Genomic DNA, 142,614 nt, shown 5'->3' with positions numbered 1-142,614 from the left:
CTGGTTTCTTGTATTTGTTTTTTTTATTTTCCTCTTTTTGTTTTTGGAGTATCTTAGTCTAATTGTTTTTTGTTTTTTCGTTTTCGCTAAAAAATTTAGAATTTTTTTTTTTTTTTTTTTTTTTTTTTTTTTTTTTTTTTTTTTTTTTTTTTTTTTTTTGTTCTTGTTGCTATGGCTATTGCTACTGCGATTGCTTTTCTGTTTCCGTTTTATTCTTTTCCTTTTTGTTTTCACACAGCTTAAAAGGATACACTGGCATCATATAATAATGTCGATACACACACACAACTGGGAGCTTCCCTTTTAAGCTCACACAAGACTGACTTTTGCATTTTGATTTTATAAAGCCATTTAAAAGTGTCTTGTGTCATTTATCATATAACTTGTTAGTCACTTTATATTCCCAATCACTTGTATGAATTTATTATTTTATTTTATTTTTTTAGTACACTCAATACTTTTACTTGGTTTTTTCATCATATGAGTTGCAACATTTTCCTATATTCTTTGTTTTCTTTGGTCGTGTATTTTTTCTTTTTTTATGTTCCTTCCTGTCCTTGTGGATTTTCATCCTGTTGTTGTTTTGTTTATTTGATTATTGTATTATCTCCTTATCCTTGTTGTTTTCGTAAAAAATTATTTTTAATCCGCCATTTCTAATTCGCTATTTATTTTTTGTCCTCTAGCACTTGCCATTTCCCACTTTTTCCTTTATCCAAGAATCATTTGTTTCCATTCTTCTTTTTTTATTTTCCCTTGAAAATTTTTTAAAGACAATATTAAAGTATGTCATTAAAGTGGCTCTTCCCCAATTTAAACATTCCTATATATGCCTTCATCGTGAGAGCACGCATTACACATGCTGTACAAGAATTCCACCACACCCAATACACATGCATGTTTATATATACCTTTTCCAATTTACTGTATTCTTTATAATGGTTTATGGAAAATTACATAACATGTCAATCTGTTCTTTTCAGTATCATATTAGTTGAACTATTAATACATAGAAAAAGGAGTAATATTGGAGCACTGGGAAATATCAAAAAAAAAAAAAAAAAAAAAAGAAAAAGAAAAAGAAAAAATAGACAAAATGGACAAAAGAGACAAAATAGTCAAAATGGACAAAATAGACAAAATAGACAAAACTTATTTTGTATACAACCTTATGCTTATATTATGACCACGACACTTCGTTCTGCTTCTCTAGATTTGTAATATGCAAAAAAGAAAATTTCGAGATTTAATTACGTTTGGTTTGACGGTTAAGCTACATTTCAACCGCTTTAGTAAGTTGCATTGTCGTAAAAAATAAAAATAAATAAAATGAAAGTAAAAAAATAAGGAACGCGCACGTAATAATACGCACCGAGATGGAGTACAAAAAAAAAATTAAAATAAATGAATGAGTGAATGAATGAATAAAAAAATGAATATGTAAAATAAATAAAAAAAAAAAAAAATGTATATATCAGTGTTTTACACTTTTTTTTGTCATCAAAAATGTTAGGAGGTTTTTTCTCTATTTTTACATTTTCGCCTTCCCTTTTTTCTTAAAATGCATTAAAATTAAATTTTCTAAAAAGATTCGCAAATTATGGGAGACCATAATTGAGCATCTGCAAGCACGTAGGTGTCTTATGGTTTTGTGTGTTGGCTCTTCTTCTGCACTTCATATTTTTTTTTTTTTTTTTTTTTTTTTTTTTTTCACCATCTTCCCTGTCGTACTCTGTTTAATGTCACTTTTTTTTTTTTTTTTTTTTTAGCTTTTTCTCTCCTTAGGTCTTTCCTCCCTTTGTCTCATTGATGTCGATTGCTCTACTGGTTCAAAAATTAGTATAGATGTAGTTCTCTTATTTTTTCCGCAATAAAAGGAAAATGAATTCCAATGTCGATCGTTGCGAGGTCTACCATTCAGAAATCGTTCATGTGCATGTCAACGAAGAAGATAATGATTGCATCCATGAAGAACAGGATTTGAAAAATCAAGAAAGAAGTGTAGAAGCAACACTGGATGAAACCAGCACTACTTATGATCAACCCTGTAATGAAAAAAGTGAAACCAATGATAATTTGAGTTCTGAGGATGATAGAAAATGCTTACAAAAAGTCGAGAAATCCTCAAACGAGGCAAAATTTTCGAAGGGGAGAAAATCCAAAAAAGAGAAGAAAAAAAAAAAGCGAAACAAAAAATCAACAAACGAAGGACGAGATTCGAGGGTCCTTCTGACCTCGTCTCTGTCCTCTTCTACTTCTTCTTGCTGCTCCTCAAGCGGTGAGTATGAGGAAAACAACAACAGCATCAACACTGAAGAAGTGATAAATTTCCTTTCCAGATTAAATAGAACTATAGGAAATCTAAGGAAGAATAGTGAGATTGTGAACGTATCTAGAGAAAATGAAAACTTGAAAAAGGAGTTGAAAAGAACGATAAAGTTTGTTAAAGAAAAAGATCAGCAAAATAAGGAGAAGGAAGAATACATTAAAAATTTAAAACAAGAAATAGAGAAATATATTATTAGGAATAAAGACATTACAAAGCGTTATGAAGAAGAAAAAAAAAATATTCAACTTCTGCAAGGAGAATCAGATAAGTTACACAACCTTTTTGATAGCAATCAGAAGAAGGAAGACAGGTGGAATACTGAAAGGGAAAATTATCTAGAGGATATAGAATCTCTAAAAACGCAAATCGAAGAATTGGAAATTAAAATAGAAAAAAAAAACAATGAAATTGAAGGATTGAAGAGAGAAAATGAACACATATTACTAAAAGTTGATAATTTAGAAAAGAATAGTAAAGAATTAAAAAATGAAAATAATGAAATAAATGAAAATTTGAATGGTGTAAAAAAAGAAAATATGAAAAAAAATATTACAATAGACAATTTAAAAAAGGAACTGGAAGAACAAAAAAAATTAGATGAAGAGTATAACAAGGACAAATTGCTAATCGAAAAGAATACGGAAATATTAATAGAAGAAAGAAATTACATCAATGAAGAATTAATAAAAACACAAAAATTGTTAGAAAACCAAATCAATAAAAATAGAGATTTACAAAATTGTAAAACGAGTTTATTAGAAAAAGTAGATTTACTAGAAAAAAAACAAAAAGATAATTTTAAAAAAAATAATGATTTTGAGCAAAAATTAGACGATTTAAATAAAAAAAATAAACTTCTAATTAATGATATAAAAATGAAAGAACTCGAAATTGCCAATAACATATCTGTAATTAATTCACTCACTAATAACAACACAAAAATGAAAATGAAGTTAGACCAAGAATGTTTTAAAATAAAACTACTACAAAAAGAAAACAAGTCCTTAACTATCAATGTCAAATCGCTTACATATGAAATTCAAAATGTGCTCAAGTTAACAGAAGAAACAAAAACAAAATATCAAAATCAAAAGAAAGAAATCCAGGATCTTATTGTAGAGAAAGAACAAACCAAAAAGTTAATCGAAAAAATTGATGAAAGTATTAAGAAAAATACCGAAATTGCAAAGAAGGATAAAATTTATAACATTAACCTTGAAAAGGATATTAAGAAAAATGCCGAAGAAAAAAATAAGCTCAATGAAGAAATACAATCACTTGTTAAACAAAAAGAAAAATTAATTCAAGAACTTTCAAATATAAGCAACAAGGCTATAAATACTACTAACGAATTAGTGAATAAAGACAGCAAAATTGGGAGTTATATTAAAATTGTCAATTCCTTAAAAAATGATTTAGCCAAAGAAAAATCCCTCTATGAAAATATAAAAAGTGAAAAAATTAATACCAATAAAAGTCTAATGGAAACTAAAGAAAAATTAAATATGCTAGAAGAGAAATACAAAATACAAAACAACGAATTAGAGCAAATAAAAAATGAAAAGAAAAATTTAGAAACTATAATTAACGATTCCATGGAAGACAAAAAAAATGTTATAAATCAGTGCGAAAAGTTAAAAGAACAAGTTGAAAAATTTAAAAGTCAACATGAAAGTAACAAAACGAAACAGGTTCACGACAAAAAAACGATAGACCAACTAGACTCTGAAATAAGCGAACTCAGCAACAAATTAAAAACTTATAAAAAAAATTTTGATCAAATTAAAAAAGAAAAAGATCTACTAAATAACGAAATGAAGGAAAAAAGTGAACAAATTGTAACACTTAAGGAGAAACATAAATTGTTGCAAATATCACATGATAAAATAGATATAGCTAACAAAAATCAAATGCAAGAAATTAAAAACCTGAATAAGAAAGTAGCAAATTTGAAAAATTACACCGAACTCACCAATCTGTCCAAAGGGCAATTAAACGACAATAAGGTGCAAATTAATTCCCTCAAAAAGGACTTATTAAATGAACAAAATAAAGTGAAAACTCTATCAGAAGAGTTAGAAAAACCAATAAATATTCACAGATGGAGAAATTTAGAGGGAAATGATCCCACTGCTTTTGATTTAATACAAAAACTTAAATGTGTACAAAAAAAATTAATTGAAAAAACTGAAGAATCCATGAAGAAAAATAGTATTATACAATTAAAAACCAGAGAATGTGAAGATTTACAACTTCAATTAAGCAACAAATCAAAGCAAACATCTGTTCAGGACGTGGCACAAATACGCAAGAAGTTGCAAGAGAAGGAAATACTCATAAAATCTCTTACAGCAGAAATTTCGATGTATCAAGAGGAGAATGAAATAACAAACAAGAGATAGCAAATATACCACCTACGCTATGTAGGTCACAAAATTTGGAATGAATAAAAAAAAGAAAAAAAAAAAAAAAAGCTGTGAAACAATGCAAAGTAATCCCATGAAAGGAATCATCATATAACATCATGTTGCTCTATCAATGGGTGTTCATTAAAAAAATATATAAAAATTACTACATCCATGTGATGGTGCTATAGTTTTTAATATTTTTTTTTTTTTTTTCTTCTCATTTCATTAAATTTCCCCAACTATATGAACATCCAAAATAACTGCACTTTTCCCTTTTAAATATATATAAAACTTATCGTTGTCTATATACTCCAATTTAGCAGTTCAATTTCTAAAAGCGTGAAGAAGTTAAAATGTAATTATGTAAAAGTTGGAAATTGGGGCGTATACACACAGATTTTATAAACTCTGTTTCTTATTAATCAACAATATGTTCTGACATTATTTTTTTGTGAGGTTGTCAATATGATTCGTCATGCGAAAATGGCTGGGCGAAGGAGAACGTGAAAATTAGAAAGGTGTAAAATTCGTCATCCCCCCAGTCCATGTCTATGTATATAACACACACATGTCCTACGTACAAGCATGAGCATACAAGCATGAGCATACAAGCATGAGCATACAAACATGTGCATACAAACATGTGCATACATATGTATTCATACTATTTGCATGCAAATGGATATATAATGTGTTAATCCTCTTTTCCGATTTCACAACAGGGCATACCACATGTGTACATGCAACCATATTACAACAAGTAGCTCTTTAAATATGTAGGTGTGTCATTCCCTGGATATTGTTTTAGCAAAACAAATAATGAAGGGGAGAAAAATATATTCATTTTTTTTAAGTAATGTAATTTTTTTTTATTTTCCTCACTATAAATATAGTCATTCATATGTTTTATATTATTCCACTTTTCAATATATAAGGTCTCTACAAAATAGTCATTTTCTTTTGAATAAATATGGTAATTATTAAATCCATTTTTTAATTCCAAGGAATCGAAACAATACTTCAGTTCATTAAAAATGCTTTTTAAAAAATCATCTTTACTGCAAACAAATTTATTTAACAGTAATCCGTTTGACAGGTTCAGAGTATTTGAAAAACAAATTACTAGATCTCTTAACACCCATCCGCTCAAGGACCCACTGAGGCCATATAAAATGTACTTGTTCATCATAGGGGGGGGGAAAAAAAAAAAAAAAAAAAAAATGTTGCCTTCCTCTCTTTGTGCCTGAGGATGTAAAATTGCGTATATATTATGAATGGGGAAAATGTCGTGGTCCACATGTAGCGGTCTACATAAATTGGTACATATGTAGAGGTCTACATAAATTGGTACATATGTAGAGGTCTACATAAATTGATACATATGTAGAGGTCTACATAAATTGATACATATGTAGCGGTCCACATGTAGAGGTCCACGCGTGAAGGGGATATTGTGGAAATGATCCGATGTATAATATTACATGTATAAGAACTCTGAAAAAACTTCAAGCCAAAAAAGTGGGATGAAAAAAACATCCCCCACGCTCGGAAATGAGTCCCCTTAAGTGGATATAAAACTGTTCATTAATGGGAAACGATTCTAAGGTGAACAAAACACGTGCCATGCAAAAAGGGGCGATTATTAATATACTTTATAGTAGTTTGTTTTGTAGCTTTCTTTTCATTTCATTTTTTTTCCTTTTCATTTCTTTCCTTTTCGTTTTTTTTCTTATCCAGTGGATAGATAAATCGTCATGCGGAGTACAACAACAAAAAAAAAAAGGCTCACTGTTCTATGCATGCATAAGTTCTATAATTACCACAAATTGAACAAGTGGCAACAAAATGAGAAAAGAAATAAAAAAAAATACAGCGTTTATAAAATTAAAAGAAAATTTTGAAAAATTAAAATTTATAAAAAAATAATAAGAACAAAAAGTTTTAAGCAAATTTAGTAATAATAAAAAGTAGTAAAAAAAAAAAAAAAAAAAAAAAAAAAATATCAAAAAGTTAGAACTGAAAAGAACATCAAAAAGCTAAATAGAAAATTCCAAAACAATTGAATAATAAATTAATCACGTAGTACATCAAATCATTAATACACCAAATTTCCAACGTATGTGATAGAGCAGAAGAGTTAATCTAACCTGTGGAAATTATATAAAAAAAAAAAAAAAAAAAGGAAAGAGTTTTATGAAAACTTTCCCAGTGAAATATACTATATTGTCAAGAAATATCTTTGAAAACAAGATTATTCTTGTGAGAAAACCTGAATTAAGGAGGCTAAAAAGGTACCTATTAACGTCGTTTATATTTTTTTGTTCCCCATCCATGGAGAAAGTAATAGGTACGCATTCGGGACGCTTTCACACGGATGAAATACTAGCATCTGTGATGCTAAAATTTTTACCAGAATATAAAGATGCTAAAATTATTAGAACTCGAGATCAGGAGAAATTAGATAAATGTGACATCGTGATAGATGTAGGAGGAGTATATGATCATGAAAAGAAAAGATATGATCACCATCAGAAAGAATTTAATGGAACACTAGATGATAGTCATGACATAAGACTAAGTAGTGCAGGTTTAATTTACAAACATTATGGAAAAGATGTTTTTAGAGAAGGATTTAATATCACAGATGAAAATAAAGTGAACACGTTGTATGATAAGATATATACAGCTTTCATAGAATCTGTAGATGCATTAGATAATGGAATTAATCAATATGAAGGTATAGCAAAATATCAAATAAATACTACCTTACAAAATCGTGTAAATAGATTTAATCCAAATTTTTTAGATGAAGAAGCTAATGAAGATGAACGTTTTATGTTGGCATCACAAATAGTTAAAGAAGAATTTATTAACTTTGTACATTATTATTCAAATGTTTGGTATCATGCTAAAAGCATAACACTCGAAGCAGTAAAAAATAGGTTTAATTTTCACAAATCAGGAAAAGTTATATTTCTGCAAAAACATTGTCCATACTATGATCACGTGTATGACATAGAAGAAGAATTAAATATAAAGGATGAAATTCTATTTTGCATTTACCAAGACAGATACCAAAATTATAGATGTGGAACTATTTCAAAAAAAAATGAAGCCTTCACAATTAGACTTCCATTTCCAAAAAGTTTTAGGGGTCTCAAGGATGAGGAACTTGAAAAAGTTTCAAATATAAAGGGACTAACCTTCGTTCATTATTCTGGGTTTACTAGTGGTGGAAAAAATGTTGACTGTTTGGTTAAGTTGGTCGAGGAAACTTTGAAGGAAAACAACATATCCTATTAGCTTAATTCTGTGGTTAGCTTTTTCTATACATATTTATGACCATTCAGATATTGTATGTATAATAATAATTATATGCATTTTTTTTTTTTTACTATGTAACAAAAATATTTTGAAAAAAAAAAAAATCGTAGAAATTTTGTTTTCTTCTTCATCGTCATCTCTAATATATGAGATGAGAGGAAATTTTCAACACTGAGTATATACGAGACTAATATTAATTTTAGCACCTTTTGAATATAAAAAAAAAAAAAAAAAGGAACGAAAAATTAATAACAGATAGCTTTCCATTCACATAGGAACGAATGAAGCGTGGAAATATATACATATGTATACATATATACAAGTTGATTGCACGTTTTTTTGCTACATATTCTACATAAAAAATTAACAACATTATATCCACACGTTCTCACATATGAGGATGCTTATGGGGGAAACATTCGAAGATGTTTTACATTATTTTAGGTACTTTAAAAAATTGAAAAATAAATGTATTCAACTGGTACTTTTCAAATAAACCTCCTAATTTATAAATAAGTAAAAAAAAAAAGAAAAGAAATGAAAAAAAAAAAAAAAAAGGAAAAGGTGGTGCATATCAAATTTAGACATCCCTAGTAAGTAGTGATGAAAGAAAAACAGCTTATCCTTATTAGTGTAAAATAAAAAAAAAAAAAAAAATTACGCAAAATCTAATATATTGGCGTTGGAAAAATTTAGGTTCTAAATATCTTTTCCCTATAATCTATATATTTTCAGGCTAGTTTTACTTTAGATGGATTTTAAAACATTTTTCTGTAAATGCAATAATTAAGAATTGTTTTAATTCATCATAACTTGGTGGAAATTAAAACGAATTAAATCAAAATTGAAACAAGTTAAAACACGTAAAATGGCATGTGTTGAAACAAAATCCATGTTGTTCTAGTTTACTTTTAAAAGCTGATCAAATATAATTCTCATTTTGCCTCTCTCCATGAGGAAAAAAAAAAAAAAAAAAAAGAAAAAAAATTTCTGTTACCACATATATGTAGAACTTTTTATTTTTTGTTATTTTTACAGTTGATATAGTACACTTGGTGTAACTGCTTAAATATAAATGTTCTGTTAAACGCTCTGTGTCTGTGTGTGCATATGCCATTCTTCACACATTCAAAACAACTCCAACATTATATATATATATATATATATCTGTATATGCACGTGAAATGTCTGCAATATATCTTAAGCACAAACGTCAAAGAATTTTAATAAAAATTAATTTATTTTTATGCGTGGATTGTATAATTATCTTTTTTTTACACTTTTATTTCAACATGTGCTTATATATATATGACACTTTCATGCGATACCCCAAACAATCGCCCATACATCCACTTTCCCCTTAATCCATGATGGGATAGGAGTATTAGTATCTTTTTCACACGCACAAAGTTAAAATATATATATATATATACTCCTCTGCTAAACTTACAAAACGCACTTTTTTTTCAAGCTTTTTTTTTTTTTTTTTATACTCCTATTTGAGAATATATATATTTTTTTTTCCCCCCCATGTGCTCTCACACTCATCCCCTCTCTATATGTTTATATTGGGTACAGGTGTTGGAATATTACAAACGTGTACATATTTTCGTATGTTAATGTCATACATATGTTTTCATATTATATACATATAAATATATGCAATCTTTGTTCATAGTCTTCAGCAATTGCATTTATAAAATACGAACCTAGCAATACACCCACACCCTTCAAGAACCTATATACAAATGTACCTTCACAAAAGCGCTTACTTTTTATGTACATGTATTTCGTATCCATGTTATGTACATATTTATATACAAACGTAACATGTCCATCTGAATGTTTAAGTTTCTCATTGTAACGCAGTAAGGAATACTATTATCGATAACTCGTAGATGTAATATAATTTTGGTTAACCATAACTTCTCCAAAAAACAGCCACTTTTCATATGGAGCGTAAACATATATATACATATATATAAACACACATATATATTGAGAGCGTATTTTTAAAACACGAACCCATTTTTGCACATGTCAAGTACACACCGTTCTTTGCAAACTTGTGAATATACATGCATTACATATACATATATATATATATATATATATCATTACATAGGTAGGTACATGGACTCCACGGAAGTGATGAACAATTAACACCTCTATCTCACCCATAAATTTTTACGTGATGCACATAATTTAAACAAATATTACAATCATAGCGAAGTGCTTGACTCCACATTGAGAGCAATTAAAAAAGGAAAAAATCGGAGCCAAAAAGCCTTTAATAATAAAGTTAAACACCCCTTCTCCTCTCCTCTCTTCCACAAATATACATAAATATGTGCATACTTATTATTCATGTGATAATATAACATAACCAAATTATAAATGGTGTTATATATGAATAGCTACTACTGGTGGAAAAAAAAAATATACCCCAGGAAAACCCCTTTTGAGGGAGATAAAAATATTAAGAATTTATATATAAAAAATTACAGTTTATTAATTTTAATTTTATTTGTCAATCTTTAAACACACCTTTACCGCCTATTTATATAATGTCCATATATATATATGCATATACCATTGCAACAGAGCGAATACTTTGTAAATATTTTTTTTTGTGTATTCTACTGCAAATTAAAAAGTATACCATTTTTTTAAATTTCATACAAAGTGCATATACATATGCATAATACTGTAAAACACCATAAAAATATATACATCACATTAAACATTTGTTTTTTTCTTATTTTATTCACAAAAAGGTTAGTGTATACAAGTAGTAATATAGTTAATACCATATAGGCTATTTCTCCCATATTTACAAAGAGAAAAAAAAAAAAAAAAAAAAAAAAAAGAGAGAAAAAAAAAATTTTAAATAAATAATAATTAAATTGATCGAGTATACTTATATTATAATTATAGTATTCACCCGAAAAAAAGAAAAAAGGGAAAAAAAATTGACACATAACAAAACAGGAATTTTTGGCGTATTTAAAATATATATTAGAACCATTAAATTTTCTTTTGTGATTTTCTGATGCTCTAGAGAGTGTACAAAAAATAGAAATATATAAAAATAGCCACAAAAAAGAAAAAATAAATAAAAGAAAAATAAAAGAAAATTCAACAGATACGAACATCAATTTCAAAAAGAACAACTTGAGTATAATTACATTTTCTCCTTCCCTCCCCCCACTTCTACCCTTCCTATTAACAAAATCTGAATAAGAACCTTAGGGACACACATAAAACATTCATAAAATATTCATAACAAAGAAAAATGAACTCTTTCAAATATAAGAATTCTATTTCAGGCGCAAGTTTACAAAGCGCTGCAAATATAACCCTGAGGCAAATTTTAGAACCCAGTACTGTGGATTTACGCTCCAAAAAAACGCACATTGTTTGTACCTTAGGACCAGCATGCAAATCCGTTGAAACTCTTGTAAAATTGATAGATGCAGGTTAGTTTATCCACAAAAGGGTAAATTACAAAAATGTGGAGACATGAATTACATATTTTATGAGATATTTCTACCTTCATATGTTATACATATTTTTACGTCTGAACGTTATGTAAATGATACTACTCTTAACGTTCTCCATTTATTTCGATTTTTTCACCATTTCACAATATGACAATAATCGCTTATATTTTACCCTTTCCTACGCCCATCTACCAAGGTATGAACATTTGCCGATTCAACTTTTCTCATGGATCACATGAAGACCACAAGGAAATGTTTAATAATGTTTTGAAGGCACAGGAGCAAAGGCCAAACAGCCTATTAGGAATGTTGTTAGATACAAAGGGGCCTGAAATTAGAACAGGTCTTTTAAAAAACAAAGAAGCTCATTTAAAAGAAGGAAGTAAATTAAAATTAGTTACAGATTATGATTACTTAGGAGATGAAACATGTATTGCTTGTTCATACAAAAAGTTACCACAAAGTGTAAAGAAAGGAAACATTATATTAATTGCTGATGGATCAGTTAGTTGTAAAGTATTAGAAACACATGATGATCATGTTATAACAGAAGTACTAAATTCAGCAATAATTGGTGAAAAAAAAAATATGAATTTGCCAAATGTAAAGGTTGATTTGTCAATCATAGGAGAAAAAGATAAAGATGATATTCTCAATTTTGCAATTCCTATGGGATGTAATTTTATAGCAGCTTCATTTATTCAATCGGCAGAGGATGTCAGGTTAATTAGGAATTTATTAGGACCAAGAGGAAGACATATTAAAATTATCCCCAAAATAGAAAATATTGAGGGTATTATTAACTTCGACAAAATTTTAGCTGAATCTGATGGAATTATGATTGCAAGAGGTGATTTGGGGATGGAAATATCTCCTGAAAAGGTTTTCTTAGCCCAGAAATTAATGATTTCGAAGTAAGTTCAATTAATGCTTCTACAGATTAGACGCACATTAATATGGATAATTGAGAACATGCATAATAATTTATTCTTGTTGAATAAAAACAAATTTATTTTGTGCATAACTAATTGATTCGTTAAAACATATAAATATCGTCCATTTGCACCACAAAAGAGAAAAAATAAAATTACAAATTAATTTTATATTATCCAAGTGGTGCATAAAATAAATTAATATTATGACAGTGAGCGTTTTGTTCGAGTCTTTTATTTTTTTTTAATCTTATAAGTCAGCTGATTGATTATATATGAAGTGTTACATTCGCTTCATTTATTTTTAAAATCATTTGGTGTTAAATTAAGATAACAATTGTGCGTAGATCCTTAATGATACATAGTATCACGCATAAGGGGATACATTCTTTTTTTTTTTTTACGCGCTTTTGGCATGCATTTATCTATCCATATATATATATATATATGTATGCAAAACCAGACGTTATAATTTCTTCCCCCTTATTCCAGTCCAATGTGGATGGTATTTTATGCGCTTTTAATCAATTTCGCCCCGTATAACTTCATGCCAGCACAAACGTATCAAATCTCCCGTTTTTTTGTTTTTACACATATACAGATGCAACTTGCAAGGAAAACCAATTATAACCGCTACTCAGATGTTGGAATCGATGACCAAGAACCCAAGACCAACGAGAGCCGAAGTGACAGATGTAGCTAATGCAGTGTTAGATGGAACGGATTGCGTTATGCTTTCTGGAGAAACAGCTGGCGGAAAGTTCCCAGTTGAAGCTGTTACAATTATGTCCAAAATTTGTTTAGAAGCTGAAGCATGTATTGATTATAAGTTGTTACATCAATCATTGGTTAGCGCGATAGACACTCCGATAAGTGTACAGGAAGCCGTAGCTAGATCAGCTGTCGAAACAGCTGAATCTATTGGTGCATCTTTAATTGTAGCTTTAACGGAAACTGGATATACTGCTAGATTAATAGCTAAATATAAACCAAGCTGCACCATTTTAGCCCTTAGTGCATCCGATTCAACGGTTAGATGCTTGAACGTACACAGAGGAACCACATGTATTAAGGTAGGATCATTCCAAGGAACTGACAATGTCTTAAGAAATGCAATAGAAATAGCCAAAGAGAGAAATTTAGTTAAAGTAGGGGATAGTGTAATATGCATTCATGGTATTAAAGAAGAAGTTGCAGGAGGTACCAACCTAATGAAAGTAATCCAAGTGGAATGACCGAAATGTTACAGTGTATAAAATGTGAATATACAAGCGCTCAATATTTCTTTAAAATGATAGGGTGAATAATAAGCTATAAATTATTGTATATGTGTTCAAAATAACATGCAAAGAAAAAAGAAGAAAAAAAAAAAAAGGGAAAGAAAAAAGAGAGAAAAGAAAAAGAAGAAGAAAAAAAAAGGAAAAAAAAAAAGAAGAAGATTTAAAATATCCCTGGACTCATCATATTAATATAAATGGGGAAACAACTATTGACACGTATAAAAATTAATTATAAAAAAAACTGCCTGAGCTTTCATATTGTATACATGAATACAGTATTCACTCCGAAATAACAGAAAGGATACATATATTCCATACAGTTATTGTTCATTATTGTGATACATATTTTGTCTCCTTATGTTATTATATGCTATATATGTATATATATTATACCACAATATACTACATTTTGCATCATATATAATACCTTATTGGCCCAGTGTGCGCTTATTTAATTAAATCTTACATTATGTGCATGGACATGTATTATTTCACAAGAAGAACCGCCATTACATAATTAATCCTTTAACAATAGAGATATTTTTATATTATGATTAGTTCTATATACTTTTTTATGTAATAATTTTCTGTACGTGTGTATTCCGTCTTGTTAATTAGAAAAAGAAAAAAAAAAAAAAAAAAAAAAAAAAAAACAATAAAAGGAAAACCCAACAAAATAAACAATTAGCCATTGAATTAATGAGCATTTTAATTGCACATAAAATATACAAGTACGTGAATAAAATTTTTCGGTTTATTAAAAGTTTGCTCACAGTAGATTAATTTGGAAAATTTAGATAAGACATTAAAAATGATTGCACGGTATTTTCGATTTGTGAAAAAAAAAAAAAAAAATTCCTTCTCTCCTTATGGGTAGGTAACGGGTGAAACCTATGTAAAGTTCCATATTAAATTTATGCGTCCAAAATTTAGTGTTTTGTATGAATATACCAAACTTTACATAAATCCAAAAAGTAACGTTTTTGTACACGCTAATCTTACACATTTTTACAAAACGCAAGTTTTGTTAATGAACATTTTATTTCTTTTTTTTTTTATATAGATCATTAAAAAAAAAAAAAAAAAAGGCATTTTAATAACACTTACATTATATTTTCTATATTTTTTTTTTTTTTTTTTACATAATAGTGATTAAGCTGTTTGTTCTATTACCATTAACATACACACATGTGTTTTCTCAACCCCTATTAAATATGCTAAACAAGTAAATACTATCCCCTTTTGCATTTTTTAAAGTGTTTCATTTTTCACATTTTAACGAGATACAAAGTTTCTTGGCAAGTTGTTTATAAAAGATTGATGTTTTCTATATAAAATTTAGGAGAAATAAAAAAAGAAAAAATTTTTTTTTTTTTTTTTAAATTACATTTTACAAAAAAAAAAAAATGAGAAAAGAACATTCCTTTTAAAAATAGCTAAATGCTCATAAATGTACAAAACGGAGTTTACCAGAGAAGTAAATTTATTTATTTTTTCCTTTTTTTAAACGAAATATTTTAAGGTTATAATCCAAATAAGAAAAAAAATATAGCATAACCACGGTTATTATGAGAGATATACACTTGAGCCTTTTTTTTTTACGCATACAATTTGGTACATTTGTCAAATATAAGTATTACTAAAATTCATAGAGGAAATATACAGATTAATACATTTTCTTTTATAAATATACATTTATATTATAATTCCTATTAGGTTAGGGCGCACTAATTCACTTGAAATAAGTATCATATGTTTGCACATATGCGAGGGTTAGAAGAGAAAAAAGGTTAAACAAAGCATTTTTGACATTCTGCTCATAATGTAAACAATATGTGACATATTTTATTCTTTTTATCCCTATAATCTTTATGTGGACAGACATAAACATAATTATGAATTAATAGTACGTTACAAAAAGAAGAAAAAAAAAAGATAGAAAAAAAAAAAAAAAAAAATAGGAAAAAACACATCGTTTTTGCATTTATGGGTACGTAAAAGGTATGTTTTTTTTTTTTTTTTTAAAAAGCTTTTAGAGAAGGCAGTGGTTGTGATACGCACACATTAATCTGTACATGTGCACATAGGATGGATTCTTAAACAAACAGTACCACACCCGTGCAACAATAATAATCCATAAATAGAAAGAAGAAAAAGGAAAAAAAAAAAAAACCAACTGTGCAGTGTCCCGAACCCAAGAATTATAAAGAAATTTTACTTAAGCGATGAAAGTCATGAAAAAACATGCACAAGGATTTTATACCCTTTTGAGTAAACACAATGTGAGATTATTTCTTAATGAGATAAAGTATGTACGTTACAAAAGTGACCTGAAATGGGGAAAAAAAAATTTAATCAATAACAATGCAAAATATGTTGCAAATGCAGCTAAGAGATTAAGTGCGGTAAGAGAAAATGGAGAAGAGGAAAAAAAAATAGTAGTTCATGAAAAGTACAAAGTGCAAGTTGCCCTGTGCATAGACAGATTCCCCTTAACTTTTGTGCAGGAAAAATTTGAAAAAGATTTTGAAGAATTCAAAGATAAATGGCTTCTAAAAACAAATAATAATTTAAATATCAACGAGGAATTTTTACATATGAAATATAATTTAAGCTCCTTTCAAGATAAGAAAAAAGAAAATAATATGGAAAGAAGTTATTTCGATGATGAAATAAACAAGGAAAACAAAAAAAATAAAAATAATAAAAGTTTAGATCATGAAGAGAGTCATGAAAAAAATAAAGAAGACGCATCTTCAGAAAACGAAGACTTAGAAAATTTGTTTGCCACAGAAGGAATACAAAATATTTTAAATGAAAAAGAAATAAAAAAAAAAAAAAAAAACGATAGAGATATGGATGAGAGAGAAAAAAAAAATGATTACGATTATGATCTTAAAAACGAATATAACTATCGAAATATTAAAAGGAAACCAACTAATTTTTTATACCTAATAGTAAAATATAAAAGAACAAATAAATGGATGTTCCCACTGATAGATTTTAGAAAAAAATTTACGATTAGACAAAATTTACAATACATATGTACAGAACATTTAAAATGCGAAATGCCATTTTTTATTGGTTGGTGTCCATGTACATTTGAAAAAAGAAAATTTAAAATACCCCTTTCATTTAATGAAATTATTGGAAGAAAAATTTTCTATTATAGAGCTCATTATCTCAATCATGACATTAACTTAGATCTGTCCAAAAATGAATATATAAATGATTTTGCTTGGATCACTCGTTCCGAATTGAAGGACTTCCTTTCCATGAATAAATATCAAGTTATAAAGGATGCAATACCCCTGACGTAAAAAATATGGAAAAAAAAAATAAAAATAAAATAATGGGGAAATATATCCGTGCGTGTCATGCAATGTGTACCGACTGAGGGATGAAATATTCCCCTTGCGAATTTCATCACACGTATAATTTCGTCAGCATAATATATTGGGCATTCCATTAATTTATTCATACAAGTGCAATCATTTGCTTTAACCAGGTACTGACGTGGCTTCGCATACCGCACTTACTAATGTATTCTTAAATTAGACGTATACGGTTGAAGGGAAAATTCATTGGGAAAAATATGCAAAAACAGAAAATATTCACATAGGAATATATATATATATATATATATATACATCATTTGAAGATAATGTCTATTGTTGGTGTATCTTTTCTTCTTCTCCCCGTGTTCCTTTTTTTTTTTTTTTTCTCTTTTTTTTTTTGTGCAGAAAAAATAAATTAAATTTTACCGTTTTTATTAGTTGTCCATATTAAAATTTACCCGTTCCATCTCTTTTTTAATTTGATCTTTTACCGTAGGACAATCGACATGAGAAACACTCGTCTCCAACTCTGTCCTATCATCCTTTAAAATTTTGTTATCCTTGCCATTTTCATCATATAACTTCTGAAAATACTCCCTTGACCATTCATATATTCTTTTTTTAATTATATTTTCATTTTCGAAAGACTTTGATGGATTGTTCAGGATCAAATTTTTTGCATAGGATACTAGGATATCATTCACTTTTTCAGAAATTTTTATTTCTTCTGATATGTCAACCGAGTCTGTTTGGCAATCTACTTCTCGCTCCATGTGAAAAAAGAGTTTGTCTGTAAATCGGTGTGGAGATAAACGGTAAGAAAAAAATCCTGTAGCATGTATCATTGCACATCCGCACATGGAAAGCCCTTTTCTTTTTTTCCCTTTTTTTTTTTTTTTTTTTTTTTTTTTGTACGCCCCGATCGTCTGTATTTATATGCCTATATATTACTTGTGACGTGTTACAATATTTGCTGTCTTTTTTACGGACATTCAAATATCAATCCTTTTCAATTATAAACATGTGTATTAATATTCACATGTACAAGGATGGGAGAAAATGCATAATTAGGCATGTTTATCCCTGATGAAGATATGCTTTAATGGATGCATAAATATATACGTACACATATGCACATGTTTTTTCAAAAAATTTTCGACAGTATGCATTTTTTTTCCCTCTCGCTTAATTCATTCAAGCATTTATTTTTTTAATCTACAAATTGTAAATCACATTTCTGCTTTTTTTTTTTTTAAAATATGCACAAATTATTATTAGCGATTTGTGTTTATTTCAGTCCAGTACTACGTAATTTCACACTTTTAATGTTTTAAACAAGCCATTTTATATCTATGTTATGACGCACAAAGGAACTTATTGAAAAAAAAAAAAAAAAAAAAAAAAAAAAAGACAAGGTGAAAGATCTTCAAAACAGTGCCGTACATTCAGACAGATCATTTCCGAGAAAAAGTAAAGAGCAGTTTAGAAGACATATAAGCAGTTATTTCTACTCTTATGTTAATTGTATATATTCCTAATTTTGTCCTTGTTAACAAAAAAAAAAAAAAAAATGACTTAACGGCAATCCTACATATATTTTTTTTTACTAGATGTTATAAAGAAACCGGGAAGAAAATAAAATGGGTCCATTTTGGTGTTTTTATATGATAAAAAAGATGATTTATGGAATATTATAATGAAAGTATTTTTGTAAACTTTTAAATATATTTTTGTTTTACGTACTATTTTATATTTAAACGTTCTATACAAAATTTAATATATTGTAACAATTTTCTTCTAGTTTTTTTTTAAAGACATTTATACAGTAATAGTACGCTTTCAAGAAAAGGTACTAGAGACGTAAATGAACTGAAATATTATTGATGATAATTTAATATGACAGAAATTTTATGTACAATAACTTTTATCCACTTGGATATTATAACGTGATTCACCCTTCTGCTTTTTTTTTTTTTTTTTTTTTTTTTTTTTTAACGCGTTTATCAGTCAAAAACAGACGCAACAATTTATGCTTCGTAAATTTTGTTTTACTTATGTTACAAAATTTTAAGGTATTGTCCCTCAGTACTTGTAAAATATAAAGACAAAATTGAGAAAAGAAACAAAAAAAAACGATTCCACTTTTGGGGCTGTCTTAGTCTTATATTTCCTTTTTTCTTTTTTTATATGTTGCCATTTCGAATGTTATTTCTATTTGCTCAAGCTATTTAAAATTTACGTATACTCATGTGCATAAAAAAAAAAAAAATAAAATAAGGCACAATTAACTTAACAATGGTAATGCAATGTGCAAAAAACAAAAGGACAAAAATACAGGAATAGTATATGGGTATAATAAATTCGGAAGCATACAAATTGCGATAGATTTGCGTCAAAAGGTGTGTAACAATTTCATGTCGATACAAAGGCCACATACATATAAACATGCTAATACAACAATGTGTATATGTAACTACACCTTTTCATTTCCGTAAATATGGTGTTATGTAAAACGCTCAGTCAACAGAACTTTTCTTTTTTTTGTTATCTACATGGCATTATATTTATGCCCACGAAATTTATTTGGGTTATGTTTCTTTTCGTTTGAATTATTATTTCCGTTTCGTTTCTTTTCAATGAATAGTAATGTTGTTTATTCATTGCAAAACATTTTCCGTTATTTCTATTACAATTAAAAAATTCCTAAATTATGGGGGTTCCAGTTTTTAAAGAATTAAAATGTGGTATTCCCGATTGTTAAAAATATGAAGTTGACTTTTATCCAACAAGATAAAACAAATTTACATGTCTGTTAACCATGTATATGTTTTGTTGCATATTATATGAGCAAATGTGTATAAATGCATCATATGTATATATAATATATTTACATATATATATGTATAATTATATGTTTGGGTAATATGGTACATATTTATATATGCATATATATTATAATAAATATTTTCCCATTTAGGCAGGGAAAATAAAAATTAGTAAAACACAAAATGGATATGGTACGTAAATATGTAATTCCTTTATATAAAGTAAATCAACAAATTCAACTACAAATGTGTTTTTTTTTTTTTTATTTTTTTTTTTTTTGTCTTTTTTTTAAAGGTTTCCCAATTATATGCGTTTAAAAATTATAACTGAAAAAGAAGGTTAATGCAGAAAAATCGGGGGCAAAAAATACTATTATGTTATGTGGTGAACGAAAATATGTTGTGAATATATTAAGGTGTCTGTCTATTTTTTGGAAATGTTTTGCCCCCGTTTTGCTATTTTTCCCATTTTGCCCTGTTTTGCCCATTTTTGCCCTGTTTTACCAAATTTTTCATGTTTTACCTTATTTTCCTGCTTTATGTTTTTTTTTTTTTTTTTTTTTTTCTTTTTCCCCTTTTCCTTTTTTTCTTTAACAAATAGATTTTTACTTACAAAATAAATAATTTACAGGGGATTTTTTTCTTTTTCCGTAACATTTACTTGAAAATTAGTACAATTTTTCCATGAACGACAATTTGTAAATTGTGCGTTACAGGAAAGAATATTTTATGCGTATAATATTTATATTTTTGTGGCACAAAAGAAAATATATGTATTCGTGTATATATCTATATATATTATATATGTGTACGTGCAAATACATGCTTTTGCAGCATTAAAAGTACCGATGGGCAATATCAAAACGCGACATTCGAGAAGTGCGAAATATATATAAGTACATGGATACGCACTAGTTTGAGCGTACAAAATGTTATTTGAAATATATATGTACAAAACTTAAGGAGCATAAGGGGGAATATAATAATAATATAGTCCTTGGTGGTACTATATACCGCTACGTCATATTACCCCCTCGCTAATATATAATTCCGCTATCTTTTCCCCTCTGCTCCAGGTTAGTATATTAAAATAACATTCGGACATATATAAGGAACAAATATACATTTTTATATATAACGTTTGCGAGAAGGCCCCACCACTGCACAGTAAAATCCATACGTTTTTTTGGTTACTGTCGCGTACTCAACATATTTAAGGTATATATATATAGAAGGAACAATGTGCTGTGTTATGCATTTAGTTATGAACATATATCTAATATATGAAATTTATATGCATATCGTGCATATTTATATAGGAATATATATATATATATACTTGCGCGTAAGTATTAATAACTGCATATCTAAATACTTTTTCTTCATATAAGTGCATGAGCAGCATATGTTATACATGTACATTATATGTATATATACATACACTTATATTTTCCATTCATATATGTGCATTTTCATTTTACTCTAAGCTTAATAAAAAATATTTAACGTAAAAAAAATGGCCTGCCAACATGATAATACATAATGCATATCTTGCACTTTTCTACATACTCGATTCGACCCAAGTGTTTTACAAGGCCTTAAAAATAAAACACATTCGAAAAAGCAAAACATCAAAAAATTGGCTCTTTATACTTTGTAAAATTAGCAAAAAAAAAAAAAAAGAGGACTTAGCAAAATTCACGCTGTTGTTTTTTTTTTTTTTTTTTTTTTTTTTTTTTTAACCCATTTTAATTTAAAATTAGGAATTGTTCCATTTAGAAGAAACATATATATACACTTAAAACAAGAAAAGAGGAAGAATTTTCTTCTTTTTTTTTTTCCGCAAACGTGGAGATTTTTAAGAATTAATTTATTTTTTTGTGCATGTGCTTGTACAAGTGCGCTTATAAATGTATAAATATAAATGCATATATAAGTATATGTACACTACATATATACATATGCATCTACGTATGTAATTATACATATCCACACTAAGCACACATATATGGACACAGTCCCCCTCCCCACGCGGGCACTGCAAACATCTACAAAGGGTGGAAGCAACATTGGAAAGAGAAGAAACCTCTAAAATAATGCAAACACATAAATGAAAAAACGTCACCATCTTTTTTAAAAATAAAGCACTTCACAATTTTTGCAATACCTGTACGTTGCAAAGATCCATTGCATAGTTGTAGAGAAAGGTCTTTTCTCCAAGCGACATGTTTCAAAGGGAAAACAAATTTTTGAAAATCAAAGATTTTATAGTGTAATATTTAGAATAAAAAAGTTGTCATATAAATTCGTACCTAAAGTACATAGAATAAAACATCCCATAAAACAGATAATCCAAAATTGAAAACATTCATCTGAACATGAAACAAAAAAACAATAATCGAGGTATTCACCCTAGAGGTAACTCAAGAAAGGTACAAAATACAAGTTTTTTATTCCCTGTCACGCCAGAAATCAATAAACAGAAAAAGGATTATTAATAGTCCTACACCTTTACGTGTCACACACACATATACATATACTCTGAAAAAAAAAAAAATAAAAAAAAATAAAAATACGCACAGAAATACACTCCATAGATAATGAAGAGTGTTGAAGATGATAATGATTCAGCTTCTCAAGGAGGTGAATTAAACCAAGATGTTGTAAATAAATACATATTAAATAAATTAAATTTAATTTTTAACAATAATATTAAATCTATATCACATGATGAAGATAAAATAAATGAACAACAAAATGAAAGGGAAAAGTGCAAGGGAGAAGATGATACTACTTCAAACAATGATACTAGCAATGTTATAACTGGAAATGAAAAAGGGAATGAAGTGAACCAAAAAATGATCACAATAAATATAAGCGAAAAAAGTAACATCAATGTTGTAGATGTATACAACGCGAATATCCAGCATGTGTCGATGAACAACACAATATCAGGTGTTGAAAAAAAACATTTAAACGTAATTACTATGAATAATACTAACATAATTGAAAGGAATAATCCTAATATTGTTAATATAAATGATATGCATGTTTTAGAAAACAATGCATTAAGTAATTCTTTAGAAAAAGATCTCTTGATGCATAATGCTGCTCAAATTAAGAGGGAAAATACCCTTGAAAAAGCAAACAGCATAAGTATTAACGATTTGTTTAAATTAAATTCAGATGCATATCTAAATATTGACAGTACGTTGAAGAAAGGAAATTTGAGTGAAATACTCACAAATGAAAATAACTTCAACGGGTATAATCAGTTTAACAATATGAATAATCCCAATAATAATATAATAAAAAAGAATGAAAGATGGAAAAGATACATTAGATGTATTGAACCATTTTTAGATGTGCATACCATAATTAATCTCAGTCAAACCTGTAAATATTTTTATAAAAGAAAATATAAAGTTTGGCACAATAGGTTAATATTTAATAGCTATTTAGGGTATAACCCGAAGGTATTATATGAATATGTATTTCCTAGAATTTATAAACATATTCATAGATCTGTTAGAAGAAGACTTTGTCTAGATTTTACATTATGTACATTGATAAAAGATATAACTGTAGCTAATATACTAAACCAGATATACAACTTTGATTCCTTAAACACGAAACATTTGTTTATTTACAATTTGCAAGAAATTTATTTTGATTTTTGTCATCATTTGACAGACAAAACGTTAGAAGTTTTAGCGCAAACCAGGTTGCCATCCTTAAAAACGCTAAGTATAAAATGTGTTCGAAACAAATATCTAACATGTGCTCCCTTAACAGTTATGTTAAGAAAAAATAATTGGCCAGTTTTTACAAATTTTATCTGTTCCTTTTCAAATGCATGGTTAGAACCCATTTTTATTATGGCTAATTTTATTATTAACCGTGCTAATAACCAAAACCATTTAATTTATCATAAGTTGAAAAATTTACGTAAAACCTTGGAAACGATGAAGAGCTTCGACAACTCCATCGTTACGTCTCATACTCATGAGGAAAATAACAGAAGAATAATTAATGAAAATAATAAAAATAATCTTATGAATATACAGAGTTATGGCGATCCCAGTAGTATGGACAAGTCAAACCTCATTGATTATGCTTCAACTAATGGAAACCATAACCCAGGATTTAGTCCTGGATTCCACAATGTTTGTAGTAATACTGTGTGTAATCGAAACATCTATCAAGATCCCCATACTGATCATAATAAGAGCAACAAGAAAAAATTGAAGTCTATTATGAATAGCGAAACCGAGTGTAGTATTAGTCAATCCGAGACAAATAATAATTTTAGCCTGTTTAATAATTTCTTTTACAACACTATAAAACATTTTGGATATTCCTCAAAAATGCAGAGCAATTTACACTATCCAGATTATAGCAGCATTGCCAAAAATTCACCTCAAAACAGGAAGGATGAATTACATGTACCAGCATCTAGCCAAAGGACACACGAAAATAATTATAGTAACAGTAATAACAACCGTAGTCATAATAACGATACTAGCTACCATAACAACACGTGTAGTAACCAAATGAGGATTGGTCACAATAAATATGTCAGCAGAAATTTGGCACAGGATCCTAACAACAGTAGTAGTAACACTCCATCTGGGTATCATACCCGCATGCAACAAAGTCACATGAATGATAACTTTGTACACGAAAAGAAAGATCTTTTTGACGAATTTTTATCGAGTGAATACGGCACAACATGTAACAGAGAAAAACATAACTACACAAATGAAGAAGAAAATAATATTCCTCTATCCAAACACAAATTCAAAGGTATAGATTGTACATTTGTGAAGAGAGAAGAAGAGGAGGAGGAGGAGGAGGAGGAGGAAGAGTATGGCGAAGGGAAATGTTATGATGTCTGCGAAGGAAAAAGAGAAGGAGAACAAGAATTGGAAGCAGAACAGGATGCAGAAGAAGTAGTAGTAGGAGGAGGGGATATTCTTAATGATCATAAGAAGAAGAACAAGAACAAGAACAACTGTTGCCATAACCGGCGACAGGCGAATGAAAAGAGCAAGAGGAAAAACGATGAAAATTGTTTTCATGAAAAATTTGATGAAGAAATAAAAATTCGAAAAATAAGAGAAGATGAAGAAAATGGAAATGCGAAAAGAGCCGACAACGGGGGTGGGGAATGGAGAAACGATACCAAGATGAATACACGAAAGGACAATGGATACGAGAGAAGAAATGAAAAAAAACATGACCAAGAGGACATGGACGAGGAAGACACCTGTGAAAGTAGTGTAGAACAAATGGGGGAAAAGAATAGAACAAAACAACAGTGGTCATCAAAAAGTAATCACAAAAAAAAAAAATTCCAGAAAAATAATTTTGAGGAAAATAAAAAAAATCATCGAAATAGTAATAATAATAATAATAAAAAATCCAAAATTTTAACAGCAGAAAATATATTCTGTATGAACATATTACATAATAATGTAAACACATTTGATGAAGAGGAGGAAGAAGATGAAGAAGAAGACGATGAAGATGAGGAAAAAAATTTGAACAAATGTCGATGTAATGGGAAAAGTTGTATATACACAACAGAAGAAATTAATTTCAAGTGTAAATGTGAAGATTGTCCATTTGCAAATGGATATAAGAACTTAATAAAGGTTGATGATCCGTATATACAATCCCATTTTATAGTACCTAATTTGGATATACTGGGTTCATGGGGAAGTAAATGTTTCTTAGAAAGTATAGGACTAGACATATATGTAAAAGGATACAGTGTAGCATTAAAAAATGAAAATATAAAAATATGTGTAAAGTTAAGCAAAAAAATACAAGAAGAATTATATGATTTAAGCAAAAGTGAAAAATATAAAAATAACAACTTAGTTTATTTACTCAGAGACAAAGGAAGTGAATTATTATCCAATACTCCTTTAACTATAGAAACAGATGAAAACAGAGGAATTGACATTTGGACTTTGCCCATATCCCTAGCCATTAGTAAAAAAAATAGATATCTATTCTATTTAGTATTAAAGGGAGGTGCCAAAATTGACATCTGGGATTATTTAGGAAAATCCCCTTTGTACATCGCATGTGAAAATGAAACCAAAGAATTTGTCGAAGTTCTATTAGAAGAGAGAAGGAAACGGAAAAAGAAAAACAACATCATTCAGTATTGCTACAAAAACTCTGTTACAGTGGATCAGGATGAACCTCTCCCCACGGGGGATAACAGGATTAAAAACGATGATGCAAAAGATCACAATAGAGATCACAGCAACGTTCATAATGATAAGACAGGACAAAATAAGGACGAAATTAAGGACGAAAATAAGGACGAAAATAAGGACGAAAATAAGGACGAAAATAAGGACGAAAATAAGGACAAAAATAAGGACGAAAATAAGGACGAAAATAGGGACGAAAATAGGGACGAAAATAAGGGCACTAAGGATGGTTCGACAACGGAGATTTTACACAGTGATTGTACATCCACGAAGGAAATGGAGAAAAGAGCACCAAGTGATATGAAAGGAGAGGAAAAGGAAAATAAAGAGAACGAAATGAATAAGGGACGGTCTCCCACTTATGATGAAAAAGGAGAAAAATTTAGAAAGGAAATTGTGGATGATAAGAAAAATTCGCTAGAAAAACCTAATTCAGATGATATGGAATGTTCCAATTTGGAAAAAGGAAAAAAAAATAGTGATAAGTGCAACACGATCTGTGTAAGCCCATATGGAAACACATGTGATAGCTATTATGTAACATTTCCCATAGATATAGAAAATGGATATATCCCCTTGAATATTGCTATTAAAAAAAAAAATTTTTCTATAGTGAATTCGTTAGTGAAGAATGGAGAGAATTTGAACATTATTTGTCCATTTGTAAGAGATTACAAATCCCCTTTATATTTAGCTTGTGAAAATAATATAAGTGAAATTATACAGTTACTACTAGAAAATAAAGCAAATCCAAATTGGTGTTATCATAACAAATTTACTCCTATTTTATTGGCTTATAATCTAAATAAAGCATGGGTTAATCATTTTATAGATGCAGGAGCAGGGGAAAAACCATGTGATAGACATATTTTAACAGAAGTTTTGTCTTGTGCAATTTTTAAAAATGATTTGTCAACAGTTCAATTACTTTTGAAAAAGTATCCTCAGTTGATACAGAAGGAGCATAATTTATGGTCCCTACCATTTATACAAGCCTCAAAATTGGAGAGATTAAATATATTGAAATATTTACATACATTAAAAAAGGAAGTTATTAACCAATTAGATTCAAATAATGTATTATCACCTATACATGCAGCAGCAGAAGAAGGAAATATAGAAATTTTGAAATTTCTTCTTGAAAATAATGTAAATATAAATTTAACAAATAAATATCATCAAAATGCATTACATATTGCATGCTTAGAAAATCAAGAAAAAGTTGTTCAACTCTTATTATCACATAACATTGATGTAAATTGTAAAGATAATATAAATGGAGAATGTCCATTAATGATTTGTATACGTACGAGAAATGAAAATCTAGCGCATCATATTTTAAATGAAGGAGAAAATATTAATTATAATCTTACAAATATACACGGGGAAACATCTCTAATATATTCCATATTTTATGGCCTATACGATATTGCTGATATTTTAATGACAAGAGGAGCTGATGTTTCAGTTAGGGATATTAATGGGGATAAATCTTACAATGTTGCATGTGAAAGAGTATTATCACATAGAACTTGTAAAAAAGTTTTGAAAAAGTTTTTGAAATTGTACAGATCACAAAACAAAAATTTCCTTCCTAAGAAGAATAAAATCAATAAAAAAAACAAGTTTTACCAATCCTACCAGACTATTAACCAAAGCTTCCTTAGTATTTTTCGCATTAAAAAGGAGAAAAAGAAAAAAAAAACACAAACTACTTATTCTGTAGATAATGAGTAGAACATTATGCATTAAATGATCTTGTAGCATATTCACCTGTGTGTAAACAAATGTAAAATTGTCTTATAAGGTGTTAAGTATGCTTCCCGATCATGTGCATATGTATGTATACCTACAAAAACATAAATTTGCCAACTATATCACATCCATTACTTTATGCACATTAGGTAGCTCGATGAGCATGCCCAATCCAAAACAAATTCAAATGAAATAATTTGTTATCAATACTTCCAAAAAGGAGTGAATATAAAAATATTGTTTATGTAAAAGCTGCAAGCAAAATCTCACAAGCTTAGCCTACCTACTATACACGTACGCTGTATTTGCACATATATATATATATATATATATGTGCATGAGTATGTGTATTTTATTATTTTCAAAACATAGAATATATATGTATATATATGAATGTTCTTATAGTAACAATTTATTAATTAAAACCTTGTCATCTTTTTAAGTCACAGCAACTGTGCATGTTTATGTGTATGTTTATGTGAATGTTTATGTAAATTTTTTTGTGCACATTTGCATTTATATACGTGAGTGTGCTTTTTTTTTATTTTATTTTATATTATTATATAAATATATTTTTTTTTTTTTTTTCTTTTGGATATGTTATATAGATGTAACCAATGAGTAGTGAGAATAATGTTAAGGCAGGAAACTGCACTTGTGTTATTAATTTTGTATTTTTTATAGTTTGTAAAGTAATTATTTTTTCATAATTTTTTTTTTACTACATTCTTATCATCACTTCATTGTTTCCATGTCATTGTTTCCACGTCATTGTTTCCACGTCATTGTTTCCACTTCATTGTTACTTCTCCCTTGTTGCTACTCCATTGTCTGTGCCCCTTTGTCTCCGTATCACTGCTTCCACTTAATTGTCTTCCTATCATTACCGCCACTTCATTATTGCTATTTCATTACTATTTTTTTATTCTTTTTTTTTTTTTTTTTTTTTTTTTTTTCTGTCCCTCATCCTGAACTCAACAATTAAATGGAATTTGCTACATTCTGTGCAGTACTTAACAGAAAGCGATTCCAAAATGATTTAGATAAAAATATATCATAAATATAAAATGATAATTCACATTTTTCAAAAGTTCTCATTACTTATAAATAGAAGACGAAGCCTTAACAAAAATGATCGTTTTTTTAGAACCATAGGAAAAAACGAAGCAATGTGTTACAGGATATATATGTATTAGACATATCTGTGCAACTAAAGGTTTGTTGGTATTGTAAAATCGAGTTAACAAAAAAAAAATCTATAAGTATGTTCTAATGGTACAGTTCGTTAGAAAAAAAAAAAAAATAAAAGACCAGTTGTCATTTCTCAATTTAAGTAGTCCTACAAATCCTTCTTAGAAAGAGAAGAACGGCGATAGGGGGTCCCTGATGAATAAGTATTTATCTCACATGAAGTTTACATCACTTGGATAGCAACCTGTCAAAAGGGATGTACAAGAATATTCCATTGTGTATTGTATACATATCTGAATTTTTCGAACGCTGTACATGTTCATACTTACTTGCTCAAGAACTCCTCATAACATATTTGATCACTATCATTGCACAATTCCCTATTATTATTTAAAAAAAAAAAAAAAAAAAAAAAAAAATTTTGCACCTACGCTGAATTAATAAAAGTTTTACGAATACGTACAAATCCGATTAACCATTTTACGAACCTTATAATTTCTTCCATTTCTGCGTTGGACATTTTTGAACCAATAGTAGTGAATAGAAGCTTAAATTGGTCCTTTGAAATTTTTCCTGTTCTCTTTTTTAACAATAAAAGAAAGATATGAATAACATAACCATAACTAAATATATAATAAGGGCGATGGTTATTAAAATGTGTTCGTTCTTTGAAAATAAGCATAATGAAATGCACACATGATGCTGTAACACAGAATGGTGCATTTCCCCTCTTTATTTTTTTATTCTATTTTATTATTCTATATTATTATTTTATTTTATTTTTTTTTTTTTTTGGTGTAGAGGCTTTCCACCTTTTTAAAAATGTATAAAATCATCTCTAATCACCAAACAGAGTTATGAACATGTGAATAATTGTATTGATAAAGAAAAGGAGTAATTACATGAACATCGTAATAATTAAACACATCTAACAATCCATCGGTAGAGTAATTACATGACTTCAATTTTTTGCAAAACTTTTTTATATTTGACAGAGAACAAACACCTACAAGGATTACATGAAATAAGAATTATGGAATTAGGGTATTGATAAGCTTCTTTTAAATTTCTCTTTTCCATATCATTTTGTAAATATATTTACGGTTAGTTCTATTTGTATGCTTTTTTTCCCAACCATTGGTAACACAAATAAATTCATCGATGTCATCCTTTGACGGAACATAGCCCTATGAGAAGAATAAACATGCGTTCAGATATGTACTAATATTTACAGTATTATTCGTCCTTAGTTATTATTAGAGCCCATTTCAAAAATGTTAAATCTCATCAGATAATTTTTTTTTTTTTTTTTTTTTTTTTTTTTTTGAGTACTCACCAACTTATACACAATCTCCAATGCATTCTCAGAATTTACAGTTTTCGAACCATCCTGAATGAGAACAGATCAGGCAAAAATGTATCATCATGTGCATATAGATAAAAAAAACATAACAACAATTGTGTTGCATTTGTAATGAACATGTAATTTTACTAGTGGACAATAATGAGTATATGGAATTTATATCAACGTTGATATTTCTTTAAAAATATCCATATTAAACACACAAAATTTTTTCTCTTTACAGATAGTTTCATAAAAAGGGAAGTTAATTCGATTTCGCTTGTTAGTTCCTGAATTGTGTATAAAAGGGAGAAACATGTACATACATATGTCCATACATGCATACAAACATACGTACATACATAAATGCATACATACGTAAACATGCATACATGAACACATGCACACATGCACACATATATATACATATACAAAATAATTAAGGAACAGAAACTTGCTATGTGAAGGGAAAGAAGAAATGGACAAATAAATTAAAAAATTAAAACATATATCTAGACATTAGTTATCTACGTCCCATGTATATAATGACATGTCCAATTTTGTGAAAATACAAAAAGGTACCTCCATTTTTATGAGTCTCTTTTTCTGTATAATGTGTACAGTTTAAATAAGACTTTTCCTTGTTCTGGGTAATAAGTATTCCTCTTTATTGCTTCTTTTTGTTTGTTTTTGTTTTTTTTTTTTTTTTACTACTATAATTTTTTGCTAAAAAAAACAAAAATTATAAAACAATCATTTGTCAATTCAATTTTTAAAAAGAAAAAAACGCTTAATCTTTTTTTTTTTTTTTTTTTTTTTTTTTTTTTGTTGCTAATCAAATATTGCGCGTATAGTACCTAACAAAAAAAGTGTAATATATACTTTTGTGATATCAGATAAGTTAAAAAAAAAAAAAAAAAAGATTTACACCTAGTTACACATATTTAACGTATACACCATATTTACACTAAGTTCGTTGGAACATTTTTAGAACAGTAAAAAAAAAAACCAATGTGTTCTCAAATAGTTTATATCTAATCGAATGAATGAAAAAAAAAAAAAAAAAAAAAAAGGAAACTTAACCAGAAATCATTATATATATATATATGCGTGTATGTAAGTAATTAACGTATGTGTGCGCGAAATTTTATATACATGTAAGCTTGTGACATGTGGATAATGATTGTTCTACATAAAACTAAATTCAAAAACAATTGTTTTTATGTGATGGAAATGTTTAAATTTGCTCTTACACTTTATACGCTAAAATTGAAAATCAAATGTGAAAAAGGATGAGTAAATACATATACATGTGCATGTACATATATATATGAACACGCATATGTAGACGATTTAAAAAAAGGGGAAATATTAAAGTAACCTCTCCTCAAGCACCTTCAAACTTTTAAATAGGTTTGCTGAAAAACGGGATAGTTGTTCGCATAATCAAGATCACTGTTATACATATAAATATACATGTCTAGCGCGTGCGTGTCGAGCGGCCAGTAATCCTATTGGGATAATCGCACGCATCCACATATGTTATATAAGTGCGAAATATAAGTATTTGCAAAAGAAAGAAGAAAAAATACAATGAATTAAAATGTGGTGGGGTATATGAGGGGGATAGGAGATGATCAAAAAAAAAAAAAAAAAAAAAAAAATTAATAACAAAATGTGCACACATGGGGGAATTTCCATGCCCATATTTGTGCATGTGAAGGAGGATGTATCAACATCCCTGTAGTATGCTCTTCTACTTCTGAAGAATTTATCTTCTCCCCCTTATGTGCATATGAATATATATATATGTACAAATATGCTATGAAGAATAAAACAAAATATAGAGTGACAGGAAAAATCCCAAAAAAAAGAAAAAGGATGAAGCAGCTTCTGCTTGGTATGTTTCTGCTTGGGTTCTGTTGTCACCACCGTTTCCATAAAAATGCGGTTCTTCTGACATGTTGGTATAGGACATGCCAAAGGAAAAAGGATTAACACAAACACCAAATGATGCCCTTAACCCAAAATTACTAGAATAGTTATTATTTCTTCGTACACTTTCTTTCCTTTTAGGAGTTGGCCTAGGCTCTTCTGCATTCGAATATTTATGATCACTACTGCTTTTACCCCTTCCATATAACGGTATTACATTTTCCTTAGAAACTTCAGCTTTACACACAGGGCAGTCATTGTTTTTTTTAATCCATGCCGAAATGCAAAGCCAGCAAAACAGATGACCACATTTCGTAACAACTGGATCTCTTACATCATCAAAACAAACGTTGCATTCAAATGTGCATCTACCATCATTTTCTGATGTTGTGTTTTTTTTAGAATTCTCTTCCACATTGTTTCTTTCTCCCCGAGTGCTACCATCATTATTATTATTACTTAAACTATTACTACTACTATTATTACTACTATTATTATTACTATTATTACTGTGTTCTGTATTTTCAATGTCTTTACTTTTTGTGCTTCCTTCTTCGAACTTGTTTTGTTCTTCTTTATTAGGGTATTGTTCATTTTCTGCCTCTACTTTGCTATCTGGATTTTCTTCATTTGTATCATCTCTGAATTTAACTTTTTTGTGCTTTTCCTTTACTTCTCTATCTTTTATCATAACGTTTGTACTGTAATGCCCAATCTCCTTCGCATCATTATTAACTGTTCGAAAATCCTCAATTGGGGATTCTTCCTCCTTAGAACTACTTTTAGATAATCTCTTTTTACGATTCACTAAGTTGTTGCAATTTTTACCTACAGTGACATCATGTGCACTATGTTTACTTTTGCAATCGGATGATGCTTTGTCTTGATGAAGATTTTTTTCTTCTTCATTACAAGTTTCGCAACTTGTTGTTGTTCTCTCGACATGTACAGTGGTCACAGTTGAAATACTACCACTACAATTACTACTAAAACTATCTGGCGTATTTCCTTTATCCATTTGTTCACTATAAATTAATGATTCGTTGTCTTCTTTTTCTGTGTCCATAATTGTTGCCTTTTCACGTGTTCTTTTATCAACAAAATTTCCTCTCTTATTATCACATGTGCAAGCATCACTGTGCATACAAGTGACACTACTATTATTGTTATATTTTATATTATTTTTTAAGTGTGCCAAATTTTCTTTTTTTTCAAAATGGTTAATATTGTCCGTGCTTACTTCATTATCTTTAACATCGTCTAGGATATTATTCTGGGTAGATAAATGACCCTCGGTTTCGTCTTTTCTTACATATGTGCTGTTTTTGTTGTTTATCTGTAATGACGATTGTGAAGATAAGAAGAGTTGTTTTTCATCATTTGATCTATCATTTTTGTATACATTTTTTAACAACTCATCTTCTAAGTTTTCTCTTTTCACATTTAACTTATTTTTTATGTCCTCTTGTACAGTTTTTGCAGATTGAAGGTTGTTATTATCATTTAAGAATTCTTCATTAATATCATAATCGTATATTACATCATATAGTGAATCATATTCGTTTTCTTTTTCATTCATTTTTAACTTTCATTTAATCATTTTTTTAAAAAAAAAAAAAAATATTTTTTTTTTTTTTTTTTTCCCCCTCCTTTTCTTATACTTAAGAATTGTATAAAATCCTTATTCTTGCAGGGTTCTTTTGTTTCCTTATGCAATGGAAAAGCAAATAAACGCTTAATTTTATTTATTATTTTTTTGTTTAATATTCTAGAGGTCTAAATTGAACTGAAACGTGTGTGTTTTAATACAGCGTAAAAAAATTCACGCGTAAACATCGTTTCTTGTTTTTCCATGCCTTTATTGTATAGTGTATGTGATTGATTATATCACATCAGTTTTGCAAAGAAGGATTTGTTGTTTCATAGAAGTTTAAAATGGTTTTTATTATACAGGAAACGTAAAAAGATACAAAATGGGTTAACATAAATATATATACATATATATATATACGAAATATTGTGTAAGCATTTCTTCCGTATACATGCATATATATTTGTCCCAGCATGTTCCTCAAGAATATTAATAAAAGAAAAAAATAAAAAATAAAAAATAAAAAAAAAAACTCATGACAAGTAGTAGCAGAAATATTGGTTTCCTTTCATTTTTCACTTAAAAAAAATTATTAAAAGCTCCGCTATTTTTTCAAATATATTTTAATTTTTTTTTTTTTTTTTTTTTTTTTAGTGACAACGAGTGTTTAAGCTGTGATACATATATATGTAAAAAAATTTGCCTTTTTTATCAAAAAGAAAAATTTAAAAAGGAAAACAAAAATTATATATATTTATATATTTGAAATGTACATATGTCTGAAGTGGGAAGAAAAAAAAAAAAAAAAAATTGCATAATAAAAAAGAAAACCATTGTTTTAATATTAATAATATATTTCCGTGCGCATTTTTTTTAAGGAATTTTCATGAACCAAAATACAATTTGTTCACAAATTTTTTTATAGATTTAAATAACAAAAATGTTTATATTAAAAAAATATATTAAAAATGACTTTTTAAAAAAAAAAAAAAAAAATAGCAAAGTTTTGGAAATGACAATTTTATTTCATCCATATAATTGACGCCCACTTTATTATAAATAAAAATGAACAATTCAGCTATTTCAGTTTATCATGGAAAAGAATATTAACCCCCATTATAGGTTTGATATGGAATTTTTTTTTCTTTTTGATTTAGTATTTAACAAGATGGGAGAATTTCCTAAATGAATTTATTTAAGGTGTAAAAGGAGGATGCGTTTAACTTTACACTTCTAAAGAATAGGGATAATAACACGAATGAAAGAAAATGTTTTTAATATGGAAATGGCCCATTACACTTTCAAATTTTATCAATAACGCTGGAAAGTGATTTTTTTTTTTTTTTTCTTAACCGATTAATTGTATAGGTATATATGGATAGTGTGCTCCTATATGTACATGTATACACAAGCAAATATACGGGAGGCTTAGTATATATTTTTTTTATTTGTGTATATAAATGCTATAGTAGGTATGTGTGTTTCTATTCGTAGTAGAATATTATTTTTTACAATTTTTGATTATTATGTCTCCCTTATGAGGATTTAAAATAGTGTTCCTTCCAATATTAAGCACCCTATGTGTCCTAAAATTTTTGATTTTTCAAAAATTATATTTGTAGATATACCATTGGCTTATTTTTACAAAAAATAAAATCCATCGGTTTATGGGGATGAGTCACAAGTACTTATGTATAAATTGACATTGTAAAAACTATGGAATATATGCTATGTTAAATTACTTATCGAAGTAAATTCCCAATTTCTTGCGAAAAAAGTTTTAAACTACAGTTCCCTTTTTTGTACTTCTCATATAGTTCTCCTTTTGTTTGATGGGGAAAATAGTTAAAAGTGAAAAAAAAAAAAAAGAAAAAAAAAAAAAGAAAAAAAAAAAAAGAACAATGATAGCGTTAATACTAATACATACAGTTGGTGTGCCCTAAAAAGTAACAGTTATTACTAATTTTTTCTTCAATAAGAAGAAAGGGTAAATGCTCTCTTCCTAAAAAAACATATTTTAAAAAATATTGAAATATGAAGTATAAAATAAAAAAATGATGAAGAAGTTTCTCTATTATTAAGTTACACATATATGCCCATTGTCAATTTAGAGCGCATATTTTGTGAACGCTTTATTTTGGCAAACCATCCCGTATGAATGAATACTACCATATGTGGTTATTTATTACCTAGCGAAAAAAATATATATATTCATTTCTACATTGTACATATTCGAAAAAATCACTTGAATAATATGAAATATTAGTATTGATTTAGAAGAGCTCTCTCGTTATACTAGTTTTCCTTCAAATTACACATTTTTTTAAACAAAAGTTTTTTCTTTGTTGCAAAGCAAATCCAAAATTTACGCCTTCCAAGTGTAGATCATCATAAAACTTTATGAATGTAAATAATACCTCAGTTCTTATGCTTTAATGTTATTAATATAATCGAATTATTTCAAACTTAAGTTGTTATATGTACCCCCTGTATAATTACACTTTTGTGATTACCTTTTTTGCTACTCATTTTTGACTAGCTCTTTTAACACACACGTTTTTTCAAAATTTTATTTTGTGATAATCATTTTGATTGTTACATGCGCCATTAGGGCTTATTATTCTTTTTTACATAAGTGAAAGGCAAGGGGTGTTTTTCAAAATTGATCATAAATATAGTGGTTGTGAGGAGTGAAACTTACACATATAAATCGTTTATATGTATATATACGTATGCAGGTATACGTAAATAATGAAAATCAATGTATTTAAGATGAATACACATTAATGTACAAAAAAAAAAAAAAAAAAAAAAATTTAAAATTTTAAAAATTAAAAAAGTTTAATGAAATAAAAAAAAGATATTTTTCAAAGAAACAAAAAATGAAAAAAAGAAAAACGCATCAAAATTTTTTAGACTTTTGCAATTTTTCAATAAAAGCAGAAAAAGCTGCAAAGCTGGCACATCCACCAACCATAGAAGGCAATCCTTTTTTGTAAGAAATAGTAGCTCCTGTTAGGCAGCCAGAATATAATATATTTGTTATATCATTTGCTGCTCTAATTTTTTGTAAAGAGTTTTCATAAAAGGAAAATAAAAATCCTATTTTTGCAAAATTGAGACAGGTGCTTTTTATTGATTGTTTAAACATATGAAATTGCTCCTTAAGTTGTTCCTTATATCCTAAAGTATAGTCTATGTTATTTGGTTGCATACTAAAGAAAAATGTACCTATTAAAACACCCACAAATCCACCACCAATGCCCATTCCGATACATTTAGGTATAATTCCTTCATATAAGTATGTGTGGACTTTTAAAAATATTTTCTCTTGGTCACTTAATTCTTCCCCCTTTTTAAAAATTTTAAAATTTATGTATTTATCATTTAATAGAATGTTATTTTTATGTCTGTTTTGGTAATTGCTTTCATTGGAGTTGTTATTTAAATTCATTTTTTGCTATAAAGAATTTTCACTTTGAACTTCAGTCAAAAATAATTTTATACATACCTTATATGTCAGGCTTTCGTTTCTGTTGTTTCTTATTTTTTTTAATTAATTTTTTTATATTTTTTTGTGGGCAGATAGAGTCGCTTATATTACATTCTTACCTTGCAACATATATGTAGTGTAGAAATATGTATATATTATATATATTAGTAAATATATGTATCTTAAATGTTATGGACTTTTAAAACATTCAAAATTCTATGTGTATGTATGATATTCTTTAAAACTCAAAAAAGGTATTTTTTGTGAAACAGAAGAAAAAGTTCTCATTTAAAAAAGAAAAAAAAAAATTGCAGTTGCTTTAAAAAAAAAAAAAAAAAAAAAAAATTCATCCAATTCTATATATATTCTTTTCTGCACAGCTCATTTTCTCGTAACTTTTATAGTGTGTTTTTAAATAAGGATGTTTTTTTTTTTTTTTTAATTCTTTTACGTATTCCTCATAGTTGTAACTTAATTTTTTTTTTTTTTAGAAGGGATATTTTATCTAAATAACGAAGAACTTGAATGTTTTGAAAAAATGAACATACATATGTTTTAATATTTAATTTAATGTGAGGCTTTTCCCCACACCACCACCCCCTCTTTACCCTTTTAGCAGGGGGTGTGGGGTATCGATCTTTATTTAATACAGTTTTTTATTAGAATAAACTTTAGTTGTTTCTTCAAAATGTAGTAAATTAAAAAGGGATATATTCAAAAAATATTGCTTAACAATTAAATAATATTGTTTAATGGAAAATGGAAAAGAGCGGCACATATATGTGTGTTTGAACATGTATTTGTGTGTATGTATATATGTACTCGTGTTCACATGATCGTAAGTGTATATATGTTTATGTTATAATTTCCTGCCCTCATTAAAATAAGACCTAATGGTCAGAAGGGTTATATTAATGTGCGTTTTGTTCCATGAATATATTTTTGCATTATGTAGGAAAAAAAGTTTTATACAATTAAAAGTTCACAGAGGGGTGAAGGAGAAAAGCGTTAGCAAGATTAAGGGCTGTATCCCTATTTAATAACATTTCGACAATTTTAAGTGCAAATTCTACAGCAGACCCTGGACCAACAGATGTTATACAGTTCTTTGATACACATACTCTTCCCTTACCGATATGCTTGAACTCGCTTTCAAACGATGGGTATGCCACTGCCTCAACATCATCAATTAGGGAATGACGATGTAGAACAGTTTCGGGTGCTGCACATATAGCTGCATAAAATCTGTTACTACTTTTCTGTTCCTTCAACATTTCGATAACTGTGCTACAATTGGATATTGCATTCGATCCTTTCATACCTCCTGGAATAACTATTACATCATAAATATTGTTTTTTACTTTATCAATTATTGTATCAGCAATGATAACATTCTTTGATTGGAGGCACACCTTCTCTGTTTCTTCAACCGATGCCGTTGTCACACTTATGTCTTTAACGCAAAGGAGTGAAAAAAAATAAAATAAATATGAAAAATGAATATGTATTAAAAATGAATATGTATTAAAAATGAATATGTATTAAAAATGAACATATATGAAAAATGAACATATATGAAATATTAATATTTATGAAAAATGATTATATAGAAAATATATAAATGTTACATAGACCCTCGCAATATATACATATATTACACTCCCATGAAAAAAATTCCTGGTGTTCTCTCTTTGTGTATCATTTATATATAATTTCCTCAATTTCGAAAAAAAAAAAAAACTGTTGTATTGTAAATATACAGAATACGCATAAATACAGTTGCAAAGGTGTATAAATGAAAAATTTTCCTTACTAGCTCTTCTTAACACATCGACCGTTGTGATGTATTCTACATCCTCGGATCCTGATGCCTTAGGTGTAAACAGTTGTTACAATGAAAAAATAGCAAAAAAAAAAAAATAAAATAAAATAAATAAATAAATAATATAAAAAAATAATGTAAATAAATAAAATTTAAATATATAAAATGAACTGCTAGAGATTTGTTTTAATGACGGGTAACTAATTCGACATAAGGGTAAAAATAAATGTGTACCAATTGCATGATAGTAATGTATTTATGTATGTATGTACGATAGATGTGCACGCTGTCATCTGTTTGGCCAGCTTTTCTTCAAGAAATTCGCAATTAAACACAATAGCGATCACTTACCACTACAACTAAGGCTGTTTTTTTTCCGCTCATGGTGATTTCCTCTGATTTCGTAGATGCTACAAGTTTTGTTACGTAAGAATTTACTTAAAAGGGTAACCCATAAAATATGCTTATAACTTCAAAAGGGATATTGTTCCTGTACGTGAATTTAAAAATAATACCTTGTTGTTTGTATAAAATATATGCATTCGCTGATTTTTTTTTATGTTTTATATCTCAAAAAAAACTTTTTTTTTTTCTTTTTTTTTTTTCTCTTCGTTGTTACTGTTAATGTGCCTATCCATGTGCGTTGTGAAATATGAATGATTAGAAAACGCAATAAATAGCACTTTCAAATTTAACCAAGGGGCATATATAATACATATATGCATGTACACATATTTATTTGCAAACATATTTTCGAATATGCACCACAACTTCAGCGATTCAACAATTCATTTTTTGTGGGCAAATACTATAGCAATGAGAAACGCATGCAAAACAAAAAAAAAATAAAAAAGGAAAAAAAATGTAGAAACCTTGCTATTTTTCAACGACAAACTGAAGAAAAAGCAGCAGCACTGAGAATGTAACAGTTGCATTTAAGACTACATTTTGACATTTTTTTTTTCAACTTTTTTTCTAAAAACATAGTTTTATGTGTCAAATATTTTGAAAATTGTTTCATATTTAGGGTTATACACCAGTCTGCAATACATACGTGTGTGTACACTAATTTTTTTTTTTTTTTTTTTTTTCCAAGATATACCAAAATGTAGCACAATTTTGTAGTATGCTTATATCATCACCTGTACATATATTCTTACAATATAAAGTTTTTTATTTTTATTTTTATTTTTTTGTAATATTTAAAATTTAAATAATGACAAAATATACACAAGCGGTACGTACGCTTTAACACTGCCTTTTCAGATATGCACATAACATTATGTAGAGGAAGGTAAATTATTGTGTTTGAAAGTACAAAGAGAATAATTAAAAATACTTTGGATGATACTGCTTAAATGAATTCAGACAAATATACACACAAGTGCACATGTTATAAATAAATGAACATACGGAAACTAGAAGACGAAAAAGGAGAGGAAAAAACTCCATGATACTGATAAAATAGTTAAAGAATTTTCCCCTTTGAAAATCAGGAAACACAGAAAAGGCCCACATATATATATATTTATACAAATATACAAATGTACGTATGTATGTACATATTACTTACGCATGCATAAACGTACAGATAAGAAATTGAACTCCTGGAGTGTTAATTTTGTAAGGGAGGACCACAAGAAGAATCTGTGAAAAGTAAAAACATTTACCGCATTTTTAAAAAAAGTGAATATAACTGGTGAAAGACACTTGAAAAAAAAAATGAAAGATGACGAAATGAATTATGCAAAGGAGAACATGAAAAATAAAAATGACAATAAAATAAACTATATGCATCACATTCTAGAAAGCAAATTTGATAAAAAAATAAAAGAAAAACAAGATATTTATGAAATAAATACAGATTTAACAAACTATGAAGATTACATTTCCCCCCAAAAAAAAAGAGCTTTTACCCTTGGTGCCATTGATGGGATAGGGGGTATTAGCATTCTAAATGCACCTTTAATAAATCCTGAGAGTGCAAACATTGACCCACCAATTTTACAGTTACCATCGGCGACCAATTTAATAAAAAATGTTCATGTTAAAGTTCATTTTGATAAAAATATTGACAAATCGTATAAATACAGAACACAAAATAGCAATAAAGATGTTATAAAAAACATGAAGCCCTTGTATTCCCTCCCAGAGAAAGTTATAACACATTATATGCACGACAGTGTTCGGAGGAAGGCGAAAAATTCGGGTGTTCAAAAGGGTCGAGGATCATGCGCAAGGAGTGTAGAAACAACAGGACATGATCATATCAGGAAAAAAGATCACCATATTGAAGAATCATGTGAAAATATACCATGTGAACAAACAAACACAGAAAAAAACAACCCATTTGAAGACAAAGAGTTATCGCTTGATTCAAATGATAAACAATATAATTCACTTTCAGGGGGAGATGATAATATAAAAAGGTGCGATGTATCAACGATTATTGAAAAAGTAGAGTTATGTGATAATGAAAAACTGAAAATGTTCACCAAAACAAAATTAGTAAAAAAAAGTGAAGGCATAAACAAGTTCACCAATGTTACTAATATTTCTATGGGAAATAATAATACCTCATTAGAAAATGCTAATAGCACTAGTGTAAATATGAATTACGAAAAAAATTCGGAGGAGAACGACAAAGACCAACTTAATTTTTTTAAACTAAATCAAATCATGTCATCTGCCTTAACGAATACCCTTAGAATATTGGCTGATGATGTTTTCGTTTAATTTTAAGTATTACTTGATAAATTTACCTTTTCTCTCCATGGGGTTTAAGCAAGGTAAAGCTATCATCAACATGAATTTTTTTTTTTTTTTCCCCTTTTCACCTTCAGTCTATCTATCTCTATTATTATACATTATTTTTCTTCATGCTCGCAATTAATTCAATGCAATATTTAAGTTTTCTTAATTATTGAGATAAAATGTAATAACTAAATGTGCATAATCTGCAATCTACGTATGATGGTTGCACAATTTAAAATGTCTTGTATGCGTGTATATATAAAACGCACGTAACCTTTGACGTAGTTCCTTAAAGCTAATGTGCACGGAATTTTTTTTTCAAAAAATGGAGCATTTGCTTCACAATTTTAATAAAAAAGACAGCACTAGACCTGAGTCCTAATATATCCCAAAATAAATGAACACTCACATATATATATTTATATGTATATATATAATCATGTGTACACGTTACAATTAATAACAGGTATATCAAAATCATACAACGAACGATTAGTGACTTTTAATAAAAACGTTCAAATTAAAGGCGCGATGTACCATTTTATGTGTGTATAGGATAAAGTACAAAACATTGAAAGAACACACAGTATTGTTTGTAATATGGTTCATGTTTATTGTAAAAGAATAAAATGTAAAGAAAGAGTTCGACCTTTGATTTTGTTTGTAGTAGTGTGGTCTTTGAAATTAATTTAAAATCGTTTGTTTGGACATGTTCTCACTCCTCTGTACGTGTACCGAATGTGAAGTGACTTTGTAACACAGTTACAAAATTGCTTATTATTAAGCATACGTTATATATATATATATATATATATATATATATACATTTATGTATTGCTTCTCCATCATTTTATTTTAGCATACCACATTGACATGAATGTAATAAATGATTGCGATTAAATATAGAGTAAAATTCCGATTTTTTTTATTTTAAATTTATAATAACATAGAATGACTGCAAAGAGATAAAATAGTATTATTCTTACCTTAGAAGAGTCATAAAATAATGTTTCCTTATATTTTAATCGACACGAAAATTGTAGAAAAATAATTTTCTTATTTCTTGGTCGTTAAATTAATACTTCGTTACTTGCTACATACATAATTATACCTCTTATTAATGATTAAATAATTTGGGGAAAATTAGAAAATTTTAACAAGTTCCCTCCTTTTTTATTTTTCATAATTTATTAAAACATTGTTCTTATTTTGTGTTGGCAATTATATTTTTACGGGTATTTTTTCATTCTAGTAATAAAATAATTCTTTCTTGTAACTGGAAATTTATTTTTAAAAAAGTACTTATTTTATTTTATTATTATTTTTTTTTTTAAATACGAAAAATGTAAATTCCACTTTTTTATAATATATACTGTTTTTTTTTTTTTTCACATAATATATATAAATAACGTCAGCATATATTTTTAATGCATATATTATATATATATATATGAATGCGGCACGTCGTTATTATCGTATATGTAGTTTATCTAGAAATGAATAAAAACCTTCGAAATTATGACCTAGGGGAAAATGTCATAATTTTTCTTTTCCCCCGTAATCTAGGTTTTGTAGTTTTATATATTGTTCCAATTCGACACTATGTTCATGTATATTCGTGAGTAAAAGTAACGTTTTTCCAAGTAGTTTGTTTTATTCATTTTTTTTTTTTTTTAATTTCATATCATTCAATAAAAAGAGTATGCAACAATTAAAAAAAAAAAAAAAAAAAATCATACATGAGAACTAAATTTTAATTGAACTTATCATTTTATTTTACATTATTGGTTTATTCTAACTTACGGGGGTAAAAAAAAAAAACACATATATAATATATACTGATATATGTAAAGTATATATATATATATATATATGTGTATGTATGATGTATTTAATTTCTAGAATAGTATTTGTCACAATTTATAAATGTGAAGGTGGATATTGGGCTCCATAAAAGAGAAAATTACAAAGAATACAAAGGAATTAAAAAAGTAAGCAAATTTAACATAAGCAGACTTATTAGCATATTAGAACATTTAACGCATTTAAGCATATATATAGCAGCGCATTCAGCGTTATAGTGCATTTAACGAAATTAACAAAAATTAACCTTTTATCCTATAACCATACGAAGAATGCCAAACATATTTAACAAATTAAATAAATTAAAAAAATTGTGTAACATATTTTCCGTAGAAGAGCAAATAAAACGAGTAAATTTGATTTATTTTAGATAATGATTTTGAATTTAGGGAAACACTAGCCTTGATTTTTTTTTTTTTTTTTTTTTTTTTGCCATTTTCATTTTCAATATATACAGATATACTTATATACAGAGATATACTTATATACAGAGATATACTTATATACAGAGATATTTATATATATATATACATGTATAACAGAGATAATATATCACAAAGTTTTACCTCTATGCTTCTATTTGAACTTAAAGTTCATGATGTGAATAACATTTTGCTTATATATTTATATCACGCTTATGTATTGCATATATTTTTGTATGATAGTATTATACATGCACAATGCATGAATAAAACATTCTTCTTAAGTACATTGTTATATGCATACATGACATACCGTATGCATATTATATTTATGCGTAAAACGATTATACTCCGCACCCACCACACATATTACATTTTTTTACGTTAATGTTGATTATTAATTCATATGGTAAGCGCTTACATATTTGCCGTGAATTAATTTGATGTAGTACATATACATATTATTTCTTCGCATGCTTCTTATTTAAAATTTTTTTTTTTTTCAATTTATTTTTGCTTCATAACTTTTTTTAATTAAAATTTTTACAATTTTATAGAAATTTATATGCATAAATATTTATTTGCACATACCTTATAATTGCGTATCATATATATATTATATGTACAATTTAAGCATAATCCACACGCGTGATAGTGTTACGCATAACTTATATGTATAACAGCCATTCATATCTACCATCCCTTTTTGCATGAAACGATATGTATATGCCACACCAAATGACGAATAAGTGAAGATACATACATATGTGTATCCTTGTGATTGTATATGAAGATATGTATACAAATCATATAAAGAAGAAAATATAGAAATGCATTCGTGTATATAAATGCATATCAAAAAGTCCGTGGCTTCTTTTGTGTTATATTATATATATTCTTTTACCCTCTGTTTTGTGCTACCTGTTTTGTGCCCCTATTTTGTGCTACCTGTTTTGTGCCGCCTGTTTTGTGTCACCTGTTTTGTGCCCCTATTTTGTGCCCCTATTTTGTGCCCCTATTTTGTGCCCCTATTTTGTGCCCCTATTTTGTGCCTCTATTTTGTGTCACCTGTTTTGTGCCCTTATTTTGTGCCTTTTATTTGTAGTATTAATTTTTCGTTTTATATTTTTCGATTTTCTTTTTTGTGCTTTTTTCTTTGTGTTTCATATTTTATAGATGTAATTTTGAAATTTGTATTTTTATTCTACATATGTTTGACAAAAAACATAAAAAAAATTAAAAACACTTTCATCATTACATTGGTACATACATATGTGTATTCATTTGTATATGTATCCCAAAATTCATGCTTAAAAGTCTTCCTGTATGTACATGTGTAAGAAAATATGCATGTATATAAGCAGATATATATACCGACATTGTTAGTACATCAACATTATATACATTTACTTGCACCAAAATATAATTAGATTTTTAATTGAATTAATACTTGCACCTACATGTACGCATGCATGCTGGTTTTTTTTTTTTTATTATTATTATTTTATTTTTTCTGTATTGTGAAAATTTACCTAAAGTTTATTAATATATTTTTTTTTTTCATCTAATGTATTTGTTCTTTGTTATGACTCCATTTGTTCTTAATGTAAATATAGAAGTGTATACACATCATGAGTATATATAACTATTTATATATATATATATATATATATATGCACATCAATATATGTAAAAGCATATATATATAGCATCGTGAACAAATAAGCACCACACTTTCCCACTACGCTTTTTCAACACAAGACCCCATCGAAGTAAAAATTCAAATACACATTTCGTGCAACTTCTATATCGCAAATATATGTATATGTGAATGCAAGAAAATGCATAACAACTGTTTTGATAATAGTAATTCGTACATAGAATGGAAGCCCAATGAAAAAATATATAAAACCATAATTGAGGCACTAGAATCGTCATGTAACAGCTCGAATAACAGTGTCCAAATTGAGGTTACGAAAATTTTAAAAGACCTAAATGAAAATGTAGCAGATGCAGCATTGTACTTGCTACATATATTTATGAACAAGCAAGAGAAAAATGATGTGAGACAAGTTGGAGGATTATTATTAAAAAATTACATAAATTCTAAAAATAAATTTTTAAACAATGAAATTTTAAAAATAATTAAGAATGAAATTTTCAAGTCAGTAGAAGATGAAGTAAAAGAAATAAGGAATACATCAGGTTCTGTAATAACAACTATATTAACAAAATATGAAGGTATAGATAAATGGCCGGAAGCATTATATAATTTATTACTACTGATTGAACGTGGAAATAATGATGTAGTAGATGGAGCATTTCGTGCTATTATAATAATAATTGAAGATGAATTAATGAATAGAAAAAACGCTGATTCTTTTTTTTTTCAATTTTGCAAAACACAGTTATTACAAAAATTATTCACATATTGCTCACCACAAGAAAAAAGTATAAAAAAAAAATATGCTGCTGAATGTCTCGATTTATTCATAACTTCATCCTGTTTTACAACGAATGGTATTTTTAATGATTATTTTCCCCAACTATGGGAATGTTTAGGATATCTAGCTTCAGAAGAAGATACACAAATTTTAAAAATTGTCGTAACATGTATGACCATCATTACAGATACAAGATATTCCTCTATATTTACCAATCTAGATGCAATAATACAATTTATGGTAAATGCAACCAACTCATGTGATAGAAAGGTTCAATTGGAAGCGTTAGAATTCTGGCCAGTATTTATTAAAGATAGGAGCTATATTGCGTATTCGAATTATAATAATAATAATAAAATAGTTGATGTTAACAAAACAGACAACTACATCGATGAAAATGTTTATAAAAATATGAACGAATTAAGGAATGAAGCTCTGAAAGTATTAAAAAATTATTTACCATATTTGTGCAAAATATTGGTAGATAATACAGTATATACCAAGTGGGATTACTTAACTATGGATGAATCTCATTTTCAAAATGATAACGCAAATGTACCTGACTTGATTCAGGATATTTCTCCAGAGTTGTACAACAATAATAATAAAAATAATGATATTAACTCTCAACAGCACCAAATGCAAGGTGAAGTAAAGATGAACAAAATGAATTCCAATGATATCCATACGCATATGGGAAGTAACACTCGAAATGGAAATAGGAATAGTAATAACAGTAATGTGAATAATATTGGGAGTACGAACACAGGAGGAATGATGCATCCAAATGAATTGACGAATAATGACAACATGGATGACTTGAGTGAGGATGATGAGGGTGAAAGAATGGATGATATGACAGCTAGAACGTGGGGAAATGATTGGACTGTTAGAAAAGGGGCTGCTTTGTGCTTAGATTACTTATCCAATGTGTTTAACGATGAAATATTAGAATTTATTTTACCCCATATAGAGGAAAAGCTGATGAGTGATAAGTGGAATATGAGGGAAAGTGCAGTGCTAACCCTAGGGGCTATAGCAAAAGGTTGTATGTACAGTTTATCACCATTTATTCCCAAAGTATTAGAATATTTAATAAAATTATTAAACGATGAGAAACCTTTAGCAAGAAGCATTTCTTGTTGGTGTGTAACAAGATTTTCATCCTGGATATGTCATCCAGATAATTGTGACAAATGGTTTGAACCCGTTTTATTAAATTTGTTAAAAAGAATTCTAGATACAAATAAAAGAGTACAAGAAGCAGCATGTTCCTCATTTGCAAATTTGGAGGAAGATGCGTTAGATTTACTCAACAATTATTTACATGAAATTGTTCATACGATTCAACAAGCATTCCAAATATATCAAGCGAAGAATTATTTTATATTATTCGATGTAGTTGGAACCTTGATTGATAGTGTAAATATTGTGAAAGAGAATAATGATTTAGCACATGAAATTGTAAATTCCATTTTATTAAAATGGAATAATATACGTATTAGTAGCCCACATATTATAGCCTTAATGGAATGTATGTCATGTATTACTAGTGCATATGGAAAAGATTTTTTAAAATATGCAAAAAATGTCATAAGAACTTGTATTAAGTTTTTGGTATTATTATACATAGATTTAGAAGAGGAGATAAAATATTACTATAGTAAAAAATCAGGAAACACAAACTCATTTATTGTTAATAGAAATAATATATCTGTAACAGCTAGTGAATTATTAGCTTATTATAAAATTACAAATGAGGACTATTTTACGAATTTGAAAGATGTCGATTCTATTTCTCCATCCAAGAAAAAGGATCTAATTGAATGTAGCTTTGATTTATTATCAAGAATTTTAAGTGTTATTAATTCGAATATTGTGAATATTATAAGTGAAAATGAGTATAATTTTATACCACTAGTACATAGATATTGCTTAAAATTTGAAAATATAAAGTTTGATGGTGTCTTAAATAGTAAGTTAATAATTAGTCAGGATTTTAATAAAATGGTTCGAACAACAGAAGATAACACATCATTAGTATCATCATCAACTAGTAAGAATGGAAGAATGTTAATAGGAAAAGAAGGAGTAGGAGAGCATGATGATGAACGCACAGAATTAGCTAAACACTTTTTGAATTTTGGTATATTACAATCTAATTTTGCATTGATAGGAGATATATCTAGATTTTGTGCACAACATTTAATACCCTATTTGAATGATATTATCCCATTTCTTATTGCACATATTACACATCCATCTACACCTGTTTCAAATAACGCAAGTTGGGCTATTGGAGAAATTAGTATACATATCGACCCACAATACATGGAAATATATGTTGATGAAATAATTAAACAGCTTATATACATTTGTCAGAATTCTAAATATCATGGTTGCTTATTACAAAATATTTGCATAACTTTAGGTAGGTTATCCTCCACCTATCCAAAAAAAATCATTTTTTATATTCCCCAATTTTTAAAAACGTGGTTAAAAATAATGGCTCATGGTACACAAGAAAATGAAAAAATTAATTCACTCAAAGCTATATTAGAAACGCTTTATTTAAATCTAGATATTGCGGCCGAAAATTTGCGAGACATTGCTTATATCATATTAAAATATAGGTACGTATCGCAGAATGTAAATATATTTTTTCATCAATTTTTATCTACCATGAAACAAAAATACCCGAATCATTGGAAAGAAATTTATAATTCAACGAGCGATTCCCTTTCCTCTCCAATACCTGACGACATGCTGAACGATTTGAGCACGAGATTTAATTTATAATTTTGCATTCGTAGTATGCATGTACGGTATGTGTGCATGTACTTATGTATACATAGTTACATCCCATTCGTGTATATATTTGCATGTCCCATGCTGTTGAGATCATCTCCGTTTGTTCCACGTGCATACACATGTGCACATGTATGTCTTTATTTGCCAACAAAACTCATATTATGTGTACATATGTATATGTGCCACATACTACCTAATTTATAAATGTGCTCCTAGCTGCATGGCCATGTGCACATATCTCTATCTCCCTCCCACCCCTCATATGTATACATATGCGTAGATGCAATATTATTATTAACTCGTTTGAAAAACCGACATATAATTAGAAAAGATTAAGAATGTAAACCTAGTTATAGGTTCCATTTTCATAAGAAAACACATATCCTGTATATCCCCATATGATATAGAAAATTATGTGATCTTGTATACAAAACGCAAAGAGACATTTTAATCACCTCCCTGTGCTTAAGCGTGTGAATATGTGTATATACACACGTATATATTTAATTATTTATGTATACCAATACACATTTTTAGGTGGTTCTTCTAACATACCCACACTTCCCCTTCCTATATTTTTCCATTCATGTTAGTACATGTAAATTCAAGGCTGTTGTATTATCCTGAGTCCACTCGTGTGAATACACATGTATATATACAAATATGTATATATTTACGAGTGTTTCACTGACTGAGAAACGACTTTCATTTTTCCTCATATATTCACATGCATGTGCATACATTCCTCCTATACATATATACAAATATGTACATATACATGTGCGTGCATATATATATTCCACACATTTATGTATCAAAAACAATACATACTCGCGAGCTCATATTCCGCTTTATAAAACACTTTTGTAAAAGGTGTGCTTTTTCTTATTGTTATAAAAACTGGTGGATGCATATATCTATAAGTAATTTGTCTATATTTTTTATTTGTTCCTATATATTCATACATATTTATGCGCATATATGTTTATATATACATCTTTATCCATATACAACATATTTATGCATATATTTCCCATACATTTGCATGTAAATTTAAAATGTAGAAGATGCCGAAACGCAGAAATGGCAGATGTGCCAAATAATGAAAAAGCTAAGAGCAAATTTTAAAATAAGGGGGGAATATAATAAACGTTTTATTTGAAAACAAAGGAAGCTTCCAATATATGTGTGTATATATTGGTGAATATCTTTGTTTATATGCATATATATAAATATATATATATATATATATATGCGTTTTTTTTTTTTTTTTTAATTATAACACATTTTAAGTAAACTTTTTTTTTCATGTCACAGTAATTACTTTTAAACATATGCTAACATATGTAATAGTAGGCGCCTAATTAAAAAAAAAGGAAAAAATATTTCCAAATATAGAAAAAGATTGTCCATTTTTCGCTCTGCACCTTGATATTCTGTAAACGCGACGCATCCATATATTTATCTGATTAACATTTGTCCTTTTAAAAAAAAAAAAAAAGTTCTTTGCAAAAAATTAAAAATACGAATATAAATAAAAAAAACAGTAAATAGTATACGCAGAGGGTGGATATATCACATACTACATGCCTAAGAAAAAAAATAAATAATAATAATAATTGTCCCATTTTAAGGTGCACAACTTTTGCAAAAAAAAAAGAAAAAAAAAAAAAGATGTTGTGTATTAATCCATGACACCACGTTATTTACTATGCAGACAGAACTAAAGCTTTGCTGAAAGGAATCACATACACACTTCACATGTTTTTTTTTTTTTTTTTTTTTTTTGCTCTTTGAACCACATGTGTTTGTATATATATACTTATGCTGATATCGACTGCATTAATAATTAACATATAGTTCCGATTAGCCATCATTTTCTGATCATTCCGTTTCAACGTGTTGTAAATATTTCATAAACTTTAATTGCATCATTCGTTTATCTTATGGGTTAAAAGTGATAACAGTTAAAGTGAAATCAATTATTGGGAATTATTAATGTGAGAAATTATGGCTCAACAATATTGTGGCCCGTAACATTATATTAATAATAAATATGCTTCCTATATAAAAAAAATTATTGGGGAGCTTATAAATTCAGTTTATATGTAAGTACATATGTATAAAAATAGTGACTATGGTCATATTTTTTTTTGAAATGCTCGCTTTAATAATCATAAAATATAGCACAACAACTGATATAATTATAGCATACATATGCAACCTGATAAAAAAAAAAAAAAGTTAATTGTTTGAACTAATCTATTCATTTTATCCTTGATAAAATAGACAAATATGAGATTTTGTATAAAAACATATACAATATTTAAGTTTTACATATTATATATATTCACATTCTCCAATAATACATTTCCACCCAAAATGCAAACATATAAGAATTACTAGTATTGTGCCTAAACAAGTAGAAGGGGGGGGGGGGGGCAGCATTTGCCACTCCTTAAATAATGCAATTATAAATGTACAATAACATTTTTTCACATGTCTTAGTAGAGGAAATGTAATTATAATATTTTAACATTACTAACAAATGCATTTAAGGTGGTGAAAAACGAAAAATAAAAATAAACTGATGCATACATATATGTATATATATATACATATGTAGGCAGGTAAAAATGGGTAAAAAAAAAAAAAAAAAAAAAAAAAAAGGATAATAATATTACTCATGCAGCACTTAAAAACTAAACAATAAAATCGTGCAAAATGAACAACAATGTTTACAATCTAACTGTTTTGTTACCTCGTTGACAAGGTTGCATTATATATCCCCATGTAACGACAAATTGGTAAAGCATAAGCCTAAGAGCTCTGCATGAGCAACAAGAAACGTAATTATATGCACGTGGAGGGTTATGTACATGCATGTATATACACCCTTTCTAGTTCACATTTATCTAAATAGGTAAATGTGTGTGCATATATGTATATAATAGATATACGTGCGAAAGCAGTGTATACTGCTCCTTCGTAAAAAGCTATACAACGCACTATAATGGCACATAGAAAAATATCCCTCCTACTGTCTCCCACCCCCACCCCCCGACTCTTAATTATTACTGTATCACTGTCTTAAATAAGTATCATGGAATTTGTGTTAATATACTTCAGAGGAAGGGGGAGACGGAGGAGTAGGAGCAGCAAAGGAAGAAGAAGAAAAGGAGGGCGTGATTATTTTTATACTGTGCTGAATACTCCACGTATATAATGTATATACATATATACACATATCTGTGGATACATAAAAAAGGATGTGAGATCAGAAAATGAATAAAGCACAAGAAACTATGAAATAAAAAAAAATTAAATAGTACAAAATTAAATAATATAAAATTAAGTAATACAAAATAAAATAAATTAAAAGACAAAAAGGGTTCAAGAAATGTGTTGTACCCACATACTAGGACTATGTCTGACGCCTCTCTTTAGAATCCCTGAATTTGTTAACAATAATGTCAATAACTTCATAATTTGCAACAGTGGTAATATCGCCAAAATCATTTAAATCGTTCGCTATACATCTCAATATCCTTCTAATAATTTTTCCACTTCTTGTTTTCGGTAAATCAGGAACAATACAAATCATATCTGGGGTAGCAATAGGGCCAATTGCTCGCCTAACAGATAATTTTAATTCTTCTATAATTTTTTCATCTGTATATTTCATTTTAATCGTTTCCATATCCTTTACATTCGAAATCGATGCTACATGTGCATTTGAATTTTTTGTATTTATATTTCGTTCGATATATTCTTCCATATGTGCTTCATGTTCTTTTCGTTCTTCAGATTCATAAAATACGACTTCCTTCTTAACAACAAAGCATAAAATACCTTCTCCTTTAACAACATGAGGAAAGGAGACAACAGCTGCTTCTGCAATACAAATATGTTGAACCAAGGCATGCTCAATTTCTGCAGCTCCTAATCGATGGCCAGACACATTTAAAGTGTCATCTATTCGTCCTGATATCCAGTAATATCCATCTTCATCTCTATATGCACCATCTCCGGTAAAATAATAATTTTTACACATGGAAAAATAAGTTTTTACTAATCTATTGTGATTTCCAAAAACTGTTCTTAACATTCCTGGCCATGGGCTTTTTATACATAACAAGCCACATACATTTGGCCCATTCAATGGTTTTAACGTTTTCGAATCTATAATTTCTAATTCCACACCAAAAAATGGAAGAGTGGCACATCCAGGTTTCACTTTGAATAAATTTGGCAATGGTGCAATAACAATTCCTCCAGTTTCTGTTTGCCAATACGTGTCAACAATTGCACATTTCTTTTTCCCAACTACATTGTAGTACCATCTCCAGGTTTCTGGATTAATTGGTTCTCCTACACTTCCTAATATTCGACAAGAAGATAAATCATATTTTTCGATATATGAATCTCCATGCTTCATCAATGCTCGAAGTGCTGTAGGGGCTGTGTAAAATTGCGTAACTTTATGTGTTTCTATTAAACTCCAATATCTACCGCAATCTGGGTACGTTGGAATGGAAGAAAACAAAACAGTTGTAATTCCATTTAATAATGGGCCATATAAAACATACGTATGGCCAGTTACCCATCCAATATCAGCAACACAGCCAAATATATCATCTTCAGTTACATCGAAAATATATTTACATGTTGTATATGCATATAACAAATATCCGGCAGTGCTATGGGCTACACCTTTGGGTTTTCCAGTAGATCCAGATGTGTATAATATACATAAAAGATCTTCACTGTCGACATAATCTATAGGACAATAAGCTCTCATATTTTTTAATAATGCCGAACCATCAACATCTCGACCTTCTTTTAAAGTACATATATTCTCGTCAAAATCGGATTTCCCATTATTGCTGCTATGCTGATTTTTACCTTCAAAGGATTCCTTATTCGATGTATCGATAAGAGATTTACATCTTAATGAGTTGGTATAATAACATGACTTTTTACTACTGTAATGGTTCATTTCTCCAACGTTTTTATTTGCCTCTCCATCATGAACACTCTTGTCATGACCATTACCAATATCGTTGTTATGATAGGATTTATCAGAAACAATATTTTTTTTTTCTACATTTTTATTTTTCGAAATTTTCTTATGCAGGGTATATATCCCTTTCGATTTGTTATCACTACTGTTTGTCCCCTCATCACTGTGGATACTATGTTGACTGTTGACCTCCACATTGTTATTCTTGTAATTATTGTCATTGGTGTGATTGCATTTTGTACCACCAATAGCTTTGGCTGCATTCAAAGGATAAACATAATCGGAAGAATTATTTTTCATGCAGTTTTTTTCTAACTTAAGGGCTTCATAATTAACCACATTATTGGGTTTACCGTTAATGTAATTTTTTGAATTTTCACAGGTATTGTTATTTATTTTCTCATACCAATTTTTATCTATGCCATTTGGTTTTGCAATTATATGATTTGAGTCGTTTGTCAAAAAATCATTCGTAGCTTTTAGATCGATATTCTTAGAATTATACAGCTGACTTTTCATTGTATTTTTAATGGATACATTATTGATGTCATTTATTTTTGTTTTGTTTTTAAAAACAATGCAAGTTTTGATAACATTACCACACATGTCCATAGCTGCATCCGCAATTTGCTTTAGTTTCGTTAATTTCCCTCCTCTCATGCCAAAATCGCTTGTAATTAAGATATTCGATTTTGAATCTAATATACGATCACATAAACTACCAGCAGAATATCCTGCAAATACAACATTGTGAATTGCACCTATTCTAGCACATGCTAGCATGGTATAAACTATTTCTGGAATCATAGGTAAGTAAATGGTTACAACATCTTGTTTCTTTACCCCATATATTTTTAATAAATTTGAAATTTTACATGTCTTTTCTAACAATTTTTGATAACTTATTTTTTTAAAATCATTTGGTGTATCTTTTTCCCATATAATAGCAATTTTATTCGGATGCTTTTCAACCCATCTGTCTACACAATTTTCACATGCATTAACCTTTCCATTAACAAACCAGCTAGTGTTCCCTTTTTTAAAATCACCCATATATACTTTTGTAAATAATTTAAACCATCTTATGCTATTTTTTGCTATGTTTCCCCAAAAGAATTCAGGGTTGTTAATGCTTTCATAATACATTTCTTTATATATGTCCACATCCTTTATATTTTCATTTGTTCCCGTCTTATTATCATTTTTTCCATATGACTCATTAACTGGGAATGAATTTTTGCTAAAGAAAATATTTTCATCAATGTCAATATCTTTTATTTTTCCTGAGTCTATTTTAGAGATATTTCCATTGCTTTCTGTGATATTCATTATGCTTAACGTGAGTTTCCTCTCTATTTTTTTTTTTTTTTTTTTTTTTCTTTTTTTCAAAATTCCTTTTATTTAACTGTGCATATATACATATATATATGTATATATATAAATGCATACGTACATATAATATCAAGACCTACACGCGTAAAATCCTTTACGCGTGCAAGATCATGTACGCATAAATGGGGTTGGTACATAGGCCACATGCATGTGCCTACAAAAACAAGCGTATTATGTATAGCCCTTCCAGCATCCTCTTTTTTTTTTTTTTTTAGCTGCATTCAGAAGATTATAATTTAAAAGAAAAAAATTTATGAAATAGCGAAATTTAAGTATAATTAAATTTTAAATATAATATCAGTAAATTAAAAAAAAAAAAAAAAAATTAAATGAGTACCATTCATGTATTTATATATATGCATATGTACCCTTATATTCATACCCTCATAGGCGATGCTTGTGCACGCTTGTATATTTACCCTTGGGTTGAATATGCGAGATACCAGCTTAGCCTATTAGGCTTAAATTCTCCGTGTAGTATAAATCATTACAAAGTAAATAAAATAATTAGCAGCCCTTGGAAGTAAATGAGATGAATAACAAAACAAAAAATAAAATAAAGTAAAATAAAAAACAAGTAAAAATTGCAGGGTATTTAAAAGCAGAATGTGCTCATGTATATATACATATATATATAAAAATATATATATTCTTGTAACAACTACGCACTTAAGCTTGTACAAGGCAACAAACATATAATATATATTTACATATATATGTGACATATATGTAATATATATGTTACATATATGTAAATATATATGTACACATGTATATTCATACCTTAAGAATTACGACGAGATGATCATGTAAAAGAACATTTACAATTCGCAAAAGTATTTCCCAATACATTTCAAAGTGCGCTTAAGGTATGAATGCAAATTGCATATTATTGTCACACTTTAATTATGCATTCAAAATAGTAACTTCCTCTTTTGCTAGTGCTTGTTTTTACATTTATATATATAGCTTGCTCTGCTTTTTCTTTTGCAACTTCTGGATTTGTTTTGTTTTATTTCAACTCTTTTTTTTTTTTTTTTTTTTTTCATCCATGTTAATTGTTTCACATGTAGGAACAGAACTACTTTTTTATTCTTCATTTTTAAAAAGAAAAGAAAATTAAACATGTACATTTTAAAATATAGAACTAAACTCATGGATGATATAATGTGTTAAATATCTTTGCAGGCAACCCTTTTAACGTTAATATATATATATATATATATAACTGTTTGTTCTCAAATAATTTTCACATTTAAGTATTATATATCATACATGCTATTGTGGCACAAGTGTAATAACAAAAAAAAAAAAAAAAAAAAAAAAAAAAAAAAAAAAAAAAATATTTTTTTATAAAAAAAAAAAAAAAAAAAAAAAAAAAAAAAAAAAAAAAAAGCATGTGTATTTTTTGCTACATATAAAACGGACATGAAACAGTATATTATTTATATCCCTTATTAAGTAACATAAACTTTATGTATATTAATGGAACAAAAAAATGCTCCATGTTAATCCACAATCTTTTGAAACATAATTTAGTCAATTTTTTCCACAAAAATTTTAGTGCGATTTTATTAACATCATTTATGTATCCGCGTTTGTGGAGGGCTTAAAGAAAGCAATTCAACATAAAATGTTATTAGCAGATTTTTACCTTGCATAGGTACATGTTTATATATAGATATTTGTGCGTCTGTGATATCATATATGTTTGTCATGTGTGTATATTTCTGTACACATATATTAGAGTACTGTAGGTTTATATTTACGTAAACCAAAATATATGTACCCACATGATGCGTATTTTTATGCATAGTACCGTAAAGTGTTGAACAATTATCAAAAAGACATTAATTATAGCTTTAAACTAATTCCCTTTTTTTTTTTTTTTTTTTTTTTTCTGTGTGTACATTTATTTTATTTATTATTTGTATATTCCTTTATAATTATTTTATGTTATTTTTTTGTTTGCTTGTTATAACATTACTCTCATACGCATACCATTAAAGTATAATTCAGAATATTCCGGTGTGTTACCACTTGTTCTATCGTACACCACATTTAATAGTACTCACTTCCCCCCCCCCCCCATCCCCCACAACATTATCGACAACAACAGTACATTGTTAAAAAGAGAAATGAGAAGAATACTTAATTATTATTCATTGTATTGTAGTATTTAGTATTTAGCACACACTAATATTTACAACTGCACTGTGGTCTTAGTCATGTTTGTAAGAAGGGGAACAATATATTAAAGCAAATGTTTCTAAGGGGCTACACAGGACTCATAAAACTAATCAAATTTACAAGACTTGTAGGATCAGTATCACAAATATACATTGAAGCGAGATAACTGAAAAAAAAAAAAAAAAAAAAAAAAAAAAAAAAAAAGAGAGAGAGACCAAAACGAAGTTGGTATGTTTTCATACAGGATGCCTTTAACAAATAAATAGAATATAAAATAGGAAAAACTAGTATCATATTTGAATATTTTTCGTGTATTATACAACATTTCATATAACATTGAAGTTAAATCGTACATATGTACAAGCATATAAAATTTCTGAGGTCTTATAAAAAAAAAATAAAATAGCAAAAAAAAAATAAAAAAATAGGTCACTGAACCATGGAACAAGACACATTAAATGAAATCACAAAAAAAAGAAAAACAAATGAGAGTACAAATGTCAGTTATTATACACATGGTAACAATTTCAACAGGAAATATTCTAATGGTATAAATAAAAACCATTCCTGGCAGTTCAATCAACAAAGCTATAGGCCCAATAAAAATGATTATTTTTTACCCAGTAGTAACTTCCCGAACCTGACCTATATAAATAAAAATTCCTACGTAGCACAAACCGCATCATATGGAAATAACAAACGCAATTTGAATGATAATAGTAACAGTAACAGCAACAGAAACTGCAACAATAGAGGGCCCCAATATTTGACACACCCATTTATCAACAAGATACCGGAAGATCATTGCCGTCTTGACTGTATCATATCTGAGAAGGTAATATATAAAAGGAAAAAAAAAAAAAAAAAAAAAAAAAAAAACGTGTACATATATGCAAATTTTCTGTGACACATTCTTCCATATCCACCACCACCCCCTTTAGAAGAATAATGTAAATATACCAACGAAAATATTTATTAAGGAAAGTTTAAAAAATACATATGCATATGTAACAGATAAGAAGAAAAATACGAAACACCAATATAATAAAGTAGGGTTATCATCGAATGAATACACAGATTATAATGTTACAACAGGAAATTGCACATCCTATGAACATGCAAAGAAGCTAAACAGCATGTGGAATATTTATGTAAATGAATTACTTGATTTGACAAAAACGGAAGAATTGCCCATAGACACTATTAATGATATGGAATTGAATGGAGCAGAAATTGAAATCCACAAATCTCGGTGCTCGCCGTATGTTGGAATCAAAGGAATAATCATACTAGAAACACAAAATGTAATAATAAGAAACAAGATTAATACATCATTCAAAAGGTGGCTTACCTTTTAATTATATCCTCTTGTTCCTCCTTTTGTATAAATTGTACCCATGGAGGATGAGGGGGTGGTAGCTCTTGAGCATTTTTTTTAATGTGATTATTCCGTCCCACTATAAAGTGTAGTAATATGTGTGGTTGCTCACCTTTGTGTGTGGGTTGACACATTCATATGTATATATACGAATGTATATATATGTGTACATGTACATATGTATATGTGTATATGCACATGCGGAAATACACATGTGCACAATTGCCCCTACCTTTACAGGCATTCAAAATAGTAACACCAAAGAACAGGGTACTGATACTTCTGAAAAACAAAACTGTATTCATTGTTAACATAAAAGATAAACAGTACTATCTTCATGGAGTTCAGTTGCTTCGTGATCCCGCATTAAAAGCAACCAAGAAGTATAAGATGCTACAAAATAGAGCTATTTAAGATAATAAATTTTTTGACGACTGGTAACGATTTATAGGTATTTACAAGGATTTAATTTATTTCTTTTTTTTTCAGTTATAATTTTTAAGTGTAATATTTTTAAAAATTAAATGTCTACACGCAACCAAGTACACGATTTAATTTCTTTGATATTTTATCGCCCTTTCATAATGTAAAGTGGTATTTATTCATTCATGTGTATATTTTTGTTTTGTTATTTTATTTTTTACTTTATTATTATTTTATTTATTTTATTTTTTTTTTTTTTTTTTGTATTTATTTTTTTTTATTTGCTAACCCCATTTTGTTATGCCCCCAATATATTATTTGTTTATTCACGATTATTTCATTTTTACCTGCTTTTTCCGTTTTAATGGGTTTTGAATAATGTTTGTGTATTTGCGTTTACGTGTCTATCCTTAAGGAGTTTACCTCGTCATGTGGCATTATATAACGATGTATAGTTATATGCCTATTTTTTTATATCTATAACAAGGGATGTTCCATGTTGTGTCCTCCTTTTTTTAAATGTTTAGAGGCAGACGCAAAATATAAAATTTTCCGTTTTCACATTACATTTATTTTTTTTGTTTTCCCCCTTTTTCCTAAAATTTTCAATCTCAAACCACTCTTGTAATAACTTTAAAAAAGGGTGCTAAATGGCACAAAAAGTTTTAACTTTTAAGAATATTCCTTTTTTATTTGGAACGTACAAAATTCCCCATTATAGGATTAATATATATTTTTTTAATTTGGCTATTATTAATTTTTTTTTAATTTAGAAGTAATTGAGACCACAAAAATGTTTTCTTTATGCTGAACACAAATTTGTTTACAAATGAAGGTGTTTTCAGTTAAAGCAAAGTTTTCTTTATATATTCATATGACTTTTTTTTTTTTTTTTTTTTTTTTATGCACGAAAAAATTATTACGTATTAAAAGGATCCAATAAATACAACGATATATTGTTTAATCCGATGCAAGGTATTGTAAAAAGCGTTTCTACACGCTTTGCAAATCATAACACGCTATAGATGTACGGTTGTTAAGGTTTGGTCTGTGTGAATAATATATATGTATATATAATAATCATAATATACATTTTATGTATTTTAATTTAGATTGCTATTCCCCATTCAACCCCACATTAATTCTACGATAAATTGAAGAATTTATTCCTAAAGTGGGAAAAAAAATAATAAAATAAAAATTCACAGTTCTTATTTACCAGTAATTTGATATAAGATAACAAGTTTAATAAGCTTAGCTTATATGTATCTATTGCTTCCATTCTTTTTTTTTTTTTTTTTTTCCTCTTACATAACTAAATTTAGAAATATATGGGATGAGTAAAGATATAGCACATAATGAACCCAAACCCAGATAGATCCGATAATAATATTGCTGAACTGCTAGTTGAGTCTCCTTCGTTTTCATTCCATTGTGCACACTTTATCGCTTTTAATGGATTCAGAGAAGCTTTACATGGGCATAACTATAGTGTATCCTTAAAATTAAGGGGGTATATACAACATGATGGATATGTGGTAGACTTTTCTATTTTAAAAGAGAAAGTAAGAAATGTTTGTAAAGAGCTGGATCATCATTTTATCTTGCCAATTTATAGTGATGTTCTAAATATTCAAGAAGTAGATAATAATGTAAAAATTACTTGTGAAGATAATTCGGAATATTCTTTCCCCAAACATGACTGTGTTCAAATACCTATCAAACATTCCTCCACGGAAGAAATAGGACTGTATATTTTAAATAAAGTAATAGAAGAAATAAGCCTATCGTTTTTAAAAAGAAGAAGTGTCAATTATGTTGCAGTAACTGTAAGTGAATCCCCAACACAGAGGGCAACCGTTTATAGGGACATCTAATTGGGTCAGTGGAAAAACATGTAATTCTATAAATAATGTACATGTGATTTATGTGTTATATTAGGTATTACACAAATTAAAGAAACCTTAGCTACACATAATAAGCGCAGCCGATAAAATTTTGTTCTAAATTTTGAATTTTTTTTTTTCGTAAAATTCATTATTTAAAGTTTATTGTTTTGTTTATGTATACATACATGTGTGTTATTCTGTATACATACAAATATTCGCTTGTATATTTTTCTTTTTTTTCGGAGAGGATATCACACAAACACCCTTCCCTTCATGAAAAAAAATTCATGTTTCAGTAAATCAACAAACAAAATTGGTAAATCATAACACAAATGTGTAATTAATAACACTAAAACAAATGCTATATAATGGATAAAACCTAGCAAGCGTGAAAAAGGGGAGTCAAAACAAATGAGCAGGAAAAAAGGGAAAAAAAGATAAAAAAAGATAAAAAAACAAAAAAAAAAAAAAAAACATATAAAATAAGTGCCTCCGTGCACTGGTCAGACAAGCACAAAAAAAAAAAAAAAAAATACACATATGTGCATATGCATGTTCATATGTTTCTTCTTTTTTATTTTCATCATTTAACACATCAAAGAATCACAGCGTGCGTCGTCACAAAATTATTCTCCGTACATTAACTGCATTTGGTCGTGGACAACATATGCATCTAAATCAATAGCAGTACAATTTTTAATAGCATATAAAAGTCTCTCTTTCAGAATATCTAAGCTCGAGTATTGGGGTAATAACAAACGAAATCCACAAGTGACAGCCGTGGGCAATCTTTGGTCTATTTGACTAATGTTATGATTCGGGTTATCAACATCAATAATCATGTACCAATCATTCTTAGTTGTTGGTAATCTTGATCGTCCTGAAACAAATCTGAGGAATGATTGTAACTGTTCATTAGTAAATTCCTCCAATACAGCAAAGAGCTTGTCTTTTATTTTCAAATCGTTTGACCAAGTGTGAGCCTTTAGCACTTCTAAGTTAATTTCTCTTTCACCGCAAACCATATGTTCAACACTTGTAAACTCGTACAGTAGTCTTAATCTACCTAAAGGTATTACAGAACTAAAACCTTTTAATAAATATCTCAGTCCTTTGGATGATTCATTCATTTTACATTTGGTCATTAAGCGGATAAACAATTCTAAGTTGTCAAAATTGATTGGTACATTTGCTCCATTTCTTATCAATTCAATGGAATTCCCTCCAGAATCTTCTGTTATGAATGTAATATCTCCTAATGATTGTTTTAATTCCATGTTCCATCCATTGTTCTTTTCAGAATTTACCATTTTCAAGGTTTTTAACATTTCTACAGCAACAAAATCGTAATCACATAGATCTTGCAGTTCTAATGGTGCACCACATATTTTTTTCCAAATGATTGGGTTAAAGCATATATTTAAGGCAGATGCTATACAAATACACATGCCCATAACTCTACCTAATGATTCATACATGGCTAATTCTATTGCTCTTGTTGTTTTTTCATCATATTTTATATTCATATTGTTTTTTTTAAAATCATTATGTTTTTTGTTATTCTTCTTAAAATTGTCAGATTTAAGACTTTTGTACTCCATTTCTTTATGTACCATTCTTTCATTTTCTTTACTTTTTTTCTTTTTTAGTACTCTATTTAGAAACTCATTTCTCGTTTTCAATGATGTGTTGTTAATAATTTCAAGTACATCACTGTCATACATACAACTTTCATATGAAGAATGGCTTTTGTTAACTTTATTATCTAAATGTAAATTCATTTTATTATCCTCCTGTATTTTTTCAAATGTAACAGATTTTTTACTGCCGAATATGTATATTTTGTCTTTGTTCATCGTATCTTCTTTCACATTCTCGTATCCATTTATTGAATATATTTTCTTATTTCGTAATTTATCATTCATCGTGCTGTTGTTATTGTTGTTGTTGTTACTGCTGCTGTTGTTGCTACTGATGCTGCTTCTGATTCTGTTGTTGTCATTATTATTATCCTTTCGGCTACCATTATCAATATTGTTAGTATTTGCACCATAACTATCCATAAAACTGATGCAATCGTAATCTACAGCTTTATCTTCACTCTTTTCATTTTTCTCATTGTCTGATTGGGCAACTTGTTCCACTTTTTCATTTGAACTTATGCTACAATTTTTAGCATTTCTCTCACTATTAATAATCTTAAAATGGTTTTCATTGCCTTCCTTTTGAAATTTTTCATTTGAATACTTATTATTTTCCAAATAATTTTCTGCATACATAAGATCTTCCTCGTCACCTCTTTCGTCTTCACCTAGGAAATTATTTTCTTCTTTGATGTTGAAGTCCTTTTGACACATATTTTTTTGTGACTTATCTAATTTTTTTTTTATCTGTCGTATGGAATTATATATGTGTAATATCTGCCATCTAAAACTTTCTAAATTATCGATAATTCCTAATTCACCAACATATTCTGATTCATTTATATTGTAAGAACTACTTTGGGGGTTAATTATGACTGTATCTTGTCGCCCTCCCATTGCTTGAGTATAATTTGGACAAGGGATACATAAAGGAAATATTGGTAGACTTTTATCAGGAGAATCTGACAGTTTTCCCATAACTTCTCTTGAAATAGATGAAAGGAATTCATGAAATGGTCCTCCAAAATCAGTTGCACCTTCTCCTATAAATACTACCATAAATGGTCTATCTCTTGGTTTTCCTCTAAGTTTATTTGTATCAATATTTAGTAAAGAATATGTGCTTTGATACCACATAGTATGAACAATGCTTTTTGCTGTTGCAGCCATACCTCTATCAATTCGTAATGTTAAATTAGATTTTTCAGTACTTGAGGAAGTAATATTTTTCAAACATTCTTTCCATAATTTTAAGGTAGCATCATGTTTAAGCACCTTTTTAACAAACAAATATGAGGATAACTGTATAGGTAAGTCCGATGAACCCATTGCTAAAACCATTTTACTGGAGGCATATTTATTTTTACAGTGACTTACACAGGGTGCAAATGAGCTATTGTCGTATAGATTTTCTTTTTCGCTTTCTTTATCACTACAAATATATATATCATGTTCATTTATACTTTGTACATTTTCCGAATTGGTAGTCATGAATTCATTACCTATGCTATTGTTACGTCCCTTGGAATCGTTCTCCATGCAGTTGATACAGTTATGATCATTTCTGTGCAATGATGTCACATCATCTATGACGTAATTATTCTTATTTTGGGGGGATAACAAATCGTTATTTTCTTTTTTCTCAAAGTCAAAATTATCTATATTACTCCATTTACTTTTGTCATCATTTTCCAGTTTTGGAGTTGTGTTGTTCATGATTTCTTTGGAATAACTCGAATTATTCAGCTCTTCCTCGTCTCCATGTTCACCATTTCTTCTAGAATTTTCATAGAGATCACTAAAACTGCTACTTTCGCTAGCATGATTATGGACATTTTCCACACTACAGTTGGCCGTGCCGTTCAGGATTTTATCATGGTTAGAACTCTTCACATCTAGAATAGACATCTTCTTTCCTTCGTTCTTATTTATTTTGATTTTGATATGAGATAGTAAATAAGCATTTCCATTTTTAGTATTTCTTTTTCTTTCTTTCATCACATTCCATGGTAAGTGCTTATCAGAGTTCATGAAAAAGCATAATGGGCATTCCAATGTTCGTAATCCATGTTCCTCCAAATGAATAACAGGTTTGTTAAATAATACTGCTGTAATTGGTAGGCAATTTTCAAAGTATGTATTAAATTTATTCAACAGTGTAATACGATCTTGTATGATTTTTAAAAATAAATTTTTATTTTTGTCATACACATTGTTTTTATAATAATCTACAGTCATAACCATTTTATTTTTTGCCATATATTTTATACATTCATCAGAAAGGACAAAATATTTTTTAAAATTTGGTGGAAGCATTCCATATTTTTTATAATTGCTTTGATATACAATTTTCATAGTAAAATTATGAACTTTTTTTATTTCTTCAATAAATTCATCTAAAGACATGTTTATTCTTTTCCACAATTGAGATGTTTTACTTGGTAATTTTTTTTTTATTTTTTCCACATCAAATGCATGATAAACAAATAAACTTATTTTTTCAGCCGAATCCATATAACTACTTATTAAGTCATATATATGAAGTATATATGTATCAAGTGTGTGGGGCCACATCTTGTTACATTCTTCTCTTATTATATCATTTTCATGAGGCTTGGATATAAATTCTAATTCACACATTAAATCATGTTCTTCATCTTCCACTTCTTCATATTCATCATAATAAAACCCATCTTGTAACAAACTTCCATCCAAAAAAAATTTATTATTGTAATTGTCTGTTAAAAGGAATGTGTTCCATTTCGACTTCTTATAAGTATTATTTAAAGTAGAACGTTTTTCCTTCTTATCATATCTATCATTTATTTTTTTACAAAGAATATTTTCGTTCTTATAATTTACAACATCATGCTTGGTTTTATTACACATGCATTGAATCATATTTTGCACTTCTTCATCATGGATGTTTTTATAATTCTTGCGACCATGCGTATTGAGTCCTTTATCTGGAAAATGTTGTTGCATGGCATGCAAATTACTACTATTAGTATTATGTCCATTATTATTACTACGCCCTTTGCTACTATTGTAACCATTATCACAACAATCATTATTACAGCTATCATTATTACAATCATCATTGTGATGACCATCATTATCATAACCATCATTATTATAACCATCATTATTATAACTATTGTTTGTATCATCCTCTTCATAGCTCCCCTGAGTCATGATGAAGGCATTCCTTAGCTGTTTCCCAGTTAGAAAATGACTTTTTTTTCTATTAAATGATGAATTTGTATTACTATTATTGTGATTATCTGCTCCAATGTCTAATTTGATAGATGGAGTAGAACTTTGTTTTGTTAAACTGTGTTCCGTGTTGTAATCTTCCCGACTAGATGGTGTGAAATCATTTCTGCTGCTACTACTATTTCTGTAACAATTTGACACATTTCTGCATAAAGCATCATGGTGTGTCATTTCTCCTTTTTCTTCGTCTTCCTCATTTTCTCCTCTTCTACTAGTATCATCATTGTTCAAGTAGTGAATATCATTCATATCGTAATTTCCATTTTTATTACAATTTGGATTTTCACTTAAATCCGTGGCTGTATTTATAAATTCATTCGCATATTTATTACCCTTTGAATTTGTGCCCCTATTATCCTCATACTCTGAGTTGTTATCCACACTGTTTGAATCATTCATGTTGTTATACCTTTCATTCAAAGATTTAAATAGTGGTGTATACTGCTTGGAATTAATTTTGTACATTGATCTATCGTATGTGTGATATTTTCTAGATTTCTTTTCCTTTCCTCCATTAGAATCCTCCACTGTGCCATGTACTGAATAATTGTCTTCATTTACATTCAAACTAGCATTTATAATATATTCACTCAGGAAATTCCTATATTTTTCATGAATTTCATGGGAATTAATATTGCTCATTATCCTTTTGTTATGCTGATTCAATAAATGTTCTTTTAAAATATTTTTGTTAGAGCAGAAATCGTATAGAAGAGCATCTCGATTTAAATTCTCCTTATCTATATTTTTAAAAATATCATTAAACAAATGTGAATGATACATAATATTTTTAAAATTTTTTTTTTTCTCATCATTAATGTTTATTATGCTTTTATTAAATATTAAATTGTTTCCATTCTGTATAACTTTATCAATAAGGGATGCTGATTCTATCATGTCTTCTTCATATCTATAAATTGTGTAAGAATCTGTTACCCATTTTATATCATAAAATTCATTGAAAATTCCAAGTCCCTTTAATAATTTTTTTTTCCATTCATCATGTGTACTAGTATTCCATTTTAATCTGAAACTATTAAAAATGTTAGAAAAACTATCTACTTTTAAAAGAATATATCCTAAATCTATTAACCTATGACAGTTTTCTAAGTTCTTTCTTAGGTCGATATTTAGGAAATGTTTTAATCTTTCATCAATATATAGATAATCAAATAATTCTAAAAAATTGTCAAAAGCCTTAAAGATATCTTCTTTATTCTTAATTTGAATTAATGAGTTCTTCAGATCATCAAGCTTAGGTATACATTTTGCATCTAAATATCCATTATTCTTAAATATATTCGAAAAGACACCTGATTTGTTAATAAATTCGATCAGACTTCCCTGTAAATCTTGGTAACTGAATATATTATTCCTCGAATTGGAAAATACAAAACATTTATTTTTTATATTTTCGTTTGTAACAATATTATCCTCATAGTGAAATTCATTCTTATTATTTGATTCCTTTTGTAGGAAATAATTTTTCATCGCTTTTTCTTCTTCATCTTCCATAAATTTCACATTCCTATCATCATACTTACGACTGTTGCGAAAATGCACAATCAAATAGTTGAATATATCATTTTTTCCCTTATATAATTTGTTCTGTTCTGTTAATCCATATAGGGGGATATCGGTATCATTTTCTTGCTCGTTTTGGCTATTTCCTTCCTCTACTTTTCCTTCAGTAGGTGTATAATTTTCATTCATGTTTTTCACATCACTAATAGATTTATAATCCACTGTATTCCCTTTTATCGATGGAAAAATGTTATCATTTTCATAAATATTTATATCACTCATATTTTCCTTTTGTGAATATATTTTGTCATTATCAATAGAGGTATTGATATTGTTCTTGCAGCTAATATTTCTATTTCCCTTCTTATCAAGTTTCTCATGTAACGAATTTATTTCGTCTTCATACTTGATTGAATTCATATTTTTGTCATTAGTAGAATCTGTTTTAATTTTTTGTTCATCAAATTTTATATTATCATTGTTAATTTCTTTTCCGATAATTTTTGCTCTCGTCCGTGAAAAATCATTTATTTGTGTGCCATAATTTATATTTTCCAAAATTTTATCATTAATTTCCTTCACCTCTTCCATGTCTGATGAATTTTTTGAAAAATTATTACATTTTGATAAATATTGCTTATTATCATTTCCATTTATTTTGTTATCTACATGGCAAAATTTTGATATGGACATTGATCTTGATGAGTTATCACAACTGTAATATTCCTCATCTGTTCTTCTTATCTTATATTCCTTATAATTTAGGTTATAATTCCCAAAATTCAATTTGTCCTCATAACTTTTAACATTTTTGTAAGGTTTCATATTAACTAATTCTTCTCCACCTACAACAAATGAGTTTATTTTCACTGAAGAAAGATTATTAGTTGAATTATTTATGCATATTGGAAATCCTGCAACTATTGAACAATTGGAAAGTAAACCAGGTATAATATCCTTATTAATATAACATTTTTTGTCTTTCTTATTTTTTAATGATAATTTAATCCATATTTTTAAAATATTTTCTACATTCTTATTTTTAATAAGATTTTTTTGTACTAAATTTTCCACAGATATACCTTTCTTGTTTACTAAACTAATATCAGCCCCTAATTTTAATAAAAGTTGAACAATTTTTGGTGTGATATCTTTTCTGCCATCATCATTACAAGGGTTCAATAGCACTTTGTGCAAAGCTGTATTCCCCTTAGAATCTTTTTTATTTATTTGCACACCATATACACAAATTAACATGCATACGATTCTGCTATGTCCATATTGTGCTGCAATCATTAAGGGGGTTTCCTTCTCCGCTTTATGACAAGCTTTATTAGGGTTCACTTTTCCTATATCTATTATTTTCCGTACACATTCTTCACATCCAATTCTACAAGCTAGCATCAATGGAGTTAAATCCTTTTCATAAATAATATTTTTCATTGATGATAATAATTCATAAGGATAATCTTCTTGATTTATTTCATAATGTTCAAACGTTATTTCCTGTTTCGTTTCATCTGATTTTGCTAATAAATCAGGATTATAATTCAATATAGATGATACATTATCACAATCATTTAATTTCAAAGAGTTGTATAATTTTATCATGCTAACATGGTTTTTTATTCGCTTCACCGTTTTATTTTCGTTACTTTCTGCAACATCATCATAAGCAATATCATTATGGCTATTATTTATATCCTTATTTTTTTTCTTTTCCTTGTTTTTTACATTATTTGTGCCATCTATTCTTTTACTACACTTGTGGTTTTTTGAAATCGCATGTGCACATGCATTATTCGCTTTAACACTATAGCATGAATTTAATTGGTTATTCATATATACCTGCGAAATAGACATTTCGTCACTGTAATCTTTTGTGTCTATTTCATTTTGTATTTTATACATGTCCTTTTGGACTGAACCCTTATCATTGTTACCATTTCTATATTTGTTGTCTCCATTTTTCATACCACTGAAGTCGTTAACATTTATATTACTCATACCACTAGATTTAGAAAATTTAGATATATTTCTAACATCTTCTATTTTTATTTCCTTATTTATTTCATATGGCATGATATTTCTAAAATTTCTATAATTGTAGAATGTGTCAAATTTAAAACCAAATTCATATTTTCCATTTTTATAAAAAAATAGGCTTTGATACAATGGTTCAAATTCTATACATAAATTATCGTTAGACTTAAATTTATTTACTTCTATTTCACATTCTTCTATTTTCTCTGATGGAAGCTCTGAATCACATAATGGAAGTTTCAAAGGACATATGAATTTTCCATTACTGGTCCATAACCAACGGTAAACACCCCATAAAATACCAACGTAATTATTGACCTCATTAGAATCATCATTCCTGTTATCACACTCAACAAATTTTACGATGCAATTGAAGATAAAATGTTTAGCCGGAAACAGAGACTCATATGAATCGATACATTGTTTAAATTCTTTGCATCCTATGTAATACATAGAATAATTGTTGAAGGTATCATTATTATCTTCTTTGTAATCCTGGTAATTCTCAAGGTTATTCATTTGATTGTTGTTGCTCTTCTTCGATGCATACAAGTTATTCATTGTTTTGTTTTCATTTATGTTAATACTTGTATCATGGGTATTACTTATGAATGAATAATTGTTATCATTTAAATGATTATCTTTGCATAATAATTTGTTATTATTTATATATTTTTTACTACTATGTGTGTCATTTATACTTTGTTTCTTCGTATCATATATATATTTGGTACATCCATGGGTGGAGGTGTCATTAATCTCTTGTATTGAACTATATTTCACATTATATGAATAATCTTTTCTAATTTTGGGAAAATTATGAAGTTTGTATTTTATGTGTAAATCACCATCATTATTTGTCGTAAAGTAATCATTGATATAGTTACTATGAATAAAAATTCCCTTATTATTCTCAGGTATCAATTCATTGTAGTAAGAAGTATAGTGTGTTCTATTTACATCTTTTAAATTGTAAAAATTTGCTTTCGAACCTATGTTCGTATTTAAGCCTTTCTTATTTCTTTCGTTATTTCTGTTTTTATTTGTATTGGAAAAATTATGTATAATATCATAATTGCCTTTTGTATTAATTCCTGAATCTTCATTCTTATTTATTCTATTTAAATGGTTGTGTAAATTTAGATCCACTTTCAATGAAATGTTTGAATTATCTTTATCTATATCTTTCTTAGTATTTGTTTCTAATATTTTAGCGTATGTTTTCTGTATGTTAGATATATTCTGAATAGTTGAAATTTCTTTTGCACTCTTGTGCTCACAATTGTTTCCTGCATCTAAATCGATTTTGTTTATTTCGAATTTTTTATTTGAGTTCAAAAAACCGTAGTAACTTATGACTGATACATTCCTTACATTTCTAATATTTTCTAAAGATAAGAATTTCCATTTGTCACATTGGACATTCTTACAATACATAAAGTTGGTAAAATTGATTGGTTCACTTTTAATTTGAATATTTGGCGTTAAAAAAAAAGTATTGAAGAAGATATCATTTCCACAAAAATTATTATACTTGGAGTTATAATATTGTATTAAAATCTCATTATCTGGCTGTGCTATTATTAGTGGCATTCTATTCTTTTTTACTACCTTTTTTGATGTTCCACTTATGGCTGTGGTATCTGAAAAGACAAAACATGTATAGTTCCATAAACTGCTTTCCCAATTTTTATTCATATTTGTTATACATTTATTTCTATATTTCATTTTATGAATATTTTCGAATTTAAGATAAAAGCTATTTATAGGTGATACAAATACTTTTTCGTTAGTATCAATAAATTTCATGTGAACTGAACACTTAGAATTACTCTTACAAAATTCATTTGAATTCTTATGTTGTACAATAGGTGACACCATGATGAGGGGTATAAAATTTTTCATTGGCTCATTGAACTCATTTCGTATAATTAACGTATCATTATAGAACCATAGTATTTGCTTTCCAACAATCTTCACAGTTATATTAATAGGAGTTGACATTTTATTTATCGATGAGGACTTGATTTTTTCAACCGAATTATCAGAAAATAATCCCATAGCATTAACCGTACCATTTGCAATATTCATTGTGATAGAACTGTTCTCTCTATTATACGCATAATTATCAAGTATAATATTTTCATTGGAATTCAAAGGGCTCATGTCAGATAATGCCTTAGAATAATCAATATTATTATAAGAATCAGAGATGAAATATTTATCATAATTGGAATCTTCATTATCATAATTATTTATGGAATAGTTATTACTTGCACTAAGTAATTTGTTCTTAGTGCGGCATTCTACATAATTTTTATCACTTTGTTTAGTCTTATCTGGATGAGTAAATTCATTTTTTAGAGCATAATTATATTCATTTTTATTTGTTTTTTTTGAGTATACTTTTTTTTCCATACATTTTGGTAAGAAAGATGAATATTTCAAAATTTTTTCTTCTTCCTCATCATGTTTTGAATTATCGCTATAATTAACTAGGTTATTTTCACTTAGTCTATGTAATTTTTTATTCTTGTTATTTTTACACAATACACCATTTATTGGTATTTTAAAATTACTATATTTTTTCAATTCGTTAATATTTGATTGTTCATCTAAATTGTTAACCATTTCGTCATCATTTGTGTTATACTTGGTACTAACATTTAACAATCCTACTTCTACATTTAGGAAATCATTGAAATTTGGATGTACATTTTTTCCATTATCATTTTCTACAAAAAGTGATATGGTAAATGAAGAATTATGTGATCCTGCGTATAATTCTGAATCACCAATTAAAATAAGTGGATGCGGAATATTTGCTAGATCAACTAATTCAATATGGGAACCTAAATTAACTTTTCCTATGCTTTCGAAATCTAGATTTGTACTTAACGATTTCGATTTTACATGCAAAAATTCCTGAACCTTACTATGTTTTATTTCTTGTAAAATGTATTTGAAATTATTATCTGCACTAAATACTATAACAGGGTGTTCAATTGCCTTTTGGCTAATATGCGTGAGTTCTTCTTGTTCCTTTTTATGTAAGTGTATTATTCTTTCTAGATTATTATTACACTCATAGCTATTACATTTATGCAACTCATCATTGCGTGCATCTGCATGCGCATGTTTACTTCTTAATGAAAAAAGATTTGTTCTTTGTTTAGGTATAGGAATTATATCCTTTATTTTTAGCTTAACCACATCTGCATTGGGCGAGCAAATATAGTGTATTTTTTCATCAATATCAATTATAACATTTGCAGATACCTTTTTTTTTAACTGAAGAACATTATCAACGAACATTTCTGGATAATGCCCCTCAAATGCGTCATTAAAAAAACTCTTTTTCCACATAGAATTCACAATTTTCTTATTTTCCGTAAATGATAAATGCTTATTTTTTTCTCCTTTGATTATTTCATTATCTATTTTCAATTCGTCTTCCTTGTTACGTAAAGAATAATTTTTTATGCCTTTTTTAATTCCCCAATTATGTAAATCTTGTGATGTCTCATTTTTGTTCTTTTTCAATATATTCGAATTGGAAGCGCCACTATTATTTAGTTCATCAGTGTTCGAATATTCCATTTGTCTATTATTTCGCCTTATATTTTTTGAATATATTTTTGATATATGATCAACCACGTATAAATATAAGCAATATTGATTAAAGTTATTATGGACATTGTCTTGGTAATTATTCATGTTATTATATATATCGACCTTTTTAATGTAATATGCAGCACATGCGAAATAATGAACAAGTAATGAAGCATTAATTTTCAAGGGGTTATAAGTACCTTTTTCTTTATTTTCAAACAGATCAAAATTTGAGAAATTATGTGATGATTTTTTCTCATTTTTGGTACTTGCCACGGTTGTATTTATGTATAATGGGTTTGGATCTACTGAAGTGTTGCCATTATTACAAGAATTAACGGTTTCTGTGTTTTCTTGCATAGTATTATTTTGAATATTGTTTGAAGACGTGTTTGCACTACCTCTATTTGTTGTATTTAAATTGTAAATAGTTTCATTACTTACACTGCTAATTCCATGGAAATTGTTATTTCCAACTCTGTTGTTCGCAGAATTTTGTATGCAACTTAGAATATCGTTAATATTATTGTTTAAGTTATCTATAATATTGTTAACATGCTCATTATTATTTCTAATATTGTCATTGTTAATATCTGTCGTCTTGTTCATATTATTATTTCCATTTTTATAAGTATTTTCATTATTCATACTTAAAATTTGACTAAAAATTGAAGATCCACAAATATGTACACAATGAAAGAGATAGCATAAAAATGCATGATAGTTACATTTCACTCTTTTATAATTTTCCCTTATCCTAGTGTATCTTTCATTTTTTTTTGATAAATAATTATTATATTCATTATTTTTCAAATCATTATCACATTCCTTGGTTTCAATTTCAATACTAAACTGTCTTAACATATCTATGTCTTGTAATTTCTTAAATTTCTTATGAGTCCTACTATTTTGCAATATGTAAACTACACATGACCAGTAAACTAATCTGCATGCATCTATGCCAATAAATATAGGTAATCGGTTTCCATTCATAATTAATCCAAATAGGGAAGTAACCGTTATAGGAGTAATGCAACATGCTCTTATTTTTGATGGGCATAAAGGATGTCTTACAAACGTATCTAACATCCAATGTGCAACATGAACAGAAGGTGAAATAGCATAAAACATTTCCACTTTTACTCTATTTTGTGATCTACTTTGAGCAATAGAGCCTATTAAATGATATAACAATTCAGACTGAATTATATGTAATAGTTGATCCACTAATTTTTTATCATCCCAAGTAATTACGCATTGATAGAATATTCTCTGCCATCCATAGAGTAGGGAGCATTTGGAACTTTTTTCATTAAGTAGGTTATATACATTTTGTTTTACCTTAGAGTTTCTAATTTGCCCCTGAAATTCTTGCCAGTAATCCTCTTTTCTAATGTCCTTGCTTCTACTTAGATAGTAAATGCATATTCGGAAAAGATAAATGATACTAAATATATTTAACATTTCTTCTCTATTCTTTAATCCAGAATCCATTAACTGATATATATTATTTATTTTTTTACTTCTTCTCATGTTGTTGTAATGTGCTTTTTTGGCATTTAAACATTCCTCCTTATGACCTTGGTCATGTTCATCCTTGCCATCATAATAATCATCATTATGCCATAAAATTTCATGCTTATTTTGATCCATATTGTTGTAATCGAAATCATGATTGTTATTTTCTCTTTCTACTTTCTCATCAAATGAATCGAATAATCTATCATTTGGAGCATTATTAAACATTTTATTGATCTTATCGTCACTTGATTCATTATAAAATATTTTACTTTTCTTATTTCTTTTCATGTTTATTACTTTCATGACAGTATTATTGCGTGGAAGAAAGGTGTTCCCTGTATAATCATGGCTGTCTTTGTAGACATTACTTATTTTTTCTTCATTTCTCACATTTTCATTTATTTTTATTAAGCTTGTTTTTAACTGTTCTATAAACAACTTTGGTAGTAACGATGCCATAACACAACTTATATCAATTAAATTTTTTTTTAGTAACCATCCTGCAAATAATTTTACTGTTTTACGCACTATTTTGTTAGAAAAATACGAATTTGAATATTCAAAATCGAAAAGGGAATTTTTTACACAACCATTATTCAACTGATTAAAACAATGTGGGAAACATAAGGAATATCTATTTTGACTATTAAAACATATTAAAAGATTCAGAATGTAAATCCATAAATCGAACGTATCATTTTGCGTAATCACTTGCTGATTCTTAATTTTTGGAGTTGATATATTAAAATAATGGAAAAAATCTGATGGTACTCCACAAATGGATAATATTTCCTGCAAGTTTACTTCTTCATTCTTTACCCCTTCCTTATCAATATTGTTTTTTTCATTCTTTTCGTAAAAAGATGTAAAATTGGCTTCTTTTGAATCATCAGGGGACAATTTATTTTTTTCATTATCTGATTGATTTGCAAAACATTCAACAAAGGAGGTAGAATAAGTATACATATTTGTGGATCCCTCATTTTTACACTTGGTAAAAAGATGTTCTATGTTCATAAAGTTCTTTTTCGCAAAGTATACTGATAGAATGTCACTTATACCTATATCTAAAAAGAAAAAAACCTTAATAAATTTTAGTAATTTTTTAAAGGATCCATACACATTTTCATCTGGTTCATAAAATCCATCGGGGTTCATTTCTAGCAATGTTCTCAATAAAATACAACAACACATAATGGCCTTGGTGCCAATTAAACATAAACTAGATTCTAAAAAAGAATTTTTTTTCATTTTATCTTCAAAGGAAATAATTTTTGAATTTAATCCTTTGTTTTCTAAACTTCCGTCCTCTGCATTATCCTTCTTAATAAAACATTCTGGATTATTTATATATAATTCACTTCCTTCCTTCTCTTCTAATGATCCATTTTCCTCAATAAAAATTGAATTCATTAAATAATTGTCATTTTTGTTGTTTGCATTGCCTGAGGAAACACTATTATTCGTACAACCATTCTTATTTGAATTGTTCTCATTTAACGTATTTGTGTTAGCAGCTCTATTTTTGTTATTTATATTTTTCTGACTGTGTGTATTCGATTCTTCTTCTAAAACTTGTTTATATTCAAATTCTCTTATATTTCTAAATATTTTTTTAACTTTTTTACTACTTTTTAATCCATTCACATCTTGTTTCTCCTTATACATACCTTCCTCCTTGTTGTGTAGTTTGTTCGCTACAAAATTAAAAATGGCATTACGAAAAATATCACTACATATAATATCTACTAAATTGCAAAAAAACAATTCAATGCATTTTTTATCCAAACTATATGCCACTGAATTTTGTAGTTCTGATAAACTTGACAACCATGGTAGTTCATCAATAGAGGAATTCTTATCATCCTGATTTTTAGCTTGATTTTTTTCTTTCTTCTCTGGATTTACATTTAATCCCAATATACATATTATGGACAAAACTTCTCTAATGGATTTATATATATCTAAACCAGGCTTCGCCTTTTTATATACAATTCCATGGATAGATGAATTTTGATTCATACAACCCGTTTTATCACTTATTTCATTAAATAATTTTCCATTTTCTGATTTACTATTCCATAATTCATTTGAATTCACATCGTTATGTTCATTACCTGGTTTGTTCATGCCCCCCTTGCAATGGATTATGTTAAGCATGCTCTGATCTGAATATGTAAAACCTTCTTTTTTATCATATATTCTTTTAAAATTATATTCTGGTAAATTATTTTTATGTGTATTAACAAAAATAGAATTGTGCATTTTCTTATGTATATTTTTCTTATTTCTCTTATCTAGCAATAATTTATTCTTACCAATATTTAATGTTGCATTATTTCTTATTTCCTCGTGCGACTGCGTATTTAATAATGTCAATTTTCGTGTATTCGACTTATAAGAATTGCTAATATGTGTGTGGTGCCCCATTTCCATTTCTAGATCCGAATAATTTGTTGAATACATTCTCAAATTTGATGCTATATTAGTCAATGTTGTATTCATTCTTATTATAACTTCGTGTTTTAAATCTTTTAATATCTCATTGTCCGAATCGAGAATGGCCTGATATAACTTTACTGATTCATAGAACTCTTTTTTTTTTAGTTTTATTTTTTTTAGTTGTTTTTTTATATTTTTCTTGTTACATCCATCAATTGCATAGAATTCATTTAAATATTCTTCATCCGAGTTCTCTATATTGTTTCCAATGTTTCTAGATTTTTTGGTGCTTGGGTCTACATATTCCATAGTAAAAGATGGACCCTCATATACAATTGTCATAGGATCTTGAAAAATAAATATTAAATTCATTCTCCTTTCAAATTCTACTTGTGAATCCGCTTCAAATAAAACTTCAAGAACGGATCCAATGCTAACACCTGAAACCATTAGTTCTGTTCTCAAGCATTTTTGATTCTGCTGATCCTCTACATTAAATTTTACACTTAATAAATCTCCTAACTCGTATTGTACATTCGCTGCAAATACATCATGTCTAAATGGAGGACACATACTTGTTCGAAATCCAACAACATCATTTCTATCAAATACTTCAGATACATTGGATAAAACACATTCTGCTGGTGCAACTGTCACTCCAAAACGCCCTCTTGTTTGAATTCGAAAATTAATTATATCATGTACTTCATTTGGTCCAATATTTAAAGCCGGGAATGTGAGTGGAGCTAGGCATAAAACAACGCCGCCTAAGTTTAAACCACGTAATACTCTCAATGTTCTGTTTTCCATATTCGCTTCAAAATCTTCTGAGGGTCTACTTGACATGAAAAATTCAGATTGTGGTAATTCGTCAAAAGGATGATTCCCATATGATATCCTTGGTAATAATCCCAATATATCATTAATGCTATTACATTGAGAATTTCCTTCATTATTTCCTGTATTTATGTCCATTTGGTAATTAGAAGAAATATGCTCCTTCGAGCTTGAACTTATTGACAATTCATCATTTTGACACGTTTCGTTAATACTACTTGGTCCTTTTTTATCTTCACATTTTTTAGATTTAGAATCATTATTTTCACTTTTAAAGCTAATTTCATTATCAAAAAACTTATTAATTTCTTGTATAATTAACTGATTTGGAAACATCTTTATTGGTGGTAAGCATCTTAGAAGAAAATATCCATGTATTTTGCTCTGTTTGTAATTTTTCTTAACATTGGTATCATAATTTTTAAAGAAAAAATTAGATATCTTCATATTGGTTTCTTCAGGTCTTCTATAGCCACCATTATTAACATTTCCCTTAGAATATGGAGCTGCATTATTATCGGTTGCGTTGTCCATTTTATCTATTCGTGAAACAACCGTATCATTTTTAATCTTTCTAGCATAATTTTTTGTATAATTCTCTTGATCCATGCTATTACTATTTATAATTGTTTTAGCAAAATAATTATGGAAAAAACAGGTGATGTCATCCGCGTTATTTGGGGCTTTTTTAATACATTCCGTTATTAATCTATAAAAATTGCCATTTATATTAAGCTTACATAATTTTTTAAAGCGATATGTGGGATTATCCTGACCGAATAAGAAGCACTTAAGAAGTATCACCGCCCCTGTTGGAGAATTCTGAACACACTTTATCAATGCATGCATAAAATCGATAATCATTTTTTCACAATCTTTCACATGTTTTTTAGTTATTTTCGTATTATTAATAGTAATATAAAGAGAACCTGTTTGATTTTTGGTCAAGTAATTGTATAATTTCACAATGTTGCATAGTTTTATCAAAGCAGACATAATCATTTTTAACACGGATTCTATGAGATTCTTTCTTTGAAGTGAATGAAATTGAGACTTATAATCATTGTAATTGTGTTTGTAATTGTATTCATCATTTATATATTCCTGTATGTTATTACTCACATTATTCCTAATATATTTGGTGCTACTTTCAGTAACGACTTGATCCGAGCTCTCACTTTCAGCATTTTCACCGGATACTAATATTCCCCATAAAATCGTTGTTATCAAATTCCAGCTTATTAATTTCAGTTTTTTATAATTCAAATTATCATTATTATCAGAATTTATGTTGTTAATGGCTCTACAGTTATCAGAGTGTACACCTCTCTGCGAGCACTCATTTTTGTCATTTGAAGTGTCGTAATCAGAGAAAATCTTTTTGCACTGGGAATTGTTTTCTGAAGTGTACTGTTGGTTTTGGTAATTCTGAAATCGAATTTCACCCATTGCGTTATTCAATTCAATATCATGATTCTCTTTTTTGCTATTTTTATCTTTTTTTACATCATTTTTTTTTTCAGATAACATTTCCTTTCTTGATGAATTGGCTATGGAACTAGTTGTAAATGGGTCAGAGTACTCAATTAACTCCTTATTTATAATGATTGATTTCCTTTTAACCCATATATTTGCCACATCATTCACATCTGTGTTAAAAGAAAGCTCCAATTCAAAATTGTTCTTTTTAAGGAACGACCTCACAGATGTATCATAATTTTTATTCACGCATATTTCTAACTGTACATCTGATACACCTTTAGCATTTCCGTATATATTATAAACAGGATCGCCACTAATAAACCAATAACACGATTCCATAGATTTATGCGTATTTTGGAAAATATTTACGTTCGTATGTTTTACAGATTTATTCAAATTCCTTAAAGGTAGACTATATTTGGGTGCGTCGTTGTACTCCTGTGTGCATAATGCCCAATATTTATTTTCATGTGTATACTCTTTTTTTTTTTTAAAACCTTTTAAATTTTGTAAAAGCATTTTTTTATTTATTGATGTATTGTCTTTAACAGCTTCGTGATAAATAACGATACCTGTAATTACATTGTCAAGCATTACTTCATGTTCTGAAGAATTATAATTTTCCACTAGTAATATCCTTTGTTTTATTCTTTTATTTTTTTCTTGTATGTGTTCAGAATGTATATATCCCTTTACACCAAAAAGGTTTTGAGTTTCTTCACTAGTATTGCAAGCTCTCTTGCTGTAGGTTATTTCACTGGAATTGACTTTTCTAATATTTTTTATATTTCTTCCAATAGAAAATATTTTGGGATTTACATTTTTAGAAGATGCTATTATGGATTTGTGACAATGAGAACAAATGACATCGAAATGAGAATTATTTGGGTCCATAGAAATTGACCTTTTGTTTCCTACTAAATGTTTTTTCTTCAAATTGTCACTATTTATATGAACTTCTCGAAGTAATGGTTGGCAAATTGTTAGCATATGATACAAGAAAGGGACTACATATCTACTATCATCCAAAGGTTTTACTCTTAAACATATTTGTAAAGCTATTAATCGTAACACACTTTCAATCCATAGTGTGTTCATTGAATTTTTTATAATTTGTGAAAAACTAGATGAATTCATTAATATTTTACGATTGTATCTCAAATACCATGTGCATATACTTTTGGTAATATCGGTTAGGGTAAATGAAATAGCATGATCCATCGGTTGTGTAAACCAATAATGATATGAAAACTGATTTTTCAAATTATCGTTCTTTCTGTTGCCTTGGAAATTGCTATTCTTACTATTTTCATTCATCTGGGTAATAATATTTTTCAAAGGAGAAATATTCCGAAATTTTATAGTTATAATATGCAATAATTTCAAAAGCATCCATCCATGATTCTGCACAGAAAATAAAGATGCTTCAACATCGGAAATTATTTTATTTTCTTCATTATATATAACTCTACTAGTAGATGGAACAAGCAAATCTAATATAGCAGGCCACTGCATACCTTTGGAAGATTTTTGTCTCCATTGCTCAAATATACCTTTTTTTCTTATATCATCTTTACTATACTTTTTGTTTAATTCAAATTTTTTATATATCCCTTGATCAACGGAAAGGTTTGATTTGTTATTATAACATAGAGCGATATATCTGTTTTTTTTATAAAACGAAATCCCTTTATCTTTTCCATTTCCGTTTTGTATATGTGATTCTGTATAACGATGCTTTCCGTCTGACATGACTTGGCTATTTCTATCATTACCAATTACATTGTCTTTTCCAATGTTACTATTATCCATCTTATTATAATTTGCACTGTTAGAGAGATGGTTTCTATCCATTACTTTGTCATTACAGTTACTCTTTTTCTTTTTTTTAATATCATCCGAATTGGAGTTATATCCCTTCTTTGATCTCTTATTTGGGCAAACATTATTATTGTTGCTTACATTTATTATTGGATTTTTAATTCCCCCTAAGATTCCTGCACAAAGCATTGATTTTAAGCTCCTACTAATTAAATATCTACATAGGGTAGTTAGTTGTTCTATTCTTATGAGATTTAAAACAGTTTCTAATTCCGTGTCGTTAATTAAAAAATTTAGTATTTCTTTTAACTGTAATAAATCCTTAGATTCAACACTCTGTTCCAGTATGCTTACATTTATGCCTGTGTCTGTATCATTAGCATGAACTGATGAAATATGATTTTTAAAATAGTCAAACGATGGAAAACCTTTTTTTGTGTGTGGTTCTTCTTCGTTCTTCATTTCATCATATGCACATATAAAGCCATACTTATTTACAGAACATGTATTTTGCGATTTTATAATCCCACGAAATTTATTATTCATTTCGGACAAATTATAATCGGATATATTTTCATCATAATCCAACATAGAGTTGGTGTATTTTGTAATGTAACTAATACTGTTATCATATTTGCTGATGTTGTTAATACTTTTATTTATAAAATCATTTTCATCAAAAGATTTTGGAGAAAAAAAATTGAAATCTGATTTAGAATTTACAATGCTAGAGTTCAATTCTTCTGATGGTGCAACAAGGTCATATCCATTTTGAAAACTGTTATTTTTAGTTAAGAGACCATTTAACCATAATCCACGTCGTGAATAATTTATATTATTCTTATTATTACTATTGTATTTTATTATACCTGTATTATTCGAGTTACCAGTATTTTTCTCAGGAAAGTTATAATTCATGTAAAAATTCGATTCATCATTGAGAAGATTTCCACTATCACAACTTAGGCAACTGTTAGAAAAATTCCTCGTTCTCCTATTACATATGTATTTATTTTGTTCTTTTTCATTTTCTCCATTATTTGTCTCCTTCAAAATAATTCTTTTTTTATATGTTTTTAATAACCTTTTTAAAAGGCACAAATTCTTCGTACTCCCTTTACCAAAAATGTTTTCTGTGCTAAATTGCATGCATTCCAGTTTTTCATCTGTTTTATTTGGGTGTCTAAGTACATGGTCAAAATAACTTAAGGAAGAAACATTCGTTTTTAACGAGATTGAAAATGTTGGCATTGTAGCAGCTTCTTGTACTAAGTAGCAGTCACTGCGATCTGCATATATTTTCCTAGCTGTAATAGGTATATCATACGAATTTCTTCTCATAAACACAAAATGTTCATCCCATTCTTGAGAAAAATTATCTTTTATAACTATCGGACATAAACCATGTGGATATGTATTCATAATCCATTCACATTTTTTTAATATTTTATCAATTTGTTTTTCTCTTTTTTTTTTTATTAAATCCAATGTGGTTAATTCACTACTTATATTACTACACTTTTCCGCATTAGGGAAAACATCGTTTAGATAATTTAATTCCTCATTGCTTAGATTGCCAGAAATAAAACCTTCTTGATCAGCTTCAGACAATTGTTGTTGTCCATTTTCTTTTATATCCACACCAACTGGGAAATCATTTTGCGCCTCACTACATGTAGAATTAATACTCCCTTGTTTTCCATATTGAATATATTTCGAATGATTATTTAGATCATATTTTGTATCCACCTCATCAGCTGCTCTGTTGTATGATTCTAGGAACTCCATACTTTTATCATTCTTTTTATCATCACTATTTTTCGATTTTGATGAAAATTCACAATCCATACTTTTTTTTTGATGCTCTATTTGACTTTTCGAGATTAGATCAATTACACCTTGCCTAGATAAATTACATGCTATTGATATTTTCTTAATTTCTAAGGCTTCATTAATATTTGAACATCCCTTTTTTTCATTACTACACATATTCTGAGAATCATATTCAATATTTCTTTTTATGTTATGATTATATCCAATCAGGTGCAAAAATACAGCGACAAGTCCTATTTGAACTCTTTCAAAATTCTTGTGAAACACTTTATAAAACGATCCTAAATCTTTAACAGCTTCTACGTCATTATTCATTAGCTTCTTTAAAAATTCAATATTTGTTTTCCTAAACATGTTAATATTTTTACTTGCTGTTGATTCTCTCATTGATTTTTTTCTGTATTTTAGCGTTTCCTTTTGAAAGTTATTTGGACAAATACCCTCCTTCGATTCATGAAAGAATTTATATGTTTTATCATCTGATTTTTCCAATGATTGAATTTCACTTGTATTCATTTCATTGTTACAATTATTTATGAATATACTATTGTGTGATCCTTCATTAATTATTTCTTCTTCTTCTTTTATAGATTTCGTTGCAGATAAAAAGCTAGAAATGCTCTGCGGAATTATGTAGTGATTGAAAAGGTAATTTTCATAATCACAAATGGAACAATCTGTAAGCTGTAATAAAATAGTTCTTATGGCCCTTTCAAAGTCATAATATTTATTCCTCTTTGATGAAATACGGATATATTTTGCAGCATTAATTAAAATCAACGGTATAGGATAAGGGTTCGAGTTTTTAAGGCTTTTTCTCATATTTACATATATTTCATATTTGCTCAAATTATCTGACATGATGGTAAAGAATGTTAAAAAGTGTGTTGCTAAACTCGTAATACTTAGACAGCACTCGGAGATAGGATACAAAGTATCCTTGTGAACTGACATTTCGAAAGACAAGTGTCTAGATGTCAATAACCCTTGTAAAGTTATTTTTAGAAACATAGGCCATATGTTTAAAGCCATTTTTAACGATAAATAATTTTTCAACTCTTTTATGTAGGAATATCGATTGCTCTTCTTATCAACAAAAAGATTGGTAACATATCCTAAACACGGTATTATTCCACTTATGATAAAATTACATGCTTGCAACAATGTTAAACTTTTCGGTTTTATCATATTTTCACATAATTCAAGAAATGATGTTTCTTCATTGACGTCATTTCCCGCAACATTCGATCCAAATATGTAAATAAATTTATATATGCCATTTTTTTCATACAGATAATGATAGGAAATACTGGATAAAACACGGAGACCTACACCTAACATTATTTTTAATATTTCTTCCAAAAATAAAAAAATAAAATTCAATTTTTTCGAATCATTTTTATATTTCATTATCCTTTTTTTTAAATTTTTAAGTTTCTTTCCATTTTTAATGTATTTTTTTTTTTTGGAAAATTTATACATTATGCCATTCAAATGCGTTTTAAAATTGCTTGAAACTTTATTTTTTTCATAAAAATCCTCTAAATTCTTTCTAATGTAAAACTCTTCAGATTCATCCGAATTGTAATAATATTCATGCAAATGGGTATACATAGTCTTGCTATTTTGTGATTCGATAAGTTTTTTCTGGTTTATAGTTGCTTCCGTGTTTTCATCATTTATACTTTCTAAACTAGTTTGAATGAAATCTGACAATTCGTTTTTATTCATATATATGTATGAACCAGAATCATCAGAATGGGATACTGAATCATCAATAAAACCTTGGTTTTTACTAGTAACTAGGGGTATCCATGACTTTTTTTTTTTTCCATACTTTTCATACATTAGAAAAAGTTTATTTTCTGTGTCTAATGAAGAATTGTGGAAATAATAACTGGAGCGCTTACTGTTACAGCTGCTTATATCCTCCATATCATTACTGAAGTTATCAAAGAAATCATTTTTTAAGGTGGGCGATATGCTGGAACCGTTTGGCCGGGAGTCCTGATGGCTAGATTTTTCATTATCCCCATAGTCTTCCACTTGTTCTACTTCTGATTTTAAAGAATTTGCATTTTTTAACTGTTTAATAATACTCTGTTTTTTATCATCAGATCTTCTTCTGGACATTTCATCATATGTGTTGTAAAACGGAATAACGGGTTGATATAAAAACGATTTTGTAGTTTCATATTCCGTTGCTATAGTTAATATATAGGTTGTAAGCATCAATACAATACCTCTCAAAAAAATAGATGCCACCTCACCCGCACTGCTTACTTGATTATTTTTATGTTTCATTTGATTAAGTGCTTTTATACAAAAGTCTAGGTAATTATAATTTATGCAATCCTCATTTCTCCATTCATCTTCATAAAAGGTGCATAATTTATGAATAATATCGCATGATTTATTTTCCATTAAAAAATCATTTTCCTCATTGTGTTGAACAGAAGGCATGCTAATTGCATTATTTGTTTGATGATTTATGAGGGAAATTAATTCTTCCACAAAAATACCAAAATGTGTAGTATCTATTATTCTAGACTTTATATTTTTTTTTCTTTTTTCATATCTTTCTATTTCATGTTTATTTTCTTCATAATATTTTCGTTTCTTTCTTCTTTCTTCTCTATTATTGTTTGTACTAATCTCATTTAAATTGTCGACGCTTATGTTATAAATAGTAGAATTCGAGGACGCTGAGGAAAATGTATATGTATTCATACTCTGTGAATTTACATCGTTGCCAGTTGAGTGTAGGTCAGCCTTTTTATAAAAACCTTCAGAGCAACTTTGATATGGTGAACATAACATGCGTTTCATCATTATTTCTAAAATTCCTTTATGTTCCAGAGATTTTAATAATTTCAATATCATTTGCGAATCAAGTGTATTATTATCCGAAAAAATTTTAAGTAAATTTAAAATGGTATCGATGTGAATTCTCATGAAAATATTGCTTATAATAATTTTATCGGCCTCTAGAAGTGTTTGAAACACATTTCTCCTTAGTAACCATAAACTTCCATTCAGGTCTAGTTCTTCCATTTGGTGATTCTTGCTTACGTAATAACCGTCCATTCTTATAAACGGAGTCTTTAGTTTAATTATTTTCAAAAATGATATTATCAATCTTTCAGATAAGGAATAGAAATTTTCATTATTTTCTATTCTACTATTTTGTATGTCCATGTTTTCCTTTAAATATAGTTTTAAAATGCTTAATGTACATATTTGAGAATCCGATATCATGTTCCATTCGTAAATATATTCTTGATATTTTGTGACACAATTATTAGATTGATTTACATTATGTTCCACATAAATCTCTTTTCTATTCTTGTCATCAATCGGACTAAGTGTTTTTCCAGTTATGCACCTTTTGGTTAGAGTAGACAATTTTTTCAAAATTTTATTATTATTTTCTATATATTTAATCAACGATTCAAAAGTATAAATATCTATGCTGTTATACAATGTATATGATGTTTCCTTTTCAATTATTTTCTTATAATCGTCATCAATCCAATCACAAAAACGGTACATATAGCGATTTAACGCAATTGATATCTTGTTATAAAGTTCAATTATATTAAGTGGATTTCTGAGGAGAAAATTTCTATTTATATCTGGAATTAATTTTCTATTTACTAATTCGTCGACAAATGCCGATGACCAGGAGCACTCTTTTGGGAATTCAAAAATACATGTACGCGATGTGTATACTTTCAGTTTTATGTTATTATTTAATAATGTGATATTGTCCAGCGCAGAATTTTTTTTTATACTAGTGGATAATAGATGTCTTCCATTTGAATAGATGATTATTTTACCATGATCATTTTGAAAATCATGAGTATTACCATCATTCATGTAGCATCCTTGATCAATCAATACATCAAATACAATTGTGTTCATGTTTGTTATATCATAAACATTTATAAGTTTATTCGCATTTTTCTCCTTGTTCTTAATTTTTTCATGATTCATGATTTCGCTGCTGATCGTAGAATTATGCTGATTTGTGTTAAGTTCGCTATTGTCTACATTAGATATCTTAGTTGATTTATCATTTGTTTCTCTTTCAGTAACATCCTTTACCTTCATGAAAGATTCTGAAACAGAACCCTTAATCAATTTCGTGAACATATGATTATGTTGAAAATTAATTTCTAAAAAGTTGAATTCCTTATTTTTGCTTATATTTTCATCTGAAATATCATTTGTATTGTTTTCTTCATTTTCGTCGTCTTCCACTAGCTGAAACATTATTTTACATTTTGATCCAAGTTCATCTAATACCTTTATGGAATTATCAATTTCAAAAGAAACGACCATTTGAAATATGTATGATCCATATGTAGGTAACATGTTACTTGAATATTCACAAGGTTTCGGGATATCCTTTAGGCACCTTTGGGGATTATTATTTATTTTTAAAAACATAGGATATTGAAATGAAAATAATTCTAAAAGTTTCAATGATTCATATTCATGCAAAGGAATTTTGCACATTAATTTGTTAAAATTTATGTAATTTGTACAAAATTCATTGTTACTATTTTCAACATTTAATTCGTTATAATCATTTTTGTCCTCAGATTTGTTGCAACTGATAATATCTCTATCATCACAAACCTTTTTGCAACATGATCTTATTTCCCATCTTAAGTAGGGTATAATTATATACTCTGCCAATGTGTTTAAGAAATGAACCAAATCTTTTAAAGAGTTCTCGTATATTGCTATTGATAAGATGGTGTCGACTATTTTAAGTGTAAGTACTAAGTCCTTATTACAAATGGCATATTTTAATATTTCTCTACAGATGTCACTAGAATTATTGTACATGTGCAATGGAAGGAAAGTATAATTCAACTTATCATTTGGATTGAATTGTGCATCTGCTAATTCTTTATTGAACATGTGGGAAAATTTTTTTTTTGTCTTATTCAATATCTGTCTCAGAAATATATATATTTCCTCATTTTCATTTTTAATTGGATATATTCCTTTTAATATAATTTTAAAAATATCATTATAGTTAACACTATATATATTTGACGGAGATGCATTAGCACTTGATTGATTTTTATTTAAGTTAAAAATTTTGAATACCATGTCTTGCAGTATGGAAGTATCATCCAATTTACTTGAAAAAAAAGATTTTGTAATGGACCAATACTTTTCATAATCTGGAGAGGGGAGCATTTCGCTCATTATTTTTCCCGTTTTAAACAAGGGAGCTTTCATATGATCACTCATTGCATGCTCAATCATAGATTTCACTTCCATTGTTGATTTATTCTGATGATTATATATAGAATTTCTTACATTTTCTAAATATTTTGGTAACAAAATAATATTGTTTGTGGCCTTTGGAATGTTCGTGAAACTAGATTTTTCTGAATTTTTTGCTTTTTCGTTTTCATAATTAATGATTGAATCATTTAAACTAATCATTTTTAGATATTCTTCATATTTTTTACCTTCCCATGATATGCTATCCATTTGATTCAACACATTGTACAGATAATCTCCATATTCTTCCAGCTCATCAAAGGGCTCAATGATACTTTTTTCATCAATATAATTTTTATCCCATGAATCCTCATTATCTTTCAATTTATGTGCTTCCTTTATGGTAAAATCATGAGCTTGATCATCGTTTTTACTACTATTTTTTTCAGAAATATCCAAATTAACATGTTTTTCCAATTCAACAATGTCTGATTTATTTTCTACAGAACTATCACTTTTTTTAAGAGATGTAATAATAAATTTTATTAGCGTTCCATAAATATGGTAATAATGTTTCTTTTTCTTAGATTCTAAATAATTAATATATTTTAAAATATCCTCTTCGCATTTTTTGTTTTTATTTATATTACATCCACTAAATTTTAAGCATCTGGCAAGTTCTAAATACACTTTCGCTTTATGTAAAAGTCGTAAAATATGTTCATAATTGTTTATTACTCTGGAAGATGATTGCAACAACAAGAATTCCCCATAGTTGCTAATAGATTTAAAAAACCTTGTTCTACTTACAACAACAAACTCGGAGACATAATATTTATTTTTGTTTTGAAAGTGATCAAGTATATTTCTTAATTTTCCCGAAATTAAAACTTGATCGTTTTCCCCAATATCTTCGTACAGGGTATATAATTCATTCATTTTTACTTCTTAGTAAGTTAGACAAATAAATTTACGGTAAACATATATTGACAAACTAATGAAAGGAAAGAAAAAAAGAAGACACGGAGGTTTGGATAAAAATACTAAAAAAAAAATAAAATAAAATAAAAATATTGATAGTAAAATTTATAAAAATGAGCATAGCATATCATCATAGAGTTACAAACTGTTTTAATAATATGTTAAAATTAACATTATATTAAAGGATAAATCTACTAAGTAATATTGTTACAAATTATTGTACTCCTTTAATTTGCTTTAACAGGAACATGCATTTTCGCTTAAACATTTGAAATGTTTAAAAATAAGAAATTAAAAATGTATTAAAAATCATAAAAAACAAAAAAACAGGGGATATAGTATTATAATTGTGTCATATATATACATAAATGCATATGCGTACATATATATAATGAATATACAGACATATAAGTACATTTACATGATGAATATATATACGCAACAAACATAAATGTATGTATATATAAAGAGAAATATTAAATATAATACACAACTATCTATGAAAAAACAAACAACACAAACAAAAAATCACAAAAAATAACCAAAATTTACATAATAATTCGTTCTTAAATCATAGGGAAAATATATTTACAATTTCTTTTGTTTTTCTAGTTTTTAGTGTGCAACACATGAAAAGAGCGTAAAATATATTCATATAAGTATGCACATATATTTCTCAATGCAAAAGGCTTTTATATCGGCGAGATGCATATTACGCATATATGTGTATACGTGTAAACATATGTAGACGTATAAAATATACACATACTTTAATGACAAAATTGTGCAACAGAAAACAATATCATTGCATATAATTTTCATCATGAATGTTGCACGACGTTCTTTGCGTTCAATTTTTGAGAAATATGTTATGAATATTAAAGAAATAGTTACTTATTGTTGATTTATTAAAAATATTAATTTTATGTGTTCATCTTTAATATTATGTGTGTGTACAAACAAGTGTGCAACCTGTTAATTCAGTGCACCATAGGAACAATGTATATTTATTATTCTAACATACACATACTTTTTTCATCTAATTTTTAACAAAAAAAAAAAAAAATGTAAAGTAAAAATTAGGAAAAATAAAAAGAAAATTATTTAAAAATCACAAATCAGAATTAAAGTGAGTAATTATGTCCTATAAAATGCAGTTGTCAAAAATAATGAAGATATCTTTTAGACATTTTATGCTCAGCAAAATGCGGGGGAACAACAAAAAAAAAAAAAAAAAAAAATAGAATTGAACTGCTGTTTTTTTTTTTTTTTTTTTTTTTTTTTTTTCACTTCAAAAAATGTGGTCAAAATACTTTCTCATCATTTGCTGTTCATAAAATTTATGAATTTCAATTTCGCCACAAGCGCAAATTTTTAATACTTAAATGGAAGAAAAACAAAAATAACGTAAAAACAAAAATGACGTAAAATCAAAAATGACGTAAAAACAAAAATGACGTAAAAACAAAAATGACGTAAAAACAAAAATGACGTAAAAACAAAAATCATGTAAAAACAAAAAAAAAAAAAAAAAAAAAAAAAAAAGAAAAAAAAAAAAAAAAAAAAAAAAAAAAAAAAAAAAAATTAAAAAAAAAAAAAAAAAAAAAAAAAAGGAAAAAAAAAAAAAAAAAAAAAAAAAAAAATAGAATTGAACTGCTGTTTTTTTTTTTTTTTTTTTTTTTTTTTTTTCACTTCAAAAAATGTGGTCAAAATACTTTCTCATCATTTGCTGTTCATAAAATTTATGAATTTCAATTTCGCCACAAGCGCAAATTTTTAATACTTAAATGGAAGAAAAACAAAAATAACGTAAAAACAAAAATGACGTAAAATCAAAAATGACGTAAAAACAAAAATGACGTAAAAACAAAAATGACGTAAAAACAAAAATGACGTAAAAACAAAAATCATGTAAAAACAAAAATCATGTAAAAACAAAAAACGACAAAAAAAAAAAAAATATATACACAAGTGTATATAATTTATGTAACACAAATACGTTCATTTATATGCTAAAATTTGTAGAAACGCTATGAGGTTTTTATCAATAAATACTTTTTTTGTATTATTTATGAAGTGTGGGTTAAAATATATATTTTTTTTTTTTTTATCATCCATTAATAATATTGCACTTAATTACACTTTTTTTTTTTTCTTCCCAATGGAAATTATTTTTAAGCTGTGCATTTAATTCATGCAACCTCTTGGAAAAAAGGAACAGACATGTGCATATTATATATGTGTGTGATTTAAAACATATGTAACAGAAAAAAAAAGCTGAGGGATATGCGTGTCTAGCTTTTAAAAAATTGTACAAGTTATGTAATTTGCTATTGATGATATGTTACCTCAATGAATATTGCATAGTTTGAAATTCTATACATGTAGAACAATTAAATGTTAATTTCTTTTTGTTTCACAAATCTTTAAGTATTGGGAAATGGCTTACGCTTAACACGAGAGATAAAATATGAACAGCAAGAATATGCTGATTTTTTTTTTTTTTTTTTTTTTTTTGTAAAAAAATAAAAACTATTACTTGATGCAAAAATCCAAAAAGTAATAGGGAAAAAAAAAAAAAAAAAAAAAAAAAGAATGAAAAAGACTAAAAAAATCAGCAAAATGTACAAATTGGAAAAAAAAAAAAAAAAAAAGCAACACAGGGTTCTAATATTTTCTGTTTTAATACATGCAAATACACCTTGTTTGTAAGCCATTTAAAATTACTTGTTTTCAGAAATAACCACAAGTTTATAACTATTTTAAAGTTTTAAGCACAATTTGAATATCTACTTAATTTGATGATAATTTTTTTTTTTTCAACATTTATTTTATTTCTTAAAATTGCTTATATATTTTTGCATGAATGTTTTTACAGAAATTTCTAATTACTAATAAAAACCAAATCGAGCTATTTTCTGTAAACACTTATTGTATAAAAAAATATAGACTTCCACTGATCAAAAAAAAAGAAAAAGAAAAAAAAAAGGTTAATACCAATCCTAACGCTTTCCCCGGAGGACGACAATGCTCCTTTAATTTTTTAAAACATACTGATGTTCTTTTCCAAGAACAATATGTTTTTTAAGCCCTACATTAAATAATTTACTTAATTATTATACACCATCTTATACGGAGAAGCAGTGATTTAAGGGACACACCTCAAAAATGTATTTTACATTAAAAAAATTATTTTTAAAATAGAGTCTTTAATGTATGTGCGTTTTGTATGTATAAAAAAGTCTAAAAAATTATGACATATCAAAAAATTATAAATCATGCATTTTCGTTATTATTGTCGCAGTAATATTAAAAATAGTGGTAAGTTACTTGGTGAATTATTCTGTACACACGTCTTAGGAAAAAAACACCTTTCTGATATTATCAAGGAAAGCACAAGTAAAATATAATGACATTACAACATCAAATAATTTTTTGAAATTATCTAACACTGATCATTAATTTAGTTCATCATATATCACAGAAATCTCTAAATATTTACAATTATGTTGCTTATATTTCATTTCTTTTATTTAACTATGACACTCCATTAACATTTCTGTCCTAAAAAAAAAAAAAAAAAAAAAGTGGTCCGAATAAAGTTAATATTTTGTTTATTTATTTACATCAATATGAAAAAATAATACTGTTTAAAATAAACTAAAAAAAAAAAAAAATATAAATAGATTGTGATACTAGCAGAAGGTGCAACTTCTGCAAAAAATAATTGACGCATGAGATATATTCCAAAACTAAAAATGCTAACAGATAATATGTTATATTCTAACGTTACACAAAATTTAGTAGTGGAACAATTATTATTTATGATCACATTGTTCTTCATAAAAGCAAAACTATAAATGATAATGACTTTACTGTAAAAAGGAGTCGATTTTATCAATTTAAAAAAGGAATAGAAATGTCACATGAAGCGTTAATTAATAATTACTTCCCATATTTTAAAGTTTCGTGTATACAGTTTTATACCTCTGAGATAGTTAGACACAACCTTTTCCTATTTAAACGTAAACAATAGGTGGAGAAACATATGCGTATGAATATATGATTGCACTTGTACAACAACGTAAATTATACAATCCTAGTTCATTCAAATCTATTTCTTGGTGTAACAAAATTTTTTTGGTTTTTAAGAAGGTGAAAGTAAAATTATTAATACTATAGCTAATACAAAGGAAACATAAATCTGATAAAACGGTGGGGTATTATATTACAGAATGATATGTTGTGAAAACATGCTTTTGTGTTAATTTTTTTTATATGCAATGCCTGTACATTCTTATTCTGAACAAAATTAGAACATTATGTATTATATTCTGCTTAATTATAGCATAAGACTTTTAAAAAGCGCATTTTATCTTGGGCACTAAACAATGAACAGATAGTGTCTTATGAATATAAAAATACTCCACTAAGATGATTATGTTAGAGATTAAAGTATGTTCGAAAAACGTAATATATATAGTTTTTTATAAAAAATTGAAAATAAAAATTCTTTGAAATGAAAATTTCCGATAATCCAAATATAAAAAATATGCAGTGAATAATTATTTCTTCAAAGTGTAATAAGAAGAAATAAAATTTATACGTAATTTTTTAAAAAAGGTATTCAATATATGCGAATTCTGTCGCAACAATTTCATTCTTTATTTAGCTCATAGAGACCTTATAAAAAATATACCCTTAAAGGATTTTATATGCTTTTTATATGGTATTAAGCATTATTAGACACAACGAAAAAAATACTCATTTGAAGCATTCAAAGATTTGGTGTTTATTCTTATGTTCTGCAATTTTATAGCAAACTTAAATGCTACATGTAACACACACATTACATGAAAGTGTAAAGTTCATCGGTGAACAATTATATTCACCATAAAAAAAAAGTTGTAGATATATGGCGTTGAAAATATATTTTAAAAAAAGATCACAAATATTACAAGAAAAAAAAATATACACATAAATAGCCTTTGCTAGGATTTTTAATAATGCTATGTGAATGTACATATACCTTTATTAGCATGACATTTGTAATTAAAAATTAAAAAAATTTCCAAATCACCTTAAATAATACACATGTAACATCTTTTGTTTATTTTATCTTTATCGTTGTTTTCATTTGTCCCTATGGTAAACTTTTTTATTTTATGTATCATACACTATGCATAGCAGTTGCAGTATGTAAATGTTATATATGTGTCATAAGAGCATACATATATTTGTAATAATTGTAATGGTTTCTTTAAAATGGCATGTTCTGGCATGGATTAAATATGGGCATGTGTTACTTTTTTTTCTTTATTTTTACTACACGTTATTTCACTTTTTCATAATATTTTCGTATATATTATTATTATTTTCTTGCTCTACTTTTATTTTTACCTTGTGTTTATTGTAGTTAAACTTTTTTCTTTTTGTGTTTATGTTGTTTAATAGAAATGTGCGAAAATGTATATACCCCCATTGTTTTTGTATAACAAGTATGTGCCGTTCATGCTCACATGGAATCGCTATTTTTTTTTTTTTTTTTTTCTTTACGTGCAGCTACCTTTTTGTCTCAGTATTGTTATATTTAACGCACAGAGAGAATTTAGTGATAAATATTATTTTTTCTTAAAATTTGTGCTTAAGATTAAGCAAATTATTGAAAGTAAGAGGAATAGGCTACTCTTGTACGAAATAAAAAAAAAAAAAAAAAAAATTGAAAAGATAAACAATGAAAGAAGTTTGAATATATAACATAAAGGAAAGGCCTTAAAGAGGGCATTAAGCTTTTTTTGTTAACATGTAACAAAATTGGGTCATTTACATTTTGCAGATTAAGTATTATTTTTTATTATTTTTTGCATATTTTGGAAGTATGTATTACGTGCAAAAAAACACATTGACGTTTTTCAAAAGGAAATTACTCAACATTAGCTTTTTCACATTTTATTTTCCCCTTGCTCATCATATAAGTGAACATATGGCCCCCTCCTTATGCATATATATATTATATATATATACATACATATATATATTTTTGATGCACAATACTCACGTTTTTACATATATAAATTAAGGTAGTCGTTAAAAACCAATGTAGATTAGAGGTATATTAAATAGCACGATTAATTGAAGTGACATAAAAAAAAAATTATTTTCTTTTTTGATCTTCTTTCCACCTTTAAACATATTGTGATAGAAAACATATATATAGAATATTTCATAAGAAATTGTAATATGCATAATGGTGGTAACTATATAATAATAAATGGAAAGATAAAATCCTTTTTAGCAAAGTACATCAGTGTGATAATAATGGGCAAATCAAAAATAACAAGAGTTGTATTTACCAAAAATTATACATAGGCGAGCATAGATGATTACATTACTGTATTAGTAGAAGAAAGATAACACAAGAATCATATATCAATAATCAAAAAAAAAACAAAAAAACAAAAAAATGTTCAAAACCTCGCCAGAGGTTCACCAGCACAAATTCATTTTGAACATTACTATTCCAAATTTTCTTTTGATATTAAAGAAATTCATTATTTTAAGGGGGAAAAATAAAATAATTACAAGTTAGAAGAGAAAAGGGTTTTTACTTATATTAAAAAATAGTTCAGGGTTTGTACACGCAGAAAAATAATAAAAGACAGAGAGGAAGAAAACCGTATTTCCCTAAAGATGGAAAAGAAATCATGTTAAAATATAATGAAATGTATATCACAATACGCAAAATGTATAATATGTCGTGAAACACATAAAGTTCAATATAATTGTCCATAATTATATATCCGTTATTTCTGTTCTTAAAAAAGGTAATAGTCATCGTTTTTCAACTTTTTACATTACTTGCAGTTCTGCATTGTCGAAAAATAATAATTACAACGAAGTAAAATAATTGCTTCACGCCTTGTTGAATACATTTTCAGGGGAATAGTATAAACGTGTAGTACAATTGTTAAATACATCAAAACCTTATATTGAAGATATTTATTTTAAAAAATTAAAAATAAAGTATTCGTGTAAGGGTCCAAATAATTTATATTAACACCTATTTACCAGGGATAACTGGACAGACATAGTCGTCATAAGGAGTATCACACGAATGTGTGTAATAAATATATATAGCAAAAAAGACATTAGCCTTTTAATACAAAAGTAATTAATGTATATGCCTTTTAGATATACTAATTAAGGAATATTTACAAATACTATAAGTTGTAAGTGTCTCATTGAATTGTATACATTTACTTTTTAATGATCACGTTAAATATATTAGAGAAAATAAAAAAAATATTTTTTAGAATGAAGGATGCGCAAGATTTATAAAATCAAGAAAAAACATATAAAGAAGGAAGATATAATAAGAAAGATCTACTTAAATAGTTTTGAATGCATAAGAATTTTTCCCCTTCATTTTATTATATAAATATTTTAAATGAATTTTGAATAAATTAAAAAATATAAGTTTCCCCCACTTTTTTTTTTTTGCATATATTTTTTTGTTTTTTTTAAAAATAATATATATGATTACTTTTATATGTAAGAAAATAATGATGCCTTAAGGAATATTCATCTTAGTATCATATATTATTTTATTAAAGGGTATACGGAGATAATATATATGGTATTATAAAAATATATATACTTAATGAGAAATATGACATTGAACGCATTAGAATGAGTTATTACAATTATTTAAAAAAAAAAATTGACTTGAATAATGATGATAAATATGATAATGTAGAAATGGCACAAAGTGAGAATTATAAAAAATTTGCTTATCCTTGTGAGATTTGCAAACATGGAAATAGAAATACCCTGAATGATCTTCATGATGTTAACACGAAGCGGATAAGAAAAAATAGAAGTTTAACAATTGAGGGAAAGAGGAGAAACAAATTTAGAGGAAGAAATGTGCAAAACTATGCGTTTAAAAATGAAATGAATGAAGTGATTTTATCCAACTTGAAAAATATCTTTGAAAAAATGTCAAGCATAGAACAACTGACAAATATGGGGAATTATATAAATATGAAAAATAATACTAAAAAATTCGATCATGTAAATTTGAAAAGTAGATCTAGTAGAACCATTCACTTGAGCAAAAAAAATCGTTCACGTAGTGAGGTCAAATTATGTATCCCTATATCTTCAAACAGAATGGATATCAGTCTATACAACAATAAACTGAATAATGATATGTTCAAATCTGTATATGAACTGTCTTCAGATAATTACTATAGAGCTAGCAGTGACAGTGAGTATTATCCGAAGAACAATGCATACAACAGTAACTCATGTAATTATAATTTACATGGAAGTGATGATAACCTTTGTTATTTTAGTAGTGCATACGATCAGATAAGTTTAAAAGGTTCCAATAGAGAGACTCACCATTGGGATGATAAAATTGAAAATTGGGAAGAAATAAAAAGTGAATACACGGATTGTTTGCCATATTCCCCTATACATGGCAATTCAACCTCTCTTAAATATAGGACTATTTTTAAAAGGATTCTGAAAGAAGAAAATGGTAGGGATGCATTTAAACAGAATGTCTCAGATGGTGAAAAGAAAGATTCTTATGAGGATATAATTATAAGTAAGCAAGATAACATAGATTTATCCCACGGTACCGGAATCCATGGTAAATTTCAAATTTTTGATTTATTTGAAATGAAGCACTCATCTGAAAGTGAAAAAAAAGAGAATTCTGTTATATGCAAAAAGGATGAGGAAAATACCCTATTGAACAATCAAATGAATTTAATAAATAGTGAAGAAAATGTACGAACGGAAAATGATATAATTGTTGTAAAAGATGAAGAATTAAACAGCCCTAGGAATATGTTTCAGGATAGTAACAATTTAGGAAATAAGAATTTACTATTCCAATATGAACCTAATAAGAGTATAAACATGAACGATATTAACTTAGCGAGATATTACAGAGATAAATATTTCCATGGTCAGTACAAATATGATGAATCTATATTTATTTACGATCTCATAGTATTGGACATATCTGGGTATATATACAAAGTTTCGACCGATGGAACATATTATTGGAAATATAAGGTTGTTAATAATATACAAGATTATGTAAGTTTTGGGGAGAGTAAAAAAAGGAAAGAATATTACAAATCAATTAAGAATGAACCGAGACTTGATCCCTCATTTAAAGACATTTTAGCAAAAAATGAATGCAACAAAAATGATAAATTAAAATTAAAAGCAATGAAGAAGTTATACCCAAGTAATATTTTTGATCTAAACAAAATAAATTCCTCAAAAAATGTTGAATTAAATAATAATGAAAAAATGATTAAAAATTGCACCATGGGTAGGGGAAAAAAGCATGCATATAATGATCTTGATGATAATGAAAAACTGGAAAAAAATAATAAAGGGACGAAAAGATTGCTAGCAAGCTATAGTGGGGATTTATTTTACATTAATGAAAACAATAAAGCCATGGCGTTAAATATTAATATCAAAGATGTTGTTAATAATTCACCTTTTAAATCGCCATTATTCCCAAATATTGTCTTTATGGGATCCAGGCATTCAAGCATCATTAACTTGGATTATGACACAGGAGATCTCATAAAAAAATATGATGAAAGTCTAGAAGACTTACTCCTAAAAAAAGAGAAAAAAACAATACCCCACAAGAACATAAAATTTTTAAAAAATGCCTCCACAAGAAAGAGGGATGAATTTCTCTTAGAAAACGAATTTGTAGGTGAGTGGAGTGATGCGGACATATCCACCAATCAGAAGGGAGAAAATGAGGACCAAGACTCGCAGGATGAGGATGAACGTATTTATAGCGATGATGATAACAGTGGCAAGTATGGACATAATAATGACGATAATGTCGACAGTGGCGATAATGGCAATAATGTTTATAATGACGATAATGGAGACCATTACAACAGCAGTACTAATAACCATGCCATTAAGCGGGGATTCATATTAGACGAACATAGCACAAATGAAAACGATGGTCTTCCAGGTGAGCATGAAGATAACATCATAAAACATGAGGAAATAATTGAAAAAGAACAGAATAATAATAGTATAATTAATATTAAGCATGAGAGAAGAAGAAATAAACCCTTTTGGAGTGATGAAGAAATCAGAACATTAGCCGATTCGGGTCATGTATTAAATGATTACCTTGTGCAGAATGAGTATTACAAATATACCCCTAAAAATAAGTACACGCTTGTTAGCAATTATAATGAGAAAACAAATAATGAAAAAAGAAAATATAATTTAAACGTTTTACAAAAAAACGTAAGGGAAAGAAAAAATGTTTTATTCAAAAAACTCTTTACGAGTTTGAATAGAATGAATTCACTAAACAAACGTTCGGAGAACAGTAACATTTTAGATATAACAAGAATGAGGAGAATAGATCCCCAAAAAAAAAGAAAAAAAAAAAAGTGGAAGAAAAGAACAGAAAAAAAACAATTACAAATAAGTATAATTAAATGGATTATAAAAGCTGTAGATGAAAATTCATTAAAAAAAAAATGGATTACAACCTGGGTTGATGTTGGATCTATTTTTATAACGGATAGTCACAAGCAAGATGTTTCGTTCATTAATTCACTTATCGAACTTGTAGGGAACAAATTGATTCTGCGCCCTCTTGAAATAGATAAAATGGGAAAGTTGTACAACATTACGAAAAACATAAATACCGAACCAGAAGAGGAAATAGACTTCATGCAGAAGAATTATGACGAGGGTGTGGGGAGTGATGAAAGAAGCAATTTGGGTAGGGACTTGAGAAATGATAAGAGAAAAATAGTGGGAAACAGTGCAAAAAAGCCATTGAATCAAGAAAGCTCAAATGTAAAGTCCAAAATTTTTATTTTCTCAGAAGTTGTATCATCTGTTTTCGCCCTGAGGTATAAACACACTTCCAACATTTTTACGCTAGACTTGATAATGAAACAGAATAGCAAAATGTTTCCAGATTATGAGAATGTGCAAGGTTTCAATTATAATTCCCTAAACTTTAAGAAAGATAATGCTCTACTTTTACCCTTTTCATCTAGCGAATTTGTGAAACATAGCGATGAAAAAACATCATGTAATTTTGATGAAAATATAAATTATGGGAAAAAATTATTGCACAGAATAAATAACATATCCGTAAGTATAACATCCATTGAGAAGGATATACGACATCTTCTCTCAAATATAATTTTTATTTTTGATAGAAATAAAAAGATACCCATAAATTATATTTATAAAATGAAAAGTCTTATACGAAAATATCAAAAGACAAAGGAACAATTTTTATTTTATTTACCAGGGGTAAATAATAGGAAGCATTTAAGCTATTCCTATTACAATGATACTTATGGAAAACAGATATATGGGGGGGGAAGATACATTGGTGGATATAATGGTAATTATGGTGGGAATTATAGTGGAAAAAATGGAGCTGGCTGGGGTTATGGGGGTCCCATACATATTTGTGAATATATAAATAAATTCATAGATATGTATTTTGAAGAAAATGAAATATGCTTTGATTATTGTTCTATGCTAAATATATGGGACAAAATATTCAATAATTATGTTAGTCAAGATGATTGCTTATTATTATCAAATTTGTATAGAGTTGTACAAAATGCATTTGCTTTTAACAACAGAGATTTTAATCATCTAAATGATGGAGAATACATGTTATCAGACAATGCAAATTTTTTAATTAAAAGGAGAAAAAAAGCATTTGGTTACTCTACAGGTCAAGATCTAAAAGAAGTTTCCACATTGAAATATAAGAAAGGATGGTACTGGAACATTTTTTATGCCATGATGCTAATATTTGTTGTTCCTTTTGTATTTGTCTATAGAATGTTTAGAAAAAAAAAAAGCAATGATAACAACAGCAGTAAGGCCATTATGAAAAACAAAAAATTAAAAGATTATGATGATGAATACAGAAATGATCAGGATTTTCTGAATATAAAAAATCGCCTGCTACGTGATGATCACGTAAAATTGAAGAATTTGATAGTGGAAAAAGACTATGTGGATTTGTCTCAAATTGAACTAGATATGAACATCAAAAGAGAAATATTGAAAAAATTGAAAGAACTAAAGCAACAGCCAACACTAATTGATATTTTAGCTAAACATGCGAGAGATTCAGATAGTGATAGCAAATTTTATGATATCAACGAAGGAAAATATAATTTAAATTCCCCAAATTATTGGGATGGATCTTCAAAATATAGCTTACCAAACATGTCCATTACGAACTTGAGCAGAACAAAATCAGGTGAGGCCAGCCAAGCAGATACCATTGGTACGAATATGTTTTATATGTATAGAAGAAGAGCTGCTTCACAAGATGTAATTAAGAAGAAATCCTTTATTGTAAAAAATCGAATTCGAAGTAGTTACAAACTAGGAAATAGGTATTACAAGAAGAATTATACTGATAATGAAAAGGACAAAAAACAAAACCATTTAAAGGACAAACACATTACTGAAAAAGATTTCGATAAAAGCGATTTTATTAATTTCCTCACCAACTTTAATAAAAAATTTATGAAAAAAAATTCTCTAGTGGATCACCTACTAAAAATGAGTAAAACAGAGGTAGACACAAGTAAGTATAGTAACCCAGAAAATAGTAACAGTGATAAGGATTACCTAAGTCATTCAGAAAATTTAAATAAAAATGAAAAGAACGAAGGTGAAAATGTGAAGGATTCAGGGAAAAAACATGCAATGAGGAAGTATCACAATGAAGAAAATAAAATAATCGAAGAGAAAAAAAACAAAAACAAATATTCTAAATATGTGGAAAATAACAATGGTTATGTCGTCAATACACTTAAACAGAATAATCCAATTAAGAACAAATTAGATAACAATGGTAATAATAATGAAAAAATTAATAACAAGAATGCAAGTGCACGAAATTTATCTATAATTCAAAGATCTCATATTCCATATGATGCTCCATTGGCTGATTTTTTAGAAAATGGAAGATTTATGAGAACATTTGAAAATATCTCTTTGATAGGACAAGGTGGATTTGGCTCCGTATACAAAGTATCGCATAGACTGGAGCCAGGTTCTCCAACATATGCTGTTAAGTTTATTTATTTAAAAGTAAGTTCATTAGATAACGTAAGCTCCAGAAGATATTTTCGTGAAATTGCAGCAAATAGAGATATCTACAGTAAGCATGTTGTCCGCTATTATACATGGTGGTGTGAAGAACCACAATTCCTGCCTATGCATGTGATGCCTAAGGAAATTCAAAATTTAGTTAAAAAGAATAAAGATTCTTTTAAAAAAATGTATAATAAAAGCAAAAAAAATGATGGCCCCATAGATTATGAAAAATTATCATCTTGGGAAAATAATAATCGTGATTTAAAAAACTTTAAAAAAGTTATTAAGAAAAAAAATGAACGCAGTTTAACATTTTATAGTGATAATGATGGATTAAATTCGAGAAAAAATGATAACACGAAAAAAAAAAGATTTTTAAGTGACAAAAACTTTTCTGATAACATTTATACTAACGCAAATACTAAAAATAAAATAAAGAAAAAAAAAAAGAAAAAAAAAATTATATATAAAGAAAAACAAAATGTTAATCGAAAAACTCGAAATCAGAATTACCTTATCCCAAATGATAAGATTAATCCTTCTTCTATTAATTCAAGTTTCCAAGAATATGATCCATTTGATTGTGGTTACCTAAGTGAGGAAGATAGAGACTTGATTGTTTTTGCTGACAACGATGAGCCGAACATATGTAATGAACAGCAGATCCGAATGGAAAATGATGATAGGAAGAAGAAAACCCAGGATAACAATAGTGAGACATATTCTGCCACTAATAACTTGAAGAATGATAATGATATACAGTCCAATAAGTGCCAAACGGATACTACATCGAATTGGAAAGGCAATGAAAATGTCACATATGGAGACGATATAGGCAGAGATAGAAACGATGCTGAAAATAAAGAAAAAAAAGAACAATCTCACTTGATGCCAATTTCACATATTGAGACCAATATACAATGTAGCAATGTTAACGATGATACATCAATCAAAAGGGTTTCTGAGGGGGTTGAGGCAGGGGAAAAGAAAGCACATATAACGAATTCGAATAAACAACACGAAGGGCTGATGGATAATAAGAAAATAATTAGAGAAGACGAAAGATCCCAGAAGAAAATGAAAAATTGGAAGGAAGAAGGTTCCCAAAGCATGGATGAAAAACAATCAGTGGATTCCAAGAGGGAAGAAAAAGAAGAAATTAATTACAAAAATAAGGAGAAAATAAAAAATGTAGAAGAATTGGGTTTTAAGGAAAATGTTGACAGAATAAGAACTTATAAGAAAAAAAATATGGCTCCCGAATTTTCCATTGTGTTACTACTTCAAATGGAGTTATGTAAGGGTTATACACTTCGCAAATGGTTAGACAGATCAACAAGAAGCGATAAGCCTTTGCATTTTACCTATCGAGATAAAAATATGAACCATCCATTAGAGTTCGATTTATTTAAACAGCTAATTAAAGGTTTGAAGGATATTCATTCCACGTGTTTTATTCACAGAGATTTAAAACCAGAAAATATTTTTGTGGATCCAGATACGTACACATTAAAAATTGGAGATCTAGGATTAGTGCGATTTATTGAAGAAAAAAAAAGAGAAAAGGATTTAAATACTATAGATGCTTTTAAAGATAATATTTACACTGATATTAACCAGAATACTATAACTAGTCAAATTTCACTAAAAGGGCAAATCATAGGAACTCCAGGATATACAGCTCCAGAGGGGGGTGCTCTATGTGATGAAAAAGCAGACATATACAGTGCTGCATTAATATTGTTAGAGCTATTGTGTCCTAGGTTTAATACCATAATGGAAAGATATAAAAGATTAAATGACTTTAGGAATTATTATGCAGTTCCAGATTATGTTAAAATTCATTTAAATCCATGGTATATTTTGATGCTACAAATGTCTAAACCAAATCCAGCAGATAGACCGTCGGCGGCAGATCTATATAGTAAAATAAAGGTGCTCTTGGATCCCCATTTATCAGATTTCGCGTTTAGTTTTAATGACATTAACGATGATGATGTTAACTATTACCCGTCTGTCGTAAGAGCGAATCCGATCAATGTTGATGGATATGATAATGACAACAATTTGAATGAGATTAAAACTAATAGCAATGGTATTGTTAGTAAAAAAAAAGATAAAGGTCATGCAGTTAATAGTAATCTTGATGATAAGTGTTATTCTAATAAAAATGCGGACAATCGTAATGACACATCCATTGGGAATAATAAGGAAAGGTTTGTAAATGGAACCAACTTTGAATAAGATAATTAAATTTTTATCAAGCCTTTTTTTTTTTTTTTTAATAATTTTTTGAATTGTTATGTCTATTTTTTGCACATTATTACTTTTTTTTTACTTTATTATTTTTTTTTTTTACTTTATTATTTTTTTTTACTTAATTATTTTTTTTTACTTAATTATTTTTTTTTACTTAATTATTTTTTTTTACTTAATTATTTTTTTTTACTTAATTATTTTTTTTTACTTTATTATTTCTTTTTGCTTTATTATTTTATTTTACATTATTTAATTTTTTCCCCTTTGTTTTGAGCCGCTCTTCTTTTTACCCGTATTTTTACATCCAACCATATATCTTTTTAATTAAATCATACACTATTAAATTGTGATGCCTTGTTATGATTTACATATTATAAATATATGTATATGTGTACATATATAATGCTAAATACACATGTAATTGCGTGCTTATACATGCAATATTGAATATCTCGTTTTTATTATTTGAATGACTACTCTCCTGAAAATTCCCCCATTTATCAGAGAGATCGGTCGATATATGTTTGGATTTCATTTCTTCCTATTTAAATTTTCTCCACTCTTGCAATTAAGACATAACGTTGTGTAATTTATTCATTGTTGTAACGAAATTTTATTTTTCCCTACCTCTAGTAATGTCATTTTACGTGTATGCCGCACGTTATTATTATTATTAATTTTTTATACCATTAAAAAATTTAGACTATATTTAAAAAAAAAAAAAAAAGAAAGCAAAGTAGAACAAAGAAAAGCAAGCTAATGCAATATGTTGTATGTGCCTAATTAATTAAAATTTTCCAGTTGTGCGAAGAGAAGCACAACTCAAAATGTTTATTAAAAAATTCTCTGTTTATTCGTTCAACGTGGTTATTTATACGTGTACTGTGAATATGTGTGCTTATGCGTAGACAATCTAAACCTCTTTTTGCAGTAGCAACAATGTGCAGCACTTTCGTTTTCCGAATATGCAGTGCGGTACTTTGAAATATTCATTACACATTTCATATATAAAATTTTTTTTTTTTTTTTTTTGAGTAAGAAAATTACCACAAACTCATATTTCTGATGTTTCAGATTCTATCGCATAGAAGAAATCGTTCAAGTATGCGAACCTGGTATATACTTGTAGCCTTAGCAAAAATAAGAAATTTGAAAACATATTGTCACTTTTAGAAGCATGACATGTTAAAACCTTGATATCGTTTCACGAAGCTCAGTTTGGTTTAAAATCCTTTATAAAATATTACATAACATCGATTGTTGATTATTCAACAGGTTATTTCATATTGTTTAGTAAACATAAGAAACACTTACTCACGACGTTATCCTCCCATTTCAAGGGAACGTTAATAAAGGAGAAATAAAATTTTGCATATACATATGAGATTATTTTGATATGACATCGCACATATATATCCAATAACTATTCACAAGACAACAAATGAGATGTATGAAATTAAGAAATGAAAGCTAGTGTTGTTATAAATCCTTTTCAATTATTTCATAAAGATACAAAGCTCATATGCCCAAGCATATGCATATACACTTATAAATACTAAATGTACACATTTTGCTAACTGTAAAAATTTCCTTTTCTGCCAATTTCAAAAAAAATCACATAAAATAAAAAAAAAAAAAAAAAAATGGAGATTTAAAATGGTATGGATTAAAAATATATATATTGCGCGCGCATATATACACAAGTATACATATTCGTGATAAAAATTAAAAAAGCCAAAGGTAAAAAAAGTTAACATGACAACATATATATATATACGTAGATTACATATATGTAGAGTGTGCATATCTTTTATTTTTATTTCTTTTTCTTCTTGTTAAACAAGAAAGTAATGTTGAGCTCTTTGCAAATGTTTCCTATTATAGTGTGTGCATAATCAAATAAATAAATTAAGCCGAATACCATCATGTAGTATAATATATAAGTTTCATTAAAAACAGCGTGCTTCAAAATGTGATGATTTATTCTGCGCTTAATAAATAATAAAGCAATGCAAAAATAGTAAAATATTATAGGTAAGGGCAAGAAATCCATTTTTGTCTGAAAAATATCAAGGCGAAAAAAAAAAAAAAATAAAAAGAAGTTAATCATGTGGCACGTAAAAGATAGCTATTATGAAACATAATTTTTTTATATTTTGTTCCATTTACACATCTGAATTATTATTACTATTTTTTTTTTTTAATAGTATATAATACAAAAACATTTTGTAGTACTATGGACACATATATACATATAAACTCATTGATTTTCAATAAAGTAAAAAATTACCTTTAGAACGGTGGACAAATTCATGTGTAATGTGTAAAAGGCTGAATGCAGTGCTATTACTGTATAGCAAATAAGTTCATTTTTGTTCGTTAGAGCTAAAAGAAGAAAAAAAAAAAAGGTGTACATATAATATGTACATACATGTTGTAACACAAAATGGTAATAATTTTGTAAAAAAAATATGTTTAACACTTTTGTTCTTTTTCGTGATAAATTTTTTTCTTTTTTTTTTTCCCAATATTTTAGCTTACTTGAATGATAAAAGTAGTACTGCAATAACATAAAAACGTAGAAAAATACCAATTGAACTGAGGAAAAAAAAAAAGAACGTGAGTGCGTAGTGTGTATTGGGGGAAGGCGGGAGGGGAGTAGGAAATTGTAAAATTTGTAAAATCACAATAAAAACATTACTAAAATAACATATATGTGTGCAATTAATTGATTATAACTTACTTGCTGCTTCTTTCTTCTTTTTCTTTGCCGTCTGCAATCCCATATATGTGCTTCTTGAAATCGAAAGTATAAGACTTATGAGGGAAAAAAAAGGAAAGTACATAATTAGTAAATTACGAACAAATTATCACAAATGCATAACATTCTTCCTTTGATATTAATTTTTTTGTAAATATATATACAGATATTTGTACGTAAGTTCATAACTTCAGATGATAAAATATAATGTCATTTTATTATTTCACATTTTTTATTTTTTTCCTTACAAAAAGAATACTGGGATTAAAATAATGTACGTCAATGATATGTTTAGGGTAGCTTTTCCCATATGTGTGCTGAATGGAAAAATATTATGAAAAGCGAGAATATAAAAAGTATTTGGAATAATATAATGGTTTTTATTTTAAGTAAAAAACAAAAGTGAATTTGTTTATTTTATATGTCCAAACCGAAGGTTTGCTGGCAAGATATTTTTCAATGATGTCTTCTCAAATAATCCCGATCCTTTTATTCCTCGAATAATACACAATGATATGACCTTCAAAAAAAGAAAAAAAATTAGCAACAAAACAAATATGTGTAAGTATAGAAAACTTGAGAATAAATGTAAAATTCTTTTCTAGTCTTTTGTTACTTTGTTTTCATTTTACCAAAACATGCGATTCTGTGATTCCTATTGAACCAAGGGATGTGTTGTAAACCTTCGTATAATGCTCTATCCATGAAAACATGAATGTTTGAAGATGAACCGCCGATAATAACTACAAACATGAAACATGAAAATTAATATATAAGACACATATTTGTGCTTGTCATTTTCGTTTCTTTTTTTATTTATTATTTTTATCTTCTTATATATATTTTATCCGGATTAAGCATTACGCAAAAAAAAACTAGTCCCTTAGGAATGCATGTCACTCTTCCAACAATAAAAATAAACAATGACTGAAAAAAAAAAAAGGAAGAAAAGAAGAAATGAATTATGCAACAACAATAATAATAATATACAATTATAACAGATTCGCAATTAGGAAAGTTCACATACTGATGTTATGGAGTCGCATCCGTGGTCAAACAGCTGCCCTAGAGGTGAACTCGTGTTTGTTCTTCGTGCTTGTTTTCCGTCCAGTGCATCAAATGTCTTGGGTGTAAAAATGAAAAGTGGGGATAAATTTAGAGATATATGGAAATAACGGTTGTGAATGAAAGAATGAGCTTAATTGTGGAGAGGCAATTTTTATTAAAAACTTACTTGATATAGAAACAAAAACAATCCTATGTATATGAATATGTAATCATTTTTCTTGTTGAACAGATCAAAAAGATACATAAGAAAAAATGCCACTGTAGAGCATAAGAACCCTAATAGTGTCAAGAAATTAGCTGTCATTGACTGAAAAAAAAAAGGGGGTGATAACGCAGGGAAAATCGTGTAATAAAAATGCCACATTTTGTGTTCATTAACATCGAGTGATATTGCTTAATAACAGGTTAACAACACAATCGTAACTATAACAGTGAATAAGCAGATGCAATCAAATAATTCAGTAGTAAATGTGAAAATTGAATGGTATGGATGTTATTACTTTTGGAACCAATTTTACACAAAGGTTCCAGTAGGCGTCAAATATGTTATCCAGTAGTGAATGTCCACCACTCTTGTATACATATGATTTACAGTTCGCGTAAACGCTTTTATTTAATTTTAAAAAAATCCCCATTTTGGTGAACACGAGCACAGATTACTTAAATATATATGCACGCTTAATTATTAATATACACAAAAATTAAAAAATGAAATATGCTGCAATATGTCACTTGAATAGATTTACATTTAACTTTCTCATTTTTCCATAAATCATGGAAGCGCTTTAAAAGAATGCACTGCTTAGGATTTTTTTAAAAGTATATTTTTTTTTTTTCCTTATAATATTTTCCTAATCATTTTGTTGAAACACTTTAGTTTATGTGTTTTTTTAAATATTCGACCTGAAAAATTTTTTTCCTCAATAGCAAAAATGCTTATTAAAATAGGAAAAAGGTATAACAATTACGAACAAGAAAAAAATTGCAAATTGTATATAATAATTATAAGTAATATGCATAAAAGGGAAGCAATTTTTGAACGGAAAAAAACAAAAATAGGCATAAAAAGCCCATGGTATATATTCGTTATATTACGAATACTTTTAATATATGCTTATATATATAACATAATGTATACACTTTTGTGCATATATATATATGCACCAAAAATACTTTTATATTCAAATACCTAAAAAAAAAAAAAAAAAAAAAAATTTTCGACGTGTAAATAAAAAAATAGCACAAATTTGTTTTTTTTAAATGGCCAGAATATATTAAGGACACTTTATTTCTTAAAACAATTTTTTCCTAATTACTAATAGTTAACACACTTTTTTTATTGAATGCCAATTATGGCAAATATTTCAAATATCATTATGTTCCATATATTTAGTTTCACTACACATTTGTATTTTACATTTGTGTTTCTTCCTATCCTTTTTTTTTTTTTTTTTTTTTTTGTTTGACCTTTTTAAAAATATATATTTTCGCAAAATGAAGAAGAGAGGACAACGCTCATTATACACATACTTGCACAGTGTACCCTGGTAAGCCATGTGCATATACACAATGAGCTGAATTGCAATGTAAAAGGTGAAACAAAAGCGATTTGTCACAATGTCATTTTGAATTGCAAGCAAGATAATTGTTCTAGGGATTTTTATAGCGTGCACGTACATGCGCAAATGTTAGTACATTTTGGTGTTTTTTTTTTTTTCTTTTTTTTATTTCGCCCCCTTTTGGTTTAAAAAGTGAAATGTATAATCAAACAGGTTTTACATTTAAATGGAAGTTTTTTCCACCTATATATTTAGGAAAATGAGAAATTGTTAAGATACATTATATGGTATGACAAGCACAGAAATCTCAGTTCGTTTTTCATGATTTGGTGGTAAAGAATTGTAAGCCATTAGCTAAGCTAAATATTTGGTATACATTTCCGTTTTCTTCTCATGTTACCTTATCTATTTTTGCCTTTAGTGGTCATTTAAAATATCCACTCACGTGGTTCATAAAAACACATTGTAGAGCTGTGTGTGAGCCCATTACTCTGCTATTAAATATGGAAGGCATTGGAAAACATGCATATTAAAGTATGTGTTTTATATCTTGCTGTTCTAACATTTAAACTTGTAAATAATTTCACCTAAGGTATTATAAAATTCTAAAAACATAAAATGTCGTTAACCAGCTTCAGTTTCATGTTGTTCTGTAAACATTTCGAAGCTGTAAGAGCATGCATTAACGTTTTCATAGGTGTACACTTTTGTTCTTAAAGGTAAAAAAAAAAATAAAATAATAATGTATAAAAAAAGAGGTTAATTTATTTGAAGAAACTTACAAAATATGAGATATTCTTAAAATCCGTCCTCTATCTCTTTTTTTTTTTTTTTTTTATTGTGCGTGTGTGTATGCACGTGCATTATAATAAAGGGAAGAAGGAGTAGCTCCTTAACTTGTGCAAGACGTGAAAAAAAATTAAAAAAAAAATATTAGCAATTCAAGGAAAATCTCACTAGGTACAACGAGTTTAACTCGCACTATTCATAAGCATATAAAGACATATATTATCATTTTTATGTTACCATTGTTTGTTTTATAATTTTTTTTTTTTTTCATTCTCCATTTTGATGAAGTAATTACAAAAATGGAATAACATTTATTTCTTCTTTTTTTTACATCCTTTTCTCATTACTTTATTTTCATTTGTATAATAAACATAAAATCATTTCCGAATAGAGGTCTACATGTACGAACTGTTTTAAAATGCATTATAAGGAATTGGTATGTAAACATACACAGTTATGCAGATATAAGCATGCCATATGTATGTGGCTTGCGAGTGGGAGTAAGAGAAAGTTCATTTGCAATTTCTCAAATTGCTAGTTATGTTTATTTTTAACAGCTCTACATTGATCATACATAATTTGAACACTTCTAAAAATCTTAGAAAATTAATTTATAAAAGAAAAGAGAATAAACAATTCTCATGATAAACCATCGTACAATTGTAAAATGATAGCCATATATACTATTTATTTATTTTTTTTTTTATTCGATTTGTTACTTATTTAATGTGTTGAGCATTTGAGAATTATATATTTTGCATATATATGGATAAAATAGATTGATGAGCATTTTCTACTAAGTATTTGCATACGTACACACATTGACTTATTCATTTCCATAACTACTAATATCCTTAGCATGTAAACCCTTTTATATATTGTAGACAAATGACTATTGCGAAGAAGAATCAAAAAATGTAGAAAATATTTCTTTTGCCACATATATACGTCTGTTGTACTGCTTTTCCTGCGTAGTATTTCTAATTGGTATGCTTCAATCCTTTCTCTGTCAAATAAATTAATGATCTAGTGTTGTACCTGTATGGGAATGTAAATAGCGCGCACTGGGGAATTCTCTGTGGTTGAACTTGAAGACACGATGATATTACTTTGTTTTTTTTATAGGTTTTTCATGTGTCACCATAGGAAATGAAGGAATTATCTATTTAATTTTCTCCTTTTTCCCTAGTTGTGTTTACCTATACTTGTTAAAAAAAAATATCACATTTTACTTCTTTGATATTTGGATTGCTATTATCTTCTATTGCACTTTCTGGCACCTAAAACGTGCATATATGTGTGTGTATGCTGTTATTTTATTTATTTATTTTTTTTTTTTTTTGCACCACAGGTTTAGAATAAAAATCAATAGAAGAATAAAATTTTTGCATGCTGTCGAAATGATATTGTATGGAGCTGTACCATCTATTGTTTTGGCCGGCACGTTAGAATATTTCTGTTCATTATTTTTTTTTCATTTCTGTTATATTTGTTTTGTGAAAGAAATAGGGGGATCTCTTTTACTTTTGTGTTCAATAGTGGTATTTTTTTGTAAGGATAAAAAAAAATTAAGCATATGAATTTAAATAGCATAAGAAAAAAGATTATTATTCTGCACAACCTTGATGCTTTTTTTCATTCATGTGGGTTCACAAAAGAAGATATTCTATACTTATTGCTCCAGAAACCGTCTTATGTGTTAGACACAAATTAATATACATATAAATGTAATTATTTGTCTAGATTTTCATACGTACCATTATATACGCTCACGCGCACATGCATACATGCATGCTCTATTTGCAGACTTCTTCCTGGTAGTGGCGTATGTAGAAGAATTTTCAAAAATCCTTCCTATGATTTTTGTTCAAATAAATGAAGACAAAAATAAAAGCGAATATATAGAATTATCCCTCGTTGATAACAAGTGCTTTTTAGATAAAAATGTACATAAAGAAGATGATGATGATGATTTTAGGAAAAAAGACCACATTATGGATAAATTTAAATATATTTATGCAAGTGACATATTAGAATATATATTTTTTTCCTTATGCTCATCTGCCGGGTTATTCTTTCGCCTTAATTAGAAACAGGAAATTTACGCGCTTGCCCATGTTAGTACATATATGTTTTACTAACTACTCTGTTTGATTCCTTCTTTTTCACAATTATTCCCCCATTTAACAGATTTTCAAGCACCGAAAACTTGCTTTACGCTACCCAGACGACAAAGCAGAACTTCTTATCAGTAATAGTACTAAGGTACGAAACAATATGCACGTGGTTTATTCATCTAATTAGAATTCTTTTTTATTTCTTTTTCTTTTTCTTTTTTTTATGCAGAAATATGATCTGTGTGTTGTTTCACATGTGTTGTTCAGGGGTAACTTCTTATTACATAGCCATCAGCGTTTTCCATAAAAGCAGAAAGGGTAGAACAATTTGAGACGTGTGAATGATATTTTAGAATAGGACACATATTACACCTACAAGAAAATGTTTCGTGTGTATAACATTCACATATTCATAAAAACGAAAAATTCTAATTGAGTCTCTATTTTTAACATTTTTTTTTTACTTTTATTTTTATGATTATATATTTACAGGTTACTTAGCAAAATTGTTGATCTTCTTGAGGCACCTATTTTTACCTGCCCTCTTTCACGCAGTATACGACTATTCCATATACTTCAGCACATTGAATATACATAAGTACCAAGTTTTTTTTTTGACCCTTTCGTTTACGTGCTGCTTTTTCTGCATGCTTTTGATCTTTTCCGTTATAGTAAAACACACCATGTACAAGGAACACGCATATGAAGATATGCAATTGAATGTGTAAGTGCATATCTACAAAGGTGCATGCTGCAGTCAAGAATATTTATGACATTTCCTTTTCTCAAAAATTTATTTTTATTATTATTTTATTTTTTACCTTATAATTAATAGAGTAGCAACACCTAATTCTTTGAGAATGTTTATTTATTTCTTTTTAATAAAAAGACTTCATTGTCAATTATGAAAATGTGATATTTATAATTGCTATATATTTTTTATTTTTTCTATTTGTCATAACAAATAACTCAGTTAAAACAGAAAAAAAAAAAGAAAAAAAAATGTTTAGTCGAACATGTTAAGCACGCTTACAAGTGTTTGCGAAGGGGAATTAAATATTTGCATAAAAAAAAAAGAATTTTCCAAGGTGAAGTAAAATCATGTAAAAAAAAAGTTTCATATTATTATTATCAATTTTGCGCGAAAAATCAGTGCAAAAGCAAAAAAAAAAAAAAAAAAAAAAAAAAATATAAACGTATGTAACAAATATAGTATGTGAATAAACAAGTTATAGTTACAACATTCATAACGTGTTTATGAATGACCTTTTTAAGGGAGTTACAAATGGGCTATGTTGGGTATGCATATATTTATTTGCATGCATATGCAAAGAAAAATTAAATGGAAGGAAAACATCCTGTCTTGTCATTTAAAAAATATAAATGGAAAAGTGGGGTAAATAAATAAACAGATGGATGAGCACTGATATGGATGGGTATAGGATGAAAAAAAAAATATTTTACTATCCACAACATGTGCACACAATTTTACATATCCAGGCTAAGATCCGTAATCACAATAAGTACTTTCCAATTTCCCGAATATTCGAATTGACCCAGTTTTAAAGCAAACCAACATTTATTATAAGGTACAACAATTTTAAATATACCAGCGTCATCTTTGTTATTCCTACATTCATTTAGAATACTTAAAGCTTTTGTAAAAGTTTTAATATATATTACTTTTCTTAAATTATATTTTTCATTATTATTATCATTATCATTTTTTGTCTTCTTGTCTATTACATTTTTTAGTACATAATTATTTTTTAATGTGGTTATGTTCTTCGTAGTTAATGAATCCATGAGAAAAATAATGTCACATTTTTTGTTTGTAACTTCAAAGTTTAATTCTATCTTGTCGGAATGAAATTTCGAATAGGTATTTAAAATTTTGCAGCATTTTTTTAACTTACAATTAATATAAAGGGCATATTTATTCATTTTTATGTTCGGAAATGATGTTAACGAAGGATTAATGATTTCTACTCCACATTCATATTTCTTTAAAGCGTCTGTCACACTACACTGATGCTTGAATAGTAATATGCATATTCCATTCTTTTCAAATAAATCAATAGTTATTTTGGTATTTTTTGATATATTCTTAAAAATGTCATATATCTGGAAAATATATACTAATATAATTATTTCATTGTTTGAATTACTTTTTAAAATAAAATTTTCATAAAACAAATCATTCATGCTGATTTTTATAAATATTTCCACATGTTTCTTTTCATTTCCAAATATGTATAAGTATTTCTCCGAAAATTTGAAGCATAAAAATGAGCTCTCAGTAGCAAAGGACGAAAATTCTTTCAGTCCTTTCAAAATGTAGGAAAAATACTCTAGGCTATCCTGCTTGAACTCTGCATGTAATTTCATTATAGGAAAACGAGAAAAAAAAAGAGGAGGTAAACAGTATGCAAACAGTATGCAAACCGTATGCAAACAGGAGAATGAGGAAAAAAAGGAATAAACTGGGACACACACACACATACACAAAAAAAAAAAAAAAAAAAAAAGATGATCCTTATTTCTTCCTATTTAATATTTATTCTTCTTTTGCAATTATTTTTTAATTATTCATAATATTGCTGTGAATATTGGGGAAGTTCGTTATATTCAGATTTCTTCTATTCTCATGTTATCTTTTTTTTTTCTCAATTGCCTAACATATATATATTCAATCATGTGTTTAATGATATAAAAAGATACAATCCATATTTGTTTTATCGTTGCATATAGTTCGCATGCAACCCTATTCTTATATAATGTTCTTGTTGGTATTTTTGTTCTCAATCTTCTTTTCATCAGGATTTTTTCACATGGATACTTTTCTTTTTTTTACGTACGCTTATGCAATGTTGCAGTGCTGCAAAATTCCTGTGGGTGCGTTTATTTATGGCCCACGTTTCCTTCTTTAATATTCTCTACTTAGTTGTCACATTTTTTCTTCTATTTTATTTATTGGCTTTTTTTTTTTTTTTTTTTTTTTAGGCTTTCTTTTTTCTATTTGTGCCTTCCTGCGATATCCACAAAAAGTTATATGTTTATTAATCAACGTTGTTATTAATTTTTTTTTTTTTTTTTTAATAGATGGTTATTAATTGCTCTTGTGGTAGAAAATTGAAATGAAGCAATGTTAAATAATCACATATGTATATATCCTCCATGCATGCACACGCGCAAACACATTCTGTATATCCACGATCTCTTACAATAATCGCGTGTATATAGAATTCCTTTATAGGCTTATGGTTTTCATATATTGAGAACAAAAAATTAGCGTTTTTCTTTTTTTCTTTTATTTTTGCATCATTTTACACGTAAAAATATCCACATAAAAAAAAAAAAAATCCTCTTGCAGATTAAGCTTCCTTGCATTATTTGCTGTTAAAATTCTTAGACAGATGATGATTTGTTTTTTTTCTTTAAGTATTCTTCTTCCAAGGTAATTAACTGACCCTTCCAAAATTCTCGTTCCTGTTTGTGGAAAAAATTATTATGTAAATGTTTGAGAGCTGTTGTTGTTAATGCCTCAAATGGGCAATATATGTTGAACATTAAAAAAAGTGCATGCGAAGAAGATAAACCAATTGACGGCTTCAGTTAAGTATAATATATTTTATATTTTTTCTGCGATATTCTTTACCTGTTTTAGTTTTTCAATTTTCTTTCTCAAATTTAGCAATATAGCGACATCGGTTCTTAAAACCCTATATTTAAAAAAGGAGAATAAAATATACAAAATTAAGGTGTAAACTTGTTAAAATAAGTAAAAGGATTCCTATAAATCTAATATGGTAATGTAATTGTACCCATATAAAAAGCAAATATTTTCGGTATAAATCGTTGGTTTATCAATGTTGTTCTCCTTTAAATAAGTGTCTAATTTGTCAAAATAAGAGATATCTATTTTAAGTTTTTGAAAAAAGTATCTAGCACTATATACATATTTTTCTTCCTTGTCTTCCTCAGGCAACTTGTTTATCTGTCAAGGGAGAAAGTTGTTATGAATATAGGTAAAGGAATAACAAAAATGCAAATATATATGGATGTGTGGGTAAATATATGATGGAAGAGGGGCATAGAAAAATGGCCCTATCACTTGATTATTTTTTAATCACTGCAAGGCTTTTTTTTTTTTTTTTTTTTCCCACAGTACCGGCACTATTTCTTCATTTGTTAACTCAAATTTCTTTTTTAATTTTTTCATATCAGAGGCCTTCTTCAGCTCCTGCTTAATTTTATTCTCAAACTTTTTGATGTTTTCCATTGTCATTTCTTCTAATAGGACATCCTTTTTAGATACGTTGTAAGTTTTGTGAATTAAATTTTTTCTTTCGATATCCGCCTCCATATTATACGTAAACTTTATGAGGGGATGTTTAGCTTTTCCTTCTTTTAATTTTAGAATATCCCCATTATTTTTAATTTTTTTCGATTCTTCTAATTTAATTTTTTGATCAAAGACATCTTCAATTACTTTCTTAGATACACTATAAAATCTATCTTTTATTTCTTCGATGGTTCTTTTATATTCTGCATCATATACATCGTATATAATAATAAAATGACATTCATATTTTTCACATAATTTAAATAAATAATCCGTTTCTTCCTTAGTCCATTTTGTGTTCATATGTTGTATTTCTTTGTCGTAAAATTCATCATTATATTTTATAATATTTATTTTTTTATTAAATTTTTCAAATGAATAATCATCCTCTATATTATTTTCATTAAACACATTTTTATCATTTTTATATCCAATTTTTTTCCATTTTTTTAGTATCAAATCGTCTTGTCTGCATTTGTTCCTGAAACTCACTAGTCTCCATATGCTAACACTTTTGTTGCTAAACTGAGAAAGGAAAATAGTTAGAAGTTTGTTATTAATTATTATTTGTGTGTGGCGCTTGTAATTTTTTTTTTTTTTTTTTTTTTTTTTTTTTTTTTACGAAATGGTGTTACATTATTGCATTTGCTAATATTGTGTGAATAGATTCGTATCTATCTTTACGTTATCATAAATGTGTGAAGCGTATAATTACATATGTAGATATAGATCTATGTATGCTATTTACATTTATAGTTTTTGATGATGTCGGGAGAGAAAATAGATTGTCATTTTCTTTTAGAAAGTCTAATTCTTTTCTGCTGTTTTTTTCTTTCTGCTTCTTTTTATTCTTTATTTTATCAATGCTGATACCTAGCATATCATATATGTTACTCATTTTTCGACCATGATATTTATTGAAAAGATAAGAAGATATTTGCGAGAAATGTAAAAAGCAGTGAGAAGTGGACAATATGAAATGTTAATTTTCTACGTAGAATCAATAAAGATAAGTGATCATTGCATTAACAAAAAAAAAAAAAAAAAAAAAAAAATGTCCAAACCAAACGAGAATACACTGATGTTAATTAATAAGGAAACGTGAATAAGCAACTAATTAGGAATCTTATACAAGCTTCTATTAAATAGAAATGAAAAAGAAAGAGAAAAAAAGCATAATTGCAAAGTATAAATGAGCAAAGAAATATGGCAAAATGTCATAAAAAATAGCAATCTAAATGGTTCTAAGTCATTATAAATGTAAGATGAACACATGAAATATAATCTGCTTGCATTGTAGAGTTACACGATTGTCCACATATCTACCCACTGTAATTTTTAATTCTACAATCAATCTGTACTTTTTTCACAAGAATTTTTTTTTTTCTCCTATATAATCAGGAAATAAATCACAAATGCATAATTACATATATTAGTGTAAGCAAATGCATATAAAAGCATAAGAGCTACATGGGTTATGTACCATGTATAACAGAAGAATATCTCATGTAACTTCAATTTATTTGCTAAAATGCTCGTATTGATTACACCTGCTGTTGAATTAGCAGGAGCAAAAAAAAAAAAAAGAAAAAAAAAAATACATATATATATATATACATATAAATGCATGGTAAATTAGCCCATTTAAGCGGAAAAAAAAATTAGATATTCAATAATACCAAGTTTCAATATTTAAAAATACTACAAAAATCCGCGAAACTATGGATTGATGAACACTTCTTGTTTGTATTTTTTCAGGTGAAAATGTTTCCATCACAGGCTAATAATACAACATAAGTTCGATAGCAAAAAAGGGGAAAAGTATATACTTAAATATTTTCATATATTTTTAGATAAGATATATGCTTGTGTTATGTGCTTTTCATAATATGTAACTGCATGGGTAGTAAAATAGCTATCTTTTTTTTGAAAATTCATCTTTTATAATTAGGTGCAAAAATAAAATAAAATAAAAACAAAAAGGAAAAAAAAAAATGGTATGTGAGAAATTTTTGAAAAGTGCTACAGAAGAAAAGAGAGAAAGCACATATATATGCACATAAATAAATAAAACCATCTTACAAACGTGTATGTTGGAATAAGTGAAAAACAGAAAAAGATGAAGAACAAAAAACACCTTCAAATAATTGAAAGATAGCAAGATGAAATATATCGAATGTAATGAAATAACATCATGGGATGTTGCTGACAATTTCATTAATCATCTTTTTGATGATTTCTATAAAAAAGTATCTCGTTTTCTGTGAAAAAAAAAAAAGCACCTTTATTCTAAGCGTAATAGGCAAATGTAACAACAGCCATATGACTAGCAATTACATTAGTTGCACATTTGACATTAAACAACGAAAATTTGGAGAAAAAAAAAAACAAACAAATTGTTTTTTAGTAAAAAATAAAGAGAGTTTGTCACTAAATAATAAGACACCACGTGTACTATGCGAATTTAATGTAGATGCAGACAAAAAAATACTTTTTCAGAATTTATTAAATTTCAATTTGGAAGATATACTAACCATTTTTAAGCTCTTGTTGCAATTAAAGAAAATAATTCTAAACAAATATAATAACAACATATCGCTTAAGATAAAAGAAGTGAACAAAAAAAGTAACTATTATAAAAGGACAATTCGTGCTTACATACCATTTTTTAAAAAGTATTTAGCAAGAAATAAATATGACGAAGACAGACTTTTAAATCTGTTTGGAAATCTTGAATTTGTCCCCCAAGCAAAGAAAATCGATAATACAACAAATTATGATAAAACTCGCAGTAGCGACATTTCTACCGAATATTTTATGAGAGATAGAGTGGAAGTGCGTTCCACATACGAGCGGAGGAAACAAAAATACACAATAGCATACATTTTGAAAAAAATTATACATAAGCTTAATCTAGAGATAAAGGCGAAATGCTATGAAAACAATGTGCGCGATAAATCGTTTTTATTTAAATTTTTTGTAAATAAGAAAAATTTTCATATTTTATCATTTTATAAGAAAATAAAAGGAGATTATTACTTATTCCGAAATGTTATGTATGTGCACTTAAATAGGAAACTGGTAAAAGACGTGGCTGTGGTAAACCTAATATCGAATAACAAGTCCTATTTCAAAATTAAAAAAAATTGTATACAACTCAATCCTTTTTATGTAAAATATTACTATAAATATCACCTCCATAAGTTTCTGCATTTATGTGAAGATTTGAATCAAAAGGGATATAAGAAGCTCAGCAAAGAAAACATAAGACATTTGTCGAAAATTGGGGTATATTCTATCACTCATGAGCAACGTGTACAGTGTAAATATTCTCGTGATGAGAATAGCCCAGTTCCATGTTATGGAACTAGCCAAGATGAAGCAGACAATAAAAATAGCTTAAAAAAAAATGCATCAACGCATTTGCAAAGTGACGATATAAATATTAAGGTGGTAAACATATTTTTGAATGGGAAATTTTCCTTTGCATTACCATTGGTCTTAACCTACAACATAAATAAAAAAAATTTCTATCTGAATAACCTGTTTTATCTGGATAGCATCAAATACGACTTGACCAGCATATCCCACTTTAGAGATATTTATTTTAATAATATAGTTTTTTTTCAAAGAAAGAATTTCATATACCTGAACAATGAAAATATAATCCTAAATAGTGATAACCTACATTTTGATCTAAATTATGTTCTACTATTTTATTTTTTGAATTTCAATGAACGGGAAAATTTATGCATACGACCTCATATAAATCCTACCTTTTGTTTTTATCCCCCCATAAGTCGCAAAAACAGTGAAAATTCAAAAATTATAAAAAGAATTGTTTATCGTCCTGAAAAGAATGTCCTTAATTTCGTTTTCTGAAATGTACAAATCAGGAAAAGATGATGAAAAGATGCACCATTTTGTGTCCCTTATTGTTGTAGAATTTTTCGTATCAGTTGGTTGTATGTGTGTGTGTGGGGTGGGGGTACTATGTTGAAAGAGTGGAAAATATATATTATTTTATTTTATTTTTATTTTTTTTTTATTTTATTTTTCTTTTTTGTCTCCATGTGGTATTCATGCTTGCAAACACATTAGCCAATTTATAAAAATTTCTTTTTTGATACATAACTGTCGCTTATAGCGAAAAACAAAAAAAAAACTTACACAAAATGAATAAGTGTATATATTGGTGGATGAACGGATAAATAAATATATATACATATATATTCATATATATACATTTTTATGTATATACGCAGATGGACAAGTAAGAGTACCCCATGGGTATGACTTCTCCTATGCATATCTGTACATAAAAGCTGACACAAACTTTCAGGTTTATCCCTCCTCATTTTTACCCTTTTGCCAATTACAAAATGGGTATCAAATGGAGAACCTTTTAATTACAAAAAAAAAAAAATAATACTCGGTAGGATAGGAATGTGAAACGCCATGTCATAAAAATGAAGTGATAAGTACAACTTGATAAACGCGAAATAACAAGGGCAAGCTAGCACTCCTTTATGCCAATTTCTTTATATAATTATCAATGAATGTACTCACAGTTTTGTAGTTCACGTGCAGCTGCGTGTTATGCAGAATCATTTGTTTCTTCAAGAGACCTATAATTCTGTTCTTAAAATTCTGTTTGTTGTGGACGTTCTTGCCAATGTCTATTTTTAAATGCTTTATATTATCGTCTATTAATTTCTTCAGCACATTTTCCACCTCTCTGGTAGTTATATTTTTAAAATTTTGTATGAGAAATTCATTTTCAAATCCCACGTCAACATAATTGAAGAGGAACGCCTTAAGAGATGTGTTATCTAAATTATTTTCCATTGCATACTTAATAAGAAAGCAAAAATTTTGTGGTTTTATTAAGATATTTTTAGATAAGACATTCTTCTTTTTCAACACATCTAAAAGTATATTAACTATAAAATTGGAGACATGTTTTTGTTCCTCAAATTTTAAGCACTCATTGAAATAATTATATAAAAATGGGTCATTGAAAAATACATGAAAATAATGCTTCGACCAATTATATTTTTGTTCATCCTCATATATTTTTATTTTATAATTAACGTAAAATTTTAATAATTTTATAACCTTATTATTAAGTTTATATTCAGGTATATTCCTTTCGTGTACATAATTATATACTTCCTTTTTTCTTAAAATGTAATGTGTATTATCTATGTAGCTTTTTGTGTATATATCATTTGGCTTGTTGTACTTTCCTTGTTTTATATCATTTGTTAAAATTTTATTGACAAAATTCTTTTTTTCTTGATCTATACAATTCCTAATTTTTTTAAAACTATTAATATTTTTGATTTCAACTCTGTTATATTTTACATTATTATATTCGAAAGATATGTTAATATCTGATCGTACATTTTCCTTATTCCCTACACACACACCAAGTAAACACACTTTATTTTTTATCTCCTTCAGCAAATTAATACATTCATCAGCATTCATATAATCTTTTTGTACAACAATTTCGACTAATGGGATGCCACATCTGTTGTAATCTAACAATATTTTCTTGTTCAAGTTACTTATTTCATTTGAATATTTAATTATATTATCTTCTTTTTCATTACAATTTGATGACAAATTTTCGTAGTCTACGTTTTCATTTTCTTTCTTTTCGTAGCTAATATTGTTAACATTTGTAATTTTACTGCCGCGCTCATCTACATTTCCTTTTTTGGTGTAACTACTTGCATCTGTTATATCATCACCATCAAACATATCATCCATTCGGTTATGTAGAAAACATTTGCTTGTATCTTCCTCTAGGTGAATACTTTTTATGCGAAAAGCTTTTCCCCCTAGAGAAATGTAACCATTAGAACCAATTGGTATTTCTTTTTGTGTAATCTGATAACCTTTTGGTAAATCATAATAATTATAAATTTTTCTGTCAAATGATACAGAATTACTTAATTTGCAATTAAATATGATGCTAATTAGGTATGTGAATAAAACAGCTGTGCTGTTCAGCAAATTTAGTGCCCCTACTTCGCCTACACACCTGTTGCAAATGTGTTTATTTGGACTATTAACAGTGTAATTCTGTTCGCCATTACTATTACATTTTGATATATTTCCCTGTGGTACCTCCCTTGATGTACCATAAGAATGTATCCCTTCTTTTTTATACCCCCTTTCTTCTAGACAATTGATATCTGCTGCTTTACTTTGAGTCTTTAAAACATTGTCCTTTAAATAATTGTACAAATCGATGTAATTTTTTTCGTACGTTTTTTCGTTATACAAAGAAGCTACATTGAAGCAATTACAGAAGGCCTTATGTTTGGTGCTTAACTGTACGTGTACCTCTAGCCCAATTTTACATTTTATGTTCCTCTCAATTTCGACATTTTCCTTTATAGTGTCGCTTCCATTTATTCGGTTATTATAAACTTTGTTTCTTATTTCTCTATAACTTTTCTTTTCCCCTTTGTTAAAGAAGAATAGGTCCTTAGTAAAGTTTAACTTGTTTATTTTATAACACGTAATTATGTTGATCGAAATGAAAATGAGAAGACTAGGGAAAAAGCCATAACTGGTCATTATATATTTTTGTTGTATGTGTTATATATATCACATGCATTTATGTAAATATGGGCTATTTTTTTCACTCATTTTTTATTTTTATTTATTTTTTTTTCTGCTTGTGAAAGGCATATTGATTTTACAGTGAAGGCTAAAAGGGGGATAAAAAATGTTAGCATCAATGTTATGAGTACGATTTGCATACATGTGCATTTGTTTCCTCAAGCTTTTCCCCTAATATTTGCGTGCATCCTGAGTATATTAGCGTACAATTGTTGCATTTTTTTTTTTTTTTTTTTCTTTTATAAAATTATTACGGCTATTTTTCCTCAAATAGGATAGTGTATTTTTGTTTACATTTGTGTTTCTCTATATTGGTGAAGTCAATAGGCACGACATCTTTTTATGTTAGCTTGGTGCATATAACACATACGGACATAGAATCATATGATATATATTTAGTGGTTGTGCTATTTCCACATCTATATTTCCATCACAATTGAGATGATCAATTCTTCACTCATAGAAATTTTCCTCCCAAAACATTTGTGGCTTTATTATATGAGTTCCACTCTGCGGCTACTACAGAATTATTAGGGAGAAAATAAGCTTTTAAACATGCTTCAATTACAACATTATGTATTTGCCTATTCTCTGTTTATGTGTTCCTATTTTTGTATCCTCTTTCATGCCAACTAGCCACTTTTGAACAAGTGACAAAAATCTACTTTGGAGAGGAAGTTAAGTTCACAGGTAACTCCCACCCCCTCAAAAAAAAAAAAAAAAAAATGCAGAACGAAAAGGGGTCACAAAACATAGAAATGTTTTATGAACAGTTTCTTTGAATGTAATTCCTAAAAACAAGGGGATGATGTGGAAAAATAATCACTGGAACTCTACCGATTTTATTAATGAATATATTAAAAATCCATAAGGTGATCACAACGTGTTTAGCCCATTTGAAAAGAAATGGAAGAGGGGGGAAATGTAATTTTAGTGTATACAACAGGAAGGACAAGAAAAAAGATATAATAAACAATAACAAGAATACAAATTTCTTAAAAAATATATGCAATAAAAATGTTATTAATCATTTAGATCCCATTAACTTAATTGAAAATTTAAAGTATGTAACTGAATGTAATGTGAATGAAGATATTATTAAAAATTACCTACATAAAATAAAACTACTAAATGTGCAATGGAACTTAAACAAAATATATTTTATTTTAAAAACCCTTGTCAAATACAACTTGCACGATACTGCATTGATGAATAAACTAGAAAATGATGTTTATGATCTACATATATTATGCGAAGAAAAAAGGGCAGAAATAGATCCTTTTGAAAATGTATACATTGTACGGATATCATACATTCTGCATGGATTTTATTACTTCAATTACGCAAATTCGAAAGCTGTGGAAATATTAATAAACATTTTAAATATTAAGATAAACTATATCATTTTTCATAATTATTATTCCTTTCCAATTTTCAACAAGAATGATCTATTCGACAAGTTAGGTAACCCTGCTGTGAGGGGTAGGATACCCATTGCCTCTTCGATAAATTCGACTTATAAAAAGAATGACGAAATAAATCACATTTTAAATAAAGCAGATAAATATGTTTACAAAGACACACTATTTAAAAGAAAGGAAGATGTCTTTGTTAGAAATATAAACTTCAACGAGATATACCTTATACTAAATACTATGAAAAATTTGAAATACACAAACAAAGATTTCATAAATAAACTCAAGTTTTTGTATTATTTTAACTGTATAAATGTAGATAATGCAACTGAAAATGACTATAAGCATATCACCTTATTGTTCCATTTTTTTTATGAAATATCGGACATTCATTTGTCAAACATTATGAAATTCTTTTTATCAAGACAAGGAGATATGAAAAGTGTGCATGACTTAGTGTTAATACTAGTAACGGTATACTATGGGGAAATGGAAAAAGGGGATCTTAACAATATGCGTAATAACACAAATGCTCGAGAGATAAAGGTTCAATCAGATGTACATGCCAACTGTTTCAAAAATAGGAATTTGGGGTGCTCACAAATTGAAGACATAGTTAACATAATAGAAGGAATATATTTTATATCTAATGAGAAGAAGGAATATCTGAAATCTATTCTGCAATATGTTCATGAATATAGCAGTGTAAGGAGTAGGAACTTTATCGATCTTATATACGAAAAAGTTTTGCACTTGTTAAGCTGCAAATATTATGATGAAGAATTTGAAAAAGATGAACCCAATAACAATCAATTATTGCCGAACAGAAAATTCATAATGAAAAAGGAACCAAATGAAATTCTCCTCTTTCGTAGTGCCAAATCGAATGAGCTACAAAGTTTAACTGAATTAATCAAAATTTGCATCTATTCATTTGAAGATGTAGATTCATTATTTTACATATATTTAAAAAAACACGTAGAATTTTTTAACATAGATGCAGTATTAAATGTATTGAAAAGTTTTATTTTTGTATATCATATGCAAAATGAATCAAATAAAAATTATTTCAATGTACACCTGAATGAAAGATGTGCTAATGTTATAAGGAACAATTTAAATAACCTAACAAGTATGATCATTAAAATAATTAGCACCATATCCTTAAGTCGATTGTATGCTATGTGCAATTTAAAAGATCTAAGTATCCTTCTTTATTTTTTATACCAAATAAGCAACATTTTTAAAAACCAAACGTATGAAGAACAATACCTAAAAAAGGTTCAAGATCATGTAGACAATATTGTAATTACAAAGTTAAAATTATTTCTGGATGAAATAGGCCCAACATATCACCACATAAATGACATTAAAAAAAGAGAGAGCAAAAAAACTAAAAAAGTGTGCGATATGAATTCTAGTCGGGTAAACATGTCATACGGAATGATCGAAAAAGAGACATGCTTAAACGAGAAGGAGAAGGAGAAAGAGAAAGAAGTGCTTGATAACAGCAGAATCCAGAATTATTACGAAAATGAGAATCATCAATTTGAACCCAGTTCTACAAACCCATTCAATAGAAAGCATATCGGTATAAAAGAAAAGAAAGATACGAAGTGTTATTCTCTAAACGAAGAATACAACAGAGAAGTTGATGTGTACATATTACTTCTCAACATGTATAGCAAAAGGGGACAAAGCAAAAATGTAATTTATATATTACTGAAAATATTGCATAAGTGCCAAATAGAAAGTAAAAGTTTACCTTACACAATTTATGTAAATTTATTGAACTCTTTTGCGAAACTTAAATATAGAAATTTGAATCTCATTGGTACATGTTTACAAAAAATTAACGAACATGCAGAGGGATTACATTTTTATGAATACACAAATATACTCATCTCATTATCCAAGCTTAACATATTCGGTGTTAACCTGCATATATACGATAGAGTATTTTTACTAAAAGATAATTATCGCAGCTCCAGTACTTATCGAGAACACAGAAATAGAATATTCTTAAATGAGTACAACGATAATAGTGTAAAACGGGAGGAAGAAGTAAAAATTATTTGCAATTTAAACACAGTTTTGAAAAAAATAAACGAAAGTGTAAGTAGATTTGTACCTGTTCCAAGTTATCAATTAGCTAATATAATACCAAACATTTTGAGCAGTTACGTAATTTTGGGTTTTGATAAAATTGATCTTAAGAATGTGAACAAATTATTGGAATGTTTTCACGATTATGTATTTGATTACTTCAAACAGGAAAGCACCAATAGTAGTGTTACAATCCATAACACAAAACCAAACATGAATAACGGAAAAGCTAGGGATTTTGCAAACCGAAACTATTGCCATGAAATTTTGACTTGTATGAATAACCCACTAAGAAAAAAACATCACTGGTATTTTAGTGAAAAAAATAACATAATCATAACGAGAAAGGATGCGAATAGAAAGTTGTATCTACCAATTCAGAGCTTGTATCAAATATACATTTTTAATGTCTACTTCAGTGCATATGTGGAATATTTATATGAATCTTATAAAGATAGAGAAATGGAAAAAAGTGAATTACCAAATGGGAAGACATCAAATGACCTGAGACAAATTGACAAATCCAATATCTCAAACAACTTATCAAATTTTCTACACAATCCAAATTTATTTTTAAAAGATAATCAGGAAATAAAAAGAACACCAACTTCTAATATATTAAGCGAACGTAGCATACACATCTTAAACAATGTCACTTTTTTTGTTAAGTATATAAACAGATTTTATAAAAACAAGAGATATGATGAGTATAATCTTCATATACACTTTGTGAGAAGTTGTAAGGAAAAGGAACCATCAAATGAACAGTTAATTAATAACGTAAAAAAATGTCATGTTCATATCAAAAGGGACAACTCGAGTGTTCAGTCTTCCAGCTTTCATAGAGAGGTCTTGTCTATACTGTTTTCCTTGGGCGCAAAAAATGTGGAGTGCGAAGTAATGAAATAAAATGTGCATGGCATATTAATAATAATTACATATGAATAAAGCGAGAAAATCGATTTCGAATATGTTTACACAAGATGCTTTTCTGCTTTACATAAACTATATGTAACATTTTCCCAAACTCTTTTCTTCATCTTAAAGGTTCCATTTCTAGACGGAATATACACCGTTGACATTGTCATTAACAAATCGGTAATATAAACACATGCATATGGTCTGAATGTAATTGTGTATGCTCTAAACACCCATTTTAGAAAGACACAAATATTTATTTTTCTCAATTCTACCCATCCCTTAGGTGTGCATAGAAATTAACGGAAATAATCACTACTATTTCGATAACAATTTGAAAAGATCATACGAAAAAATAGATTCCTTAAATCTGATAAAATATTACTTGTTGAGCAAAAAGTATAGATTAATTTTGGTCTCTTATCTAGAATGGAATGATCTAAAAAGTGTTGATGCAAAGCAAGAATATTTGAAGAAAAAGTTACAAGTATAAAAGCAATGGTATCAATTATATTTGTTTGTAATTTGAGTAAATGTAACATATGAAGAAGATATATGATACCTCAATTTTAAAGCAATGTTGGTGGTAGCGCAAAATTTTTTATTCAAATAAAATACACTTTAGCGAAAGTTAAACGGTTGAAGCGTTTATAATGGACACATCTAGTAAAAACAAAAAAAAAAATAAACAATAAAAAAAAAACAAAATAAAAATTTGAAAATGATAAGATATTGATATTATGAAATAGCAGTTTTCATATTGTAGTAGCATTATCAATATTAATACCTCCTGGGATGTTTTTCCCCTTATTGTATGTAAAAATTTCGATATAATGTAACTCTCCTTTCCTTTCCCTATCCTATTCTATCCTCTTTTTTTTTTTTTTTTCCCTTTCTGTGATTTACGCTTATATGCCCCCCCAATTTTCCTACTTCTTTGCTGTAATATTATCCATAAAGGATTGTATATTATGGGTATCATTTTGTATTGAAATATCATTTGGTAGATAATCATAATTGCAGTGTAAGTTCAACCGATACACTTGTGTTTCAACTTTAAAGAAATTTAATTTTTTGTAAATTCGTAAAGCTATATCATTTTCTACATTCAAATCACATCTATTACACTGGTATAAGTATTTAAGCACGTATATACTTATATACATGATTAGCAAACCAAAACCTTTGTTTCGATAATATTTATCGACTACAAGTCTTTCAATTCGTGAATCAAAGGATCTACCCATATGAAAAAGCAAATACATTTCTGTGTACCCAACTATATACTTTCCGTCTAAATTATAATTTTTTAGTTCCTCAGGAATATCATTTGCATCTAATATTATTTTCTCATTATAATTTATTTTACCTCTGAAATATTTATCATTTTTCTCCTTTCCCTTTTTTATTATATGTTCTATGCTCAAAATAGACGATTTTTCAAATTTAAGGGATCTCAGATGAGGACATTTGTCACTGTATGTACTGTCCTTATCATATATATATAGAACGTAAGGATAATAAAAGGATTTCCCTAACATTTCAAAAAAAATTAAGGGCCCAAAAAATAAATTGCAAGTTGTAACATCTCGTAGTAGATTATTGCAAACAGTTAGGTATTCATAGTACGTTGATATTATTTTAAATTTAAACTTGTAATTGTTAAAAAGGAATACATATTTATATAATACTCTTTTTTTATTTAACACATCAATATAAGAGTTCTTGAAGTACTCATGATCATTTATTACAGGAATGTTTTTTTTTTTACAGTTTTCCATTTTAAATATAACTGACACATGTGGCTAAAGCATTTGAAATAAAAATATATATATATATATATATATATATATATATATATATATATTTACACTTCAACGAGAGAGGTTAAAATTTGTCTATGGTATAAAAAAGAATAAGCTAAGAGGAACATTTCGTCAAATCTTTGTGTAAAACACTTTCTTCTGCAGATGAAAAATAAAAAAAAAGGAACGCTCATTGTACATGCGTATTATAATAATTTCAAATTTACAAAAGCTTCATAACAATAATTCTTTTTCATAAGCCTACGTTGAATTCTTAATTGGGAAAACACAGTTAACATGTGGAGTAGAGCATTAGGCAGCCTCACATCAGAGGAAAACTTTTGCAACTTTTTACACCCTTTTGATCCAAATTGTGCAAATGCGACAAATTTTACATTGCGACAACAAAAATGTACATTTTACACGTGCTATATTAATGTGAATATTTTTTGTTCATCATTTCCCAACTTTTTTTCCCTGTTCCTATTCAGCACCGCATAAGAACACAGGGACGTGCCAATTGAGTATTCCCCTTAACACCAGCGAACATGAATATGTACATATATATGCACATATATGCAAACATATATACACACATGTATGCAAACATATATACAAACATATATACGAACATATAAACACATACTTTTATATTATTTTTTTGGAAAAACAGCTTTAAGCTTCATGTGTTATTTATTCCTTTAATTTCGTTGTACTCATCGAAAATGCATTTGACTCATATATGACTTTAAATTTTAAAAACAAATTTAATTCAAAAAAAAAAAAAAATCTACACACTGTTGGGACAGTTAAGCCGGTGGTGTTATATGTGTCGTAATTTATTCACTCTTTTGCTTCAAAATGGAAATTTAAAATTACAGGGAGTTTTAAATAAACACATAGATTTAAAATAAGGGGGAAAAAAAAAAAAAAAAAAAAGGAACTCGTAAATACAGATTAAACTGTAAAATGCATAAAACATCAAGACTTACTATTATATACACACCAGTACGAATAAACAATGTGAAATGACATTTAATTTACAGAGGAAGCAAGACGATACCTCTTACAGTTGCATAATGAAGAAAGCTTCAAATCAAGTTCTTTAAAAAAAAAAGAATTTTCATCCGAAATGTCATTACGCGGTTTATGAATAAAAATATGTAAAATCAATTCGGAGAGTTTCATTAAAAAAGGGGTAACAATTTGGGGAATTGTCTCATTTTAAAAAGTTGATATGGTTATATGATTTTGTGAGCACCAAGGTTCGGTTATTATGTGTTAACCCCCTACATTGGATAACATCCTATTTACCCATATATACCCACATTCTGTAGCTTCTTTCATTCCATTTTGAACACATAACTGACGTTTTTAACATCATTTACAAGGGAGTAGAATAAAAGGAATTTTTAACTAGCAAATTTTTATACAATTCGTGATAGTTGCTTGAAAAGAGAACGTCATATGAAGTAGGATGAGTGGTTGAAAAATGTTCCTTTTTAAATTTAGTTATCTCATCGTATGTGTACTGCTTCAATTCAGATACTGTTTTTAACTGAGTTAATAATTTTCCGTGATCCCATATAAGATGTAACTTCTCTTCTACCTTTTTTGGGATAACGGACGATTCCTTATTGCCATCTAGGACATTGACACATGTAATTTTTTGATTCTCAGTAGGTGGTGTTTCATCAAAATATTGTATATAATCATGAAGTGCGAAATTATGATCTGTATATAATCTATATACCCTTTTCCGGTAAGGTAAATTTGATTTTTTATTTTCATTTGTTAACTTAAAACATGGGTGATTGTTAATTTCCACTAGTTTGTAAACAAGTCCTAAAGACGGTTGTGATTGACAGGTAATTAAATTTGTTCCAATGGCAAAAATGTCTATGTGATGTTCTTGTTCATGTAGTTTTTTTATTACTTGTTCATTAATATCATTGCTAATACATATTTTTAAATCCTTAAAAGGGACATTTAATTTTTCTGATACATCATTAAATATTTTTTTGCATTCATTAGTTAGATAAAGTAAATCACCTGAATCGATTCTAATTCCAATTGGCTTGTAATTTATTTCAAGTAATGATAAGGCAACAATTAAGAAGTTGTAAATTCCTGATTTTAAGGAATCATATGTATCTATTAAGCAAATAAAAATTTTCGGATTAATTTGTGCAAATGCAACGAAAGCAGTTAATTCACTATCATTTGCAAATTCGCAATTATATAATTTATGAATTATCTCTTTGTTTTTATTCACAATGCTTAGGAAATCATAATTGTCTAGGTATTTGCTATATACAGATTCGCCATGCTTATATGAAGAGATAAAAGAATGTGACATGGTTCCTATTATGGGAATATCATAAAGAAAGGAAGCGTACACATTCGATGTAAAATCACATCCAACTGCAGAATATCTTGTTCCACTTAGTGCACCATCTGGACCTTGAGCCCTTCGACAGCCAAATTCAGCTAACGTTTTATAATTTATAGAAATTTTATACAGCATACTATTTGTAGCTATTAATGTGGGATAATTTAACAAGTTAAGTAAAGCACTTTCTAATATTTGGCACATCAACAATGGACCTTGTACTACCATTAAGGGTTCATGTGGAAATACTACATCTCCTTCCTCCATAGAGTAAATAGATATATTTTTTCCACTTAAACCTTTCAAGTAATTTATGAATAAATCGATATCTTGATAGTGTGACATTTTTTTTTTAATAAATTCTAATTGTGCTTCTGTAAATCGAAATGAATTAATGTATTTTATAGCTTCATAAACTCCCCCTAAAATTGCAAACCTCCCATTAAATGGACAATTTCTAAAATAAATCTCAAAAGTGGATTCATTTTCATGCTTTTTTTGTCTGAAAAATGTATAAGCCATTACTAAATGGTAGTAATCCATAAACAGCGCATTTACCGTATTACTATGTGGTATATCTATATCTTTGTTAATTCTATTTTCTATTATATATTTTGTACAATTCACTAATGAAACCATTTTAAGATTTTCAGCCGGACAAATTCCTCCTTGTTCATAATGTAATTCATTAGAACATGCTCCATTTGCAGATAAGTTAGAAAATTCCTTTTTTCGTTTCTGAATCTCTATACTTTGCACTTTTCCCGATACATCCAAGGAGATACCCTTTGTTACATTATCGTCCACTTCTTTTTTTTTTAAAGTTAAAAGTTGTCTTAAATCATCTTCAGTAATACGGACATCATATATATACAGTGAATTATTGTTTTTATCAACCCTTATGTTGTCCATTATACTTGAATTTGAACATCCCTCTAATCCATAATTATTTGGAATAGTCCCATCCGCTTTTCTGTTAAGGTTGGGTTGTTGATTAGCAACGGAAATTCCGTCCTTATTGCTAAAATGTTCATTACACATTTTGGCTTCAATAGTAGTAATATATTTTTTCACTATGGTCTTTTATGTATAGGTGTAGAAAACAAAGGTTAAATTACATATAAAAAAATAGTTGTTATTCCGTATGAAAGTAAAGGAAGAAGGTAAATGGAGGAACTTATCAACGTGTGAAAAATCTACGAGGGTTGAAAAAATGAAAATTTTAAAATTTAGGTTGTTATTTATTTTTTTTTTTCTTTATGTTTATACGTTTTTCATTCTTTAATTTATTGTATGTTATTATTAAATCAAAAGATATGTAAAATTGAAGATTAGCTCAGTTCCACTTGTTCTTTTATATATGCATGCTTGCTTATACCTATAATGTAAAAACTATCAAATGTTTCCGTTTTGTAAGCTAAAATTGTAATAACCTAGTATATAGAAAATCACAATTTTGTCATGTAATCGAAGTACAAAAATTAAAAGATGTTGAATATTTATGTAGTTTTTTTTTTCCTTTTTTTTTTTTTTTTCTTTTTTACGACACACTAGAAGGTATACGTAATATAACTCTGAACTTTTTTTAGTAAAAAAAAAAAAAAAATTCCAAATGAAGGTAAACAAAACTAAAACGATTTTATCTACAATGAGTATTCTAATTAACTGTTAAACTTTTATATAGGAATAAAAGATTGAAAAGGTTATTACTTAATCCTAGCAAATGTGTATATATTGTGTTTTTCGCGATTCTCTGTTTATTGTCTGTATAAATACTTTCATGTGCACTAGTGTAGGGAAGTTCAAGATTTATCAAATGATGCGTTTTTTTCATATGAAAATAGAAAATGACGTTTTAGATTGGTATGTGGGTGAAAATATTTCGTCCTTTTAGTGCACGAAAATAAAAAGTATAAACATTGCTTATGCGAAGATGTATAACATATGTGCATGGTTTTTATATTTCAATTTTTTTTTTTTTTTTCTCTTTATATAAACTACATAGTTATCAAGCCTACACACCACACAAATACCTAACCCTCTTATATTCCTTTCAAATTTTATATAAGTAGAAAAGAGGTAGAAAAAAGTTGCACCGTTTAGAATACCTAGAAGGGTTTAGCTGTATGAAAAGTTAACTTCCTATCCTGCTTTCAAATAAGAAAAACATTTGTTATTTATTAGTAAACATTTTACAACTGCAATGATGGCTATCTCTTCAAGTGTCAGGAGTTTCATCACTTGCAATTTTGTGGGTTAAAGGTAAATTATATTAAAGTTAAATGATAAAATACTACAGCAAAAAGGAAATGTAAAAAAAAAAAAAATAAAATAAAAGGCAGTAAAGAGGGAATGGATGGGAACATGCAAGTTGTTCATAAATAAGCCGATATGTACGAATATGAATATATAAAACTGGATGGTTATGAATGCATGTACTGGGTGCATGTATGTGTGTACACTTAAGCTTATTGAGAAAATGAATCAAGATCAAAAAAAATTTTACGCGGGATGGTGAAAATAATGTATATTCTAAGAACAGTAAAAGGGAGAATATTCTCATTATAAAAATAAAAAAAAAGTGACAAGCAAATAAAATAAAATAAAATAAAACAAAGGAGAAAGACACACATCTATGTGTATCTACATGCTTATATAAAGTAAATATTGAAAAAAAATAATAATATAATAAATAAATAATTCCATATACACATAAGTGTACATATGTGCAAATAACAGTACTCTATGTTAGGTACATTATTTATAACATTAAAAAATTACTAATAGCACAAATTAGTAGCATGATTTTATACCTTCTTATCACGTTTATTCAGACTTCCTAGACATCTATGCATTTTTTTTTTTTTTTATATCTGAAATGGAATAATTTCGAATAAAATTTTGATCCCATAAAATGGTTTTCTTCATTTCTTTGAATAAAATTCTAGAGAGTGGAATATATATCTATGCTTCTAAGCAAGCGTATGTATAAATGAACAGGTTTAGTAAAGTCACTTGAACGTGTCCACTTGTATGCAGGGAACAAAAAAAAAAAAAAAAAAAAAAAAATCAATTGGGCGAAGATAATATGAACTGAAGTACAAAATACATATGACAAGACTTCCACCAAGTTCTTCAGAAAAGGGAAAAAGATAAAACATCAAGAACTGCATGTTAGAATACCTGTGAAATAACCTTCTTCTGCTCTTCTGTCAAATTATTCGGAAATTGTACTAAAAATTTGATATATAAATCTCCAAATTTGTTTGAATCTTTAATAGGCATGCCTTTATTTTTCACCTTAAGAATTTCATTATGAAATGTAACTGTTTGCTTCTTTATATGAATAGGGGCACCACTAATATGATCTATGTCTTTGGAAAATCCGATTAAGGCATCTTTCAAAGAAATTTCATAAAATTGATGTAAATCATTATTTTTTCGTTCATATATTTTATGTTTCTTGGTTTGAATAACAAAAATAACATCACCATGCTCATAGCCAATTTCTTGTTTTCCTTTTTTTTCAAAAACAATTTTATCATTATTTTTCATTCCTTTTTCAATTTCTAATGTTAATTCAACTGTTTTTTCTTCTTTCATGCCATTTGGGCAGTAAGAACATTTCTGGTTCCATGCTTTACCCCTATCAATACAATTTTCATCTCTCATTTTGTTTTGCATAATAAAACCTGGAGCAACTTGTTGTGTAACCGTTTTATATCCTTTGCCACTACATTCTTTCTTTTTTATAATACAATCATCACTTCTTAAGCAGTTTACATCTCTGGTATATATAACTGTAAAGAATTCACCATTATATAATTGCTCTAGACTCATTTCAACATTTAACATTAAACTCTCAGCTTTTTTCATTTCTTCTCTTCTAAATCCTCCTGCTCCACCAAAAAAACTTTCATAAATATTAAAATGATCCGTTGGGTCCTCATCCATTTTATTTGTATCTACGTTTTTGGCTGCTTGTAGTCCATGATTGTCATATATTTTTCGTTTTTCTTCATCCCCTAATATTTCATATGCCTCTGCAATTTCGTTAAAACGGTTATTCGAATTTTTATCTTTTACCTTATCTGGGTGGTACTTTTTGGATAATTTTCTATACGCCTTTTTAATCTCTTCGGTACTTGCATATTTATGAACTCCTAATACGTCATACAATTTGCTGTGATTGTAGTCACTGTCCACTTCTTCATGTGTATACCAAGCATTAATTAAGACACTCCATCTTTCGTTTATTTTGAAACTTTTTAAAATAGCTAAAAATATGAACGAGTAGTAGATTTTTCTCCTAATCATGTTTTCTTCTGTGTGTTCCCTGGAATTGACTTAGCGACGAATGTGGGTGATGTAACTTGAAAACGTGAAAGCAATTACATGTACTCTTCAAAATATAGTAAGTGCCTATTCAGATATGTATACCTGAATATCCGTATTTCCGTAGTATAACTAGTTACTGCATTGAATGTGTATATATAAGATTCTACCGTTGTATGTATAAATATTCATATGTATTAATGACCTTTTCTTCAGTTTCATACATCAGTATCCCTCAATTTCTGCAAAGATGCAATATCATTACAATATGTCAACTGAACCGTTAAAAGTTGTTATTTCAAATTTATAAATAAATGCTACTCCCTTGGTCGATATTATTTAGGAGCCTATGAGATTTTTTTTTTATTTTTTTTATTTTTTTCTGCGTTGCCTTTGTTTGAATAAATTTCTTTTATCGTGTATATTACTAAATAATACAGATGGGTTTACCTAAAAATCCCTGTTAGTTAAAACAATAAATTCCTGATGCTTTTTTTATTTTTTTTATTTTTTTTTGCTGTAACTTTTTTTCTCAAAAATGTATACACTAGTCAATATAATTTTCCATGATTATTTTATTTTCATTTAATTATTCATTTATAAATTATTGCTAGAATAATTTTTAATCTTTGTATATTTTTTCTAAGAAAAAAATTATTATGGCAATTAATGAGCTCAAAATGCTTAATTCTTATGGAAGTGATTAAATACACTTTAAACAGTCAAATTTTTTATTTATAATTTTTTTAAGAAAAAAAAAAAAAAAATAAATAAATAACATATCCATGAACAAAATAATTAAATATATAATAATATATAAGGGTAAATGGAATGTTTTATGTATACAAATTTGTGCAATGAGATAAAAAAAAAAAAAAAAAAATGTGTTTCCATATCTTCTTATTTATTTAGAGATTTAAAGGAAAAATTGCAAATTTGGATAATTAATAATATAAATTGTATGATTAATTTTTTTATTTATGTTAACATAACAAATAAGCTGAAACAATCTTGAAGTGAAAAATGCCCCAATTGAAAATATTAAAAGAGGGAAACTGCAAGAAGCTGGGACAAATGATTTTCATAGAATTCGACGAATGAAGTATGCACATTTATAAACACGTATATATATATTTTTTTTTCAAATATATATACATTTTTCATTTCGATTAGGCGTTGAAACATTTTATGTACCCCTAGGTAGTTAGAGAAAACCAAACGCCGCCATCTACATTTATTTATACACGCTTATGCATCGTATGTATATGACAAAGTGAGAAACTTCAACAGTACAGTGAGGGGAAAATTAAGTGAATGTCATAAAAAAAAAAAAAGAGAAAAAGAGCTAATCAAATATGAAAAGAAATTTTTTTATAATAGGAAAAAAAATGAACTGAAAAAGAACAGCTTGTACATTGGTTGCTCTGAGAGATATACGGTTGAAAAGTTTAAGGCATTTGGGATATTAATTTTTATGAGGAATGTAAAAGTACCGCAAGAGAAGAAAATGCGATTATTTTGCTGTTTGTTTAGGATTCTACAGAATTTTGCATAAAGCTTTATATGAAGGATTTTATTGCTTCTTTTATTTTTATGCCCACATTAAACACTATTTAACCATATTTGCGGAAACGCGAAACAAAATGTAACAAAACAGGGGTTGATCTTTCTTAATTTTCCCAACAACATGGTTCCAACTTATGGAAGCATTAAGATAATGGAGAAAACTAGAACAAAGCATAAAGTAGGGAAAATAGTAAAATTGGTTATCCCCCATCACCACGTCCATCCCCCCAAAAAATTATTTCATATATTTACTCCGAAACACACAAAAAATAACATTTTCATGTTACAGAATGGGAAAACTTGTTGAATTAAAAATAGGTGGAGAAAAGTTTTTCCTTTTTTTTTTTTTTTTTTAACTTAATCGAAAAAATAAGAGGATAAGATGAAGTTCTTAAAGCACATCTAAGGAGATAATATTACACACCTTAAAAAGGGCACAACTTATTGATTTGCTTATTTTATTAAAAGAACACTTAAACACTGGATTATATACAATAGAAATTTTTTTTTTTTTTTTTTTTTCTTTCCTTTTTTTCGTGTTTATGTGGTGTCTTTTTTTCTTAAATTATGCATATTCATATTTGCTTCTTTTTCATTATGCATCAAAATAATGATGGATAAAATATATATAACCTTTAGGGGATTTTGTCTTATAACTTCATTTTAGTCTTTTATTTTTCCAATTTTGCAAGCTTTGCGCATTTTACTTTATCATTATCATTCTCATCATCATTTTTTCTTTTTTTTTTTTTTTGTTTTTTCATTCACGAGCTATATCATAAATACAATTTCTCATGTGTTTATGTTCTGCTTCTTATAAATACTACTTTTGTCGAGGGAGCAGAAATTGTAAAAATGTTTATCCTTAGTAATTTGGTTTCATCTATTTGATTCAGATTTTTATTTTATTTTATATGTTTATTTTATTTTTTTGTTTCTGCTATTATGTTCGCTTTTTCTTTTTTTTTGAGTTGTAATTTAAGACATTTAAAACAAGGAAAAGTTGGGGGGAAATAAAAAAGTAGCATGCAGTACTTAAACATCTTATTTGAGAAAACAGTGTTGCATGCTAATTCTTTTAATCCAATGTTTTTCTTACTTTTTAATGTTTACTTGTTCCTTTTTTCTCTGTTCTCATTTGCATTTCCCATTGTGCATGTAAAAACTGAAAAAGGGTTTTACAGCTTTAGTAGACTAAAGCAATTTGAAAGACAAACAAATGAACTATCTGTGTACAGATATTTGTAACTTGAATGCAAGTTCATTACAAAATGTTATATATGCGCATGTGGCACTTGTACATCATGTAAATATGTAGAGCTTATGCATGTATACCTTCGTACATAGATGGGAAACACCTGTTTAGCCACTTGAAAAATTTTATATAGCATTTACAAAATTGCAAATGCAAAAAAAAACAAAAATGAAACAAAGAGAACCAAACATAGCATGACAAACTAATTTTAATGCAAGTATAATTGAATACATAATTTTTATTCAATTTTTTTTTTTTTAAAACGATAAATCTTAAAAACTCATACATGCATGCATAATGTGCTTTTACAACACTTGAAAACACTGAATTAATGGAGATAAAGTTGTCCTTGGGATGAAATAACATATATATGAAGAGAAGCTTTTAGAGCACATGTTACAAACTGTTTTTTCTATGAGCTATTGTACTCATTTAAAGTGTGTGAATTAAAAGGGATGCTGTTATTTGAAAAACAGTATTGTTTATAATAGGGCTTAAATAAAATTACAACATTATTATATATATGCAGTTTAACATAATTTTTTATGCATGCTAATTCTTTAATATTCATATTTTCTCATTTTAAAAAAAATAAAATAATATATGAAATTAAAAAAAAAAAAAAAAAAAAGGAAAAACGGAAAAAAGGGAAAAGAAAGTAATAATATAAAAAAAAGCCAAGTGAAGAAAAAAACTAAAGAAAAGTAAAAAAAAAAAAAATGGATAAATTAGGGAGAAAAAATTAACTATTTGGAACAACTCTTCATATTCTTAAATAATTTCGTTAGAATTAAACAAAAATAACACTCTATGTTAAATTTTTAATTTTGAAAAAGCAGAAACAAAAAAGTTGCTATCATGTGCATATGCATGCACACGACATGCCTTAATATGCGTATATATATGAAAGTAAAGAGTAAATACAAGCGTACATGTTTTTTATATATGATAGGTATGTGCAGGCCTTGTCTTTACATATACGAAAAAGGCAAAAACGATAAATGCTCGTGTAATCTTTTAATAATCGTTTAGTTTATGTAATCTTGTGGTTCGAATGTACTTAAAATAATATTTATACATATATGTATGCTTTATAAGAATGTACCTTGTAATTTGAGAAATAAAAATTGTTTGAAAAAAAAATTTTCTTATTATATTAGCACCTCTAGAGAAATTCTAGCCCATAAAATTTTTATGTTTTTTTTTTTTAAATTTGTTTTTACGTCCGTTTGTAAGTATTTAAGCCCATATACACATGGATATAAAAATTACATGTATTTAAAATATATCTTATGTTACAAAAGTTTATGCGCATTTCAAAAGTACATATACTAATACTTACAAATTTGTAAAACGCGGAAAAAACTAAATATACATTTATACTCCCTATGCATATGTCAAATTTTTAGAAAAAATAGATTGCAAATTATGAGTTCCTAAAAAATAACAATTTTTTGAATGCTTAAAATTTTTCTTTTTTTTTTTGTTGTTTTTTTCGTCACTATCAGGCAACAATCTTTACATTTTTATTTGTTATCATCTTGTTTGTAACATTTAAAAAATTTGAGCAATTATTACTTGCCATAAAGCCACTAATTTTTGTGCCTGTTTTTTTTAAGTTTATAATAATGTCTCTTTTATTTCTTCTAATAGCATTGTGGCACTTGTTCGTTCCAACATCAGTTTGGGGTTTTACTCCATCCTTAAGGGACGTATACAGTGCCTTCTTAACCACTCCATATAATATAATATTTACGAATTCACAAAGAACGGGTGAAGTCGATAGCTCACTTTATGATGATAAGGAAGGATTTGAAAAGTTAGTTTCAAGTGCCGAAAAGGAAGAAGGGACTGTAACTTTTGCGCAACCAAAATCGGAAGAAGAAATGAAAGGGCAATCGGCTGAAACAGGGAATGTATTAGTTGACAGGGACACGATATATCAAGAGAAAGAAACTTTGATGAAAGA

The 142,614-nt window shown here is 27.8% G+C and overlaps 29 protein-coding genes across 29 annotated transcripts in view; 14 read left to right on the top strand and 15 right to left on the bottom strand.

Moving 5' to 3' along the window:
- Positions 1-1,881: 1,881 nt before the first annotated feature.
- PGO_112160 (hypothetical protein, conserved) lies at positions 1,882-4,731 on the top strand (the record flags this gene model as incomplete). The annotated part of the gene is made up of 1 exon (XM_028688554.1): positions 1,882-4,731. The coding sequence occupies one exon, from the start codon at positions 1,882-1,884 to the stop codon at positions 4,729-4,731; it is 2,850 nt and encodes a 949-aa protein (XP_028544355.1).
- A 757-nt stretch (positions 4,732-5,488) lies between these two features.
- Positions 5,489-5,926, bottom strand: PGO_112150 (hypothetical protein, conserved; the record flags this gene model as incomplete). The annotated part of the gene is made up of 1 exon (XM_028688553.1): positions 5,489-5,926. The coding sequence occupies one exon, from the start codon at positions 5,924-5,926 to the stop codon at positions 5,489-5,491; it is 438 nt and encodes a 145-aa protein (XP_028544354.1).
- A 1,004-nt stretch (positions 5,927-6,930) lies between these two features.
- Positions 6,931-8,040, top strand: PGO_112140 (hypothetical protein, conserved; the record flags this gene model as incomplete). Its single annotated transcript, XM_028688552.1, has 1 exon — positions 6,931-8,040. The coding sequence occupies one exon, from the start codon at positions 6,931-6,933 to the stop codon at positions 8,038-8,040; it is 1,110 nt and encodes a 369-aa protein (XP_028544353.1).
- A 3,316-nt stretch (positions 8,041-11,356) lies between these two features.
- Positions 11,357-13,731, top strand: PGO_112130 (pyruvate kinase; the record flags this gene model as incomplete). Its single annotated transcript, XM_028688551.1, has 3 exons — positions 11,357-11,540; positions 11,761-12,478; positions 13,098-13,731. 3 exons carry the CDS (start codon positions 11,357-11,359, stop codon positions 13,729-13,731), a joined length of 1,536 nt encoding a protein of 511 aa, XP_028544352.1.
- Positions 13,732-16,001: 2,270 nt separating this feature from the next.
- Positions 16,002-17,096, top strand: PGO_112120 (hypothetical protein, conserved; the record flags this gene model as incomplete). The annotated part of the gene is made up of 1 exon (XM_028688550.1): positions 16,002-17,096. The coding sequence occupies one exon, from the start codon at positions 16,002-16,004 to the stop codon at positions 17,094-17,096; it is 1,095 nt and encodes a 364-aa protein (XP_028544351.1).
- Positions 17,097-17,548: 452 nt separating this feature from the next.
- PGO_112110 (hypothetical protein, conserved) lies at positions 17,549-17,887 on the bottom strand (the record flags this gene model as incomplete). Its single annotated transcript, XM_028688549.1, has 1 exon — positions 17,549-17,887. The coding sequence occupies one exon, from the start codon at positions 17,885-17,887 to the stop codon at positions 17,549-17,551; it is 339 nt and encodes a 112-aa protein (XP_028544350.1).
- A 4,652-nt stretch (positions 17,888-22,539) lies between these two features.
- On the top strand, positions 22,540-27,906 carry PGO_112100 (hypothetical protein, conserved; the record flags this gene model as incomplete). Its single annotated transcript, XM_028688548.1, has 1 exon — positions 22,540-27,906. The coding sequence occupies one exon, from the start codon at positions 22,540-22,542 to the stop codon at positions 27,904-27,906; it is 5,367 nt and encodes a 1,788-aa protein (XP_028544349.1).
- Positions 27,907-29,440: 1,534 nt separating this feature from the next.
- Positions 29,441-30,885, bottom strand: PGO_112090 (troponin c-like protein; the record flags this gene model as incomplete). The annotated part of the gene is made up of 6 exons (XM_028688547.1): positions 29,441-29,495; positions 29,604-29,695; positions 30,018-30,121; positions 30,251-30,302; positions 30,452-30,505; positions 30,700-30,885. The coding sequence occupies 6 exons, from the start codon at positions 30,883-30,885 to the stop codon at positions 29,441-29,443; spliced, it is 543 nt and encodes a 180-aa protein (XP_028544348.1).
- Positions 30,886-32,279: 1,394 nt separating this feature from the next.
- On the bottom strand, positions 32,280-33,971 carry PGO_112080 (E3 ubiquitin-protein ligase RNF5; the record flags this gene model as incomplete). Its single annotated transcript, XM_028688546.1, has 1 exon — positions 32,280-33,971. One exon carries the CDS (start codon positions 33,969-33,971, stop codon positions 32,280-32,282), a length of 1,692 nt encoding a protein of 563 aa, XP_028544347.1.
- Positions 33,972-36,885: 2,914 nt separating this feature from the next.
- PGO_112070 (mitochondrial import inner membrane translocase subunit TIM22) lies at positions 36,886-37,437 on the bottom strand (the record flags this gene model as incomplete). The annotated part of the gene is made up of 1 exon (XM_028688545.1): positions 36,886-37,437. One exon carries the CDS (start codon positions 37,435-37,437, stop codon positions 36,886-36,888), a length of 552 nt encoding a protein of 183 aa, XP_028544346.1.
- Positions 37,438-38,450: 1,013 nt separating this feature from the next.
- Positions 38,451-39,682, bottom strand: PGO_112060 (protein DJ-1; the record flags this gene model as incomplete). The annotated part of the gene is made up of 3 exons (XM_028688544.1): positions 38,451-38,929; positions 39,290-39,347; positions 39,650-39,682. The coding sequence occupies 3 exons, from the start codon at positions 39,680-39,682 to the stop codon at positions 38,451-38,453; spliced, it is 570 nt and encodes a 189-aa protein (XP_028544345.1).
- A 1,338-nt stretch (positions 39,683-41,020) lies between these two features.
- Positions 41,021-42,034, top strand: PGO_112050 (hypothetical protein, conserved; the record flags this gene model as incomplete). Its single annotated transcript, XM_028688543.1, has 1 exon — positions 41,021-42,034. The coding sequence occupies one exon, from the start codon at positions 41,021-41,023 to the stop codon at positions 42,032-42,034; it is 1,014 nt and encodes a 337-aa protein (XP_028544344.1).
- A 4,144-nt stretch (positions 42,035-46,178) lies between these two features.
- Positions 46,179-49,580, top strand: PGO_112040 (transportin; the record flags this gene model as incomplete). Its single annotated transcript, XM_028688542.1, has 1 exon — positions 46,179-49,580. The coding sequence occupies one exon, from the start codon at positions 46,179-46,181 to the stop codon at positions 49,578-49,580; it is 3,402 nt and encodes a 1,133-aa protein (XP_028544343.1).
- A 3,436-nt stretch (positions 49,581-53,016) lies between these two features.
- Positions 53,017-55,944, bottom strand: PGO_112030 (acetyl-CoA synthetase; the record flags this gene model as incomplete). Its single annotated transcript, XM_028688541.1, has 1 exon — positions 53,017-55,944. One exon carries the CDS (start codon positions 55,942-55,944, stop codon positions 53,017-53,019), a length of 2,928 nt encoding a protein of 975 aa, XP_028544342.1.
- A 2,692-nt stretch (positions 55,945-58,636) lies between these two features.
- On the top strand, positions 58,637-59,989 carry PGO_112020 (ribonuclease P protein subunit p29; the record flags this gene model as incomplete). The annotated part of the gene is made up of 3 exons (XM_028688540.1): positions 58,637-59,032; positions 59,139-59,501; positions 59,816-59,989. The coding sequence occupies 3 exons, from the start codon at positions 58,637-58,639 to the stop codon at positions 59,987-59,989; spliced, it is 933 nt and encodes a 310-aa protein (XP_028544341.1).
- Positions 59,990-61,356: 1,367 nt separating this feature from the next.
- On the top strand, positions 61,357-61,875 carry PGO_112010 (6-pyruvoyltetrahydropterin synthase; the record flags this gene model as incomplete). The annotated part of the gene is made up of 1 exon (XM_028688539.1): positions 61,357-61,875. The coding sequence occupies one exon, from the start codon at positions 61,357-61,359 to the stop codon at positions 61,873-61,875; it is 519 nt and encodes a 172-aa protein (XP_028544340.1).
- Positions 61,876-62,513: 638 nt separating this feature from the next.
- PGO_112000 (hypothetical protein, conserved) lies at positions 62,514-90,107 on the bottom strand (the record flags this gene model as incomplete). Its single annotated transcript, XM_028688538.1, has 1 exon — positions 62,514-90,107. One exon carries the CDS (start codon positions 90,105-90,107, stop codon positions 62,514-62,516), a length of 27,594 nt encoding a protein of 9,197 aa, XP_028544339.1.
- A 7,731-nt stretch (positions 90,108-97,838) lies between these two features.
- Positions 97,839-105,560, top strand: PGO_111990 (eukaryotic translation initiation factor 2-alpha kinase; the record flags this gene model as incomplete). The annotated part of the gene is made up of 1 exon (XM_028688537.1): positions 97,839-105,560. The coding sequence occupies one exon, from the start codon at positions 97,839-97,841 to the stop codon at positions 105,558-105,560; it is 7,722 nt and encodes a 2,573-aa protein (XP_028544338.1).
- Positions 105,561-107,391: 1,831 nt separating this feature from the next.
- Positions 107,392-110,039, bottom strand: PGO_111980 (ethanolaminephosphotransferase; the record flags this gene model as incomplete). The annotated part of the gene is made up of 11 exons (XM_028688536.1): positions 107,392-107,634; positions 107,866-107,960; positions 108,117-108,173; positions 108,319-108,392; positions 108,585-108,653; positions 108,768-108,856; positions 108,969-109,079; positions 109,201-109,263; positions 109,364-109,459; positions 109,571-109,711; positions 109,905-110,039. The coding sequence occupies 11 exons, from the start codon at positions 110,037-110,039 to the stop codon at positions 107,392-107,394; spliced, it is 1,173 nt and encodes a 390-aa protein (XP_028544337.1).
- Positions 110,040-112,222: 2,183 nt separating this feature from the next.
- PGO_111970 (hypothetical protein, conserved) lies at positions 112,223-114,597 on the top strand (the record flags this gene model as incomplete). Its single annotated transcript, XM_028688535.1, has 8 exons — positions 112,223-112,294; positions 112,637-112,739; positions 112,878-112,959; positions 113,104-113,303; positions 113,559-113,820; positions 113,943-114,017; positions 114,099-114,187; positions 114,362-114,597. 8 exons carry the CDS (start codon positions 112,223-112,225, stop codon positions 114,595-114,597), a joined length of 1,119 nt encoding a protein of 372 aa, XP_028544336.1.
- Positions 114,598-115,357: 760 nt separating this feature from the next.
- Positions 115,358-116,257, bottom strand: PGO_111960 (hypothetical protein, conserved; the record flags this gene model as incomplete). Its single annotated transcript, XM_028688534.1, has 1 exon — positions 115,358-116,257. One exon carries the CDS (start codon positions 116,255-116,257, stop codon positions 115,358-115,360), a length of 900 nt encoding a protein of 299 aa, XP_028544335.1.
- A 1,020-nt stretch (positions 116,258-117,277) lies between these two features.
- PGO_111950 (hypothetical protein, conserved) lies at positions 117,278-119,112 on the bottom strand (the record flags this gene model as incomplete). Its single annotated transcript, XM_028688533.1, has 5 exons — positions 117,278-117,358; positions 117,528-117,591; positions 117,694-117,866; positions 118,041-118,739; positions 118,963-119,112. The coding sequence occupies 5 exons, from the start codon at positions 119,110-119,112 to the stop codon at positions 117,278-117,280; spliced, it is 1,167 nt and encodes a 388-aa protein (XP_028544334.1).
- A 1,334-nt stretch (positions 119,113-120,446) lies between these two features.
- On the top strand, positions 120,447-122,096 carry PGO_111940 (hypothetical protein, conserved; the record flags this gene model as incomplete). Its single annotated transcript, XM_028688532.1, has 1 exon — positions 120,447-122,096. The coding sequence occupies one exon, from the start codon at positions 120,447-120,449 to the stop codon at positions 122,094-122,096; it is 1,650 nt and encodes a 549-aa protein (XP_028544333.1).
- A 645-nt stretch (positions 122,097-122,741) lies between these two features.
- On the bottom strand, positions 122,742-124,808 carry PGO_111930 (glutamyl-tRNA(Gln) amidotransferase subunit B; the record flags this gene model as incomplete). Its single annotated transcript, XM_028688531.1, has 1 exon — positions 122,742-124,808. One exon carries the CDS (start codon positions 124,806-124,808, stop codon positions 122,742-122,744), a length of 2,067 nt encoding a protein of 688 aa, XP_028544332.1.
- An 893-nt stretch (positions 124,809-125,701) lies between these two features.
- PGO_111920 (hypothetical protein, conserved) lies at positions 125,702-129,785 on the top strand (the record flags this gene model as incomplete). Its single annotated transcript, XM_028688530.1, has 3 exons — positions 125,702-129,271; positions 129,422-129,472; positions 129,579-129,785. 3 exons carry the CDS (start codon positions 125,702-125,704, stop codon positions 129,783-129,785), a joined length of 3,828 nt encoding a protein of 1,275 aa, XP_028544331.1.
- Positions 129,786-130,221: 436 nt separating this feature from the next.
- PGO_111910 (N-acetyltransferase) lies at positions 130,222-131,073 on the bottom strand (the record flags this gene model as incomplete). Its single annotated transcript, XM_028688529.1, has 1 exon — positions 130,222-131,073. One exon carries the CDS (start codon positions 131,071-131,073, stop codon positions 130,222-130,224), a length of 852 nt encoding a protein of 283 aa, XP_028544330.1.
- Positions 131,074-132,481: 1,408 nt separating this feature from the next.
- PGO_111900 (nicotinate phosphoribosyltransferase) lies at positions 132,482-134,530 on the bottom strand (the record flags this gene model as incomplete). Its single annotated transcript, XM_028688528.1, has 1 exon — positions 132,482-134,530. One exon carries the CDS (start codon positions 134,528-134,530, stop codon positions 132,482-132,484), a length of 2,049 nt encoding a protein of 682 aa, XP_028544329.1.
- A 2,133-nt stretch (positions 134,531-136,663) lies between these two features.
- PGO_111890 (DNAJ domain protein) lies at positions 136,664-137,806 on the bottom strand (the record flags this gene model as incomplete). Its single annotated transcript, XM_028688527.1, has 1 exon — positions 136,664-137,806. One exon carries the CDS (start codon positions 137,804-137,806, stop codon positions 136,664-136,666), a length of 1,143 nt encoding a protein of 380 aa, XP_028544328.1.
- A 4,467-nt stretch (positions 137,807-142,273) lies between these two features.
- The window catches only part of PGO_111880 (phosphatidylcholine-sterol acyltransferase precursor), a gene marked incomplete at both ends in the record, with an annotated part of 1,995 nt that continues 1,654 nt past the window's right edge, over positions 142,274-142,614 (top strand). Inside the window, one exon of the mRNA XM_028688526.1 lies at positions 142,274-142,614. This exon is cut by the window's right edge and continues 1,654 nt beyond it. Coding sequence (XP_028544327.1) covers positions 142,274-142,614 — 341 coding nt within the window.

The sequence above is a fragment of the Plasmodium gonderi genome (genome assembly GCF_002157705.1).
Source record: "Plasmodium gonderi DNA, contig: Chr11, whole genome shotgun sequence".
NCBI classification, from domain to species: Eukaryota; Apicomplexa; class Aconoidasida; order Haemosporida; family Plasmodiidae; genus Plasmodium; species Plasmodium gonderi.
This window is presented reverse-complemented; position numbering and strand designations above follow the sequence as displayed.